This window comes from Phacochoerus africanus, chromosome 4 (assembly GCF_016906955.1).
Source record: "Phacochoerus africanus isolate WHEZ1 chromosome 4, ROS_Pafr_v1, whole genome shotgun sequence".
Lineage (NCBI taxonomy): Eukaryota > Metazoa > Chordata > Mammalia > Artiodactyla > Suidae > Phacochoerus > Phacochoerus africanus.
The window spans coordinates 115,374,602-115,518,780 of NC_062547.1; the positions used below are offsets into that span (position 1 = coordinate 115,374,602).

General features: G+C 37.6%; 1 protein-coding gene and 1 pseudogene across 1 annotated transcript; one reads left to right on the plus strand and one right to left on the minus strand.

Annotated features, from left to right (window-relative positions):
• Nucleotides 1-20,271: 20,271 nt before the first annotated feature.
• TMEM232 (transmembrane protein 232) lies at nt 20,272-109,662 on the minus strand. Its single transcript, XM_047774733.1, has 11 exons — nt 109,631-109,662; nt 107,146-107,257; nt 93,925-94,030; nt 91,917-92,074; nt 85,749-85,848; nt 82,536-82,702; nt 74,387-74,520; nt 61,181-61,304; nt 59,479-59,728; nt 38,097-38,275; nt 20,272-20,641 (listed from the first exon to the last, which is right to left on the minus strand). Exons 1-11 carry the CDS (start codon nt 109,660-109,662, stop codon nt 20,396-20,398), a joined length of 1,608 nt encoding a protein of 535 aa, XP_047630689.1. The 3' UTR covers nt 20,272-20,395.
• On the plus strand, nt 29,518-30,546 carry LOC125126217 (E3 ubiquitin-protein ligase makorin-1-like; annotated as a pseudogene).
• Nucleotides 109,663-144,179: the final 34,517 nt, after the last annotated feature.

The window sequence follows — 144,179 nt, forward strand, 5'->3', positions numbered from 1 at the left end:
CATGAGCTGTGGTGTAGGTTGCAGACACGGCTCAGATCCCACGTTGCTGTGGCTCTGGCGTAGGCTGGCAGCTACAGCTCCGATTAGACCCCTAGCCTGGGAAACCCTATATGCCGTGGGAGCGGCCCAAGAAATGGCAAAATAGATAAATTAATTAATTAATAAAAGAAAATTGAAAAAAACCTGTGGGAGAAATAAACACATTGAAATATAGAAACAGTATAGAAATATAGCACTACTCCAGTGTACAAAGACAATACTGAAATTAAGTCATGAAATGTTAATAATAAAATTGTTATAATAAAGTTTATTTATTAATAAAATAAATTTATTAATAAATAAAATTAAGTCATGAAATACAGAGATTTCACATAAGGGAAAGATGAACAACAAAGACTAGAAGACCCTCAGCAGGTTTATGGTGATACAAAACTCAATACATATAGAAAAACAGGACCTGGGTAGATGTGCCTGGGGGAGCATTCCAACTGGATGAGGGAGAAATGCAAACAGAAGAGCCAACAATGGAAATAAGGAAGCAAGTATAGCAACAAGGACTCTGCATGCTAACTGCTATGGACTAAACATTTGTGTCCTTCCAAAATTCTTAGGCTGAAATCTCCAATGGGATGGAATTTGGAGATGAGACATTTGAGAGATGATTAGGTCCAAAGGATGGAGCTCTTATGAATGGGATTTGTTCTCTTATAAAAGAGATCATACAGAGCAAACTCGTCCTTTCTGCCATGTAAAGACACAGTGAGAACCCAGCAGATTAAGAACCAGGAGGTGGTCACCAGACATTGAATCTTCCAGGACCCTGATCTGGGATCTTGGATTTCCCAGCCTCTAAAATTATGAGAAATGAGTATCTGTTGTTTAAGCCACCCAGTCTCTAGGGTATTGTTATAGCAGTCCAAACTAAGACACTAATCAAGTATGTTTGATTTGACCTAAAAGGTATCTTAATAATCAGGAAATTTCATGTAGATATTCACATTTTCAGCTTTTCTTGGAAGTGGAAAATCTGTCAACACTACCCCAAGGATCCCTGTATCACAAAAGCTGGTAAGGTTGACCTTTTTGATAATTCACACCTTCACCAATCTACCTGTTTATGTACTTTCCCCATGATTTACACATTTATATAAATTTGCTAGGTTTGCAGGCATTAATTTGTTGAGTATACAACACCTGGATATAGAGTCAGATAAGCCAGAGTGGAGAGAATAAGAACAAAGAACAGTTAGGAAATAAGTGAAGAGTGGGTAATTTTGGTGTTTAATAACAATTTACATGCATCTATTTTATGAAACAAGTTAAAGGCTCATGAAATAAGCATGGGAAATTATGTAGGGTACATATAAAATAAGGTATCTCCAAATATGGAAGCTTTTATACTCCCTAATCTTATAAAATGAATTTCATAGTAAAGCAAGAAGAAAACAATGCTGTCTGCTTTACTAAATGAACTATGTCCCTGTGGCCACCTCATTTAATTCAACCTAAGAAAAAAGAAGACAATAATGGAACTTATTTAAAGCAAAAAGCAGGTTGATCACCTCGGTGCAGAGTTTGGGCATGTCTAGATCACAGGACCTGCTAAGCCATGTGCAGCACAAAATCTACATTAGCTGTTCTCAGGAGAGCCTTAATATTAAAAAAAAAAAAATCATTTTTCCAATTCCAGTGTAAGAAAAACAGAGAGTTTAATTTGAATTACCCTCCCAAGGTAATGGTAAGCTCTGGATAAAATTTTAAAATCAACTATTAAAGGTACTGCAGAGCCACCAGAAATGGGCAAACTAAAGGGAGTTCAACTCGTGAAGGAAGGGGGTGTAACTAGGTGATAGAAACGTTATGTGACTTTCCTTAAGGTTGTACTCCAGTCTTTCCAGATGAAGAATGGCTAAAATTCAAGCAGAAACCTTTAGGTGTCAGAGGATGGAGTTTGAGGCTCCAGAGTGGCTGGAAAATAATAGACGAACTCTCAGGAAGCAGGGTACCCAGAAGAACAAAAGCTAGAAAACTTGTGTGTAAACCTCTCTACTCCTTGGATGATCCATGAACTGTTTACAGGGTGAAGAGACTATAAAGAGCAGTTTGAGAAGCTGGAAGGTGGAAAAGTTGAGCAGAATTGTAAGCTGGTGACCACTGAAGGATAGACAGTTTGGAATTTACATATTGCTATGTCTAAGGAGCTTGGTCAAAATCCACTAGCTGGCCATTCAGTTCCAAAAGACATATTTTAAGAGTGAAGAATACATTCCAGGATTAAGAAATCATCCCTAAGACTAAAGACTAAACTGAAACAGTCCTTCCTAGTAGTGAAAACCAAACCTCCCCAAGTTCAAGGTGATCAGAATACAATTGAATTGCTGGCATGAACAAAAATAAAAACTCTTCAGAGGAAGTTCCCAGAATCCAAAGTCTCAACAATATTCTTCCATTTTACATGAAGTGGTACAATACTAAGGAGACTAATACTAAGGAGACTTTGATATGTTGAAGAGGCATATTATAATACATCAAATAACCACCAAATCATATAAATTAAAACAGATGTGTGACCCAAAAAAGGCCAATAGATGATATAAAATGGATAATAAAACTTGTTTTCATTAATCCAAAGTAAGACAGAAAAGGAAGAAAAGAAACAAATAGAAAAATGAGTCACTCTATACAGACTGGCCAAAAAACACATGAAAAGATGTTCAACATCACTCATTATTAGAGAAATGCAAATCAAAACTACCATGAGGTACCACCTTACACCAGCCAGAATGGCCATCTTCAAAAAGTCTACAAACAATACGTCCTGGAGAGGGTGTGGAGAAAAAGGAACCCTAGTACACTATTGGGGGGATTGTAAATTGGTGCAACCACTGTGGAAAACAGTATGGAGATTCCTCAAAAACTAAACATAGAACTACCATTTGATACAGCAGTCCCACTCCTGGGCATCTATCCAGAGGAAACCATGACTCAAAAAGACACATGTACTCCGATGTTCACTGCAGCACTATTTTCAATAGCCAAGACATGGAAACAACCTAAATGTCCATCGACAGAGGAGTGGATCCAGAAGAGGTGGTACCTATACACAATGGAATATTACTCAGCCATTAAAATGAATGAAATACTGGCATTTTTAGCAACACGGATGGACCTAGAAATTATCATGCTAAGTGAAGTCAGCCATACAATGAGACACCAACATCAAATGCTTTCACTGACATGTGGAATCTGAAAAATGGACAGACTGAACTTCTTTGCAGAACAGATGCTGACTCACAGATATTGAAAAACTTATGGTCTCCAGAGGAGACAGTTTGGGGGGTGGGGGATGTGCTTGGGCTGTGGGATGGAAATCCCGTGAAATTGGATTGTTATGATCATTATACAACTACAGATGTGATAAATTAATTTGAGTGATAAAAAAAGGGAAAAAATAAATAAAAGAAAAAAAAGGAAAAAAAAGAAAATGAGTTGCTCTAAATGCAACCATATCCATTTTTACATTACATTACATTTATTTATTTATTTATTTATTTATTTAGTCTTTTTTTAGCTATTTCTTGGGCCGCTCCCATGGCATATGGAGGTTCCCAGGCTAGGGGTCGAATCAGAGCTGCAGCCCCCAGCCTACGCCAGAGCCACAGCAACGCAGGATCCAAGCCGCGTCTGCAACCTACACCACAGCTCACGGCAACACCGGATCATTAACCCACTGAGCAAGGCCAGGGATCGAACCCGCAACCTCATGGTTCCTAATTGGATTCGTTAACCACTGCGCCACGACGGGAACTCCTACATTACATTTAAATGGATGAAATATTTCAACAGAAAGACAAAAAAATTTGAACTAGAATTTTTTTAAAAAAGCTCTAAGCTTTTGTTGCATACAGAGATAATATTTTTAAAAACAGATAAGGTGAAAGGAAAAAAAAGAGTTGCAAAAGTACAGAAATAGATATCATGGAAAAGGTGAGCATCAAAAATGCTATGGAAATACTAATATCAGACAATGTAGATTTTCAGACAAGGGTGATGAACCAGAAGTAAAGGGGAATATTTTGTAATATTAAAAGTATCAGTTCCGCAAGGAATATTAAAATGGTAAATGTGTGTGTATTTAACAGGAGAGATTAAATCAACATAAAGCAAACTTCAACAATAAAGAGGTGATAGAGTCAAACCTACAGGTACTTAGAGACTTTTATACCCCTCTGTGACTAAAAGACAAAACGTTAAAAAAAAGTGAAAAAAACTGGTAAAGCTAGAAAAGGTTTTAATTATACAAGCAACCACTTGGAGATAATTTGTTGCTCACAGAACACTGCACTACAACTGCAGAATTCACATCATTTTCAAGTACACCTGGAACATTCACTAACAGACTCAACCAAGTCTCATTCAATTTAAAAAACTCAAATTTAACAAAATATGACTTCAGTTAACAATAGAGTTAAATTCTATATGAATAATATAATAGTTACCCATTTCCCACATATCTGAAAATTAAAAAGCATAGTTCTAAATAACCATGATTCCAAGAAGAAATCACGAGAAAATATTTCGCACTGAGTTATAATAAAAACACAACTTGTCATCTCATCATAAAAGAAATGTATAGCTTTTAAGACATATCTTGTAAAGGAATAAGAATTTTAAAATCAATCATTAAAGTTCCCACTTTAAAAAGCAGAAAAAAAAAAGAGACAAACTAAACACAAAGGAGGAAAAATAAAAGAGAAAACAGACAAAAATCTATGAAAAACGAGCCAAAAAATTCAACAGCTAAGGGATTTTAACACCAGATAGTCACAGTAAGTATTCTGGAGGATAAAGATAGGCTAGGGTACAATCTATGTGTAAACTTCAGGACATCAGATTCACTGTCCCATCACAGGTACTGAAAAGGCCACTTGGGGAGCTAAAATCTCCTGATAAATGGTGCTATGAAAATGCAAGGATTTCTAGACATATAAATAGTTATTTCTGGAATAAATTTACTCATTATATTCCATTTAGTTTCTCCCAGAGCAAGTGACATTCTTCCTATCGTTTCTAGAATGTTGTATGGGCCAACAGGTACAGTAAGTGATTTCAAACACCTTTACTTGCTTGCAGTGAAACAGAAGAGAAAACTATCTGCTTTCTGTTTACTATGCTGCCTCAAATAAAAATGATGACAAAGCACTTGAACTAAAAATAAATCATAATCTGAAGCATTAGACTTCTTTGAAGACAAAATATTGACATCTAATCTATTGATTAGCTTTTGTTTGCAATGTAAGAAAAGTAGAATGAATGAATTAGTCTTCTTATAATCATTGTACTTTTTTACCCTTGTGGTAATGTTATATAACCCTTAAGAGGGAATTATGATGACATTTTAGGTATAACCAAAGATAAAAAATGTTGGAGTGACTACATTACAAATTTATGGGATAACTTTTCACAGAGAAATTTATTGCAGGCAGGTACAGCTTTAGGATGAACGTAGCATGAGGGGTTCTCATGGTGGATGCAGTTTAGGGAAAGACAGGCCTCCAGATCCCAAATAGCCCCCCATATGACTTGGCTATGTTCCTGGAATTTCCCCCATTAAAAATTCATTCTGTAGGGTCAATAGCTTTGGGGCCTTCAAGAGACCTCCATGAAATTTTCAGTAACTATTGGAAGAAAAACCCCATAAGACACTGTAAACTAAATCTCAAAAATTTCTGGTTGGAACTAGCAAATTAAACAAGAAATGGTAGTTGTGGAAAACAAGTACCATAAGAAGTGGGAAAAAGTACTACAATATTTAACCAATTTGCTCATGTCTAATCAGCATTGAGACTGCTAGAGGGAAATAAAGTCTTGTTTTAGTTTTGTTTTTAAAAGAGCTATATTGAATGATTCTACAGCTTGTAGGATAATCTGAGAGCCTAAAGTGTAAAAAGTGTACATAATATAAATTAAACTTTAAAACTGAAAACAGGAGAGTTTCCTGCCGCAGCACAACGGACTTGGGGCATCTTCGGAGCGCTGGGATACAGGTTTGATCCATGGCCTGGCACAGTGGGTTAAGGATCTGGAATTTCTGCATCTGCAGCATAGGTTGCACTACAGCTTGGATCTGATCCCTGGTCCGTGAACTTGATGTGCCCGGGGGGTGACCAAGAAAGAAAAAATAAAATAAAATTGAAAAGAGGCATTTTTCTTGCTTATTGGTGGAAATTTTGTGATAACAGAAAAGAGCTGACTACCACAGCAATACACAATGTTATTGTCATTGTTGGAATAGCAAACATCATAATTATAAACACATAATTAGGTGCTAGGATGTAAATATATCTAATATTTGTGTGTGTGTGTGCGTATGTGTGTGTTATTTTGTTTTTGCTATAAACTCCCTATGGAGTGTACACATGTATGATTTTTAAACAAATTAAATACATGCAAATATCTACATTAAAGCAAAACACCTAAAATTAAAGACCAATTTCAAGAGCCTAATCTTTAGCACTTTAATAATTCAAAAAATATCAGATAGTTTCAATACTATTCTATTCTTAATGCTATTCCAATCCCACTGACTGAATTGATCAAATGTTGCCCTCCTCAGGCCAGAAATGGTTTACCAGCAGATTTCTGCCATTGTCAAGGGCTGAAACTATAGTGAAATAATACCACTGTAGATGCAAACTGAAATTCCAGTCAGTGACTGGGAAGCATAGGTCCCAGCAAGGAAGTTTTCAACAGACACTGGGTATAAACCTACGTCATTTTCAAAATTAGTTTTAAATCTTGAAAAGGAGATAAAAGGAGAAACGTCAGCTTAATTCGGCCTTCACCTTCAGACCACAATCTGTTCTCAAAAGTAAACTTGCTTTGTTATTCCTCTGGTTAAAACCTTTCAAAACAAATTTAATTTTTTTTGTCTTTTTTTTTTTTTGCGATTTCTTGGGCTGCTCCCGCGGCATATGGAGGTTCCCAGGCTTGGGGTCAAATTGGAGCTATAGCCACAGGCCTACACCAGAGCCACAGCAACGCACTGATCCGAGCCGCGTCTGCAACCTACACCACAGCTCACAAGCAATGCCGGATCCTTAACCCACTGAGCAAGGCCAGGGATAGAACCCGCAACCTCATGGTTCCCAGTCGGATTCGTTAACCACTGAGCCACGATGGGAACTCCAAAACAAATTTAATTTAAAAAATAAATAATTTTAAAAATTAAAAGAAAGGGGTTCCTGTCAAGGCACAGCAGAAACAAATCCAACTGGGAACCATGAAGTTTCCGGTTCGATCCCTAGCCTTTCTCAGTGGGTTAAGGATCCAGCATTGCCGTGAGCTGTGGTGTAGGTCGCAGACATGGCCCGGATCCTGTGCTGCTGTGGCCTTGGTGTAGGGTGGCAGCTGTAGCTCCAATTCAATCCCTAGCCTGGGAACCTCCATATGCCACAGATGTGGCCCTTAAAAAAAAAAAAAAAAAGAAAGAAAGAAAAAGAAAAAAACTAAAACTATCAAGTGACTCCCTTTTGCGCTAGAATAAAATTGGAATTCCTTATCTGGACCTACAGCCCTATAAGGTCTGGCCTCAGTGAGAGCTTCATCTCCTCTGTCCCCTAATTCACTACTCTGCAACCATACCGACCACCTTCTGTTACCACACCTGCTAAGTCCTTTCCTTGCCCTGGGCTTTGCTCCCACTGTCCTCTCTCCCTACTCCCTTTCACAAGAATGTTCCTTCTCTAGGGGTCTCCACCCCAAATCACTTCCTTACAGAGATCCCTCCTGGCCATCTCAAGTGGAATCCTCCAATAACTTTCAATTCTATCACCCAGCTAATTTCACTCATGGGATTTAAAGCAATCTCTAGTTACCTCATTTGCTTATTGGTTTATCTGCTCTCTATTTAATTTTTTTTTTTTAAACTTTAGGGCCACACCCACAGCATATGGAGGTTCCCAGGTGAGAGGTTGAATTGGAGATACAGCTGCCAACCTACACCACAGCCACAGCAATGCCAGATTCAAGCCACGTCTGCAACCTACACCACAGCTCATGGCAACGCCGCATCCTTAACCCACCGAGCAAGGCCAGGAATCAAACCTGCGTTCTTATGGATGCTAATCAGATTCATTTCTACTGAGCCATGATGGGAACTCCTGTTCTCTATTTGAGATGACACCCTCTATGAAGGTGGGCAGCCTATCTGTCTGCTTCACCCCTGTCTCTCCACAGCTCAGCACGGTGCCCGGCCTACAGGAGAGATTTCAGCTGTTCAGCTTCCTACTGTTTTTACCATTATTACAAATTATTACAAAAACCGCTTCCAGTGAGACTGTCCTGTCCCAAGTGCCAATTTGTTTCTTTTCTTTTGAAGCAGGTGGAAACAGTGGAAGTAGTGAAAGATTTTGGAAATGCTTTGAAGGTAAAGACTACCTTTTCTGATAGATTAAGCATGGAAAGTGAGCCAAAAGAGACAAAGGTGATTTCAAGGTCCAAATTAATGGAAGGATAAATTTTCCACTCACTGAGAAAATAATGTAATGGGCAGTTTGGGGTCAGAAGGAAATTAGTTAAATTTTGGATATATTAAATTTGAGGTGCTTATCAGACCACACAGCATAGGTGGTTGTATACCTGAGTATAGAATTCAAGGGAAAAATTAGACTCCTAAGGAGCTGAGACCCACTAAAAATACTTATCATCATGAATCTCACTAACCTAAATCAACTGAATGACTTATTTCACTTTTCCTCCAGATGCTTCAGCTACATGCCTAGTTTCCTCAGGTTTGCCTAGGTTGAAATCCTATAGGATAAATTTGGCCAAGATCTTTGGCTAAATACCAGGCCCTAACTTTTGCGGCTAAATGCACAGCAAATATTTCTCCTTCACCTTATTTTCTGCTTTAAAAATACTGATCTGGATGGTTGTCAAATTACTGAGTATCAAATGGAGCTGTGCAACTTATTTTTAAGAGGAAAAATAATTCCATTAACTCTTTCATATGCAAGGAATTGACGCTTCAAATCATATAGGAACATGGGATAAGTGATCCTTTATAGGTATCTATTTTTCCTTTCTTCTCTCTGTTGTTTGCAAGTAATAACACTGCATTTCTTGGAAGTGCTTGGCAGTTTATAAACCTAAATCAATCAGGCAATGCATAACACTGAAACAGGGTGTCTGTGTTCAGCTATAAGTGAAAATAGTTATTTGTCTATCTTTAGATATAATAGTTACTTTAGACAGTGCCATTTTAATTAACTTGTAAATATTTGCACTAGTTTTCATCCTATACTGTGGACATTTTACTAGACTCTATTAAAACTCCCTTTGAGACACAGAGCTAGAAAAGACAAATAAGCAAAATAGAGGACATATTTTAATACAGCTTCTTGAACAGAGGAAAGCAATTCCTTGTAAGTTTAAAACACTGGACTTTCAAATAGAGATGTTGATTCTGGGAGAAGGGAGCAGCACAGCTTACCATCAAAGGTAACAGAAAATTTGCTATTTAAATACGACTAGGCATTTGTTTTCATTCAAGAATTACTAAAGATTTTAGCTCCAGAAAGTTGACAAAATTTTTGTCAGTTACTGTCCATGTATCTTTAGGAGCAAGTCTATTTCAGTTTTAGAGTTTTGCTGCCTCTCTGTGAGAATTATAGAAGTCTTTCAAATATGGGAGAAAAAAATGGTCTGCAGTACCCCCAGATGTTCTAAAACAGGCATGCTTAAATTCACAAGTTATAAAAAAAAAAAAATCAAACCATTCTCCTTTTGTTATTCCATTCAAATGTCTACCAACTTTAAGCAGGAGAAGTGAAGTGAAAATGAGGAAAGAAAAGAAAGAGGGGGATGGACCTGGATGGTACGGCAGGGCTACTTCCTTGCATGTCTAAATCAGACTTGAATTTCCTTATCATTAAAACATAAAAGACATTTATTGTTCTGGGCTAGTTTCACCCTCAGTGACTCCCTAATAGTACCCAGTTTTCTACCAAGACAGTTCCAAGGATTGTAATCTTTGGTGGTCCCATCATACAAAAAGACTAGAAATGTACTTTCTTTTATTTTTTTCCTTCATTTTAGGGCCACATCTGTGGCTAGGGGTTGAATTGGAGCTGCAGCTGCCAGCCTACACCATAGCCAAAGCAACACTGGATCCAAGAGGCATCTGCAACCTACACTGCAGCTTACGGCAACACCAGGTCCTTAACCCACCGAGCAAGGCCGGAGATCAAACCCACATCCTCATGGATGCTGGTCAGGTTCACAATCCACTGAGCCACAAGAGGAACTCCTAGAAGTGTCCTTTCTATCACAGCTTACAGATACAAATGGGTGTTAAATTGACCTATTTTTTTTTCCACCAACCTTATATTGTTGTGGAAGTGGGAGGTTTGTTTTCTTTGGCTTTGTTTATAGTGCAAGTCTGTTTTCCCTCAGGTTGTTATCCAGTTATTTTAAAAATCTACTTGAACTTGAGAATGACAATATATTTTATGATCAGTTTTACCCCTTCTTTTAGTCTCCAATAGAATCAAAATGCAAGCGGGCTGAGAAAACCGTATTGGAGGTGGCTATCCACATACTGGAGGGAAAATATGCCTGTCATCCCACTGTTATGACTCCCCAAGACAGCCAAATAGGATCATTCAAGTCCTAAAGGGAATTTTAGGGGTCCGAATTGCCTACTTTGGCTGTCTACATCAATCAAATTTACTGCCCTCTTGACCAATCCCCATTCATGCAGTAACATACAGCCACAATTAACGGGGAAAGACATGGAACAGCTTTCTGCTGGTGAGGCTTGCTCAGCAATAGAGCATACGAACTACTGAGGAATTTCCATTTCTGATGATTGGAAACACCACTGAGCCATGGTTAGATTAGCTGCATCCTTGACAATAGAAAGGAAAGAAAGAAAAATGCCCTCTTGAAAAATCCTTTAGTGCTTCTTTTTATTTAAGTATATTCTTCCCTAAATAGTGTTCCGTGTATATATACCCCCTCAAAAAAAAAAAAAGTTTCTTTTTCATATCTTCCAAACAAATGACCCCAACTGTAGGCCTATCACTTTGTCATATTCCCGAACATATCTAACCTAGTGGCAATAAAACTTGGAAATTCAAGGCTAACATGACTGAGCCAGGAGTGAAAGAATTCAGAGTAATACTACTACTCACCAGTCTTATCTAGACTCAAGTGTTATATCAATGGATATATTAGAATCAAGAGGGAGAGATTTTTATAACATTGGGATTATTAATAGAGTAGTACATGGAATAGAACAGGAGGGGGGGATAAAGGAACCTGTGAATTATTTTATTTGCCATTTATGCACCTGCACTTGTCACAGGTATGCTTGTCCTTCAGTGCCAGCAAAGTGCTCTGCGATGGCTGAGGACAGCTGGCTGAATAGAGAGATGTTGTAGCTTATCTAAATGAAGCGGAGGGTCTTGCTGGTAGACTTAAGATGCCTGGGCCTGTTCAGTTGTCTGGGCTGCTGTTCCTGCCACCACTTCCATGGCTCCCTCCCCTCCCTCCCCATCCAGGGCTGTGCTATAGAGATAGGCTGAAAATAAACCTGGAAAGGAGTCGGTCTGGGTTAAGTCAACTCACACTTGTCAAAAATGCCTCAGAGATCAATATGCAGATATAAACAGAGAGGTGATAGCCCAGGTTCCCAGTGGGGGTTAGTGACCCTGCCCAAGCTGTGTCACTTCCTAGGCTCTTCTCTTCCAACCAGATATGGTCCTGCCAGGTATGTTGTCTGAGCACCAGATGGAATTCACTGCTTATTGTCCTCCTTATGTTTTATCTGTGGCCAGAAGGTGAACATTATAGATCCATAGGCATTTCAGAATTTGTGAGGATGAGTATGTCATTTTTTTTTTAATGCTTGGCTTTTGCAGAAAGACTCCTGGAAATCACTGCTGGCTGCAACATGTGCTGTTTATAGCCCATAGAGAAGAAGAAGCTTATGAAAGCATCATATGAGACTTATTTTTGCGGGGGGGGACTATGATTCACTTATTGCAGACTCTCTTTGCCAGATATCACTGTGCTAATAGGTAGCTGATTTATCAAGCAGCCGTGCTTTGACTTCTGTATGACAATACTGGTTTGCTTGTATAAATAGTTTAGTAAAATTACAATGTGAAAGGAGACTTTTCCTTTGAATATCCTGATGTAGTAAAACAAAACAAAACAAAACAAACAAGCAAAAACACTGGAAGACATTAGTTCTAGCTCGACAAGACTCAGGTTACTGAACTATTGTGAACAGCCATCAAGTGACTTATCACATCAGATATGATGGATGCTTAGCAATTACTGATCTTATACTACAGTGACAGAGTTGGTGTTGAAAGTGGAAGCCATTCAGAATGATAAATGGCTATGACAATTTACTAAAGATATAAGGCATGATAAGTGTTGGATATAGATGCACCTATTTAAGAAGGAAGTGGAAGATGAAAGAAAGAAAGAAAAAAAAAACAAGGAAAAGGGAATTTATAATGTGAAAATTAAGTTTGGGAGGAAAAAGATATGCAGCACACACTGAATTTATAAACAAATGCAGAAATTCTAGAAATGCAGCAGCAATATAGTTTGGAGATAATGAAGACATGCAGGCAACAGATGTGTCACACAATTTTCATACAATTCATGGCACCATCGTTCATCCTCCTTATTGGTACCTTCCATCAATCCCTCCCAGTCATTGCAATCCTCCACTGGGTTCCATACTGCAGAAATCTGGGGCCTGTTTGGAGAGCATTTTGAACCTGATTTGAGGCTTCTGATTTCACTGCAGTCCTAGGCAAGAATATTTTGGTGTAGTCTGGTTGACTTGTTTGGGCTGTATTCTAGTTTCTCATGGACGATGTGAAGTATTAGACCTTAAGATGCTAAGGGGAGAAAGTTAATCTCTTAAATGTATATTTTTGCACCTTGTCTGTTGAATAAACTGATAGACATAGTGTGCCACTATTAATGATATAAATACAGCATTAACAAATCTTATTTTAAACAAAATTAGAAAGATTGGTAAAAATTTTAAAAGACAGGAGTTCCTGTGGTGGCTCAGCGGTAACGAACCTGACTAGTATCCATGAGGATGCGGGTTTAATCCCTGGCCTCACTCAGTGGGTTAAGGACCTGGTGTTGCCACAAGCTGCAGCATAAGTTGTAGAGGTGGCTCAGATCTGGCATTGCTGCGGCTGTGGCATAGGCTGACAGGTGTAGCTCTGATTTGACCTCTAGCCTGGGAATTTCCATATGCCAGGGTGTGCCTCTAAAAAGAAAAAAAAAAGTCAAGAAATCCACACCAAGAGACAGCCTGGGAAAGGAAAGACTGGATTGGTTGGTAGACAGAAAGCACCTGCCCTAAGGTGTTCAAAGATTCATGTGCCTGATCAAGTACTTGATCCTATTGAGACATTTAGAAATAGGGGAAAATTAAGCCCTTTAACTAATTTACTTCATATTTTCTGAGAAGCTAAAAAGTGGGGAGACTATTCCAATTTGATTAATGTCATATTCAGGTTTACATTTTATTAAAGCAGGTAATAAACACTTGTCAAGCACTGCAAATGCATTTCATCGCAAGCTGAACAACATTGCCCTTTTCTTTGAAAGAGCAAAGTGCACATGAAAACAAAACACAGAAAACGCCATAAATTTCATTGTTGTTTTTTTTTTTACGTGACTTCTGTCTTCCCATCGGGCTGTCATTTTGATTCTAATTAATCTGTATTTGAAACATAAGATATTTTTACATCTCACCCAGTTAACTGTAATACTTGTGCCGTTTTGAAGATGCTGCATCATATTATGTCACCCTGAATGGAGAACTCCTGGGGTTGATGATCATATTGCAGCTGGTCACCTGACTTAGAGGCACAAAGCCACTATGGTGAAAGTAGCATCTAGAGTTATGGCCCCGCTGATGACACCTAAAATTCCTATTCAGACCCAAGCCCCACTGGAGAGGTAGAAAAGGAGAGGAGACAGCCTAAGACAGATGGGGAGTGACCTATCTCCCAGATAAGACCGAAGGTAAACTGAGTCATATATTGGAAAGTCATATATTGGAAAAGCCCAGTTCTGTCACTGGCAATCAGACTTCACTTTCAATACCACTTCAATCTCTAGAAGTTTTAACAGTTTAAATTATTGATTTGAGCTGATCATCTAACCAAAATTTTAAAAATATTTTACAAAGGTTCAAAACATAGAAGCCCGTCTCTGAAGACCCATTCATTCTCTCTCTCCAGCTGAAAATTATAATCAGCCATGTTATACCAAGATTCCAAACTTATGTTCCATAATGCATCCTGACTCCCTACCCTTAAAATGCATCTAAAACATAGAACCAGATCTGAATTATTTTTTTTTCTTTTTCAGGCACACCTAGGGCATATGGAAGTTCCCAGGCCAGGCATCAAATCAGAGCTGCAGCTGCGGCAAAGCCAGACCCTCTAATCCACTGTGCTGAGCCAGGAATCAAACCTGTGCTTCTGCAACAACCTGAGCCACTGCAGTCAGACTGTTAACCCACTGCACCACGGTGGGAATTCCAGAATTGTGTTTTAATTAAAAGACTAGAAACAAGAAGGGAAGCAAAACATAATGAAAAAGGAAATCATCATGAAGAACATGTTGTCTTTGAAAGGTTGCTAGCAGCAATTCATAACAACGTAAATTTTCCACTTGTTTATCACAATCATATCGTGTTAAGAAATAAATATTATATTATGAAGAAAATAAAGATTTTAGAAATCTACTAAATTATAGAACAAAAAGATAACGAACCATCATGTCCAGACTCTACCTACATTCTTTCCTTCTATCCTCAGGACAAACCTGAGAGGGATATACAGCTTTTACATTTTTAAAGATCAGAAGCCTGAGGGTCAAAGAAGTTAAGTAACTTACTCTCAATCAATCAGAAAAAAAGCTCTAAAATAAAGCATTTGATATTCTATAAAGGAGGCATAGACTTTTGTTCCCATGTATGAAACAGAACTAGACAAGATATGTTTAAGGCATTTTATTTAAGAATCTTTTGAAGCTCTCCTTTAAAAAATCTATTATAAAAATATAATATATGACATATGTATTATATATTATATTTTCTCCTCCATTGGCTTTGGGCCAAATCATACTACTTAATAGAAAGTGCCTCCTCTTTGACATAAATTTCTTAATACTAACTAGAGATAGGCAGGACCCCCCATAAATGTTTCTTAATCAAAATCAAGTTCTGAAAATCAAGATACAGAAATTTTTAAAAATACTTATAAAAAGTCTTTTCTTATGACCTGAGATAAGTTTTTTGACAACTGCTCAAGGCTTTGCCATCAGATGAAGTTGATAAGAGGGGAAAGAAATCAGCACAGTCATCTCAAAAGTCAGCATGCATTCACTTGAGTTCAAACTCTAGCACGTAATGGTTATAATTCTAGGGAAAATTATTAAATCTCTGAGCATTCATTTCTACAAATAAGAGATTTTTTAGAGAATAAAAAATCTATAAAATGGATAAAATGGTCATATCTACATCTAAGGGTAGTGCTTAGCATGGTGCCTTGTTTATAAAATGCATTCATGTGGGGGGGAGGAGCAGAATCGTCCGAGTATACTATTGGAGATTCATCTTGAACCGCCAGGAAACTTGTCAGCTAGAAGAACCAGGGGTCCCAAGAGTCTCCCATGAGGTGAACCCAATTCTCCAAGGATCCTAGTGATGTCCAGTCACAACTATTCAGAGCATTTCCCAAAGGATCCAAGTCCTGAGCATCTGGCATTTCTAGCATCCTCTGTGCTGCTGATGCCCAACCTCAGGTGGCTTGGCAGCTGAGCCCAAAATGGTTCGTTCTTCTTTGAGAACGCAGTGTCCACCCTTCCATTAGAAGAAAACAGAACTAGGCAGTGTCTCTTCCCTCAAAACGCAAACCCAGTCTAAAGTCTAGTCTTCTTCAGACTCCAGCAACCTTTTCAACAAGTTAGTTGAGAAATGGGGACCATGTGCCTCTTTTTGCTCACCATTGATCTCTCCAGTAAAGCTTATCTCATGGGACGTTATGTGTCTACCTTTCCCCTCCTTGGTCCATGAAGGAAATGTTAGGAACTCCTAGTTCTACTACCTTGGAATTAGCTCCTTTTATAAAAGAGATGCAGTACCTTCAGTACAACCACCTTGTTTATGAAATCAGCTACATAAGATGTCTTGCCTGAATGGCTGCGGATGTTTTCAATCCATTCTTACCACTTGTACATGGGCCCTCTTCCAGGTGCTGGTCTTCTGAATCAAGTCTTCTTATGTAAAATTTCTAAGCAAACTAAGCCTAATCCAAGATTAAGTTTTGTTAATATTCTCCTAGTCTTTATATGTGTGCAAATAATTAGTTGTGCACTTTTAGGGATTCAAGTCATAAGCTTAAGAAATACACTTACAAGCAACCTCAGAAGCCAAAGTATAGATGTGGGAATTGGTTCTTTGAAAATTTGATCTTGAGTTCTGACTTCTCAGCCTTAAGGTGAATGTAAGATAGTTTTACTGACAAAGAGAGAAAAGGAAAAAAAAAATCTATGCTTTGAAGTGAAAGTATTCTATGCCTGCTTTTTGGGCTGTGGTTTTTATGATAAAGAAACATAATGATTTTTTTATTTAAAAAAATGCTGAGGGGCAAAAAGAGCATGCATCCAACAGCATGTCTCACTAACTGAAAGCAAACTCCCCAAAATTCAATATACAGAAGAAAAACAATGAATTTTCTTTTGAAAAATTTTATAAAGGAAAGAAGTAAAATCTGCAAGTCACACATAGCAAAATATATGTTTACAAACATATATGAGAAAGAACTGTTTTCAGAGAATTTTATAGGGTGAAAAACATAAGTGAGGAAAAAATATTTTGAGAAAAAAATTAGAAGTCATTAGATAAAGTGGACACTTCATCAATAAGGAAGCTCCTATTTTCTCCTTACCAGTAGATTTTCAGATTCTCACACTGACATAAGTATGCTTTAGTGCTCTGAGGACATAAAGAAATGTATTATCTTGGAGTTCCCATTGTGGCTTAGCGGGTTACAAACCTGACTAGTATGTGTGAGGCTGCAGATTCAATCTCGGGCCTTGCTCAGTGGGTTAAGGATCCGGCATTGCCCGGCATTCCCTCTAGCACTTCCTCCCTGCAGAAGATGGGGCATATTTAACAGGTAGGAGGACAGGAAATTTGAGATAATACATCTTTTTGTTTCCCTGCTTTTTAAGGCAGCATCTGTGGCAAATGAAAGTTTCCAGGCTAGGGGGTCGAACTGGAGGTGTAGCTGCTGGCCTACACCACAGCCACAGCAATGCCAGATCCAAGCCACATTTGCGACCTCACCACAGCTCACCTCAACACTGGATGGGTAACCCACTGAGAAGAGCCAGGGGTTGAAGCCTCGTCCTCTTAGATACTAGCCAGGTTCGTTACCACTGAGCCACGAAGGGAACTCCTCAACAACTTTTTTAAAAGCAAGTCTATCCCTTATTCCTGACAGACAGTAAGAGACTGGTCACCCAGGCCTAAGCCTAGCCTTCATCTTGGTGATTGAACTATAGCCCTACTCCACTCACATCTATTGTGGCCAGAGATGAGTTTACTCCAACTGGAGATGACAATACACTGTAACGAGCTGCAAAAAAATGAATAAGGAGATGACACTTTGGTCAGAGATCAGTGATGAATGATTCTCTTTTACGTAATGAACTGTGCGCCCTGATGAGAAGACTCCTTTACTAATCCTTCAAAACCTACAGGACTCCTTGGCTCTCAACCCCATCCCTCACCTCTTTTCTCTCCTTCTCTTGCCCAATTCCCAAACCCCAGGCATATCTCTCTACCTGTACTTTCCATATTTAGTATGTTCCTCCTCTTATTTCTTCTCCCTTTCCTCTTGATCCCATTCATCTTTCTCTCTGCCCCTACCTTTAATTTCTCTGTTCTGCTATTTTAAGCCTTCCTAATATTTTCTGGTCTCTCTCTCTTGGTTTTTCCCTTTAGGGGGTCCCCGCAGGCACCATTCATCTCCATCTGCCTTTTACTTGTATTTACCTTTTCCCCTGCTATTCCTTGAATCTCCCTTTACCAATACCATGTTTCTTTTATTTTTCTAGTTTCTTTCTAACTATTTTTCCTTTAACTGATCACGAGGAGAAACCAAAGCACACTTGTACAGTGTCCTCTCTGTGGTGCCATACTGATTTTGCTTCCATGTCTGTGGTCCTTGAAGAGTATATAGAAGACTTCTGGGATTTCAAAAGTAAATCTCAATACCTGTAACATTTAAAGCTGGCCTTTTCATTGTAAGTTGAACATACTGCAATTGTATAAATAGTTATAATACATGCTGAAGAATATTTTTATAATATTGATTTCTGCACTGCACAGGAGACCACTCAAGTACAGGCTATGTGAGCCTTAGGTCCAAATCTACCTCTCTTCCTCATTGATTTAAGAATTCTTGAAAAAAAAAACTTAAACCTATGCCAAAAATCTTCTCAAGCATGTATTTGTTTACCTCTTGACTATTTGTGTGCACAAAAGGAAAGGCTGCCTTCTGGCCATGTCCTGCCCAATTACTACACCTGACTTTGGGCAGCAACAGTCACATGATTTTGGAACTCAAATAATGATTTAGGCAAATGCCGAGGAAGATAACTTCCCAAATAATTTAGCACCTTCTTCAAGAAATTAGAAAATAAGCCACAAAATAGATCAAAGAAGAGAAGCAACAGACTCATAGACATAAGAACAAAAAGACATGAGTTAGAATCCAAAAGCTGGCTCACTAAAAAAAAAAAAAAAAATAGATACAATACCAAATAAGCTAATTAAGAAGAATATAAAGGACAAAATGCAAATACACAAAATGAAAATTGGTTAGGGGAGGAATAATCACAAAAACAGAAATGAAAGAAATTTCAAGACAATATTTTGTTCAATTATGGCCAAAAAAATTCTGAAAAATGGGATAAAATACACAGTATCTAAAGAAAGATTTGTTAAAATTGACTTAAAAAGAAGGCAAAAGATCCACAGAGACTGCTGTTAAGGACTGATGCTCCTTTTACAGCAGGGGCCTCGAACAGTAAGAAGTGAATCTGCTGTATCTGCACATTATGAGTGAGTATCAGCCTTGACAACAGCACACAAAATAGAAGGACCTGGCAAACTACCCTTAGAGAAGCCATAAATACTGACGGTTTAAGAAGAAATTCCAAGAAGGTGAGACAATGGGACTGGGGAGGGGTATTCAGGGGATTTCAGTTATTTCTCTAATATTTCATTTTTTAAAAACGTAAAGCAAACTTGACAAAATGAAAGATAGATAAATGGATGGTTCTTGAAAAAGAAAAAAGAAGAAATTCCACCAAAACTTAAAAGGTATATAATTCTGAATTCCTGAAATTATTTTAGAGCATAAAGAAAAATTAATGGGTATTTAGTATTTGATAAAGATAGGACTCAAAATCACAAAAAATGTTGAAGTGAGATGACTCATCAATATTGTTGGGACAAGTGAGGAGTCATTTAGATCAATACCTCACACCACATAGCAAAAATATTTCAAATGCACCAGTGACTGAAATGTTCAAAGCAAGTCTTTAGAGGTCCTAGGAGAAATGTGACATTTCCATCTTAAAATGAAAAGAACTTTTTCTAAACAGATTGTTTATAACTCCATAAACCATAGTGAAAGGGGAACATTAAAAATATAATTTCTGGAGTTCCCTTCAAGGCTCAGCGGTTAAGGAACCCATCTAGGATCCATGAGGATGCAAGGAACCCTAGCCTTGCTCAGTGGTTTAAGGATCCAGCATTGCCGTGAACTGTGGTATACGTCACACACATGGCTCGGATTCTGAGTTGCTGTGGCTGTGGTAGGGCCAGCAGCTATAGCTCCTGTTGGACCCCTAGCCTGGGAACTTCCAAATGCTGCGGGTGCAACCCTAAAAAGCAAAATAATAATAATAATAATAATAATTTCTTCTATTTATTTTTTATAGTCCCTGGAAGGATAAACAGCAATTAATGACAGGCAGAGATGGAGGAAACCAGGTTAATGTCAGTCAGTGTGGAAAGGAAGCTTTCACTCTACTAAAACATTGATTTATATCATCTAATAATACCTATTTTTAAGCATGAGGAAACACTTTTTGAGAAGGAAGTACTTGCTTCTGATAAAATATCCAGGAAGTGATAGAGTCAAGATTTGAATTAAAAAAGAGAAACTGAGTTAAATAAAGCAGCACATGATTATCCCTAATTTACATGACTTTGAAATGTAGTGTATTAGAAAAGCAGAACTATTTTGAATAGTGCTTCACTTTACCTTAAAGTAAAATGCAGAACTCTCTTCTTCATGGAATCCTGCTTTTTATTTAGATACTTCATGTGGTTCCGTCTTAGCAATGGTTTTTGCAAAGGAAGAACACAGGCATCAGGGAAGAAGAGTTTGGAGAGTGTGTTGGCAATTCTCCATCCTATATATTTGGCGAAATTTTCATCTCCTACATTTAATGGAACTTTTGTACTATACTTGCTGAAAGGATCAGTTGGGTCATTTATTTCGGCCTATTGAAAGAAAAGAAAAAAGAACCAGAAATAGAATTAAATGAGAGAAAAAATGATTATTAAATACAAGATAAAATGTGTGTTTATTTTCTTTGACTAACACTGCATTCTTCCCATTAAATAAAAATAAGCTTTAAAAGAAAAAAAATGAAATTTCCTAAAAGACTTTAAAAATTGAAACAAGAATTTTCATTGAAATGAAGGAAACCAGTCTTGAAATTTCAAAACTTTAGTGCTATAATTTCTATATTAAATTTGTATACTTTGCACACAATTTCACAAGCATTTATAATATTTAATAAGTTAAACAATCAGTTAAAGTAAAATGTATGTTTTATCAAGTCAGAATTTCACTTCCCTGTGCATAATCTAAAATTTCCTTGAAGTCAGTAGAAAATTTTGCTTATTAACCAGGTCGAAATCATGGAAAGAGCATTCAATTTGAAATAAGAAATTAAGTTGTGCCTAGAACACTTAGTAGCTCTTATGATTATTAGAACATTATTTAGTGTCTCAAAGTCTGCATGTTCATCTGTGAAATGGTAATCACAGTACCCAGGCTGTTTATTCTGCTTAGTTTCCTGGATTAATTTTTTCATAAGAAAAGGTACTTCAGAGACAATAATAATATATAGTATTGCCCAAATATATTACTACAAGCTCTTGCCTTGCTGAGAAAGTGATGAATGAATATGTCAATAAATGAATGGACCAACAAAAATAATGTCTTTTCATGACATAATTTCTGTCATAATGCACTGTTTCCAGGAGAGAATTACCCTGCATTATAGAATCCTGAAGTTCTTTCATCCTGTCTCATTTGGCTATTTTTACCTTCTTCTCTCCCAGACTGGACAGGCTATAGATCTAGGTGCGAGGTCTTTCTAGCAGCAAAATGAAGGCATTCCCACATCTTTCAAGATGGTTCCCTGGTTTAAAGCCTAGGTCAATTTTCCTCTCCTAGTAATGCTCAAAGCATTGAGCTTAAGGAAATGTTTCAAACATCGGTCAAATGCATATTTGCCTTATCTATAAAAAGTTTTGGTTGTTTTTCTGCAGGAAAAAAAGTCCAGGAAAGATGGGAAAGGTCTGAAATCAGGTCTGGCTACGCCACTTACTAATTAAGAATGCAAACATGGGAGATTTAGTTAGCCTCTCTAGGCCTATGTTCTGTGTTTAGTTTGGTTTTTGATTTGTTTTTTTTTTTCCTTCAGGGCCCTACCCGCAGCATATGGAAGTTCCCAGGCTAGGGATTGAATATGAGTGGCAGCTGCTAGCTATACCACAGCCACAGCAATGCCAGATCCGAGCCGATGCAACCTGCACCACAGCTCATATTTAGGGATCTATTTAGAAATGTTTCTCATATCACAGCCACAGCAATGCAGGATCCAAGCCATGTCTGTGACCTACACCAAAGCTCATGGCAACGCCAGATCCTTAACCCCATGAGCGAGGCCAGGGGTCGAACCCGCAACCTCATGGTTTCTAGTCGGATTTGTTTCCTCTGAGCCACCACAGGAACTCCAGGTCTGGGCATATTTAAAATGATATCATCTTCTTCAGACTTCAAAATTCAAATATAAGGGACTCATTGGCAGTCTCAAAAGAGTATTTCCTATAGGAGTTATAAAATCTCACCAAGGAGGAGAGCAAAAGTAACTCCTTGTTTGTTACTAAAACCGTGGTCCTCAGACCATTGTTACTGTCATTACCTGGGAACATGTTCCCGAGAATTTCAGGCCCTACTCCTACACATATTAAAGTTTAAGAAGGACTGATGTAGTAGTTTAAGAAAAGGACTAGATGGGAATATCCATTTTCCCACTTTACAAATTGTGTGATCTTGCACAAGTTACTTTAACCTGAGTATGTTTCTTTATTCCTAAAATGGAATGATAATAATGCCCTCCTTTCCAGGTTACTGCGAAAATCAAACATAAAAATTGAATATGTTTTCTAGCATAGTTTCTGACATTCAAAAGTTCTTCAATTTATGTTAGTTCCATGTTTACATGTTTAATTTTGGAGGCAGGATGACATGGAAATGGCAGAGCTTTTGGATTAAGCTCACTCATGGGTACATCCACCAACAACTACTTACTGAAAACTTGTTTAGACTCAGATCCCCCACCCCATATGTATGGTGATTATGGTGGTGGGAGAGTTATGGGGCTTAAATGAGTTAATACATGAGAGACACTTAGCACAGTGACTGGTGCACTATAAAAACTGTGTAAATATTTTCGTATTCTTAAAACAATGTATGTGATATTATAATTCTATCAACAAGTATTTAAAGACATCATACTTTCCCAAAGATACCTCTCCCTTTCCACACTCAAGAGTTTCAGAGTTCCTGTCCTGGATCAGTGGTTAATGCTTCTAAGAACCATGAGGTTTCGGGTTCGATCCCTGGCCTCACTCAGTGGGTTAAGGATCCCACGTTGCCTTGAGCTGTGGTGTGGGTCACAGACTCGGCTCGGATCCTGAGTTGCTGTGGCTGGCTCTGGCGTAGGCCAGTGGCTACAGCTCTGATTAGACCCCTAGCCTGGGAAATTCCATATGCCACAGGTGTGGCCCAAGAAAAGACAAAAAGACAAAAAAATAAAAAATAAAAAAGAGTTTCTACTTGTGTTGAAAGAAGAGCCATATAGGGGGAGGAGGGAGAAAGATACTGAGAGATTAGAGACCAATAATGCTGCTGGTTCTATTTTGCTGCTTTATAGAGTACATTAGGATTATGGAAATGTCATTAAAAATAAAAACAAATTTTATTTTAAAGATCTCACCACGAAATGTTAACCACCAAATGCTTTACCTAATGAGTCAAGGTACTCTGAATAAAGTCACATATTCATTTTAGCTGTACATATTTCCTTTTGATATTTTAGGTCATATACCAGATGGCAGAAAGCATTTATACATGATGACTTTTCCTAGATGTGCCAACATATGCTGCTGAATTGCCTATAAAGAAGAGCCTTGCTCATTGCAAGTCTCCCTGGAAGTATTTCAAACAAAGCACATCAATTAACATTTGTTTATTATGCCACTGTGAGTATATGACAGTTTTTGATTTCTTTCCCAAGTACTCAGGCAACAGTTGGGTTTATATTGAATTTGTCAGATAAAGGGCTCATATTTAGGGATCTATTTAGAAATGTTTCTCATTTCAAATATACTATTAAATATCTCATGTCTCATATAACCTCCATTAAGCATCAAATTTTATGAACAGACATAAAAAGAACTATAGATGATAGAACACTGTTATGGATTTAAAAACATAGAAGACTTGAAAGTACAAAATACCGTTAGGAAAGGATTTACCAGTGATGTAGATAAATTGAAGTATTAAGCAAAAAATTTAATTTATTAAATTCAATAGTTATCATATGAATTGCATATTTACTTTTGAAGTATAAAAACAGAAAATCTATTTTAATTCCATACACATAGAAGTATAGTTAATCCTTATGAAAAAAAATCCTTCCCACTTGAATGTACAGTAGTGTATAATTAAGGCTGTGTTTCATTCTGTGTAGGTAATATGATAATTACCTTATATGAGGAAAGCTTCTGGGAGCAAGGTGTTGGGAAGGAGAGAACAAACAAAGGTTGTGCCATAATCACAGTCATTTGCATTAACTGACATAAGAGTGGAATAAATATTTTATTTCAGATCAAAGCATCTGAGGCACAAGACTTCACTGTACGAGGTGAACATTTTCAGATGTTCTCTATTCACACTGAACAGTGAGGTGGCATATACAGACTGTCAGTTTTTACCACTTGTAAATAAAAACTTCCATGTTATGCCATAGAACTTGTTCCCCTCAGAGGTATCACCAGACAATAACATAAGTGGTCCAGTGGAATGTGGGAATTAGTAAGAAATTTTTAAAAATTAAGGATGTTTGCGAATTTATTATTTATTTATTTATTTATTTTTGCTTTTTAGGGCAGCACCCACACCACATGGAAGTTCCCAGGCTAGGGGTCAAATTGGAGCTACAACTGCTGGCCTACACCCCAGCCACAGCAACACAGGATCTGAGCCACAGCAGTGACCTGCACCAAGCTCACGGCAACACCAGATCCTTAACCCACTGAGCGAAGCCAGGGACTGAACCCTCATCCTCATGGTTACTATTCAGACTAGTTTCTAACGAGCCACAACAGGAACTTCAAGAATAAATAATTTTCGTAGTTTTATTTCTGTACATAAGTGTTGCCATGATAGTGCCAAAAAAGGGAAAACTTTATTTTATCATGCTTATGTTTTACTGAAAAAAAATTAAATACACCTAAAAAGATAAATTAATTATATAGAAAAATTTAGACTATTCCAGACTAGACAATACAATTTTTTAATTTATTTTTATGGCTGCATCACAGCATGTGGAAGTTCCCAGGCCAGGGATTGAATCTGAGCTGTAGCTGTGCCCTACACCATGGCCAGGGATCAAACCCACAGTCTTACAGAGACTATGTCAGGTCTTTAACCTGCTAAGCCACAATAGGGACCCCATGCTGTCGGACTCTTAACCCACTGAGCCACAGCAGGAACTCCTAGACAGTTCAGTTTTAATAAATTCAAAATATTTGCCCTAACACATTAGACCTAAAGACCAAATGTGCTTATTCTTTTGAAATCATCCTGCTTTGTCTTATCATATACATGATTTAGTTGTTTAACTTATTCTACAGTACCATTATTAACTCACTGAAGAAGGCAGTTTTTAAAATATGAAGTAAATATGAGTATAATTATCCTCAAATTAAGCATAAAAAAGAGTTTTAGCTGTGGAATTTAGGGAAATTAGAAGATCACACAGGAGTAACAGAAAAACAGAGCTATAAGAACAGGGATGACAGAGAGAAAATTGGAAAACTGTATAGATGCCAATTACCTTGGTCTTTTGAATAATTATCTGTGGGGAATTTAAGGGAGTTAGTTTAGACATTATTATTCCTGAAACCTAGTACAGACATATTAACATGTAATTTGGCATTAAAATATATTAGCTAATAATAAATTGGAAAAGAAACTTTATGGCCAAAGTCATAAAAATGATGCACGGAAAATATCAGCTAGGAGAAGAATAAACACAGCAATTGATTAGACAGTTAACTTTGTCATATCCATACCAATACAGAATTCTTGGCCATAAATCTACCTTCAAAGTCAAAATGAATAAAAATCTTCTGTCAGTAAAAGCTGACAGAATTAGCCACAAGCAGATGCTCATGAAAAAAATATGAAAAGATTTTCTTCAAGCAGAATAAAAATAATCCCATATGGAAGGTCAGTGATTCAAGAAGAGTAAAGAAAGAAACACGTAAATATATAAGTAAATCTAAACAATTTTGAGTGTATAAAAGAATATTAATATGTTGGTATCAGTAAACAAATATAAACATGTATGCAGACAAACACACGCACACAATTAAAATGCTCAACAGGAAAGTTGTGTAAGTAAAGAGAAAAGGAGTAAAAATATCATAAGGCCATTTCAGGGTCCAGGAAAATATAAAATGTTCCCATATTAGAATTCAATAATAAGGAATTCATTTTGTATTACCAGTAATGACAAGTAAAAGAATGTGTGACCTGCAAATAAACAAACAAAGGGGGTGGGATGAAGTAGTATAATGAAAAATCTTCCTGAAAAGGCACACAATGAGATTTTTTTAAAAGGAAAGGAAATGGCAATGAGTACATAACTAGCAATAATCACTTTAAATGTCAGTTGACTAAATGCTCCAATCATAAGACGCAGGGTGGCTGACTAGATAAAGAACCAAGACCCATCTACATGCTGCCTACAAGAGACTTACCTCAGAGCTAAAGACACATGCAGACCGAAAATGAAGGGATAGAAACATATATTCTATGCAGAGAGCAATAAAAAGAAAGCTAGGATAGCAAACTCATATCAGGCAGAGTAAACTTTAAAATCAAGTTTGTAATAAAAGAAAAAAAAAGGTCTGATTTAATGATAAAGGGATCAATACAAGAGAATAAAACATTTGTAAACATATGCACCTAATGTAGGAGCACCTGATTATATAAAGCAAATATTAACAGACACAAAGGAAGAAACTGACATAATACAGTAGTAGTAAGAAATTTTAACACCTCACTTACCTCAAAGGACAAATCATCCAGAAAGAAAATCAGTAAGAAAACATTGGCCTTATATAACACACAGACCAGGTGAATTTAGCAGATATCTAAGACTTTCCAACCCAAAACAGCAAAATACATATTGGATTCAAGTGCACATGGAAAGTTCTCTAGGACGTATCATATGCTAGGCCGCAAAACAAGTTTCAACAAATTTTAGAGGACAGAAGTTATATCAAGTATCAAGTTATATCAAGAAATCAATAACAGGAAAATATGGGGAAAACACAAACATGTGGAAACTAAGCAACGTGCTTCTAAAAAACAAAGGTTCAGCAAATGAATCAAGGAGGAAATAAAAAATACTTTGATACAAGTGAAAAAAATTTTTTTAAACTTTCCAGAATCTATGGGTCACAGCAAAAGCAGTTCGAAAACGAAGTGTTTATCAACATTAGGCCTACCTCATGAAACAACAAAAATCTCAAATAAACAACCTAAATTACCATCTAAAGAGATTAGGAAAAGACCAAAGCTCAAAGTCAGGTGAAGGAATGAAATAATAAAGGTGATAAAGGAGCAAATAAAATAGAGACCCACAAAAAAATAGAAAAGAGCAATAAAACAAAGAACTGACTTTTTTGAACAATAAACAAATTTTATAAACCTTTAGCTTGGCTCATCAAGAAAAACAGAGGACACAAATGAGAAATTACAAATGATATCACAGAAAAACAATCATGACAGAATACTACAGTTATATGCCAACAAACTAGACAACCAAGAACAAATGGATAAATTCCTATAAACATAAGATCTTCCAAGACTAAATCAGGAAGAAATAGACAGTCTGAACAGAATGACCATTAGAAGTGAAACTGAACTAGTAATCAAGAAACTCACAGAACAGTCCAAGACCAGATAGCTTCACAGGAAAAATCTACCAAACATAAAACAGAATTTTACCTATCCTCAAACTATTCCAAAAAACTAAAGAGGAGGGAACACTCCCAAATTTATTCAACAAGGCGACCATTATCCTGATATCAAAACAAGACAGACGCTACAAAAATGAAAATTACCAAGTATCTTTGATGAATATGGATGTCAAAATCCCCAGCAAAATATCAGCAAACTGAATTCAACAATGTATAAAAAGGATTGTACACCATGAACAACTGGTTTTATTCCAAGGATTCAAGGATGATTCAATATATGCAAATAGATCAGTGTAAATATCCCCCATTCACAAGGTGAAGGATAAAAATTGCATGATCATCTCAGTAGACACAAGAAAAGTATTTGACAAAATTCAATACCCATTTATAAAACTCTCAACAAAGTTGGTATAGAGGGAAAATATCTCAACATAATAAAGACTATTTATGACAAACCCACAGCTAACATCCTACTCAATCATTAAAAAAAAAGTAAGGCTCCTTCTAAAATCAGGAACAAGCATGAATGCTCACTCTCACCACTCTATTTAACATAGTACTAGAAGTCCTACATCACAGCAATCAGAGGGGAAAATAAATAAAAGGCACCCAAATAGGAAATCCTAAAGTCTACAGCAAAAAACAAAACAAAAAAACTAGAATAACTCAATTCAGAAAAGTTGTAGGCTATAAGATTAATATACAGAAATCCATTGCTTTTCTATACACTAATAATGAACTGTGAGAAAGGGAAAGCAAGAGAACAATCCCATTTAAAATTTCATAGAAAAAGAAAATATACCCAAGAATAAACTTAACCAAGGAGGTTAAGTATAGAAAGATCTATACTTTGAAACTATAAGACATTGATGAAGGAACTTGAAGATGACAGGAATAGATGGAAAGATAGCCTGTGATCATGGGTTGCAAGGATTAATATTGTTAAAATTTCCATCCTTTCAAGCAATCTACAGATTTAATGCAATACCTATCAAAATAGCAATGACATTTTTCATAGAACTAGAATGAATATTTCTAAAATTTGTATGGAAACACAAAAGACCCCAAATAACCAAGGAAATGTTAAGAAAAAAGTATGAAGTTGGAGGAATCATGCTCCCTGACTTCAGACTACACTACAAAGCTAAGGTAAACAAAACTTTGTGCTACTGGGACAAAAACAGACGTGTAGATCAATGGAACAGAACAAAGCCCAGAAAGAAACCTATGCACATACAGCCAATTAATCTACATCAAAGGAAGCAATGGGGAAAACACAATCTCTTCAAAAACTGGTACTGGGAAAACTGGACAGGTACACATAAAAGAATGAAATTAGAACTTTTTCTTATTATCATTTACAAATAAACTCAAAATCAACTAAAGACCTAAAATATAAGACTGGAAACTATGAAACTCCTAGGAAAAAACATAGGCAATGCACTCTCTAATCTTGGCAGTATTTTTTTGGCTCTGTCTCCTCAAGCAAGAGGAACAAAAGCAAAAGTAAATGAATGGAATGAATTAAATTTAAACGCTTTGCACAGAAAAGAAAACCATGAACAAAAGCAAAAGACAACCTACTGAATGAGAGAAGATATTTATAAATGATATGTCTGATAAAGGGTTAATATCCAAAATACAGACGCTTGGAGATGCGACATGGAGCCAAAGGGGGTGAGCACCTCAGTCTCCTCCCCTCCCTACCCCTCGCCTTGCCACCTTCCCCCCCACCTACCCACAGCAGGATGGGAGCTATGTGATCCCAGAAGTTCTAGTGCCATTTCCGTGTGGGATAAATAGTAATGGAGGAGGCTGCAGCTCCCTGAACAATAGCCACAACATCAAAAGCAGGAGCAGCAGTGGTCTCCCCACCCCTATCCTTGCAGTCACCTCCAGGGCTGGGGGGTGGGAGGAGGCTGCAGCAACGGCAGTGGCTGCAGCTGGACTAAACAAGTCACCTGCAGGTATTTCATACATGGGGTTTGTAAAGAAGGAGATAATCGTCGCTATTCACATGACCTCTCCGACAGTCCATATGGTATAGCGTGCAAGTATTTTCAGCAAGGGTACTAAATTTATGGAGACCGCTGCAGGTATGAACATAGCAAGCCACGGAAACAGGAACAAACAACTGCACAGATCCAATAGAAACAACTGCAGAATCATCCCTTGCTTCCTCAAGTCTCTCAGCAGCAGTTGGACCAATTGTTGAAATGAATATGGGTGAAGCAGAGTCAAGAAAATCAAACTTTGCAACTGTAGGAGTAGGCTCAGAAGACTGAGTGAACACCAGTGAGTTTGTTCCTGGGCAGCCCTACTGTAGCGGTACTGCCCCTTCCTGCACTGAAGAAACCCTGAAGGGCTCTGTGACCAAGAATGAGTCAGAGGAAGAGTAAACGGCACTGGAAACAAAGAAGCAGCTCTGCCCCTATGCTGTGGTGGGGGGAGTGCCGCTACAGGGAGAGGTGTGTGTATCTCTCTACAGAGACTCCTGTGATATGTGTGGGCTGCAGGGTCTCCATCCAGTGGATGCCACCCAGAGATCACAGCACATCAAATCTTGCATTGAGGCCCAGGAGAAAGACATGGAGCTCTCATTTGCTGTCCAGAGCAGCAAGTGGGATCTGCATGGAGGTAGTCAATAAGAAAGCCAACCCCGGAGAGTGCCACGTTGGGATTCTCTCCAACTGCAACCACACCAACTGTCTCAAATGTATTCACAAATGGAGGAGTGCTAAGCAATTTGAGAGCAAAATCATAAAGTGAGACTCCTCCCCAATCTTCCTTTGTGCTTTCTATTTTGGGAAAGAACTTAGTATCTTGTGCCAACTTTCAACCAGATGGAACTCATTTAAATGCATGCATTTTACCTTGAAACTGAGGTGTTCTTCAGTTGGGATTTCTTCTTTGTATTTCAGCTAGCTTCTAGATTAGTTGGTATATCTACTTTTATTGGATTGAGAAAACCCTATGTATCAGTTAGTAGAATCTTCATGCTTTTTCTGAGGAGATTATGTTTAATGGATTAGCCAATTTAGGCTCAGAGAACAAACTTTTCTAGCTCTGAATGTATGTTTCCTGACATTTTACATTTTCCACTTTCCCATTCCATCCATGAAGCTAGCCAAAAATCCACCATCCTTAAAGATTGTTTTCATAATTGAACAAAAACTACATAATCTAAACAAAGTTACAAGAAATAAACTTATTTAAACAAAAACTCCCACAAAATATACAAAAAGCTCATACAAATCAATATGAAAAAACTACCCAATTAAAAAATGGGCAGAAGATCTGATTGAACATTTTTCTAAAGAAGATGCTCAATATCACTAATCATCAGGTAAATGCAAACCAAAACCACAATGAGTCATCACTTCACATGGGTGAGAACGGCTACCATCAAAAAGACAATGCATTATCAATGTTGGTGAAGATGTGGAGAAAAGGGAACCCTAGTACATTGTTGGTGGGAATGTAAATTGGTATAGCCACTAAGGAAAACAGTATGGAGGTTCCTCAAAATATTAAAAGAAGAACTACCACACGATCCAATAATTCCACTCCTGGGTATACATCCAGAGAAAACAAAAACACTGATTCAAAAAGATACATGGACCCTAGTGTTCATGGCAACATTATTTACAATAGCTAAGATATGCAAGCAACCTAAGTGTCCACCAGCAGTTGAATGGATAAAGATGTGATATACATAAAACTCAGCCAAAGAAAAGAATGAAATTTTGCCATTTGCAACAACATGGATAGACCTAGAAGTAAGTCAGATAGAGAAAGACAAATACCATTTATTTTCACTTACATGTGGAATCTAAAAATTCAAACAGGGAGTTCCAGTCATGGCTTAGCAGCAATGAACCCAACTGGTATCCATGAGGATGCAGGTTCAATCCCTGGCCATGCTTAGTGGGTTAACAATCTGGTGTTGCCATGAGCTGTGGGTACGTCACAGACATGGCTCAGATTTGGCATTGCTGTGGCTCTACAGTAAGCTGACAGCTACAGCTTTGATTTGACCCCTAGCCTGGGAACTTTGATATGCTGCAGGTGTGGCCCTAAAAAGATCAAAAAAAAAAAATTAAACAAATGAATATAACAAAACAGAAACAGACTCAAAGACGGAAAATAAATTAATGATTACCAGTGAGTGTGTGCAGGCAGGTGGGGGTAAGAAAGGGTAAGGTAATTAAGAGGTGCAAACCTCTAAGTATGAAATAAACAACATACAAGGATATAATGTACAGCATGAGGAATATGGCCAATATTTTATAATAACTTTAATGAAATATCTATAAAAATATCTAATCACTATATTGGTTTTGTTTGTTTTGTCCTTCTTTTTTTTTTTTTTTTTTTTGTCTTTTTAGGGCCACACCCGAGGCATATAGAGGTTCCCAGGCTAGGGGTCTAATTGGAGCTGTAGCCGCCAGCCTACGCCAGAACCACAGCAACACCAGATCCAAGCCACATCTGTGATCTACACCACAGCTCATGTCAATGCCAGATCCTTAACCCACTGAGCGGGGCCAGGGAATGAACCCGTAACCTAATGGTTCCTCGTCGGATTCATTTCCGCTTCGCCATGTGAACTCCTCGAATCACTATATTGTATACGTTAAACTAGTATAAAAGTGTAAATCAACCATACTTCAATTTTTAAAAAGAATGGAATTTAAAAGGAAAAAAAGGAGTTCCCAATGTGGTGCAGTGGGTTAAGGAACCAGCATTGCTGTAGCTGTGGTATAGGTCACAGCTATGGGTCTGATTCATTCAGTCCCTGACCAAGGAACTTAAATATGCCATGGGTGTAGCCAGAAAAGACAACAAAAAGAGCAAGGAATGCGAAGTATAAACAGAACAGTAAATAATAAGATGTGGTAATAAACACAAATATATTCTAATGATATTAAGTGCAAATAAAATAAAGAGTCAAATGTAAAGTCAGTAATTTTCAAGTTAAAAAAATTCCTTCTCTAGAGGCATATATATACAAAGATTCAGAGCGCTTGAAATTTAAAAATTAAATAGATACTCTATGCAAGTACAAACCAAAAGAACCCTAATTTTAAAAAAAAGGTATAGTGGTTATATTCCTAATAGAAAAGATATACTTTTTATTTTAAAAAGTATTTAATAATGATGAGAGTATTATCTCTGAACACAGTAGAATTAAACTAGAAATCTAAATAAACATAACAAAATCTCCATGTATGTAGCCATTAAACCATGAACTTCAATAACCAATGGTTCAAAATAGAAATAATAAGTATCAGTACCAAGAGAATCAAAACAGGAGTTCCCATTGTGGCTCAGTGGAAACGAATCCGACTAGGAACCATGAGATTGAAGGTTTGATCCCTGGACTCGCTTAGTGGGTTAAGGATCCAGCATTGCCGTGAGTTGTGGTTGTAGGTCACAGACGTGGCTCAGACGTTGCTGTGGCTATGGTACAGGGTGGCAGCTGTAGTTCCAACTGGACCTCTAGCCTGGGAACTCCATATGCCACCAGGTGTGGCCCCGAAAAGAAAAAAAAAAAAAAAAAAAAGGAAAATCAAAACAAAGTTCATAAACCTTTGGCATGATAGACTAAAAAGAGAGCAAAAGAAAGAGCATCAGACAGATTCTGAAGACATTAGAACAGCATAAAAAATATGAGCAACATTATAAAGTATCTTTGAAAATGTAGATGAAATGGACAAATTCACAGGGGGAGAAGAAAACAACCAAAACTGATGCAAAATAAATAAAAAATGCCTAGGAAGGCATATAACTGAAAAAAATTATTCCACAATCAAAGCCCTTCTGTAAGTATCCATGACCAAATGGCTTCATTGGGGAATTCTACAAAATTACTATGGAAGAAATCAGGACATACTACAAAATTCTTCCAGAGACAGAAAAAAAGATTTTAAATTTATAACTAATAAATTTACTTTATTAGTTTAGCATAACTTTGATACAAAACCTTCCATTATAAGAAAACACTGTAAGAAAAACATTATAGGTGTAATATCTTAAGCAAAATAATATCAAAGCAAATATGGCCATACTAAAAAGATTAACAAGTGTTTTTCCTCTGAAATACAATGATTATTCAAAGTAAAAAAATCAAACAATGTAAACTACCAGTTTCCAAGAGCAAGTTACTTCACCTTTCAGAAAATTTGTCCTAATTTAAAGTTTCAATTTCCTCATCAGTAAAATCAAGCCTCTATCTTAACAACTCATAGATCATATGGTGTTTTTTGAGGATTAAATAATTAATGCACTTAAAGTGCTTAGTACATAGTACACACTAAATGCCCAACAAATTTTAGTTATTACTATTAGCGTCTTTTTAAAAAATGATAAGTATGAAGGAAATAAACAGCATTTATGCTGAATAATGTAGCAGATTAAAAAAAATTTTTTTTTGTCTTTGTGCCTTTTCTAGGGCCGCTCCCGTGACATACGGAGGTTCCTGGGCTTGGGGTCGAATCAGAGCTGTTGCCGCCGTCCTACACCAGAGCCACAGCAACACGGGATCCGAGCCGCCTCTGTGACCTACACCACAGCTCACAGCAACGCCAGATCCTTAACCCACTGAGCAAGGCCAGGGATCAAACCCACAACCTCATGGTTCCTAGTCGGATTCGTTAACCACTGCGCCATGAAGGGAACTCCTAAAATCTTATTTAGGTAGCTCTCAATCTGAAAAATACTCTTACTATTAAAAAAAAAAAATTGCCCCCAAACACAACCGTTTATTTAGTCCACAGTGCCAAGATCAAGAATTTGAGCTGGGCACAGGGGACTGTGTCTTCTGCTCTCATTCACCTGCCTGTGATCAACTGTAAGGTCAGGTAAGGAATGGCTAGTCTTTGGAGGGGACTGTGGAACAAGTAGACGGCTTGTCTCTGTGTCATTCTTTCTCTCATCTTCCTGGTTAATTTGGACTTATTTATGTATCAGTTACAAGGTTCCAAGAGAACAAGAGAGGGCAGGCACTTTTCAAATCTCTACTTACACAACCTTAGTATTGTTTAAATCAAGTCACATGGTCAAGCCTAGAATTGGAGTGTGGAAGGAAGGATGCAAGGGTGTGATACAGGGAGCCCTGAGTAAATTGGGGACAACCACTCTAACGATGTACCACAAGTTTGAAAGCAGTAATTTTTTTAAAGAAAGTATACAGAAAATTGTATGCACAATTTTTATCCAACATAAATTACCAAATCATTGAAATTCAGTAAAAACAAACAATTTCCTCCCAAAAATTCTGATTCCTTTACTTAGCACCTCAAGTTTTATAAAACCATCCCTGAGTCACTAAAACATTAGTTTGGTAACCCAAAGATACCTTTCAAACTTAGGCCTAATGCTGCCCAATCCAAACCTTTTTCTTCACCTAGGCAAAGGCAACCAATGGCTTTCTGTTACAGTATTATTATTTGTGCCTCACTCATGCCATTTCTTATCTAAAAGATGCTCTCTTTGACCCTACCCTTTTGAACCATTTCATGTAACTCATCATTTAAGTATGCATCTCAAATACTACTTAAAGTTAATAACTTATTCCTCATTAACATAAGAAAAAGTTACAAACCAAACATTGCCTAAATGCCGATTTTGTGCAATGAACTTTTATGGGGCCAGCCATGTGTGTAATATTCTATTTGTCTTGTTCCTTATCTTTCTGAAGAATGTGTCTTTTGGATGAAACAGTAAAATTTATTGCCTAAAGGTCCTATTTTGGACATCCTGGCTTCTTCCATATAATTCAGTATTGCAAAATAGATTAAGTAAGTACTCCTATTTGCTTCCTATTTTTTACTGTTTTGGGGAAAATGTTCATATAAGTTCTCAGTTTATATATTTGTAGCATCTTAATATTAAGAGAACCAAATTAAGTGATATTTCAAAGTCACCAACTAGATACTTTATCATTTATATACATTTATATCATTATGTAATTTATATTGTTTAATAATCCAAATGTGTCTCTCTCTAGCTAACTTTTATATAAAACTGGCCTGGAATAAATTATATCATTTAGTTAATCCATCCAATGCAAATTAAACTTATTTTTATATTAAATATGTTCTATGCATAAATTAATATAACTTCTTTTAGGAATTTCTAATTTAGATTTTTTTCTCTGAGGAAAACTTGCCTTTCCCACACATTTATATTTAGAATGAATGAAAGCATCCCTTGGAAGTCTTCTCACTAAGCACTAAAAACTAATTAGCACATCTAGTGGTTAAGCTTTTGTTTATTCCTTTATTCTCAGTGCTGACTGCTTGAGTAATAAGGTCTTCACTTGGATCTAACATCTAAAAAATATTTGCTATGTCTGATTAACTGACTTATGAATTTCAAATGTAATTATCTATAGATATTTACTAAAATTTTGAAGGAAGACGCTATCTTATACCAAATGATTGGCCTTGAAAATAGGCATATAAATAGAATTCTAATTATGGAAATGACAAATTTGAGTTAGCTTATTTATTTAGTTACAGTATAATCCATTTGAGACATGAAGTGGCATATAAAAATAGATACAAAGCCAGACAATAATATAAATAACTGAAAGGATCATGGAAATAGGAAAGAAAAAAATAAGACCAGATGAGAGGAGACCAGATGAGATGAATACATATCATCCTCTATTTCTTTTAGAAACTGGTCAAAAATTTGACTTATTTTTTTAAGTTCCCGCGAGCTGCTTATACAAAACCAATAATCAGGTTGAGAGGGCACATGAATCTAAGGAGGATTTATTTTCTAAAAGATAGTAAAGAGGATACTGGGTAATATAGTAGTCATCATACTACTATATCAATAATAGATACAATAATTTTCTTTGTTTTCCTTTTTATCTCCCCTGTGTTCTTCAATCCAAAACCAAGGACAAAGCTAAAGCAAGTTGCATGAAAGCAAGTCCATGAAATCCAACACATGTAGTTCAAGTGAGCAGCAATTTGGCTGTCTTATTCCATGAAAAAAAAAAAAATACTAGCAATCTAGAGAAAAGGATGGACTACCTGTTTTGAGATAGTCCTCCACAAAGATCATTACTCCAAATCAGACTTATGATTCAAAAACAAAGAATTCAAGGTTTTGTCTTCCACCAAGGCTCTAGAGTGCAGATATTCTGTATTGCCACACTGCCCCACCCATACACTTGGACACTCAGTGAGGCAGAGTGAATCATTATTTGCTCTTACTGTTAACATTAATCCACATTCATAATTATTATTTAAAAACAGGATATTAAGAGTGTTAAGATAATTCCATCTGTGAATGTTAGAACCAGAAAGTTTCAGGGACAGGAAAAAAGTATGCTTTAGGATAACAAATTAACCAAGCTCAAAATAAGACATAGAAAAGAAAAAAATTATTTGATGGAGTTTTAAAATATCATAGGATAGATCCATATGGATAAAGAACCACTAGAAAATCACATTCACATTTTATAAAGAATGGATAACTTAACAATGATTTTCTTTGAATGTGAATATATATGTATACATAACATATACACATATACACACACATACACACACACGAACAGAACTAGAAAACCAAGAATTTGTAAAATACATTTTTAACTCTAAAGAAGAAGACATTAGACTTAGTCCAGATTTGCAATTTATATTGTCTAATGCAAGAAAGAAAAACTTTTAAATAGATAACTAAATAATTTATTATCCAAATTGAGACACTTTAAGAGTGAATTATCTCACAACTATTGAAGCTGGCACATGAGGCAAAGACCCAGGCTGACCAAGGCACACTGGAGGGAGCGTACAGGCAGCCCGCTCAGAGATGTCTCTCAAAGACACAAGCCTAAAGCAGAACAATTACTCTTTCCCAAAATCAATTCCTCTCTTCAAGCTGCTTAATCAGAAGACTGCCAACCCTCTTATCTTTAACTAAAAATAGGTCAGTATTAAATTTTAAAAATCGTGTTTTCAACTCTGAATCACTGATACTTACTGAATATGGACATTCCATTTTCCTTAGAGAGAGAGGACAAAACACTTCTCGATAAGAGACACACCAATTTGGAAGTTCCCATCATGGCACAGTGGAAACAAATCCATCTAGGAATCATGAGGATTTGTGTTCCACCCCTGGCCTTGCTCAGTGGGTTAAGGATTTGGCATTGCCATGACCTGTGGTGTTGGTTGCAAACACAGCTCAGATCTGGTTTTGCTGTGGCTGTGGTGAAGGCTGGCAGCTGTAGCTCCAATTAGACCTCTAGCCTGGGAACCTCCATATGCTGTGGGTGCAGCACTTAAAAAAAAAAAAAAAAAAAAAAAAAAAAAAAAGGAAAGAGAGAAGTACCAGTTTATCACCCAGTGTATTATCTTACCTGAGCAATATTTACTGCATTACAGATTCGCCCATCTTTCTCATGCTCCTTCATTTTCTGCAACATTTCCCATATTTTGTTTCTAAGCCCATCCTGCTCTTTATCTCCCTGAAGTTCCCATAACATTTTCACCAGGTTATACACTATGCCATAGGATCCAGTCCATTTCACTTGATCACCTGTTTCAAAAGGAAGATTCTTTGTGAAGATATCATTTTACTCATCTTACGAATGTACAATTTTGTGGGGGGGGGGAAAGCAATTTTATTAACATTTTAAAGTTTGATATTCTGAGCTTTGGAAGTTTTTTTACCCTTCACTCCTTATACCCCTTTCATTTTAAAAGATCTCACAGATCATTTTAAAATGTCTAACTATACGAAAAGATGAACTGCCCATAATATTAAACCTCATAAATATAAAAGTCAAAAAGGTAAACTGTGAACCACAGACTAAAAAAACCTTTTTGGAATTCAAGTAAAGAGGAACTTGTTCAAGGCAATATGAACAGTTGGACTGCCACGGGGAATTTTTACAATAAATCATAGAAACAGGAGAAAAATCACTAGCTGTTATAATAAAAATGATCAAACTCTATGAAATACAGCATTTGACTCAAGAAAGCTTCAAAATAATGTGAAAAGCAGACAAAAATTACTGATATAATTATAAGCTGGAAGATTTTTTTGAGTAATAGAGACATAAATCAAAGGAAATAGGGAAAATGGAGTAATGAATTCAGAGGAGACTTTTTTTTTAAAGTCTAATACACTTCTCCTTCTACAAATTATATACCAATTAGCAATTTAAATAAATTATCAAGTTCCACTCTTAAAATATGCATTTCCCTTACAGAAAAGGAAGAAGTTTCTCTTTACCCTTTATCTTAATTACTTCTTACCTAGATGACAGATATGCAATACTATTCAAGAAAAGAGAATTCTAATTTAGGTAGTGATGGAATAAATAAATGTGGAGAATTAAATAATACAGGTCTCAAAGGGGATATGAACTTATTTTACCCAAAGAGTAACATGAAGGGACTGCGTGTATGTGAAGCAAGTAAGAGGAAGGGAAGGTTCTGAAAAAGGATGGGAGGCTCTCGTGTAACACTGGAACTCCTCGATGCCCCTCTTGAGTAAAGATATAAGCATAATCTGAAAATTCACCATCTTCAACTCTCCCAAATTCAGTATGGATCATAATCCAGGCTAATAATAATTTTATTATGATGGTAACTAGAATACTTGGGAGTGCCTATAACATGCCCAAATTCTAGTTACTCCTCACTCCCATCCTGCTGTGAAGACCATACCACACTTAAAAGAGAAGGCCCAGAGTTCCCATGTGGCTCAGTGGTTAACAAATCTGACTAGGAACCATGAGGTTGCAGGTTCAATCCCTGGCCTCACTCAGTGGGTTAAGGATCTGGCATTTCCATGAGCTGTGGTGTAGGTCGCAGATATCGTTTGGATCTGGCGTTTCTATGGCTCTGGTGTAGGCCAGCGGCTACAGCTCCGATTAGACCCCTAGCCTGGGAACCTCCATATGCCGCAGGTGCAGCCCTAAAAGAGACAAAAAGACAAAAATAAATAAATAAAAATAAAAAATAAATTAAAAAAAAAAAGAGAGAAGGGAGCATATGTGCTTCAACATGGAATCCCCTTGCCTCATACTGCTGATGAATAAGAGAGCCAGGGGAAGGCTGGAATCATTTTATCCAATGAAGCACAGCCTCTCCAGTTCAGAAAATTACTTTCCTTCCAATCTTGCCTTCTAATCCATTCATAGAAAAGGAGGAAAATTAAGAAGGTAGAAGGAGGTGGCCTGCTTGTCCACATCCCACCACCAGCCTTGTTCACCAAAGGACTCTGGAGGACCTGTACCTGTTGGTGTCCTGAATATCAGGCCCATTGGCTGGAGGCCTTACTGTGGACCCTGGAGCAGCTCCATGACCTGGTCCCAGCCTCACTCTAACAGCGTCCAGAGGCAGTTCTGCCACCCAGAACCTAGCCATGGACCTAGCAGGAGGAGCATGCAGGAGGACGTGATGGGGGTCAAATCCATTCACACTCCTGGTAACAGGCCTGAGACCTGCAGACCTGGCAGTGGCCTGATGACGAAGCTTCCAGTCCTGCTCACCACGGTCCTGCACGTGCCCAAGGAACGGGCAGGAACCATGCCCACTCAAGCCTCCAGTGACAGCAGAGAGGGAGTTGTAAGAAAAGAAGAAGGAGAGAATGAAAGGAAGGATCTCAAATTAAGCTGAGGTGAAGAGGTCATGTTATTAACAACTAAAGATAAAGGAGGTCAGATTAACTGGTGGATATTTGAGCAAAAGAGTAATGTTGTGTCTGCTGAATGAAATGTTATGTCTATTCAAGCAATAAACAGGGAAACCAAAATGGGAGTTTTATGAGGTAATCTAGGTCTTTACTGTGCTGAGTAGAAGGGCATGAGAGAGTAAAGGACAAGCAAAGACACTGTGCAGAAGACCTCATAAGACTTCCTTGCCACGGAGGAGGAAGACGGAGTGAAGTGAAAAGGAAAAGTACATGCTCAAGTTCAGGGAATTGAAATAATAATGAAGCCCCTTGAAGAAATGAGATTACATAGAAAAGCCAGTCTGGGGAGTTCCCATCATGGCTCAGTGGTTAACGAATCCGACTAGGAACCATGAGGTTTCGGATTTGATCCCTGGCATCGCTCAGTGGGTTAAGGATCCGGCGTTGCCGTGAGCTGTGGTGTAGGTGGCAGACATGGCTCGGATCCTGTGTTGCTGTGGCTCTGGCATAGGCCAGTGGCTACAGCTCCGATTCGACCCCTAGCCTGGGAACCTCCATATGCCGCAGGAGTGGCCTGAGAAATGGCAAAAAGACCAAAAAAAAAAAAAAAAAGAAAAGAAAAGCCAGTTTGGAGAGAAAGGAAATAAATAAATGTAGCATGATGGTGGGTGATGTGAATCGGATTCTCAGTGTCCTGTAGCTTGTCATAAAAACAGAACTATAATTCCAGCAAAACAGAAGTGAAATTACAGATTTGTGTTATTAGCAGAAAAATAAGGCCTGAACTCAATATGAGTAGAGAAACAATTATGAGTTTTTAATGAATAATTCAGGGAGTAGAAACCTCAGTAATAAAAAGGAGTTTTTGAACAACATGATAAATAAAACATACTGTGGTTTTTAACCCATTTATAAATGTATTTAATTCTCAAATTCTTTACATTAAAAAGAGTGACTGACAAAAGTACATACAAATCACCTTCTTTCATATATTTTAAATGACTGTTTAGTGAGAAACAATACTTTATAAGCCTACGGTCATTGTGCTGAATATGGTTTATCTTTAGTCTCCATTAAGACCACGAGACCAGGGATGAACCCATAGAATATATTCTAATAACTGTGTTCTCTAAACTAATTTTTTGTGTTTTTTTGTTTTTTGTTTTTGCTTTTCATGGCCACACCTGAGGCACATGGAAATTCCCAGACTACAGTGTCAAATCAGAGTTGCAGCTGCCGGCCTGCACCACGACAACACAGGATCCACGCCACAGCTGGTGGCAACACCAGACCGATCCTTAACCCACTGGGCAAAGGCAGGAATCAAACCCATGTCCTCATGGATACTAGTCAGGTTCATAACCCACTGAGCCACAATAGGAACTCCCTCTAAATTCAATTTTTAAATGCCATGATGACTTTAAAAGTGAGCCTTTTACTTGTTGATTTCAACTACAGCAAATTGCTGCTTCATATATTTGTAGGGAGAATCTTTTATATCCAACTGACTGACAGTTAGTAAAGGAAAAAAAATCATATAAAAACAGATGGGATGTGTTACAGCTGTCATAAAAAGTAGGTTGTGCTCTCATATGGACGTCTGAACACTTGCTGAGAAGCATGTCTGTCCTGAAACTCCTCATCCAGGGGCCAGACTGTAACACGAGGCACTCTTCTGTTCTGCTTTGAGTGACCCTGTGGCAGCTATCAAAGATGTTACTTTAAATGTACTAAGAGAAAACGTGTCTCTGTCAGCACTAAGCAGACCGTATCCTAGAAAATAACAAAAATGAACCAAAACTAAATTCTCGATAAGCCTTGAAAATTTATTGAGAAACTGTATCATTTGAAAACCAAGATTATGAACCTGGCATTACAGAAATGTTTAATTTGCATGTTTGAACTCCTTGGAAGCCTTAAATTGCTAGTCTAGATTTTTATTCCATGAATGTGAAATATCAATATTTCTACTTATATGAATGATTATAAATGAATATAGCCTTTAAAATTGTGACAGTTTGGCACCACAGAATCAAATGAATCACTGAAAGGTAACCTGAATGAAAGATGCAGTTTAAAACACTGTCTTTATCAAATGCAATGTTGTGTGGAAAGAACTAGATCAATGCCAAGACACCAAGGTAAGAACCAGTCAGGAAGCCAGACATTTATTTAATAAATACTTACTGTGTCAATGCTATGTGCCAACCACTATTCTATGTACCAAAGAAAAAGACAATGTTACTGCTTAATGTTATTCCACTTAATTCTAATGGAGAAAGAGGACAGAAACTAAATAGAACAATATCAGTATGAAAAATAATACGATGTGGTAATGGGACCAACAATGACTAAAAAAAGAAAACTACTACAAACAGAGTGAAAGACCTCCATGAGGATACAGTATTCAATCTAAGATCTAAAGAGAAATAAAAAATTAAAAAGTTAACCATTCAGGGAGCTGAGGCAAAGTGCTCCCAGCAGAAGAGATAAAAAGGGCAAAAGGTATGGACCTAGAATGGCTTGAAAGCCTAGAAAAACAGAAGAAAGGATGGAATATGTAGTTCCTGTCACGGCTCAGTGGAAACTAATCTGACTAGCATCCATGAGGATGCAGGTTTGATCCCTGGCCTCGCTCAATAGATTAAGGATCCATCATTGCCATGAATTTTGGTATGGGTCACAGACATGGCTCAGATCTGGTGTCACTGTGGCTGTGGCATAGGCCAGCAGCTATAGCTCCAATTAGACCCCTGGCCTGGGAACTTCCATATGCCATGGGGGTGGCCCTAATAAAACAAAAAAAAGAAAAGAAAAAAAAAGGAAGACGAAGAAGAAAGGATAGAATAAATAGAGTACAAGATATCTGGGGTGGAGGCTCCCTGAATGGTTAACTTTTTAATTTAAAGAGACAAGACAATGACAGGTAGGCACACTCTCAGTGATCACAGCCAATACCTTTTGCCCTTTTTATCTCTTCTGCTGGGAGCACTTTGCCTCAGCTCCCTGAATGGTTAACTTTTTAATTTAAAGAGACAAGACAATGACAGGTAGGCACACTCTCAGTGATCACAGCCAATTTGTTCACCATGGAAGGAAGTTTGGATTTTATTCTTCGTGTAATAAAAAGCTAAGAGAGCATTTAATGCAGAAGGGAACTGACCTGCTGTATGTTCTATAAAAATCTTTTTTTTTTTTTTTTGGCTTCGTGATCGAAAAGGAGAGTAGAAGGAAGACAGGGAGAATTTTAGCTTTTTGTAGTTCCTGTCATGGCTTAGTGGAATATGAGCTTTTTGAAGTTAGTCTATAAGCAAAGTGATAATTGCATAGACTTGGGAGGTGTACAGTAAAGTTGTACAATGGTCTTTGCCCTTGGCTTCTGGGAGGTCACCTCTACACCTTGAACGTCCAGTTTGAAAAGATTGTTTTTATTTACCTGGGAGCCTTGGGCCTTGGTACTTATTTGGCCTTTGGAAGCTGGAGATTGGGGTCAGCCATGTGTATGTGACTGGACCCCAGTAAAAATTCTGGATATCAAAGCTTGGTGACCTTCCATAGGTGACAATACTCTATGCAAACTGTCATATATGTTTTCTGAGAGAAGTAAGTGCTTTCCACACAAGTCCACTTGGAAAGGACGGTGGATAACTCTGTGCTTGGAACCTCTCGGACTCTGCCCTATGCACCTCCTCCTCAGCTGATTTTAATCCTTTCACTGTAATAAACCATAATCATGATCAAAATGGCTTTGCTAAATTCTGTGAGTCCCTCCACAATTTATCAAACTTAAGGGTTGTCTCGGGGATTCCCCAAACTTGCAGGTGGTTGCAAAAGTGAGGGAGTCCTGAGCAACATAGAGAGAAAGACAGGTAGAGAATCTGGGGACATATTTTGGATGTATAGTAGAATGCTAGGATATGTTTAGTTTCAGAATATTATAATATAATAATGATGATGTATCTACCACTATACACATACACAATATAAATACTGATGAAAAGTTATTTTGTATAATATTTGGTCATTACACATTTTAAACAAATATCCAACAGAATAAACCAAAGAGCACCAAAGTATTACTAATAGGCCCTTTTTTGCTCCAGGTATGATAGAGAACATAAAGCAAAAGCAAATGTCAGCTGATTTTTTTATTAGCATGTGACAGTTAATTGAAATGTAATGGCAAGCAGGATGCCAAAATGTTGACAAATATATAAGGAACTGATTAGAACTTGCCTTGCTGAAATTTTATTATCTTCTCCCATAGTTAATTATGGAAATCTGTTAATTAAAAATAATTATCTTCTGGAGTTATAACTGGGAACCAAAAAAGAAAGTAGTACATTTGCTTTTCAAGAACAACAACGATTCATACACATAAAGAAGTATCAGACTTCTGATTCTTTGAATCATTTTCAATCTCATTAAAGTAAATTAATACCAGCAAGATACATGGACTATCTCTATGGAAGTAGTTAACCCTCACAGGCTTTCGTATCTGAAGGCAACAAACAAAAGAGAAGAAAAATAACAAAGATCCTCTTGGAAATTAAAAAAAAAAAGCATACTGCATATGCAAAAACATTTAAAATCCATAATATTGAGGAAACTAAGATTTTGAGAGACATAACAAATTGCTTAACATCGTCCAGAACTTGACAACTGAGCTAAGTTGTCAGTCCAGCAAACATTTACTCATGTACAACTCAACAATTTTGGTGTGTCTTCCCTCCTCTTCTTACTTAATCTCTTGCCCTTCACCCCATATTCACCTTCTCTTATTCCTTCCAGTAAGTAGCTACTTCAGATGTCTTTAAGGAAATAACTATTCATCCAAAACCTTAAGAAATATCTGGACCAAATACTGAATAAATGTGGTAGATTAAATCAGAGATTTCTGTAACCATGTATACATTATCAGGTTACTCTTGATGGATGTGAGAGCTGAAGAAGAAAGGGACACTAGAGTATTAGTATTCATTTCTGGACCAGGTTAAATGACAAAACAAAAATCAATCTGAAGCACTCTGGAGGATTTTTTTTTTTTTGTCTTTTTGGTATTTCTTGGGCCACTCCCGCGGCATATGGAAATTCCCAGGCTAGGGATCCAATCGGAGCCGTAGCCCTCGGCCTACGCCAGAGCCACAGCAACGCGGGACCCGAGCCGCGTCTGCAACCTACACCACAGCTCATGGCAACGCCGGATCGTTAACCCACTGAGCAAGGCCAGGGACCGAACCCGCAACCTCATGGTTCCTAGTCGGATTCGTTAACCACTGCGCCACGACGGGAACTCCACTCTGGAGGATTTTAATATAATTCTGACTGTATAACAAAGGCAGTTACAAATACCTAGAGTGTTTTTTTCTTTAATGTATACACATTTGCTTCTTAATTAATTTGGATAGGGAGCCAAAATCTAATTTTTTCACCTCTGCTAAGATATATTATTACAAAAATTGCTTTCTAAAATGGCACATTGGAATATATTTTAGCATCATGAACACTTTTGGAAAGACTCCATGATTTCTGGCTCAAGGGTCAGCTGCAGATGGATTTTAGACCACTGGATCAAACTGGACACATCTTTGCACTTACACTTTAAAAATGTAAGGGATGTTTCCATGACATTTTTAGCAGGCTTATTTGGATAAAGACTTTTATATGGCCAAAAGCTTTTGATTGGAAAGTCCAGCTCATGTTTTGGGCTGTCACAGTCAAAAGGAATAGTAACAACCATATCAGGAAATTAAAGAAGCGAGTTCACAGGAATCCTTTAAATGTGTAGAGACCTAAATGAAGATTCATTTGTAGGAAAGAAAGCAAAATTTTCTGAGAAGAGTAGCAGCACTATTTAACTCAAAAATTATTAATAATTTATCCTGTTGATTTGGGGCTTTAGGAAGATTCTCACGTAAACTTGGAGGATGAAGTCTCACCTCTACAGTTAGGAACTATTTTCGACAGTCTGCACAGATGAAGCTTTGATTACTGGAGGCAGTGTTGACAAGGAAGAACACGGTTAGCTTTTTCCAGGTATGTTGGGTATAAAGTCATCTTGGATCACAAACTACAGCTCCTATCCTAAGTCTGCAAAATGCAAGTAGAAGTGGGCAGTCTCAGAATATTTGACCACAGGGACTTTTTGTCCTGTACCTCATGCTTAAAATTTCCAGCTCTTTTCACACATTTCAGAGAGCAACTCTTTCCTCCCCTGCAGCAGCTCGGCCAAAGGCTGCAATAAATGGAAGGGAGGAAAGAGTGCCTGCAGCAGCAACTCGGTCCATTCTGGGAGGTCTCTGAGGTCCCAGGTGCAAGGCCAGTTTCCGAGCAACATGTCCAGTTCTAACCCCTAGTTACCACCACCTTGTATGTAAAAAAAGAAAGAGGAAAATATCTGGCCGTATCTTTTCCCGGAAAGCTGGTTGCGAGGATACCCAGAATAAAACATGTTTAATGACAAGGTTTGAGACCAACAACCACTTTAAAATCCTCCTAGGCAAAGATATATTCATCGTGATTTAGAAATAATTTCAACAATAACTCTTCAGTAACATCAAATTACTCCTCAACTCTAATTAGAATGGTTTTTGCTAACTATAATTATCCTCAAAACATGGAAAGGTTTTTCTCAGCTGACAGGCTGTCAGCAATGACATAACTTGCTAAATGCTTACTAGACATAAAGAACAGTGTTAATAGCTACAGGGTTATGAGTTGCTAGTATCTAAGGTAGTTCAACCCATGGGAGGGGCAGAATTAGATTTTATAACAGCCAAAGCGTATAGAGTTTCAAAGCCTTCTTTTTCAAAAACTATTAAAATCAAAAACTATTTTAAAAATCTTATTTTTCTTTGGGGATCTTGGGATTAATAGATACAAACTATTGCCTTTGGAATGGATTAGCAATGAGATCCTGCTGCGTAGCACTGGGAACTCTGTCTAGTCACTTAGGATGGAGCATGATAATGGGAGAAAAAAGAATGCGTACATGGATGTGTAACTGGGTCACCATGCAGTACGGTAGAAAAAAAAATGTATTGGGGAAATAACTATTAAAAAAATAATAAAATAAAGGACACCATCAAAAATCTTATTTTTTTCAGAGTTTAAAAAGACTTTCTCTTCATGAAAAGATATTTCTAATGTCCTTCCTAGGATTTTAGAAGGGTCCTATGTGGTGAAAGGCAATGAAAATTAAATGTCATTGGTTTCTCTCTAAATAAACCTCTGCTTGTAGGGAATATTTTTCTACAGATAAATTGATGACGTTTTTGAGGTAGGAATCCATAATCGTCACAACAAGGCCTGCCCTTCAGTGAACTAATAGAATTCCAAATGTTCAAAGTAAGAGTGGAATATGTTTATTTAGCAAAGTCTGGATGGTCTGATGTCCAAATGAATTTTCCTCACATGAAAGTTTTCTCAAGAGTTATTAAAGTTTCCGAGGTTTAGAAAGAAATTCAGATTCACCTTGAAATCCAAGACATTTTGTATTGCATCTATCAAAATTTAGATATCAGAACCCAACATCCATTCAGATAGGCTGGTTTCCAAAATGGTCTATTAACTTTTGGTGTTTATTTAGCACCCACCATCCTATTTCCACCTCTGTCTTCTTCCTTTCTCCAAATTCTGACTTAAAATAGTCTTAAAACTACAGGCTGAGTCATACTTTCTGTAACCGTATGTACCCATGTTTATCCAAAGTTGTGTTCAAATCTCTTTGGTGTCCCATGAGTCATTACTATGGAATGACATACATAAAGGATGTTCATTGTCCCAGAGTTCCTGTGACGGCACAGCGGAAAAGAATACAACTAGGAACCATGAGGTTGTGGGTTCAATCCCTGTCCTCACTCACCGGGCTAAGGATCCGGCATTGCAGTGAGCTGTGGTGTAGGTCACAGACGCGGCTCAGATATGGCGTTGCTGTGGCTGTGGTGTAGGCTGGCAGCTACAGACCCGATCAGACCCCTAGCCTGGGAACGTCCAAATGCCACAGGTAATTGTGGCCTTAAAAAGACAAAAGACAAAAGACAAAAAAAAAAAAAAGATGTTCATATTCCCATTATAATGAGTAAACAAATGGACATTCCCCTCTCTACTGGACTGAAAAGAACTGATGTTAAATATTCTTTAGATAATAAGAATAAATGAAGCACTTACATATGCAATGTATAAAGATAGTGTTTAGTGATAATTCTGAACTGAAAATGAACCTCATAATAAAAATCTCATTACAGTGTCCATTTCCTTTCCTTCATCCATTCATACACTCAATACTTGCTTACTAAGTGCCTACTCTGAGCAAGGCAGTGTTTTAGGGAATGTAGTGATGCAATGAAGAATAAAATACATATATTCCCTGACCCAAAAAGGACCAAATTTGGTACAAGTTTTGCACAGATAGCAAGTTTCTTCACAATATTCACGCTTCCCTCCTTCCTTAGTAATATGAATCAGTTTTCAACTTGGCTCAGTGATACTCAGCTAAAAGCTAAAAACAAGTAAAACCCTCAAAGTGCCCCTTTGTGTGGCCATATGATTATAACCAACACATTCACAGCAGTAAAACTATTTGATGCTTCGTGTTAAGAAGACTTGGTAGAAAATGTGTATTACCATCCTTCCCTTCTACACATTCAGAATAGCAGAACAACAATGAACATGCCTCCCTGAGAACTTCTTAAACCCTCATACCAGCCTCAGATTGCCTATTCCTAAACTGATTTTATGTAGGAGAGAAATAAATTTTCATTTTGTTTACTCTCATGTATTTTTATTACACCTAGCCAAATATACACCTAGCTAACAAAGAGATATAAAATGATTATTAAAAACACAATCTATAATTTGGTAAAGTCCATTAGAGAAGTAAAGAAACTTAGAAGAAACCTAGGCCCTCAGTGAAGTTTTGGGGGTTTTTTTGTTTTTTTCTTCCATTGACAGATGATTGGATCAGTGAAGTTTTTGAGCCACTAAATTAACCAACCCTAAACCCTGTATCTTTTAAGAAGGTATGAATTGTACAGAGGGCCTGTGATCCATTCATTCCCTTTACTGGGAGGAATCTTTGGGATGTTTCTCAAAAAGTTAAAAATAGAAAAGAAAAAGGCTTGTGACCCAGGTTAAGCTCTTTGTCAATGGGATCTTCAGCTAAATAGACTAGTGACATTTAGGAGGAAGAGAATGTATCTACAGAGTGTCCTTAGGCTAGCCCTGGCTGAGGATTACAAAAAAATAAACCTGAAATCTATAGACTGATGATGAATGGCACCCTGGAGAAAGTTATGTAACATTTACAACTCTCTAAAAGAATAAAACAAAGATATTTAAAAACCATTCTGATTTGAGTCTTCTGTGACTTGGAACTTAAACCTTCCTCAAAATACAAATTTTTACCAATTTAAATCAATTGATATCAGAAGCTATACTCACTGGATAGTCTCATTAATTTATATAACAACTTTTCTTAAGTGCCTGAACATCATTACGTTTTAGAAAAATATACTTTGGAGTTCCCATCGTGGCATAGAGGAAATGAATCTGACAAGGAACTATGAGATTGTGGGTTCAATCCCTAGCCTCGCTCAGTAGGTTAAGTATCCAGCATTGCCATGAGCTGTGGTGCAGGTTGCAGACACGGCTTGGACCTGATGTTGCTGTGGCTGTGGCACAGACCAGCAACTGTAGCTCCGACTGGACCCCTACTAGCCTGGGAAACTCAATATGCCATGGGTGCAGCCCTTAAAAGCAAAAAAAAAAAAGGAGAAAAAAAATATAATTTCCTTTGAAAGGCTTGCAGAATTTCCAATAATTTTTACATGATAATGAAATTAATAACTATGTTTATCACATAAAGATGGATCAAAACTCCATTAAGAGTCAAAGGAAAATGTAATTGTAATGTATACATGTAAGGATAACTTGATCCCCTTGCTGTACAGTGAGAAAATAAAAAAAATAAAATAAAAAATTAAAAATTAAAAAAATAAAAAAAAGAGTCAAAGGAAAACATTGATTCTTTGAAATATATCTCTTCACCGGACAATCAGGCAATAGTGTTTCAAACAAAACAATAAGAAAAATCTCTAGAAATGAACCCTAATGAGACAGCACTATGTGATTTCCCTGGAAGAAAACTGAAAATAATTTCATAAAGACGTCCACAATGTCAAGAGGACAATGCATGAACAAAGGACAAGATAGAAATGTTCAACAGATGCATGGAAAAAATGCTCCAAGTCAAGAATGATCATAGAAATGCAAATCAAAACCACAATGAGATATTACCTCACACCTGCCAGGATGGCCATTGTTCAAAATAAATAAATAAATACATACATACATACAAGAAGTGTTTGCTGAAATGGGGAAGACTGCATATTGTTGGTGGGAATGCAACATGGTGCAGCTGCTATGTAAAATAGTTTCAAGGTTCCTCAAAAAGTTACAAACAGAATTACCATATGACCAAGAAATCCCACTTTTGGCTTTACATATCTTCAAAAGAAGTGAAATCAGGAACTCAAAGAGCTATTAGGTCCTATGTTCCTTGCAGCACTGCTCACAATAACCAAGACATAAAAACAACATAAATGTCCATGAAGAGATGAATAAAGAAACTGTGGTACAGATCTGCAATGGAATACTACTCAGCCTTTAAAATGATGGAATTTTTACCATATGCAACAACACATATGAACTTTGAGTACATGACGCTAAGTGCAATAGGTCAGTCACAGAAAAACAACACTGCAAGATTTCACTAACACGAATTATAGCCATATTCATAAAATCAAGGAGTGAAATTGTGGTTTCCAGGAGGTGAAGGAAAGGAGAAATGGAGAGACTAACCAAAAGGCATGAAGTTTCAATCAAGCAAGGTGGAATAAGCTTTAGAGAGCTACTGACAACGCTGTACCTAGAGTCAACAATAACATACTGTACACTTGAAATTTTAAGAAAGTAGGTCTCGTGAAGTGATTTTCTGACAATAAAATGAAGTAAAAAAAAAAGAAGAAAAAAACAAAGATGCATTTGGTTAACTTCCTTATGTATATTTGATATCATCAGTACTAAGATCTGTCAACACACAGAATTGTGAATCATAAAGGTTGCCTGAATCCTACGGCTAACGTGTGCGGATTATTAAAGGAGTTAAATATTAAAAAACACAACCTTATTACTGATTATTTTGCTGAATAACCTTCACCAAGGTAAGAACTATATTGAAGATTTAATAGAGTATCATTAAAAGTTTCAATTGGTTCTTAGATTCCAATTAACTTTCATTTACTTTTTAAAAAGGAAATATTACTCTGTGCTAATGTTTTTTCCGAGGTTAAAATGAATCAAAATGAAGTAGACGAGGTTATTTTACAACTGTGACACCTATTTCATTCACTGCAATCATTGTCGAACCAGTTTAAGAAAATAATTCCCCACAAAAGACTGAAAGGGAAAATGTCATATTTACTTTTTCCGTTCACAGACACCAGCGAATGGAAAAATACCTGAGCCCTATCCATCTTCACATCGTACTATAACACTGAGATAAATGACTACACATTTAGTAAAAGTTCATGACACTACAACCTGCCAGCACACTTAAGTTAATTATAAACCATACTGAAAATATCTTTTTCATTCATTACAAAAAGTTACCACGGGAACTTGTCAGTAAGTGAAGAGATGCAAGATGATAGCAGAGCGGAGAGGTGGAGAAAGGGAACCAAAGCAATTACCTTCAAGTGTTTGCACGGCATGGATGTGGGAAATGGAACAGACTTTTTATGATTGGCTCCAGGAGGCAAAACTTAAGCAAAAGTTTGGGAGACATAGAAAGCCAGATTTCACTGTAATATAAAGAAGATTCCCTCACAGCGTTCAAAAATGGAATAACCTGCCTTGGGGGAGAGAGGGTGCTCATCTCTGCTGACTTGTGAGCAGAACACGGCTGTGCACTATTTGCAAAGAGCCTAGGAGAGGTTTGCACCCTGGATGAGAATTATATGGTGGACAAGATTACTATCCTGTGATAGTTTCATTCTATCATTCATTATCTATTTCTTATATGAAATGCACTTAATCAATGTCTCACCCAATAGACCATTTTCACAGCACAGATTTCAGATAATCACAGCTTGTTAAAAATCTATTATTTTATCATTCAAAAAACTAAAGTAGGCATACAGATGATGACACTTCAAATATAGTGCAGAACACAAAGCCATGTTTCCCACTTTGTAATGTTATATATAAATCATCTGATATAAGGACTAGCTGTCTGGATGCAGAACAGTCTGTAATAAGGAGGAAAAGTATTTTCCTCTGATGAGAACATTTTACCATCTTGTTTACAGTGAAATTTGTAAGCTAGGTTTTCTCAAAATATAATGTCAGAAGTGGTTTACTGGAGTTCCCTTCGTAGCTCAGCGATTAACAAACCCGACTAGAATACATGAGGATGCAGGTTCAATCCCTGGCTTCCCTCAGTGGGTTAAGGATCCGGCGTTGACATGAGCTGTGGTGTAGGTCTCAGACACAGCTTGGATCTGGTGTTGCTGTGGCTGGGGTGTAGGCCGGCGGCTGCAGCTCCAATTCGACCCTCAGCCTGGGAACCTCCATATGCCACAGGTATGGCCCTAAAAAAGCAAAAAAAAAAAAAAAAAAAAGTGGTTTACTAATACAGATTCCTGGAGTCCATTGTTAATATTTTGGATCCAAAATTCCAGAATTTATATTGGAAATAAGGACCTCATATGATACAAAGTCTGAAAATGATTTTACAAGCCGTGCTGTAGGACAACGACTGTCACAGAAAATTTCTCAGTCATCTGTTTCATATTATTGAACATGCAAATGGACAATTATTCTAAAATTTCGCTCAACAGGTTAAATAACCTCGTTAGCTCAGTACAATGAGGTAGTAATTAGGGCAGACTTTGAAGCCACATCACCTAGGTTAAGCCTCATGTCTACCACTTACCAACTAAATTTCCTTGGACAAATAAATTCTTAGTGCCTCAGTTTTCTCATCTATAAAATGGGATAATATAAATATCTATGATGGAGTTCCTGTCATGGCTCAGCAGCTGACAAACCCGACTAGCACCCATGAGGACGTAAGTTTGATCCCTGGCCTTGCTCAGTGGGTCAAGGATGCGGCGTTGCCATGAGCTGTGGTGTAGGTCGCAGACATGGCTCAGATCCTGCATGGCTGTGGCTGTGGTGTAGGTCAGTGGCTACAGCTCCAACTGGACCCCTAACCTGGGAACCTACATATGCCATGGGTGCGTCCCTTAAAAAGAAAAAAAAGACAAAATATAAATCTATGATGCTGTCTTGCTGTAATGATTAACAAATCAGGTGATGCATGCTACATGCCTAAAATCATGTGTGGCACATAGTAATAGTTAATAAATATTAACTATTATTATCCTCCATTACCCATCAGGACAAAGTATTTCTCAAAATCAGAATTTCAACCAGGATCAAGCAAAAATGTTGTGTGTTTATGGAGTTCCCATCATGGCTCAGCAGTAACAAACCCAACTAGTATCCGTGAGGATGTGGGTTTGATTTCTGGCCTTGCTCAGTGGGATAAAGGATCTGTCATTGCCGTGAGCTCTGGTGTAGGTTGCAGATATGGCTCAGATTCATTGTTGCTGTGGCTGTGGTATAGGCCAGCAGCTATAGCTCTGATTCAACCCATAGCCTGGAACTTCCATAAACTGCAGTTGCAGCCCTTAAAAAAAAATTCTGTGTGTTTAGGAGTTCCCATGTGGGGGAGTGGGCTAAGGATCTGGCGTTTGCACTATAGTGGCTTGGGTCACTGCTGTGTTGTGGGTTCAATTTCTGGCCCAAAGACCTTCTACAGGCTGCAAGCATGGCCAAAAAAGAAAAAGAAAATTACTTACCATGTTTAAATAAATTCATTTTTATCATCTTCCCTGATAATTTTTTCAATTCAAAGTTGTCTTTTCTAGGTACTACCCAGTAAAACTTTTTTTTCCAATGATGATTTCCTTAGGCACTTGAGTATATTCTAACCTGCCTACAGCTCAACACCACTGGGAGGTGTATCAGTCTGCTCGGGCTGCCATAACAAAGTACAATGGACTGGCTGTCTTACACAACAGAATTTATTTTCTCACTGTTCTGGAAGCTGAGATGTCTAAGATAAAGGCATCATCTGAATGTGTATACAGAGAGGGCTTTTTTCCTGGCTTTTAGATTGGCTGTCTTCTCCCTGCGTCCTCATGTGATGAAGAGTGAGCTCTCCAGTGTCTTTCTTGTAAGAACACTAATCCTATAATATCAGGGCCCCAATCTCATGATCTCATTTAATTACCTCCCTGTGGGACCTGTCTCCAAATCAGTCACATTGGGGGGTTATGGTTTCAACATGTGAATTTTGAGGGTGAAGGGACACAATTCAGTCCATAGCAGCAGGTGTATAAGATGGTCCTTCGTGAAAGGAATACTGTAAGTCAGATACTTTGAGTTTCAACCAGATATTAAGTGTATAATTGCTATTTATAAGCACACGTAGAAATGTCTACTCAATCTAAAACACTAAAACTCAACACAACGGCACTGGCCAGAGACCACACTCTAAAATTTACAGACATTTGCTTCTATGAAAAGTATGTCTGACACAAAATCTCAGAATGAAAAAGGTACATGCTAAGTGGCCACACAGTTCTCTAAATGCTTCAAGTTCTGCTCCTATATCAGATAAGATCACAGGAAATTATCTTCATGGAAGTTATTGCTTTTGTTTCCCATGACACTGCCTTCATGAAACTATGATTTGAAGAGTTTCTTTCTATTAAGAGCTTTATATAAAAATGGCCCATAAGAACACTATTTCACTCATTCATAAAAAGATTATGGATAAAAATGTTAAATGGTTTTCCAATGTCATTTACATCTTTTTATGTAAACAAAATAGGATCCCCAGGGTACAAAGTGTACATAGGTCTAAGTGTTGGGAAAAAACCTTCCTCAGTGATGCATTCCTCATTATAACAACATTAATTACATTAGCAACCATAACATCTATTAACATTAATTGGATCTTCACTATTTGAGGTACTATGCCAAGTGTGTATGTGTTTTCACAGATTTTTCTCACAAGAAGTCCCATGATATGAATAGTATTCTTTTGTGTGTGTGTGTGTGTGTGTGTGTGTGTGTGTGTTTTTAGGGCCATACCCACAGTATTTGGAGGTTCCCATGCTAGGGGTCGATTCGGAGCTGTAGCCACCAGCCTACACCAGAGCCACAGCAACACAATCCGAGTCCCATCTGCGACCTATGCCACAGCTCACAGCAACACCAGATCCTTAACCCACTGAGCGAGGCCAGAGATCAAACTCTCGTCCTCATGGATACTAGTTCGTTAACCATGACGGGAACTCTCTAAATAGTATTCTTAATTGTCAGGTAAAGAAATCAAGTCAGTAAGATTAAGTAATTCGACCTAGTATTTCAAGATACAAGTGACAGAATTAAAACGCAAATATGTTGCAGCAACATGGATGGAACTAGAGACTCTCATACTGAGTGAAATTAGCCAGAAAGACAAAGACAAATACCATATGATATCACTTATACCTGGAATCTAATATCCAGCACAAATGAACATCTCCACAGAAAAGAAAATCATGGACTTCGAAAATAGACTTGTGGCTGCCTGATAGGAGAGGGAGGGAGTGGGAGGGATCGGGAGTTTGGGATTAGCAGACACAACTTAGAATAGATTTACAAGGAGATCCTGCTGAGTAGCATTGAGAACTATGCCTAGATACTCATGTTGCAACAGAACAAAGGGTGGGGGAAAAAAATGTAATGTATACATGTAAGGATAACTTGATCCCCTTGCTGTACAGTGGGAAAATAAAAAAAAAAAATGCAAATATGTGTGACTCCAGAATTTGTTCTTTCACTCTAAACAAAAAAATTTACTTACTTTAAGGGTAAAATTATGAGAAAAAAATTATTTTCAATCAAATAAAGCAGCAGCTCCAGGTTCTTTATCTTACTTTCCAAAAAGACAAACCTACCCACTCTAGTCATCATCTTGACAAAGCCTGCACAGAGGCCTCACAGAATTGGTGATCATTATCAATGATCATGCAAGCAACACAACCCAAACACAGTTATTGTCCCTGCATGAAAACATCAACCAGTGATGCTACAAAAATATCAAGTTATAATAAATCACATCAACAAAAATTTTAAAGCCCATCATTTGACTGGAAATATTTGACTAGGCATGTGTACAGTCATGTAAAGTAATGGTTTTTCACAGTAGTGACTGATACAGGACAGTCAAAAATCCAATATGAACACAAAGAGGAGACCAAAAGCTTATGCCCAGAGGGGGTATATTCTCTGGTTCTGACAAAGATGAAGAAAATTGTAAAATTTTCTCATACTCTTCAGACATCTTTAACAAAACAATCATCAGATAAGCAACTTATTTTAAGTGTTCCTTCCCCATGAGAAATCACAAAGATGCTTTAAATATTAAGTGTTTCAAAACACTCAAAATCATTCACGAGGCAAATTGCCACTAGTATTATTTATGGCTTGTACAAGAAGTTTCATGTCCAAGAAAGTTTATTGACTTTTGACTGCAGAGGAGGCAATTTTGATATAGCTATCCTCTTTATTGAAGCTCAAATCTTTAAAGGTATTCCACAGTTAGAAACATCTATTTTTCCACGTTGGCTGAGAAAACATTCACAAAATGCTGTTTAATTATTTCACCTCTGAATTGAAGTATAAGCATAAGAAGGCTCTCAAGGAAAACAGAAATTCTCCCACTGCCCCTGCATCACTTGTGGATATTCAAAGGGTACCTCCTTCCAGAACTAAGTCTGTTAAAAACTGCCTCCTACCTCTCCATTATACTGCCATGTAAAGAATAAAATGCAGATACCATGTGATCTGTGAAAAAGGCTCTTTGATCCATGACATTGTCTGGTGGTTGGTACAATGAAATTCAAGATTTCCCACAGGACTTATTCAATCAGTAATTAAACAAAAATATCAACCTGAATGAAACTATCACTTATAGTACAGGAATCCAAGAAGCTAGCTCCAGGGACACATCGAATTTGCTTTTTCTTGAATATCATGCTTTTCAACCGGTTTGCATTCATCCCAATGAGAAATAAGTGTACTCATTCAGATTTATAAAGAAGAGAAAGATGAGAGAACACGGACCAAGGATGACTACTCTTGGCAGGTCCAAGCTCACAGACAGTTCTCAATAAGCACTGCTTAGAAAAAAGAAAGCTCAAATAAACACCAACAACTCAAGAGCTCTACTGTTAACAGAGAAACAATTATAGGGAAAGTGACGAATTTTTGAGCTAGGAAGATTAGGGGGTGTATTGTTCAGGAGGCTGAGCAATATACAGCTGTAGATAGTTAAGAACAAATGCAAAAAATCTCTTCCAAGACGTCATGCCCATGCCATCAAAATAAAGACTTCATGAGAAAATAAGAAACTTCAAAGAAAGATCAACAATAAGCAAATGAATGCATTGAAATCATCAACTGGCTAGGAAAAAAATCAGGCTGCAGAGAAGGAAGGAAAATTTGTGTATCCACAGAAAGATACAACCCAGCAACATGAGATTTTACCAGTGCTCAAGGTCAGTGCCAGAGGGAGGCCAGAGGCTTCTAGGAGTAAAGATCCTCCACATGGAAGAATGTCTTCTGAGTTCATCACTGAAGAACAGTAATAGAAGACATAAAGAACAAGTTACAAAACCAGGCAAAAAAAAAAAAATTAAAGGCCCCAAATTATTATATGAATCTGTTTAGTGGCAGTTTAAAAGTCACAGCTGCTACATAGGAAAACCTCTGACCATTCCAAATACTAAAAAGAATGTTAACAGTGAAAGAAGTGACTACCTCTTTACTTTATCAATAGTATAAACATCAGCAAAATACAACTGGTCTGCTAATGACTAAAAAGATGTTTACAACTGGCAGTAATAAAAAATAAACATAATCGTCTTCAAAGGTGGGCCAAGGCCAAGTAAACTGTACTTCAAAATGATAGGTTCCAACCTACCGAGTAAACCGTAAGTTTATTGAACATAATTTTAAAATCCCAAGTTTTAGAAAATGAAATTAATATCTGCTATGAAGGTCTTAATATTTGAAATTATATTCAAGCATAATTTATCCCAAATCAGTGAGTTACGGTTCTAAGGAAAGACGCTATCTGGACTCCTCCATACTTGAAAATAATCTTGTGATTATATTTGAAATTCAGGGGTTGATTTAACTACACAATAAATCCACTATCATTATTGCCCAATTACTATATGCTAAATACTATGCTAGATGCTGGGATAAAACGAATATAATTCAGATGTGATTATCCCATCTCAGTTATTTCATGACTTAGTGGAAGTGAGAGTCATATACATAACAAACTATAATAACATGTAGACTATATGATATTCATAAGGAAGAGTTATAATTAACCTAAAAGGATACCTCTGAATTAATATCATCCCTATAGCTCCCTTTTAAAAACAAAAGTATTTTATTCTAATAACCCTCATAAACAATAACAGCAAAACAACCTTTAATCTTGAGACACAAGACGGGTACCTTCTGATGGAATGTAAGATGTGAGGTGTGAAGAATGTACTACAATATCTGAGTATTAAAGAGAAATTCTCTGGAGTTGGAGGGAGAACAATAGAATCAGTAGATGCCTAGAGAAAGTGGAGAAGATGGAAGAGAAGGCCTTATGGGGAAAAGAACAAACAAACTTAACATACATCTCATAAGTTTTCCTAAGGTCATCTCTTGTTTCCAAGGAACATAATTTGAATCATAAAGCAACCAACTCTAGTGTACATTTCAGTTGTTTTTTAAATTATTGATCAAAATTTTCCATGTTATAAAATAGACTTCCTAAGCGTGTACAAAGTCTTACTAAATTTAAAATTATTTACCATTTCAAAATGTTAACTTTTTATAAAAAGCTTATTATTATACACAGACAGGGACATCTTAAAAATATTTCCCAAGTAGGAAAATAATTTACTTACAATTATCTGATGTTTTTGAAGAAAAATATTCCAAAAGACCTAAAATACTTGTTTCCCTCAATTCTGGCTGTTGTTCTGATTTGTCCAGAGGTAAAATATCTTTTTGTGAACTTCCACAGTCGCAGAAACCAACTAAAGCAGTTTTTCGCAAATAAGAATTGGCTGCATACAAGCAGATTTCTGCAAGAATTGTTATATATATGAACACTACATTCCAGGCCCAGGAAAAATCTACCTTGCAGCTTTCTTCCTAAAATGAGAAAATAGCTATTAGAGAATCAAAGTATGCCCTGTCATAATGAAGAACTACACACCATACTTATTTCTTATAAGTAGCTATAAATTTTATAGAGCTGTTAAAAGACCATAATCAACTAATATTTCTAAAATGAACTCATTAAAAAACATGTTTTCCAAGGTAGATTGCATAAAACTTAATTCAAAGAATAAAAAAAATAGCTAAAAAGTATATAAAGAACTTTTCAAATTCCTTAGTAATCAATGGAATATAAATTAATCCAATGAGATACACTATTATTTTATATTATAAAAGAATCTTTTTATATAAAATTCGGTTCTTTTTTTTCTTTCGTTTTCTTTTTTCTTTTTTTTTTTGTCTTTTTGCCTTTTCTAGGACCACACCCACAGCACATGGAGGTTCCCAGGCTAGGGGTCTAATTGGAGCAGTAGCCGTCGCCTTACGCCACAGACCCAGCAACGTGGAATCCGAGCCGCATCTGCAACCTACACCACAGTCCACAGCAACGTCAGACCCTTAACCCACTGAGTGAGGCCAGGAATCAAACCTGCAACCTCATGGTTCCTAGTCAGATTCGTTAACTGCTGAGCCACGATGGGAACTCCCTCAAGTTCAGTTCTTGTATGTGCACTTTTATACATTTTTTTCATAGGAAAGCAAGAAAATCTTGTCTTCTGGAGAGGAATCTGGACAACCGTTCTAAGAACATTAAAAGTAAGTTCATAGGAGTTCCTGCTGTGGCACAGCGGGTTAAGATTCAGCGTTCCTCTGTTGCATCTCACATCACTGCTGAAGCACAGGTTCAATCCCCAGCCTGGGGCAGGAGGTTAAGGATCTGGCATTGCCATAGTTGTGGTGTAGGATTCAATCCCCGGCCAGGGAACTTCCATAGGTCACAGGTATGGCCAAAAAAGAAAAAAAAAAGTTCATGGTCTATCACACAATTATTTAACTTTATAAATTTACTCTAAAGAGTCATAAATGCAGATAAAAGTTTTTTGTATCAGAATAACAGTTCAACATTATCTGTAATTAACTGTGAATAATTAAATTAACTGTGAATTAAAAACAAGCGCAATATTCAGCAACAGAGAAATGGTTAAATTATCTCATCACTAAAATGTCAATTTAAATAATACGTAATGACAACAAAAAAAGTCTTAAATAGGAAACTAAACCATATATGACTATATGATCTCAAGTTTGTTAATAAAGTTTAAAATTCTGCTTATGTGTGTACATTTTAGTACAATCTATTTCACTCTCTCTATCTACATCTATATCTAGTTATACTGATATACATGGTAAATATGCACTTACTTTTATATTTAGTTAAAACTGCTACTACAAAGTTATGCTTATTATAAGCCCTAATGTGATGTAGGATAAAATTTGTTTCAGTTTAGGTCTTTTTGCACACTTTAATTAACAATATTCTGTTACCTGATTCTGAACCGACATGACGCTTAAAAGAAAATCTTTCATTAGGTCCATTAAAGCTTTCAAACAGGCTATGTTTAATTTGGCAGCCTCCCCAAGGACCAACAAAGCCATTGCTGAATCCAACCTAGAAATTTTATGAACAAAACAACAAAGACTTTAACTTAAAATAATAAATGATTTTTAATGAAAATTTAATAGGCCAGAAGAAAAAACTATCCTGGATTACTGGATACATTTATTTTCACCGAAGACTAGTATTATTTGACACCGATTATAAAAGTTTAAAGGAAAGAGCCACATTAGGGCAAGATGTTGAATTCACGGTAGTGTTGTGACAAAACACTGAGAGTAATAAATATTACGAATGATCACATTTCTTCACAGATTGTGTATAACAAGAAATCAAGGGCTCTGGATCTGGAGTGTCCCCAAATTCTCACAATAGGTTTTGATTTTCTACCTTTTTCAACTGATTCCAAGGGTTGAATACCAAGACTGTGGGGTTTTTTTCCCCTTAAAAGAGAGAACAAATTTTAAAATGGTCTTCTGAAATACTCTAAAAATTCAGCATCATTTGATTTTTACAAAAAGGGCAATTTCTCAAAATAAAATTCATATTTCACATTAAATGGAAGACTGTAAAGATTCAAAATATTAATAACTGAGAAATCATGTAAGAATTTATTAGCCATAAATGTACATATAGTCTAAGAGTTTCAGGAAATTATACATTTAGCACTGTTGTTATCCAACTGAAAGAGATTTACTTTGAAAGAGAACTGATAACACTGCAAATATAACATTTCCTCTCTCTAGATTTATAGGCCATTAGCAAGTTAAAAGTTAGTACATTTTTAAATTATATTTGAATTTCACAACTGTAGTATTTCAGGCCAGTAAATCAAGCTCAATATCATTTACAACTACAAACACCTCTAACTATGGAAAAAGAAAGACAATTCCTTATATTTGAATGGAGCTTTACAGATCTCAGTTACCTCCCTTGATTTGAACCACAGTCATTAACACGTTCAAGAACTTTTTAAAATCTTTTTTTTTTTTTTAATATTAGAAAACTGAGACAAAAAGATCCAGGGGGGTTTGTCTGGTTCGTGTTTTAACTAATAATTGAAGCCACCCCCTGCTTATGGGTATTCCCTGTTTTTTAATTTTGCTTTTCCAAACCATTATTTAAGTACATCATTTAATCTTAGTATTACAATGTTGCCTATTGACCACCTAATATCATTTGTTTTCTGCTTCCTTTCAGAACTAAATCTCACTTTTGTTCGAAACGGCAAAGTGCTCGGTTAATGCTGCTTCCTCAAGGTGGAAATGTTTTGTATCTTGATCGAGGCAGTAATTACAGAGGAGTCAACTGTCAAAGGTCAAAGTTCTCTATATATAAAATGTGTGAATTTTGTTGCATGTAAATTAGACTGCAATAAATTTAATTTTAAAAATGACTCCCTTAAGTTTAGAATAGCCAAAAATATAGATTCGGTCAATGAGATATAAATGGAAGTATATTATGAAAGCCTTCCATATAAGCTATCATTTTTCTGATTAAGAGAAAAGGTTAAGTTTTGAAAATGGGTGCTTTTTTCTTTTCTTCTCTGCTCATCCCTTTCCTCCTGCTTGGAACACAAACATGATACTAGAAGGTAGATCAGCTGTCTCAAAACAATAAGAATAAAAGCCACATACTAAGAATGGAAGACAAGGAAACTAGAAGCTTGGATCTTGAGGATCTCCTTACTCACCTGCATCAGTAGTGCATTGCTTGTTATGTACAACAAATAAAGCACAGTAATCACAACTGTTACACGCAAAAGAACTAAATCCTGATAGATACACTTAAGCGATGTTACAGGCATGAAGTTCAGACATGGAAAATTTTAGAGATGGGTAGAGTTCCCATTGTGGCTCAGTGGTAATGAACCCAACCAGTATCCATGTGGACGTGGGTTCAATCCCTGGCCTTGCTTAGTGGGTTAAGGATCCAGACTTGTGCCAAGCTGTGGTATAGGTTGCAGACGCGGCTCAGATCCACGTTGCTGTGACTGTGGCGTAGGCCAGAAGCTATAGCTCTGATTTGATCCCTAGCCTGAAACTTCTATATGCGCAGGTGCAGCCTGCCCCCCTCAAAACAAAAAAGAAAAGATCCATCAGTGTCAGCCTCCTATGGTAGAAAAATACCTCACCAGAAACACAACAGTTTAGGTCAATGCTGCTGAATGCAAAAATTTCTAAAAGGGAAAATGCCATTGCCCAAAATAGAATAGAAGCCTCGATACTTATATTTTGTTAAAAAATCAAAACTGAAAATTGATGAATGTAGACAGCAGTTTTCAAATTGGTTGGAAATGTAATACTGAGATGAAAATAAGAAAACAAGAGGTTGCAAGGAAATTAAAATTACAAAAATATAATTCAAATCCACAATGAAGTTAGGAGCAAAAAAAGACACTTGGTAGGGAGCAAACCTGAAAAGTTCTGCAATAATTTAGAGGAAGACACCCACTGGCAAACTGACACCCATTACTATCTAATTCTCATTGAAATATCCAAACAAAATTTTAAAAAAAGAAAGAATAAAAAAAAAGACACTTTAAGGAGTTTAAAGTTGTGAAGAAAATGGAATCCAAAATGAAGGAAAACCTTTCCAATGTCATGAAACCCAAAGTTTGAGTTAAATTTAATGGAAGTATATGTGGGCTTTCCATCATAATATAAGAAAAACCCTAGAGCACAGAGAGGCAGGAGTTGGGAACACAGGTGAACAATAATCAATGGCAATCCTTCACAAAATGTAGACCAGTAGCCACAGCATGTATACATAACTTCACAGAGAGGAGCTTCTCTCTGAGTAGAGTGGAGGATTTACCCCAACAGCTTCCAAAGATGGTCAATGACACATGCGAGGAGGCCATCTATCTCTTTCCTACCAAATCACAGAGCTGTTCCTAAAATATTCGGGATTGAAAATGAAATGAGGAAAAAAAAAAAAGCTGACTGGCTTTGAACAGCTCATAATAACTGAAAGGGAGGAAATGACATAGCAACATTTAGAGATTTAAAGAGGGAACTAAAAATAAAAACTGTAGGAGTTCCCATGGTGGCTCAGCAGGTAACAACTCTGACTAGCATCCAGTGAGGATGCAGGTTCAATCCCCGGCCTTGCTCAGTGGGTTAAGGATCCAGCATTGCCATGAGCTGTGGTGTAGGTCACAGATGCAGCTCAGATCCTGTGTTGCTGTGGCTGTGGCACAGGCCACCTGCTAAAGCTCCAATTCGACCCTGAGCCTGGGAACCTTCATATGCTGCGGGTTTGGCCCTAAAAAGCTAAATTAATTAATTAATAAAATAAAAATAAAAACTGAGCATAGAATTCTATTTCTATACAAAATATACACTATATTTCTCAGGGGACAAATGGTGACAAACCTTATACTCAGCCAAGGACTGTATATAATCAAGGGCTCACCTAATCAAAAAGGTCAACTATGTCCATGCTTAGAAACTGACTCAGGCAAGAAAGGAATAGTATTTAACAGCTTATTTAACAGCTTAACATTTCCATGGTGGCTCAGTAGAAATGACCCTGATTGGTATTCGTGAGGACTCATGTTTGATCCCTGGCCTCACTCAGTGGGTTAAGGATCCAGAGTTGTGGTGAGCTGTGGTGTACGTCACAGACACGACTTGGATCTGGCATTGCTGTGGCTGTGTGTAGGCCAGCAGCTACAGCTCCAATTCACCCCCTAGCCTGGGAACTTCCACATGCCGCACCTGCAGCCCTAAAAGAAAATAATATAATAAAATGGCAAAAGGATAATTTTTAAAAATGGGAAATCCTCATGTTAAATGGCTGACAGATAATTTTACTAAGTCAAAATTATTTTATAAATATGATCCAAAAAAGTAAACAAAAATATAGAAACATTCTTTAAGAAGAATGAACATTTTAAGTAATGATTTAACCATAATGTTATCAGAAACTCAAGATTACACTAACAGGCGGGGGGGGGGGGATTAGAATAAATAAATTAGTCTCAATCTTCATCACACACAGAAGAGGTAGTCAGAATTTCTTTTTTTAATTTTTTTATTGTAGCCAATTTACAGTTTTCTGTCAATTTCTGATGTACAGCAAAGTGACCCAGTTTAACATATATATATATATTCTTTTTTCACATTATCCTCCATCATGTTCCATAACAAGTGATTGGATATAGTTCCCTGCGCTATACAACAGGACCTCACTGCTTTTCTACCCCAAATGCCATAGTTTTCATCTACTAACCCCAAAACTCCCAGTCCATCCCATTTCCTCCCCCTCCCCATTGGCAAGCACAAGTCTGTTCTCTCTGTCCATGGTTGTTTCTGTTCTGTTCCTTCGTGCCATATATTAGATTCCAGATATAAGTGGTATCATATGATATTGGTCTTTCTCTTTCTGATTTACTTAGTATGAGACTCTCTAGTTCCATGCATGTTGCTGCAAATGGCATTATTTTGTTCTTTTTTGATGACCAAGTAGCATTCGATTGTGTGTATGCACCATATCTTCTTAATCCATTCATCTATTGATGGACATTTGGGTTGTTTCCATGTGGTAGCAACTGTAAATAGTGCAGCAAAGAACACAGGGGTGCATGTATCTTTTTGAATGAAACTTTTATCTGGACATATGTCCAGGAGTGAGGCTGCTGGATCATATGATAATTACACAGTCAGTTTTCTTTTCTTTTTTTTTTTTTTGTCTTTTTGCTATTTCTTTGGGCCGCTCCCACAGCATATCAAGGTTCCCAGACTAGGGGTCTAATCGGAGCTGTAGCCACTGGCCTACACCAGAGCCACAGCAACGCGGGATCCGAGCCGTGTCTGCAACCTACACCACAGCTCACGGCAACGCCGGATCGTTAACCCACTGAGCAAGGGCAGGGACCGAACCCGCAACCTCATGGTTCCTAGTCGGATTCGTTAACCACTGAGCCACGACGGGAACTCCCACATTCAGTTTTCTGAGATACTTCCATACTCTTTTCCACAGTGGTTGTACCATTTTACATTCCCACCAGAAATATGGGAAGGTCCCCTTTTCTCCACACCCTCTCCAGTATCTGTTATTTATGGACTTATTAATGAAGGACATTCTGACTGGTGGGAGGTGGTACCTCATAGTAGTTTCAATTTGCATTCCTCTAATAATTAGTGATGTTGAGCATTTTTTCATATGCCTGTTGGCCATCCATATGTTTTCTTTGGAGAAATGTCTATTCAGGTCTTCTGCTCATTTTTCCATTGGGGTTTGTTTTGCTCTTGAGTAGTATGAGTTGTTTGTATATTTTGGAGATTAACCTCTTGTTGGTTACATTGTTTGAAACTTTTCTCCCATTTCACAGGTTTTTTTTTTTTTTTTTAGTTTCCTTTACTGTGCAAAATATTATAAGCTTGATTAGGTCCCACTGGTTTATTTTTGTTTTTATTTCTCTTGTCCTGTGCCACTGGCCTAAGAAAACAGTTGTACTGTTGATGTGAGAGAATGTTTTGCTTGTGTTCTCTTCTAGGAATTTTATGGTGTCTTATGTGTTGTCTTTAAACCATTTTGAGTTTATTTTTGTGCATGGTGTGAGGGTGTGTTCTAGTTTCATTGATTTACATGCAGCTGTCAATCTTCCCAGCAACCACTTGCTGAGGAGATTGTCTTTTTCCCACTTTATCCTCATGCCTCCTTTTTCAAAGATTAATTGACCATAGGTATCTGGGTTTATTTCTGGGTTCTCTTCTGTTCCTTTGGTCTGTATGTCTCTCAAACAACATAAAAAAGATCATACACCACAACCAAGTGGGATTCATCCCAAGTTCACAAGGATGTTTCAACGTACACAAATCAAACAATGTCATATACCACATTAATGAAAGTCAAAAACCATATGATCATCTCTATAGATGCAGAAAAAACATTTGACAAAATCCAACATCCATTCATGATAAAAATTCTTACCAATATGTGTATATAGGGAACATACTTTAATATAATAAAATTCATTTATAACAAACCCACAGCCAATATAATACTCAATGGAGAAAAGCTGAAAGCCTCACTGCTAGAATCTGGAACAAGACAAGGATGCCCACTCTCACCATTTTTATTCAACCTAGTATTATAAGTCCTAGCCATAGCAATCAAACAAACAAAATAAATAAAATTATCAAAATTGTAAGAGAAGAAATAAAATTGTCACTATATGCAGATGACATACTACTATATACAGAAAACCCCAAGGACTGCACACAAAAACTACTCAAAACTGATCAACGATTTCAGCAAAGTAGAAGGATACAAGAGTAACATTCAGAAATTGGTTGCATTTCTGTACACTAACAATGAAATATTAGAAAAAGGAATATAAAAACACAATACCTTTTAAAACTGCACCCCCCAAATTAAATTCTTAGTAATAAACCTGACCAAAGAGGTAAAAGACTTATATGGTGAGAAGTATAAAACATTAATCAAGGAAATCAAAGAGGATTTGAAGACCCAGAAAGATATTCCATGCTCCTGGATTGGAAGAATCAGCATTCTTGTGATGGCTGTACTACCCAAAGCAATCTACAGATCCAGTGCAATCCCTATTCAATTATACCTGAATTTTTACAGAACTAGAACAATCCAAAAATTTACATGCAACCACAAAAGACCCAACATTGCCAAAGAAATCCTGAATAAAAAACAAAAACAAAAAATAAGCAGGAGGCATAACTCTCCCAGACCTCAGGCACTATTACAAAACTACAGTAATCAACACAGCATGGTACTGGTACAGAATCTCAAGGCTTGTTTTTTAATCTCTGAGATGCCATGTCCAGAGTAGGCTTCACTTTGAGACTAATGTAGCTCTACATTAATGATTTAACCATAATGTTATCAGAAACTCAAGATTACACTAACTGGCAGGAGGGAGAGGAGGGGATTAGAATAAATAAATTAGTCTCAATCTTCATCACACAAAGAGGCAGTCAGAATTTCTTTCCTGATTTTGACCATTTAGAGAACTAGTTTAAACAATACATTTCTCTTGCCATTGCCTCATTTCTGGTACTCAGAAGAGATGGACTACATGAAAATCTAGCTTTCAGCAGGTCTGCTAAAAGGGTTCTTTCTCCTACATACAGAACTTCATTCTCGGTGCACCATGGAAGGCAGTGGGGAAGAAGGAAGGGACAGAAGATGGGCAAGCAATGACCACTGTTTCATCAGAGGAGGCAGAGACGCTAATTTCTGCCATCCAGCCCATCAGGAACACATCTGCCTTTGCAGCTAGTTGGTGGTAATTAATCCCAGGAGCAGGATCTTTCTATTCTTCGTTTTCGTTCTTCCTGCTCTTTCTTTTTTTTTCTTTCTTTTCTTTCTTTTTTTTTAAATTACTCAATGAATTTTATTACATTTATGGTTGTACAATGATCATCAAAACCCAATTTTATAGCATTTCCATCCCAAACCCCCAGCACATCTTCCCACCCCCCAACCTGTCTCATTTGGAAACCATAATTTTTTCAAAGTCTGTGAGTCACTAACTGTTCTGCTTATTTATTTTTTTGCTTTTTAGGGCCAAACCCACAGCATATGGAGGTTCCCAGGCTAGGAGTCCGACCGGAGCTGTAGCTGCTGGCCTACACCACAGCCACAGCAATGTAGAATCCAAGCCACGTTTGCGACCTACACCACAGCTCAGTGCAGCACCAGATCCTTAACCCACCGAGCAAGGCCAGGGATCATACCTGTGTCCTCATGGATGCTAATCAGATTCGTTAACCACTGAGCCACAACAGGAACTCCTCTTTTTTTTTTTTTTTCCTAAATCATGTCAAGTTAAGAAACCCTGATTCAAGCTGCAACCCCTGTGTCCTGTAAAAAGAGTTCTTATTAAGCACTTTTAAGCTGGAAAATGCTGGAGTTCCCGTCATGGCTCAGTGGTTAACGAATCCAACTAGGAACGATTAGGTTGCGCATTTGATCCCTGGCCTTGCTCATTGGGTCGAGGATCCGGCATTGCCATGAGTTGTGGTGTAGGTCGCAGATTCAACTTGGATCTGGTGTAGGTTCAATCCCTGGCCTCCCTCAGTAGGTTAAGGATCCGGCGTTGCCGTGAGCTGTGGTGTAGGTTGCAGACACGGCTCGGATCCTGTGTTGCTGTGGCTGTGGTGTAGGCTGGTGGCTACAGCTCCGATTAGACCCATAGCCTGGGAACCTACATATGCCACGGGTGCAGACCTAGAAATGGCAAAACGACAACAACAACTAAAAAAAAAAAAAAAAAAAAAGCTGGAGAATGCTATAATCATTTATGCTGTAATGACACCAGAGTATGATAGACTACTGAGGAGAAAACAAGGCAAAGAGACCAGTCAATAAGTGACAAGGGTCATGAGACGATAAGGGCCCAAATCAAGGTGGTGACAGTGGGAGTGGAGAGCAGAGCAACAGCTCTGAAATGTAGTCAGTGTCCAATTTGGTTAATTTGAGGAGAAGACGTGTCAGATACTGAGACAAAGACTCAGTAGGTAGGAGTCTGTCCAGGAAAAAAATTAATTCAGATCTGAACTAGCAGGACATCAAGCATTAGGGGAGACTCAGAGTGTAAAAAGTGTTTCCACACTACCTACCTTATTTAAATGTCTCCAAAGCTCTTTGAGATGGCTATTATTCTCTTTAACTGCTAAACAGACTCTGTGTATAGAAGTTATGTGACTCATTCAAAATTAAACAGGTAGCAAGTGATAAAACAGACTCTGGTCTTCTGATTTGGTTGAATGTTCTTTTCACTGTACCATAAGGTAGCAAAGCATAAATTATATATTTACTCTTGATACAGACTAATTGTTCATATGTAGCTCAAAGGATCTCAGGTTCGATAAGAAGCCCAGGAAATGAACCAGAAGTCTGAGGACCTACACCGACATCTCAGCTCATTAAGAATGAAGAGGATTACTAGTGAAAACTTTTATCTGAATGGTTTGAGTTAAACTGTCATATGGACACTGTAATTACTGGGGATCAGGGAGATAGACAGTGTAGATGTCAGTGATGTGGCCAGAAGTGAAGGCCTGGCTGCCCATACAAAGCAGCTGATTCTTTGTTCAATTCATTTCTATGCAAACACAAACACTGTAGCACTGGAAAACACTTGCCATGTCGGTATAATTTTAAATTGTCAAGCTTTTTTGGAATACATTCACGAAGCGATTAAATCGGCTATTTTGCTTTGGGAGATATATTTTTATATGTTATACTGCTCTGCTGAAATGCCATGCTGCATTTCTCAGCAGTCCTTATTGGCTAATAATTCAATTATAAACACAATTCATTATTTTCATGTTAGATTAGAAAGCCTTTTGCACTGGCTTGAGCTATCTCCCCAGAGCAAATGGGGCAGTTTATAAAAAGCCAAACCACAGGGTGGAGCATTGAGGGTATGAAGCATCATATAAAATTTAACCATAGTAAGTAGAAAAATGCCTTACAGCAAGCTGCTTATCTGTGGCACAAGGCAGCTCAACTTCCAAGATAAAGGCCAGTGCATAACACTGGGAAGTCTTGTGTATTCTTGTTTTCTTTACTTCTTCACCCTGTTTTATAATTTGTTATCTCTTTTTTTTTTTTTTTGTCTTTTTGCCATTTCTAGGTCTGCACCTGTGGCATATGGAGGTTCCCAGGCTATGGGTCTAATCGGAGTGTTAGCCGCCAGCCTATGGCACAGCCACAGCAACACGCGATCCGAGTCTGTGACCTACACCACAGCTCATGGCAACGCCAGATTCTTAACCCAATGAGCAAGGCCAGGGGTTGAACCCAAAATCTCATGGTTCCTAGTTGGATTCGTTAACCACTGAGCCATGATGGGAACTCCTATAATTTGTTATCTTTAGTGAATTTCCTTTCCTCAGTTTTTCCCTTCTCCCGCATCAGGCAGAGGTTGCTCTAATTCTGTGAGTCCTTCCTTGAATCTTTTCTTGGATCCTGGGCCTGCTCTTTTCCAGCCTCCACTGAAACCACTTGCTTGTTTCTTTCCTTTTGTGTCGTACGACTTTATAAAGGAGGTTATAGGAAGTCTGGCAGAGTTATAAGATTATCAGGAATTATCTACTAATGGACAGCAGCAGAAATGGGCAGATAAGAACTACTCACCAGTACAGGGCCAAGCAATTTTTGCCATTACTAATGAAATTTCTTTTGATCAATGAGTTGAATGGTCTCTTTCCGCATTTTAACTCTCTGAACCTTCTTCCCTCATGTGGTACTTCACTTGATGCGCATGGAAAATGAAATTGCTTACAATACTCCTATTAAGTCACTTGGCATTGAATTTCAGGTACTAAACCAAAAGTACCTTCTACCAAATGTCACAATTTTATAGCCATCTGATCCAGAAAACTCTAATGAAGTTTTAATTTACTATCAGTGCTTGATGCTTCAATACTTCTATTTCATTCTAAATACATTTAGTTCATCTTTTAGATTTTTTACATGTGCCCAATCTTACAAGTACACGAGACCATTTTTTTTTTGCTTTTTGGTTTTTAGGGCCGCCCTTGTGGCATATGGAGGTTCCCAGGCTAGAGGTCAAATTGGAGCTGTAGCTGCTGGCCTATGCCACAGCCACAGCCATAGCCCTGGCAGACCCAAGCCACATCTGCAACCTACACTACAGGTCACCACAACACCGGATCCTTCACCTACTGAGTGAGGCCAGGGATGGAACCTGTGTCCTCATGGATGCTAGTCAGATTCATTTCCACTGGAAACTCCCACAAGACCACTATCAACGTTTCCCCAGAAATGTAAAAGCATTTCTGGTTTGATTTTTTTTTGTTGCTGTTGTTGGCCATGACAGCAGCATGCAGAAATTCTAGGCCAGGGATCAAATCTGCTCCACAGCAGTTAAGGATGCCAGATCCTTAACCCAGTAGGCCACCAGGGAACTCCTAATTTTGATAATTACATCACAGTTTGGTTTTCTCTGAAATAATGACTTCTTAAAAGCTGTATAGGCTGTCACATAAATAACTTAAATACTTTGTAAGAAGAGAAGTTAATTTTTTATTACGTAAGCAGAAAATTTGACTAATAAAGAAGTTAGTCACATTGCTAACTTAAAAAGACTTTAATTTTTTAATGTCAATAGGTTATCTTTGTTTACTAGAGTCATATATTTAAAACAAAGATTAAATTCTTTTCTTTAAAAAAACAGTAAATATTAAGAAACATAATCAAAACTATTTGGCAGTGCTCTTTTAAACAATTACCTCATCCTTTCTATTATAAACAGTCACTGTGTTTCAGCACTATCTCTCAGTTTACCCCTGTGTTCATTCACATTGTCTAAATACTATCTTTCCCTCCAACACGTGATTTTCACAATGTCCTCCCCAAAAAAGAAAAGTCAGGATTCAGTGACAAGATGCCTCAAAGCAGTGATTGCCTTAATAATGAAGCCACAATGACAGACAGCAGGACGATGTATCCAAGAGTGCTAAACAGGACCCTTAAAATCTGGTTCCAGTCACCAGGAAGCCTAATAAACTTAGCCTTGCCTTCGTCATTTCTAACACCCCTAAATCTATAAAATACTAAGCTTAAAAAAAACCATCTTAAAGAGAAATCACCAAAAAGTTAAATCAATGTTGATACAATTCAGTAAAACTGAAAATTGGTTAAAGAAACAATTCTTTGACTTTCAAATAGATATTTAGATATTCTTAATCAGCAACTTTTACTATCTCAGCACTTATGTATATGTGTTTATTTGGTAATTATTAGAAAACTTTGAAAATAAATTTGACAGAGTAATGCAATATTATTAACTTTTATATATTAAAATATAATTTACTATTTTTAAATCAAGTTAGTCTTCCAAGGCTCTAAACTAGGCTATTTCACGGAAATTAGACAAGCTCTAAGCCACTCCCCAGAAATCTTTACTTAATCTTGAATCCCCAAAACTTCTCAATGAAACTGGGACAACAGCTTTTGTCCAAAACGAATGCATCAGAGTCTTAGAATTTATATATACAGATTGGTGCAGAGTGGGCTTGCCAGAGGCTTAAAAACTGGAATTAGGAGTTCCCTTGTGGCACAGCAGGTTAAGGATCCAACATTGTCACTGCAAAGGCTCAGGCCACTACTATGGTGCAGGTTTGATCCTGGGCCCCAGGAACTTTTACATGCCACACGAACAGCCAAAAAAAAAAAAAAGAGAAAGAAAAGAAAAAAGAAAGAAAAAGAAACCCCTGGGAGTTTCCTTCATGGCTCCACGGTTAACAAACCTGACTAGGATTCATAAGGATGCAGGTTCGATCCCTGGCCTTGCTCAGTGGTTAAGGATCAGGCGTTGCCATGAGCTGTGGTATAGGTTGCAAACACAGCTTGGATCTGGCAGCAGCTGTAGCTCCAATTCAACCCCTAGCCTGGGAACTTGCATACGCCGTGATCACAGCCCTAAAAATAAAAATTGAAATTAAAAATAAACCCTGGAACTAATTTTAAGAAAAATATATGACAATTGATTTTGCAACTTGCTATGGCACAACATATTATTAGTAGTAGTAGTAGAAAAGGAACTCAAATCTCTAATTATTCCCAAATATTGGAAAGATATCTATTCTGATCAATTTCCTCAGAAATATTCTAAAATTCTTCTTTCCTCCATTGAACCTATGCCCTCTTTTATAGTAATTTAAGTCTTCTTTTTCCCTTTTCAAATTAAAATATATACAGGAGGAAACTAATACTTATCACTCATTTCTGTTACCCATTACAAGGAAGGCATAAAGAAACAGAACCTTAGTATATTTCCTTCAAGGATAATCAACTGTACTCCATTGTTGTTTAGCAACTTGGAAAATAAAAGATGTTTTAAATGTGGGAATAAAGTTATCAATAACAAAGTTCCTCTAATAAAGACAAACAGTGCAAGACACCCATGCTCATCTAGCCAAAAAAAAAAGATAAGAACAATTTATTGATGAAATGAACTAATACAAAATACATAAACTGCTCTTGCCTTTGGAACTGAGATTATAAATTTTTTTCATAGTCAACTAAGGTGTGATTAACATTTAAGTACAAAGGTTATTTAACATTTAAACACAAAGGTTTCTCCGTGAGTTACTTTGGATTTATAGGATCCCTCTTACCAGCATTTCTTTTGAAGCTGTGTTTTATGAAAGATGAGATGTTCAAGAACCTTATTCAACTGAGAACGATTCTTCTGAACACAAGTCCAGGCAGCAACACAGTGCCAGAGCAGGGGGGTGATTTCATATCCTTCCTGATTAAGTTGCAAATGGTCCTGGAATTAAAATATTAAAGTCTGAGAAATAGTTCTTTGACTTGAATAAACACAAAAATAAGTTTTATTTATTTATCTATTTGTCTTTTATCTTCTTAGGGCTGTACCCACGGCATATGGAGATTCCTAGGCTAGAGATCAAATTGGAGCTGAAGCCACCAGCCTAAACCACAGCCACAGCAACGCTGCATCCAAACTGTGTCTGCGACCTACACCACAGCCCATGGCAATGCTGGATCCTTAACCTTCTGAGCAAGGCCAGGGATCGAACCCGTTCCCCGTGGATGCCAGTCAGGTTCATTAACTGCTGAGCCATGACAGGAACTCCGAAAATATATTTTAAATGCCTGCTTTCCTATACTTCATGTTACACAAAGTGAAGCAATTTACTCAAATATACTTTTTAAGTATAAGCAGTTAACCTGAATTTAATGTCTTAATATTTTGCACATGGATCTCTGTGTTGAATGACATCAGTTTTACACCATAACAAAAATTATGTATCGTCTAAGGGACAACTATTAGACACAACTGTGCTTCTTAAAACCTCCCTAACACCCAGGGGAAGGAATGGGGAAGAGTTTCAACAATGACCAAATAGCAAATTACAGAACACTGTAAACCAACGATAATGGAAAAAATAAAAATCATTCTTTAAAAATGTGGACTTTTTGCTTTAAGGACCAAAATATTGCCTAGCTGTACATGGTCAACATCTGCTAAGTAACTATTTTAAGAGTCTACAATTTCAGAAAACAAATGGGCCATTTGCCTGTTTTTTTTCTTAGAGTGCTTCCTAACAGTTTTGTAGATTTAATTGATCTACAAAAGCACCTGGTACAAAGAAACATGAAACATGTCTTATTTTTAGGCATAGCACTCCCACTGAATTTCTGTCAACAGTAAAGATTCAAATACACATCCTGTGGTATGTATTCAAGTTACTAATTTAGGAGATACTTTATTCTTTTATGCTCAAAAGAAACACTTAAAGAAATCCCAAAGGGTTTTATAATTCTCATTTACTATATGAAGTAACATCAAGACTACAGCTTAAAGAAAGTTTTTGTGTTAAAGACACATGCACCTCAATGCTCATGGCAGCATTATTTACAACAGCCAAGACATGGAAACAACCTAAATGTCCTTCAACAGGTAAAGAAGATGTGACACAATGGAATATGACACAACCATAAAAAGAGAATGAAATAATGCCATTTGCACAACATGATGAACCTAGAGATTTTCATTTCAAAGTAAATCAAAAAAAGAAAGACAAATACTACACGAGATCTTTTTTATGTGTAATCTAAAATATGACACAAATGAACTTATCTATAAGACAGAAACTGACTCTTAGATCTAGAGAACAGACTTGTGGTTGCCAAGGGGAGTGGGGAGTGGATTGGGAGTTTGAGATTAGCAGATGCAAACTATTATATACAGAATGAATAACAATAAAGTCCCACTGTACAGCACAGGGAACTATATTCAGTATCCTGTAATAAACCATAATGAAAAAGAATATAAAAAGGAATATATATCTTTAAAAGTTTTCATGTTGAGTATTCTTTAGAGAGAAGGCCAGAAGTTCACACATAAATTTTAAAATAAGACATTTTAAATTTCTAGTAAACATTTTGGTTGTCTCACAGATGCGTATTGATCTACATTATCTCAGGAACTCAGATGTTGGAAAGAAAGGCAGGAGTAAGATAAAGTTGCTGCACAAGTCTACTGACCTAGGGGAACAAGCATCCACAAAAGCAAATGGAGATGAATCAGTGTTGAGAATGTTAGAATAGCCCACAGAAAAGCTTCATTCTAAATTAATGTTAAGACTTCAGACTGAGACATGCAGACTTCATTACATGCACATATTTCATCAAAAAAAAAAAAAAAACTCAGTTTTCTGCTCTGTGGTAGTCTCCCCCAAAAGCAGAACCCATATAAATGAAATTCTTTTCTCAAATTGCTCTACAAGGCTCAGCCTGGATGCCTGACATTCTTCATGTTGCAAACATTCTGAATGCATATGTATATATGTTTTGAAACTTGTGGATGGCTTGACTAATTAAATGAAAACAATCAATACTTGGTTCTTTCAAATCATGTACACTGCATGGCTAGAGACACTATTGAGTCAGGTCAAAAATCCTCGTGAACAAACTTATACACCATCACCAGAGAACTTTCCCAAAAGCATTCGGTAAAAATGACCAGGATTTAGACAATGAACAAAATTTGTTTTATTTTTAATATATGATACCATTTTTACTTATCATTAAAAATGGGGGAAAAATTAGTCTCTGATTTCTGGAACTAATTTGACATCAATATTACTACAAGGTAGTCTGGTTCTCATAGGTCACTCTGTTCTCCTGTTGAATATAAACTCAAGAACATCAACCTGAAACAATATTACTCTAGGCCCATGATTAATAAAGCCACTTGATATTTTTTCTGAAGCAGAGATTAAAAAAATCACCATGCCACCTACAAAATACCCAATCAGAATCACCCCTACTTCCTGTCAGCATCAAATCTAGAGAAATGGTATCTCATGGTAGTTTTGATTTGCATTTCAATAAATAAATAAATAAAATCTAGAGAGAACCCTAGTTTTGTTTATTGGTTTTTTTGTTTGCTTGTTTGTTTGTTTGCTCTTAAGGCTGCAACCTCAGCATATGGAGGCTCCCAGGCTAGGGGCTGAACCAGAGCTGCAGCTACTGGCCTACATCACAGCCACAGCAATGCAGGATCTGAGACGTGTCTGCGACATACACCATGGCTCACAGAAATACTGGATCCTTAACCCACTGAGCAAGGCCAGGGATTGAACCTGCGTCCCCGTGGATGCTCGTCAGATTCGGTAACTGCTGAGCCATGACAGGAACTCTGCAAGAACCCCTGGTTCTTTAGCACCTCCCTCAAGTCACCCAAAGTCCAAATCCCGTAAAAGATTCGTTCCAAAATCCTCCAACTAAAATGTCGCATATTTCCTCGTGTGTGTTCTTTCCTTGCAGCAAATAATAAAACCAATTTGCAAAAGACAACTTACAGAATGGGAGAAAATAATTTCAAATAATGCAACTGACAAGGGCTTAATCTCTAAAATATACAAACATCTTATACAATTCAACAACAAAAAAGCCAACAGCCCAAATGAAAAATGAGCAAGAGACCTAAATATACATTTCTCCAAAGATATACATATGGCCAACAAGCACATGAAAAAATGCTCAACATTACTGATTATTAGAGAAATGCAAATCAAAACTACCATGAGGTATCACCTCACACCAGTCAGAATAGCTATCATTAATAAGTCCACAAATAACAAATGCTGGAGAGGGTGTGGAGAAAAGGAAACCCTCCTGCCCTGGTGGTGGGAATGTCAATTGGTACAACCACTATGGAGAATAGTATGGAGGTACCTTAGAAAACTATACATAGAACTACTCTATGACCCAGCAATCCCACTCTTGGGCATCTATCCAGACAAAACTCTCCTTGAAAAAGAAAAGGAAGGAGTTCCCGTCGTGGCACAATGGTTAACGAATCCGACTAGGAACCATGAGATTGCGGGTTCGATCCCTGCCCCTGCTCAATGGGTTAATGATCCGGCATTGTCGTGAGCTGTGGTGTAGGTTGCAGACGCAACTCGATCCCGTGTTGCTATGGCTCTGGCATAGGCTGGCAGCTACAGCTCCGATTAGACCCCTAGCATGGGAACCTCCATATGCCACGAGAGTGGCCCAAGAAATGGCAAAAAGACAAAAAAAGAAAAAAGAAAAGGAAAGTTTGTTCATTGCAGCACTATTCACAATAGCCAAGACATGGAAACAACCTAAACGTCCATCCACAGACGACTGGATTAAGAAGAGGTGGTATATATACACAATGGAATACTACTCAGCCATAAAAAAGAGCAAAATAATACCATTTGCAGCCCCGTGGATGGAACTAGAGACTCTAATACTAACTGAAGTAAGTCAGAAAGAGAAAGACAAATACCACTTTATATCACTTACATCTGGAATCTAATAGACAGCACAAATGAACCTCTCCACAGAAAAGAAAATCATGGACATGCAGAACAGACTTGTGGCTGCCAAAGGGGAGAGGGGAGGGAGTGGGATGGACTGGGAATCTGGGGTTAAAAGATGCAAACTATTGCCTTGGGAATGGATAAGCAATGGGATCCGGCCCTGGGAACTATGTCTGGTCACTTGTGATAGAGCATGATAATGTGAGAAAAAAGAATGTATGCATGTATGTGTCATCCTGCTGTGCAGTATAAAACTAACAGAACACTGTAACCAGCTATAATGGAAAAAATAAAAATCATTATTAAAAAATTAAAATAAGTAAAAACAAAAATAAACTTCACCAAGTGATAGACCCAATCAAAAAAAAAAAAAAAAATGAGCAGGAGACCTAACTAGACATTTCTCCAAAGAAAACATACAAATGGCCAACAGGAACATGAAAAGGTGTTCAATATTGATAATTATTAGAGAAATGCAAATCAAAACTACCATAAGGTATCATCTCACATGGTCAGAATGGTCTTCATCAAAATGTTTACAAATTATTGGATCTTGTGTTGCTGTGGCTCTGGCATAGGCTGGCAGCAACAGCTCTGATTAGACCCCTAGCCTGGGAACCTCCATACGCCGCAGGTGTGGCCCTAAAAAGACAAAAGACAAGAAAAAAATGTTTACAAATAATAAATGCTGGAGAGGCTGTGGAGAAGAGGGAACCCTTCTACACTCTTGGTGGGAATGTACGTTGGTGCAGCCAGTATGGAGAACAGTATGGAGGTTCCTTAAAAAACTAAAAATGAAATTACTATATGGTACAGCCATCCCACTCCTGACCATACATCCAGGAAAAATCTAATTCAAAAAGATACGTGCACCACAATGTTTATAGCAGCCCTATTTACCATAGTCAAGACATAGAAGCAACCTAAATGTCCATCAACAGATGACTAAAGACAATGTGGTACATATATACAATGGAATATTACTCAGCCATAAAAAATAATGAAATAATGCCATTTGCAGCAACATGGATAGACCTAGAGATTGTCATACTAAGTGAAGTAAGCCAGGCAGAGAAAGACAAATATCATATGATATTATTTATGTGTGGAATCTTAAAAAAAAATGAACTTATTTACAAAACAGAAACAGACTCACAGATAGAGAAAACTTACAGCTATCAAAGGGGAAAGGGAAAGAGGAATAAATCAGGAGTTTGGGATTAACATATACATACTACTATATATAAAATAATCAAAAAAGACCGGCTTTATAGCATAGGGAACTATATTCAACACTTTGTAATAATCCATAATGGGAAAGAATCTGAAAAAATGTGTGTATATATATAAATATATATAAACATATATAATACACACACACACATATATATAACTGAACCACTTTGCTGTACACCTGAAACTAACACAACATTGTAAGTCAACTATATTTCAATAAAAAAAAAATTTTTAAATATGAGAAAAGTACATGCTGATGAGAAAACATGTCATTCCAAACCTTCGCTGGTATCATTAAAAAAAAAAAAAAAAAAGGTGTAAAAAAGTAGAGAGATTTAGAGACGTCTCCCATTCTAGGCAGATAAATTCTTTTCATGGGTTGACATTTTTGCCCCATCCAGTTCAAACCACGTTGAAGAGAAGTAAGCCTCCATTTCCTTGCTATGTATGTGCACCAAGCATGACAAAAAATAGAGTGATTCTTAAGGGGAAGCAGAATCAACATTGAACGTTTCGCGTCTCACAACTATAACACTCATTTTATCAAGATTTCACAGTATCTTACTTGTTTAAAGGAAAAACACTCAAATCATCACTACATTAAGTTCAGCACAATTAACTACATAGTTAAGCACAATTATTTAGTCAGAATAATCATGTCCCTAGATGAAAATTATTATATTAAACTGCCTGAGTTAAAGTGAGTTCCTAAGTACATTTCTCAGTAATCATTATTTATGGTTACACAGCTCTTAATAATGTATAAGGCACATGTTTTTCTGCAATCTTCACAATAACCACGTAAACAGGGCAAATACAACAACGCCGACAACGCTAAGATGATGGTGGTAGTGGCGATGATGGTAGTGTCTTTTTTAAAGATAATGGGGGTGTTCCCGTCATGGCTCAGTGGAAACGAATCTGACTAGCATCCACGAGAACGCAGGTTCCACCTGGGCCTTGCTAGTGGGTTAAGGATCTGGCATTGCTGTGAGCTATAGCGTAGGTCACAGACTCGGCTCTGCCCTGGCATTGCTGTGGCATAGGCAGGCAGCTATAGCTCTGATTGGACCCCTAGCCTGGGAATCTCCATATGCCACAGGTGCGGCCCTAAAAATAAACAAACAAACAAATAAATAAATATGGGGAGCTTTATGTACCTACTGTAGATCACAGTCAGTTGGTGAGCAGGTCTTTCTTCTTGATAGCTACGGGTTTTTTCTGTTGCTTCATATCTTAGGTTATACATTTACTGTTAAAACTGGTTTTTTTTTGTTTGGTTTTTTTTTTTTTTTTTTTTTTTTTTTTGCTTTATAGGGCCACACCTGTGGCAAATGGAAGTTCCCAGGCTAGGGGTCGAAACCAAACTACAGCCACCGGCCCAAGCCACACCCACAGCAATGCAGGATCCAAGCTGCGTCTGCAACCTACACCAAAGCTCACAGCACTGCCAGATCCCCAACACACTGAGTGAGGCTAGGGATCAAATCCGCCTAGTCGGGATCCTAGTCGGGTTCGTTAACTGCTGAGCCACTAAGGGAATTCCCTGTTAAAACATTTTTAAACTTTAAAATAAGATCCTTTTATGCATGAAGAAATTTGTGTTCATTAGAAAGTATAACCAAATGGTTCAAATGGCTTATAAGCCACTCTGTAGATGTTTCCCCATGGGTCAAAGAGAAAAACTAACTCCTAGAAAGATTACAAATATGTGAGTATAAATGTTCTTCCTTATAAACTTAAATTGTAGATAGTTTTAGAAAAGGCCCAAGGGAAGCAAGGGATGTTTGTAAAAGTACCTCATAGGCAAAAATACTTAAAAAGAGAAGGTTATTTAAATTTCTTTAGTTGTTCCAACTTGCATTATGTTAAATGTTTTTCCCTTTTAAGGAATTATTAGAAAAACAAAATTTTCTATTTATAAACTATAAAATAATATGTACATATAGCAAAAAAATAAAAGAATCAAAGTTTTGAAATGTTTACTGCTTTCTTTTGGAATATATATGAGAAGAGGAAGTAAAGACATTATAAATCCCAGAGATCAAAGTTTGTCTTTTGAAGTACTTCAGCCTATAAGGTATGTGAATATTGTAGTTCTGTTTGCATAATACATGGCTTATTACATACCAAGGAATTATGTAACTAAGCCAGACAGCTTTCTCCAATGTTGATCACTAATATCTGAGTTAGAAATTAAAAGGAGATTTGTCATAGAGCACAGATTACTTTAATTCCTCAGTTTTGAACCATTTAAAACTTTCAGTTGATTTTAATAGCATATTTAAATGTTATTACATATGAATTATGGAAACATAAAAATATTACACTTGCTGTCATTAATAGTCTGCACTTTACACACACTCCCTTTAATAAAAACGTAGTATCTTAAAATGTTCATTTATAAGACAATCTCAATCATGCTTCAATTTTCAATTAGATGGACTCTATAAGGAAGAAAGTTTTATGACATTACCTATTTAAGGTAGTAGTGTAGCTATTCTTGCCCCACCATTGATCCTACTAACTACTATCCAGGAAATGAATATAAGCTTGCATGAATTTTGTGTCTGTGCTGTTCATTCTTCTCCCCCCGCCCCCACCTCCACAAGCTAAACTCATCTTAAGCAATATTACTACACCAGCAAACATGATTATTTAATCATAATAATCTGATCTGATTCATCATGCACTGGGATATACTCACCATCTCAGAATCTACATGCTTATATCTCTTCTTGTTTTCTGCAGGGCCAAAAACTGATTCAAAACGGAGTTCTCTTTTATATATAACTTTCATGATTTTCAGAATGTACCGAACATTCGAAAAGACGTTTGGATACTTGCAATATAATTCTCCAGAGAAAGAAAGTGCTATTGTAAGAAAAATAATTTGTGAGAAGTATTTCATTAACATCTCGCATTCTGTTTCATTTGTCTTTTAGTCATTAAAATACAATTAAATTCAGTACTTTGAGGCTGAAATTGCTGTACATTTCCCCATCTGTTGAAGATTAATAATGTTATGTATGACCCCTGGTGGTATAATAGAAAACTGCAAGATAAATAATTCATATATATAACAGTTTATATAATCCAGAACAGCAATTGCATAATGGTTGGTCCAATTAAGTTTAGTTACTAGACAACAATCCTTAGAAACTTCCAGCTGAAAATAAACCAATTTAGAATTAATACTATTCATAAAGGATAGTCTGAAACTGTTATCAATGTCATTGTTTTTAACCCAACATTCCCCATTCTTTTCAACATGTTAATTGATTTTTAAAAGCACAGTGTTTAACTATAGCCAACAACTACGTCCTTCAACATAAGACTATGTGATATTTAATGGAACCACCTTTGTACCACCTTTTCTATAAACTTAAACAATCTGTGAGTTTCAGTCCAACGACACTGGAAAAATCAGTAATAACCACTCTTCCACTGGATGGCTATATGGAAGGGTAGGAGTCACTAATAGCAATAGGTAGAAATCAGTCTGTTACTAAAGATGGAAATGTAGCCTAAGTAAGAGGGCAACATCTGGGGATTTTTTCTTTATATGAAACAAAGATGTTGGTATTCTTGACATACACCAACAATAACAAGCTAATGTGAGAACGTGAGGTTTGATTCAAATAATTTTTCAAAATGTGTCACCATTACTTGAGTATTTGATGAGTCACTATTCTGAACACTGGGAGGAGTTAAAAAGATTTATACTATAATGAACAAAGCAAAACAAGTGGTATGATAGACACAAATTCCTATTCTGCCAATCTACAGCATCGTCTTGGTTTCGCACCCTGTCAACGCTTGTACTGTGTACATATTGGTCAGTCTCCAAAACACTTCCACTATTATGTTCTACTCCCTCCTCCACAGTTTTTCCCATCAGATATTATTCCTCTTCTTGTATCTTGAGTCTCTTGATCTCTTATCCTACCATATATTAATCTTCTCTTCTTTTAACCTTGTTTTATTTCAAACAAACTATTGACATATTTTTCCTCCCCTTCATAGCGAAGCTTTTTAAAAATTTTTGATCTTTTTAGGAGTTCCCATTATGTCTCAGTGGTAATAAGCCAACTGGTATCCATGAGGACGCAGCTTCAATCCCTGGCCTCACTCAATGAGTTAAGGATTCAGTGTTGCCGTGAGCTTTGGTGCAGGTCACAGACGTGGCTCAGATCCTACATCGCTATGGCTGTGGTATAGGCTGGCAGCTGTAGCTCAGATTTGACCCCTAGCCTGGGAACTTACATATGTCACAGGTGCAGCCCTAAAAATAAATAATAAACAAATAAATTTGATCTTTTTAAAACACTGATCTTCTTGAATCTCATCTTTGGATTTCTATATCATCATTCCCTCATTTCCCTTAATTCACCTTCACTGATTGATGTCTGTTATCCCAACAATCTATTAAATGTTTATATCCCCCAAGACTCTATTCCTAGAATAAATTTCTCCCCACCACCATCTCCCATTCCCAGTTTCTCTCACCCATATTAAAACTGATGACTCTCAGAGTTCCTGTTGTGGCTCAGTGGAAAGGAATCTGACTAGTATCCATGACGATGCAGGTTGAATCCCTAGTCTCGCTCAATGGGTTAAGGATCTACCATTGCTGTGAGCTGTGGTGTAGGCTGCAGACACACGGCTTGGATTCCACATTGCTGTGGCCGGCAGCTGAGACTCCAATTAGACCCATAGCCTGGGAACCTCCATATGCTGTGGGTGTGCCCCTAAAAAGACACACACATCAAAAAAAAAAATGATTGTCAAATGATTCATGTTAATCCTCACGAATCAAGTGATGGCCAGGCTTCAACTCATGTTTCCAGGTACTTGCTAGGTATATATACCTAAGTAACCTTTAAATTCAGTATGTTCAATGTTCCTCCAAAATTTCCTGTTTAAATCCCCATTATCTTTTTTATGTTTAATTTTTTTATTTTTAAAATGATTTTTATTTTTTCCATTCTAGCTGGTTTAGTGTTCTGTCAATTTTCTACTATACAGCAAAGTGATCCAGTCACACATACATGTATATATTCTTTTTTCTCACATTATCATGCTCCATCATAAGTGATTAGATCTAGCAGGATCTCATTGCTTATCCATTCCAAAGGCAACAGTATGCATCTATTAACCCAAAATTCCCAATCCATCTCACTCCCTCCTCCCCCCTCTTGGCAACCACAAGTCTGTTCTCCAAGTCCATGGTTTTCTTTTCTGTGGAAAGGTTCATTTGTGCCCATATATTAGATTCCATATATAAGTGATATCGTAAGGTATTTGTCTTTCTCTTTCTGACTTACTTCACTTAGCATGAGTCTCTAGTTCCATCCATGTTGCTGCAAATTATAGCCTCGTTATCTTGATCTTATTAGTCAATATGTGAAACTGAAGATTTGTCCTGAATTCCTCACTTTCCTGTATATATAGCTCAAATTCAAGTGATCACCAAGTCCAGTGTTTTCTACCTCCTAAACATTTTCAAAACTACTCTATCCATCCTCATTTTAGTAGTTCATATTTGTAACATCTCTTGCCTATACTAACATCATAGCTGATGGACCCCCTGTATCTACTCTCTCATTTCAATCCAGCATCTACATCTCCACTAGTGGTGCCTTATTAAAATGTGAATTTATCTTTCTTGAAATCCACTGAGTTAGATACTAATACAGATGAGAAAACTGAGTCACAGACAAGGTCATATGCTTAGTGAAGTACAAAATTTGAAAATAAAACCCATGCGGTCTTGCCCAGAAGCTGTGCTTTTCAATGCTACACCTGTGATCTTTCACAAAAAATAAAATATAGCTTATACTCTTTACAGTGACTGTCTGAGCATCCCAAAATCATAAAATGTAAGTTTTATAAGTGTATAAAATAAAAGATAGTATACCGTATAAATATGGTTGAAGCCTAAGTAAATGTTGTTTAAAACTTTCCAGGTGACCGTGAAGGAAATATATATAAAGTCGTAAGAAGACCAAATAGCCAATCTGTCAAAAGAGAAAAAGAAATCATTTTTGTGTTGTATTAGTAAATGTTTAAAAACCATAAGGGAAATAAACCATTTTATTATTATATATACTTTTGATGAAACAATTTCAAATTCACTTGAGATTACGTGCTTTTGAAACAACTTTAAAACATCCGTATCAAGGCTGAAATACTGGTTCAGCAAAAAATAAAAATTTATAAATCATCTCTACATTACTTATAATGACCAATACTGAATGCTATTTTGTTTCTATGTTCCTTTAGAACAATATTTTTCAAATTGCAAGTCATGCCCCTTAAGTGAGTCACGAAATCAACCGAGATTTTTAAACAAAAGAGAAGAGAAAATATCACAGTACATCACAGTTTATTGTTTCAATATATAAATGAATGTGTATTACGTGTGTGCTGGTTGCAATGCGAAAGATATTTCTTTCAATAGGTCTCAGTGAAAACAGTTTGAAAATATTGCTTTAGGTAGTTTTGAGAACTATTCCGCCTGTGCATACATAGTATGCTATACTAAGATCCCGATACTCTTGTGAAAACACACACACAAACACAAGATGTCATTACTAGGTATGCACTTTAAGAGCTTACCTCTGTGAAGTTTAAAACACATGTAAAGCTAAAACTGCTAAACACATACTGTAGAAAATAAGGTATCTACAAAAACATATGATATATACCACATCTTCCTAATCCAATCATCTGTCAATGGATATTTGGGTTGTTTCCATGTGGTATCTATATACAATTACTACTCAGCCATAAAAAAGAACAAAATAATGCCATTTGCAGAAACATGGATGGAACTAGAGACTCTCATACTGAGTGAAGTTAAGTCAGAAAGACAAATACCATATGATATCACTTATACCTAGAATCTAATACAGCACAAACGAACCTTTCCACAGAAAAGAAAAACATGGACTTGGAAAATAGACTTGTGGTTGCCAAGGGGGAGGTGGGGGGAGGGAGTGAGATGGATTGGGAGCTTGGCGTTAACAGATGCAGACTATTGCCTTTGGAATGGATTAGCAATGAGATCCTGCCGTGTGGCACTGGGAACCATTTCTTTTTTTTTTTGTCTTTTTTGTTGTTGTTGTTGTTTTTGTTGTTGCTATTTCTTGGGCCGCTCCCACGGCATATGGAGGTTCCCAGGCTAGGGGTTGAATCGGAGCTGTAGCCACCGGCCTACGCCAGAGCCACAGCAACGCGGGATCCGAGCCGCGTCTGCAACCTACACCACAGCTCACGGCAACGCCGGATCGTTAACCCACTGAGCAAGGGCAGGGACCAAACCCGCAACCTCATGGTTCCTAGTCGGATTCGTTAACCACTGTGCCACGACGGGAACTCCTGGGAACCATTTCTAGTCACGTATAATGGAGCATGATAATGTAAGAAAAAAGAATGTATACATGTATGTGTAACTGGGTCACCGTGCTGTACCATAGAAAATTGACAGAACACTGTAAACCAGCTATAACAGAAAGAAATAACAAATCATTATATATATATATAAACATATGATATGTGGAGTTCCCATTGTGGCACAACAGAAACGAATCTGACTAGGAACCGTGAGGTTGCAGGTGCGATCCCTGGCCTCGATCAGTGGGTTAAGGATCCGGCATTGCCATGAGCTGTGGCGCGGGTGGCCGATGAAGCTTTGATCTGGCATTGCTGTGGCTGTGGCGTGGGCCAGCAGCTGTAGCTCCAAATCGACCCCTAGCCTTGAATATGCTGCAGGAACCTCCATATGCTGCAGGTACAGCCCTAAAAAAAAAAAATAAATATATATATATATATACAACACACACACACACACACACATATATATATATATATAGATTTCACAGAAAATGAGAAGAAAACTACCAACTATAGAATAAATGGAATATTAAATGCCTAAATTGCTAAATCATAAAGTTATGGAAAAGGACCAAATAATAACAACTATCACTACACCATCATCGAGATAAACACTATACATATATGTATGCATAAATATATACATACATATACCTGGGTGCAGGGTACCATTACATACACAATGATGAAGGGCATTATTATATTTACATGTTAAGAAATGACATAAAATTTAAAAAATGATTCTTCCAAGTCTTAGTGCTTCACCCAACACTATTAGGCAAATAAACAGCCTTAATGTACTTTGAACCCAGGACTATGTGTATTGCATCAAAAGACATGAACTTTCTTTTACAGCAGTGATTTCGAAATATTTTTATCACAAACTTTATCATCAAATTCTGAGAATGCACCATTAACATTTGTGTGTATCCATAAATTATAAATATGACCATTTACAGACTTAAAAAACAAATAAAAATAAAATGTTTACATTGTTCAAGGGGATCTCCTCATATAAGCCACTCTGATATAGCACTATGCTTCTCCAAGAGACTGAAGTTAGATAAGAAGGAAGTGGAAATCCATAGACCATTTTAAAATAATATTACAATAGTATAAGTGAGAATATTAAAATCAGAAATAATAAATTCATCAGAAGAAGACTAAGATTTTGCAAGAGATATGAGAAGTATATTGAAGTAAACATTAATGTTTAAAAATTTAATGTGGGACAAAACAGAAAAATATATGATCAACATATTAGTTTGAGGAGTTCCCATGGTGGTACAGCAGTAACGAACCCGACAAGTACCCACAAGGATGCGGGTTCGACCCCTGGCCTCATTCAGTGGATCAAGGATCCAACATTGGTGTGAGCTGTGGTGTAGGCTGACAGCCATAGCTCTGATCGACCCCTCGCCTGGGGATTTCCATATCCTGCACCAAAAAAAGAGAAATTAGTTTGAATAACTGCTGTGTTATACACAAATTTGGTCACAAGTCTCACATGATCAGGAAGTGCAACTCTATGTAATTATGCTTGGAAAAATGGTTTTGACAGTTTCCATCTGTAATATTATGAAAAGCCAGATTTTTATTGAAAAATCTGCCATTCAATATCTTTAAGGAATTCCGGAAATTTCCATGCAGCTTTCTTCATGTCTTATTTGTGTACATACTCTCCCTGTAGCTTGACAATTTAAGCTTGCCTCCCAGACTGAATTTCCGCTTGTCAATTTCATTCTCTACCCGTCCATCTTTTCCTTTATTCTTTAATCCCCTTCTTTCCTCCTCTATCTCTTCTCTTCATCTCTCTATGTTACCTAACCATGAAATATAAATGGGGAATAATATTTACTATGCATTACATTTTAACAGGTGGTTATGTGATCCATGTTTTTTACAGAACTTAAAGAACACTTTTTATCTAAAACATGGAGTTCCCATTGTGGCTCAGTGGTAACGAACGAGACTAGTATCAAAGAGGATGCAAGTTCCATGCGCATCCCTGCTCAGTGGTTTAAGGATCCAGGGTGAGCTGAAGTGTAGATCACAGACATGGCTCGGATCTGACGCTGCTGTGGCTGTGGCATAGGTCAGCAGCTGCAGCTCCAATTTAGCCCCTAACCAGGGAACTTCCATATGCCACAGGTGCAGCCCTAAAAAGAAAAATAAATAAACTGTTGCTCTTATGTTATTCTTAAACTTCAATAATAGCCTTCAATAGTTAAGATTCCACATTCAGAGGTAAACAATGAAGAAAGAATGCACACAAAATCTGAAAGTAAGTAACATTAGGGAATCAGGTATGTTTGGGTCTTTCCAACCCTGAGCTATATACTACTTTGTCAAAGGATAAGCAAAACAGTGTGTATGAAATGTGAGCAGTGTCTCCATGGAAAAGCCCTTCAACAGGAAAAAGGGAAGTTTCCAACTGACTATTAGATATACGAAGAACATTCTACAAAGACGAGGATAACTGAAATGGCTTCTTGCCTGAAATCAAAGGTACATATAAAGCATGCTTATTTCTACTAGTTAATTTATATCCTCTAGAACAATAAAAAGCAAGCATTAAAGTTAGTAAATCTGAAAGCAAAGGTAACTGAGTAGAATCATGGCTGAGAATCCACTGGACTCTGGGTTTCAAAACCTTCTCTACTGAGATCTTGGATAATTTACTTAAACTCTTTATGCCTTAGTCTGTGGAATGGTGGATAATAATTGCACCTCCTTTTAGGATTGTATCAAAGATTAAATAAATTATTATGTCTACATTTAAAGCATTGATCATCTTGAAATGCACAAAGTTAAGTGCGAAGTGTTTACAGCTGCTCTAAGAACCTATACAAATAATCTAAACATTCAGATGAGAGGATATAGGTATCTTTTCAAAATTAAATAAATACATGGTGTATGTAAATTATAAGCAATATGTTCAATGGCTAAAACTTTATTTTATAGCCATTTTTATTGCTGGCAGAACTATAAAAGCTAAGAAAAGGAAAAAGGTCACTAAAGGGGATGACAAGGAAAGGAGAGAAAAGCCACACTTGCTCTATATGTTTTTCCACTCTGTCCTTTTTCCATTATAAAAGATATTTTAATCCCAAAACAATTATATAATCTTTTATATATACTCTATACTGAAGAGTTTGGAGAATAAAGAAAGAAGAAGGAAGAAAAAGACATCACAATCTTACCTGTCTCTTTGTTCTTCTATGCAAAACCTCAGTTCTCTGCATTTTCAATTTCTATTACATGCTCTCTATGTCTTGCCTGGTCTCCGTAAGTTTTTTACCCCAAAACATGTCACAGAAACTTTAGACTTATAGCCTAAGATATGGTATTTTCAAAGATGCTCTGGCTGCATCACCAACAACTTCATGCTCATTTTCTTTCTTTTTTTTTTTAACTAGGGCTGCACCCACAGCATATGGAGGTTCCCAGACTAGAGGTCAAATCGGAGCTGTAGCCATGGGCCTATGCCACAGCCACAGCAATGCGGGATCCAAGATGTGTCTGAAACCTACACCACAGCTCACAGCAACGCCAGATCCTTAAACCACGGAGCAAGGCCAGGGATCGAACCTGCATCCTCATGGATGCAAGTCAGATTCGTTTCCACTGAGCTGTGACGGGAAGTCCCTTCATGCTCATTTTCTAGTAGTTCATAATCAAAACTAAATAAGGAAAGAAATTTGCAAATACTGTACTTAATTTCCATTGATATGTATGTGTATATACATCTCAAGATATATACACATACATTTATATGTATGTGTATATACATCTCAAGATATATACACATACATTTATATGTATGTGTATATACATCTCAAGATATATACACATACATTTATATGTATGTATTTATTTGCTTTTTTTTTTTTTTTCTTTTTTGGCCGCCCCATGGCATATGAAGTTCCCAGGCCAAGGATCAGATCCTAACGATAGTTGCAACCTATGCCACAGCTGCGCCAACACCAGATCCTTAACCCACTGTGCTAGGCCAGGGATTGAACCTGTGCCCCAGTGCTGCAGAGATGCCTCTGATTCCACTGCATCACAGCAGGAACTCCTATTTCTTTATTCTTAAAGAAATTATTCTTCTAGCTTTTTTCCTTGCAATCTAGCCACTAATTAAGCTAAATTTCTTTGACTAATAATAAATTTTGCAGCAGGCAACCTTGATCATTACAGGGAATGGAACTATATGACTTCCAACACCTTATAAAACATGAGCTACATGAGGAGAATTTCCCACATTATGGTTATAAAATGACACAGAATACCGAGAGAAGAACTCATCCTCTCAAAACAGGGCAGCAACTTAAGATTGTCAGCATTTTTAAATGGAAAAGGGTTATTTAGAAATCCTTAAAACAAAGAGGAGAAAAGCTACATATAGCTTATCAGATATAAATATAAACTTGATTTTAATTAACTGTTCTTTTCTTACATGGCTGACAAAATTATATTTTCTTAAACTACCTCCATTTGGATATCAAGCAATAACATAGTGCCCACAGTTAGAGGAGATTAAAATAAACTATGAAACTAGAGAATATTCCATAATAAAACCAAATGGCTTGTTTAGATCCTAAAACAGATGTCATGATTTTAAAATAGATGGCTAGATGTAGTACATGTAGCAATAAAAACACATTTAAAATATTTTAAAACATACCTTTGCCAGCTTTATTTCAACTGAGTATAAGTAAGGCTTTAGAAATGCATCACAACAGAGTCTATATAAAACTGATTCCGCAAGAAAAAATAAGGCAGGCAGATGATCATAATCAAAGGAAGCATGATCCAGGGAAGCATAAAGCATATTTAAAGCTTCTGAAATATTAAAAAGTAGAAACTCCATTATTTATAAATCATGCTGTTTTTCTACATGCTACAATTAAGTCTTATAATTAACTGTATGCTCAGTCATCAAAACCAGATTGCAGTTTTTAAATATTTATAAATTCTTTGATATCTCTCCCATCTAGAAGTCAAGTCTATGCCCCCTTCCCCTTAAACCTGAGCCCTTGAGTGCTTCAACCAAAAGAATGTGGTAGAAGTGACACTGCATGACTTCCAAGATGAGATCAGAAAAGGCAAAACTGCTGCCTCCTCAGTCTCTTCATCAAGATACTAGCTTTGGAAGTCTAAGCTGCTATGTAGAATGTTCAACTACTCAGAAGTCACTAAGCTGGAAAAACTACAGAGGTAGAGAAGGGTGAGAGGTGTGCAATGGGGGTTGGGTCGGGGTGGGGGGTGAACAGAGAGAGAGAAATGCCTGAGGATCTCCAGCCATTCCAGACAACACAAAATAGATCATCAGACCACATACACAATAGTGGGGAAATGGGATAAAACTGTATGACAAAAGATAAAGCTCAGGAAAAGTGCTATAGAAGAGTAAAGTGGAAGACTAGACTATCAGGGCAGAGAAAATAGGGCCCAGTGGAGCTCAACAAGGAAGAATATAGAGCTAGAGCCCTACAGAAAATTGCCCCTCAAGTCACTACAGGCACTCCTCTTTTTATTGCACTGTGATTTACTGTGCTTTGCAGATACTGCATTTTTTACAAATTGAAGGTCTGTGGTAACGCTGTATCAAGCAAGTCTATTGGTGCCACTTTTTCACAGGATTAATTTTTAATTATTTTTAGGTACATTTTTTAGACATGATAGTGCACATTTGATAGACTACAATATAGAATAAACACAACTGTTATATGCATTGTGAAAACGAAAGTTTGTGTGGCTCGCTTTACTGCAGTATTTGCTTTACTATGGTGATCTGGGACCAAATTCACAATATCTCCAAAGTGTGCTTATACAAAGATTTTAAGGAGCTGTCATGAACAAAACAGGTTTAATTGACAGAAGAAGAGCAAGTGGCTGCTGTGGCCGGTAAATCAAGATTGTCTACTTCATTATCATTTAAATATTTGATAGGGTCAAGCTGTGGATAGCACTGTGATGAAGTGCCATAAAGGCAAGTTAAATGCAAAATCATTCTCATTCTTCCTATTGCTTGAAAGCTCCCAGATAGCACTACAAAACCCAATTTACATGGGGATTACTCTCTGACCTCCTATGGTTAACATTCTAAAACTCATTTTAAAAGGCCTACACATAAAATTTAGAATGATGATAGAAAGAATCTTACTTCCTTAAAAATAATGTTTTTTAACTTCCTTTTTAGATTGGTTGGAGTGTGGTTTAAAAGAAGACACAGAAATGAGAATGATAAATGAAAAGGTAATGAGTAAAATAGCTGTTTAAAATAAGTGAGAAACTATTGGCCATTTGGTTAATGTTTCCTGAGTATACATTATAAAACGCAGAAACAAGTTTCACTAAAGTATAGTGCCTATTGTAATTGAAAATCACTAAGTGACATTTTATATTACTTTTTAATTAGTTACTAATTTTAGAAAAAAGCAATAAAGACTCTGCTGAGCCAAAGTTTTAAAAACAATTTTGTAATTAAAAAGTTGAGTAGCCAAATTCATAAATTCAAAATTACAAAAGGAACTTTCATAATGAAGCATTATCAGATATTTCAATAGATAAAAGCAAATTTTCCTTGGCTCCTGTACAATTTCTAAATATTAAAGTTCTCCAATTATGTCATCATTGCTAATATAGAAAACACTTGGGGTAACTAAGAAGAGCTTAGTTAGAGGACATACCATCTTGGATTTCTCCTTTGCACTGAGCCAGATATATTACTTCTGTCCACGCAGTAGGAAGATGAACATTCTTCCCACTACCTAAGGTTTTGAGACCCAATTTCCTCTGTTACAGGAAAGCATAAAAGAGACAAAGTTTTAAAATTGAATATATACTTATTTTTATTATCTATATTATTTATTTTATTCTATATTTTACTCATTAATATTTTATCATTTTTATTGAAGAATAATTGATTCACAATATTGTGTTAGTTTCAGGTATACAGCAAAGTGATTCAGTTTATGTGTGTGTGTGTGTGCATGTATGTATTCAGATTCTTTTCCATGAGGTTATTATAAGATATTGAATATAATTTCCAGTGCTATACAATAAGTCCTTAATTTTTATCTATTTTATATACAGTAATGTGTAACAACTATTAATTCCATACTCCTAATTTATCCCTCTATCCCTTCCCCTATGGTAACTATAGGATTGTTTTCTATGTCTGAGTCTGTTTCCATTTTGTAAGTAAGTTCATTTCTATCATTTTTGACATTCCACATATATATGATATCACACTATATCTGTCCTCTGACTTACTCCACTTAGTATGATAATCTCTAGGTCGACCCATGTTGCTATAAAATGGCATTACTTCATTCTTTTTTATGGCTGAGTAATAGCTATTGCATATAAATACCACATCTTCTTTATCCATTCATCTACTGATGGACACTTAGGTTGCTTCCATGCCTTGACTACTGTAAACAGTGCACCTATGAATACTGGGGTGCAAGTATCATTTCTAATTAGTTTTCAGCTTTTCCAGATACATGCACAGAAGTGGGATTATTGGATCATATGGTAAACAGAACCACCATACTGTTCTCCATTGTGGCTTCAACAATTCACATTTCCACCGACAGTGTAGGAAGATACCCCCTTTTCTCCACACCCTCTTCAGGATTTGTTATTTATAGACTTTTTGATGACACCCATTCTGACTGGTGTGCAGTGACACCTCATTGCGGTTTTGATTTGCATCTCTCTAGTAACTATCAATCTTGAGCATCTTTTCATGTGCATAGTGACCATCTGTACGTCTTCCTTGAAAAAAAAAGTCTATTTAGGTCTTCTAACCATTTTTGATTGGGTTTTTTTTTATATATATTGAGCTGTTTGCATATTGTGGAAATTTAGCCCCCATCAGTCACATTGTTTCCAACTATTTTCTCCTAGTATGTAAATTTTTTTCATTTTGTTTATAGTTTGCTTTGCTGAGCAAAACCTTGTAAGTTTGATTAGGTCCCATTTGCTTTTTTTAGCTTTTCTTTCTTTTGCCTTGAGAGACCAAACTAAGAAAATATTGCTACAATTAATGTCAGAGAATGTTTGCTTATGTTCTCCTCTAGGAGTTTTATAGTGTCTTATATTTAAGTCTTTCAGTCATTTTGAGCTTATTTTTGTGTATGATGTGAAGAAGTGTTTTAACTTCACCGATTTATAGGAAGCTGTCCAGCTTTACCAACACCACCTGCTGAAGAAACTGTCTTTTTCTCCAGTGTATATTTTTGCTTCCTTTGTAAAAGATTGCTTTGTAAAAGATCGTAGGCATGCAGGTTTATTTCTGGCCTGTCTATTCTGTTCCATTGATCCATATGACTGGTTCTGTGCCACTACTACATTGTTTTGATGACTGTAGCTCTGTAGTATTGCCCAAAGTCTAAGTGGTTATGCCTCCAGATTTGTTCTTTTTCCTCAGGATTTCTTTGGCAATTCTGGGTCTCCTTTGAATCGATATAAATTTCAGTTCTAGTTCTGTGAAAAACATCCAGATTAATATGATACAGATTACATTAAATCTGTAGATGGCTTTGGGCAGTATGGCCACTTTAACAATACTAATTCTTGGAGAGAGGACAAGATGGCGGAGGAGTAGGGGGACACGCTCGCCCTCTCCCACAAACACAACAAAAAAAGCACATCCACAGAATAAATGACTCGCACAGAAGCAGCAACCAATCGCTGGCAGAGGAACCTAAACTCCAATAACGGCAAGAAGTTCGTGACATTACTGGGCAGAACGGGAGAAAAGAGGAGAGTGAGAGAAGGTAAATCCGAGCGGGACGGGCACTCCCGAAAGGGAAATGAGGAGGAGAAAGGGATCCCGCACCCTGGAAAGTCACCTACACGGGGGAAAGATCAAACGAACCGGAGGAATCTCCAGATGCAGAGAAGAGTGTAGCAGTAAGTTGGAGTAGGGAAAAGCCGATCAAGAACCCAACGGACCATCTGAACTACGGGCACAGTCACCAAAAATTGAGACGCCTGGGTGGGGGCTGGGCAACGAATCCTCGGCTCCAGAGGTAAGACCCCAAGAATGGGCTGGGGGGGCGGTGCGGAGCGGAAACTGCTTGGGAGGTCTAGAAACCATTTGACGGGGCAGAGACTGCCTGGGAGACTAGAAAACAAAGCTGTCGCAGAGAAAGGGAGCAATACTGTAGGGGTGGGGAAGTGGAAAGCCACATCAGAGGGAACCTGGCAGAAGAGCCTGGTCTGCGCCCTTGCTGGGAGGGGAGAGAAGAAGGGGTGGGTCCCCATAGAATACCCCCCACGCCACAGCAAGCTTACAGGCCCGCTAGCTAGCTGAAAGCTGTGCTTCCCAGTGCATCCCCTCCCCCCACCCCCACCACCCCCTACGCTCTCCTGAACCTGGGGCTGCCTGCCATCCAGGAGGGCTGGCCTCAACAATTGCCTGAAGCCTACCACCGCAGGGGCTGTCCCTGCACAGGCCTGCTTGCCCTTTGGAGGGGCTACACTTCTGCAGAGTAGCACCAAACACCACCAGCCCCCGAGAAAAGGCCTGCAGCCCAGAAAAGCTAGAACAAGCCTAGCCAGGCCGGGAATAGATGTGCCTAATTCTCGGATGGTTTTTCTGAGTCGGGCTGCCCCGGGGAGGAGCCTCTTGGATTTCCAGCAGCCCTGCTACCCGCCCAAGCCCCCAGGGGGTGCCAAGCTCTAGAGGATCAGCTGCATAGGACTGCCAGCTCCAGGCAGGACCCCCTACAGCCCAGAAAAGCTGCAACAAGCCTGGCCGAGCCGGGAAAAGATCTCAGACGGTCTTTCTGAGTCGGGCTGCCCTGGGGAGGAGCCTCTTGGGTTTCCAGTGGCCCTGCTACCCGCCCAAGCCCCTAAGGGGTGCCCCACTCCCGCGGAATAGCTGCTCAGCACCACCAGCCCCCTGGAAGAGCCCCTGCAGCCCAGAAAAGCTGCAACAAGCTTGGCCAGACTGTGGAAAGATCCGCCTACATTCTCAGGCCATCCTTCTGAGTTGGGCTGCCCTAGGGAAGAGCCTCTTAGGTTCTCAGTGACCCAGATAGCTGCTCCAGCCCCCAGGGGGCGCTGCACTCCTGAGAAACAGGTGCCCAACACCGCCAACCCCCTGCAAGAACCCCACAGCCTAAAAACACCAGAGCAAGCTCTGCATGACCAAGTGAAATCTGCTACCATCGTGGTGTGGACCTCCCAGTCCTGTCTGCCCTCAGGAAGCCCTCCTTTGCTTCAAAGAAACACTGTTAGCCCCATCAACACTCCAGAAAAGCCACACTGCCTCAAAAAAGATTGACCAACAACGCCAGCCCTCAGGAAATATTCCACGGCAGTGACAAGGCAAACACTGCCCGATAACGGAGAGTACAACTCCCTCAGGAGAAAGAAAACAACAAGCAAGATGAAGAAGCTGAGAAACCACCCCCAGTCAAACCAACAGGAGAATTCACCTAAAACAGTCAACAATGAAACAGATCTCTGCAGTCAGACAGAACTGGAGTTCAAAAGAGAAACAGTGAAAATACGGAAGGAATTAAGAGAAGATATGAACAGTAATGCAGATACCCTCAGAAAGGAACTAGAAAATATAAGGAGGAGCCAAGAAAAATAGAACATTCATTTGCAGAGATGCAAACTGAACTAAGGGCAGTAAAAACCAGAATGAATAATGCAGAAGAACGAATCAGTGATATGGAAGATAGAATAATGGAAATCACTCAATCCGGTCAATAGACAGAAAACCGAATCCAAAAACTGGAAAGCAATATAAGAGACCTATGGGATAATATAAAGTGGGCCAATCTACGCATAATAGGAATTCCAGAAGGGGTAGAAAAAGATAAGGGGATGGAAAATATATTTGAAGAAATTATCGCTGGAAACTTCCCAAATCTAAAGGATACTGAGTTCAAGATACAGGAAGCACAGAGGGCCCCAAACAAACTGAACCCAAATAGACCCACAGCAAGACACATCATAATAAAAATGGCAAAAGTTAGTGATAAAGAGAGGATCCTAAAGGCAGCAAGAGAAAAACAGAATGTTACCTACAAGGGAACCCCCATAAGAATTATCAGCTGACTTCTCTACAGAAACACTACAGGCCAGGAGGGAATGGCAAGAGATATTTAAAGTGCTCAAAGGAAAAAATATGCAACCTAGAATACTCTATCCAGCAAGAATATCATTTAAAATAGAGGGGGAAATAAAAATTTTTTCCAACAAACAAAAACTTAAAGAATACTGCAACACAAAACCCAGGTTAAAGGAAATATTGAAAGGGCTTCTCTAAACCAAAAAGAAAGGAAGGAAAGGGAAGAAAAAAGAAAAGAAAAAAAACAAACAAGAAGAGGAAGAACTAGGACTGAGGAAACTGCAGAGAGCAGTCACTCAAATAAGCCCGCATACAGATTTAATCATGAACATGCTTCAAACAAAATAAAATTAAAAAGAAAAAAATAAAAAAGAGTCATCAAAACCATAAAATGTGGGCAAGGGATGTTAGGAAGTAAATAACCCTTTTGTTTGTTTGTTTGTATGTTTCTCTTCTTAATTTTAATATAGTAATGAAGGGTTTGAACTTACAGGACCATCAGGCTAAAACACACAATTATGGGAAGGGGTTAGCATACTTAAAAAACAGGGCAACCACAAGCCAAAAGCAAATATTGCATTTGCAAAAAATGACATAAAAAATACACTCAAGCAGATAATAACAGGAGACCATCCAACCAAAAAAAAAAAAAAAAAGAAAGGAAGAATGGAGAACCATAGAATCAACTGGAACACGAGGTTCAAATGGCAATAAATAATCATCTATCAATTATCACCTTAAATGTCAATGGACTGAATGCCCCAATCAAAAGACACAGAGTGGCTGAGTGGAGAAAAAGGCAAAAACCTTCAATATGCTTCCTACAAGAAACTCACCTTAGGACAAAAGATACATATAGATTGAAAGGGAAAGGGTGGGGAAAAATATTTCACGCCAATAGACAAGACAGAAAAGCAGGAGTCGCAACGTTCATATCAGACAAAATAGACTTTAAAACAAAAGACATAAAGAAAGACAAAGAAGGACACTACTTAATGATTAAGGGATCCATCCAAGGAGAGGATGTTACTATCGTCAACATATAGGCCCCAAATATAGGAGCACCCAGATACATACATCAAATATTAACAGACATAAAGGGAAATATTGATGAGAATACAATCATAGTAGGAGACCTTAATATGCCCCTCACATCAATGGACAGATCCTCTAGACTGAAAACCAATAAAGCAACAGAGATCCTAAAGGAAACAATAGAAAAGTTAGACTTAAGTGATATCTTCAGGACACTACATCCAAAAAAAGCAGAATACACATTCTTCTCAAATGCTCATGGAACATTCTCAAGAATCGACCACATATTGGGACACAAAGCTAACCTCAATAAATTTAGGAGCATAGAAATTATCTCAAGTATCTTCTCTGACCACAATGCCATGAAATTAGAAACCAACCATGGGAAAAGGAAAGAGAAAAAACCTACTGCATGGAGACTAAACAACATGCTACTAAAAAACCAATGGGTCAATGAGGAAATCAAGAAGGAAATCAAAAACTACCTTGAAACAAATGATAATGAAGACACAACCTCTCAAAATCTATGGGATGCTTCGAAAGCAGTGCTCAGAGGGAAATTTATAGCAATACAGGCCTTTCTCAAAAAAGAAGAAAGATCCCAAATTGACAACTTAACCCTCCACCTAAATGAATTAGAAGAAGAAGAACAAAAAAGTCCTAAAGTCAGCAGAAGGAAGGAAATTATAAAGATCAAAGCAGAAATCAATAAAATAGAGACTCAAAAAACAATAGAGAAAATTAATAAAACCAAGAGCTGGTTCGTTGAAAAGGTGAACAAAATTGACTAACCCCTGGCCAGACTCACTAAAAAGAGGAGAGAAAGAACCCAAATAACCAAAATTATAAATGAAAAAGGAGAAATCACAACGGATACAGCAGAAATACAAAAAACCATAAGAGAATACTATGAACAACTCTACGGCAACAAGTTTGACAATCTGGAAGAAATGGACAATTTTCGAGAACCTTACAGCCTGCCAAAACTGAATCAAGTAGAAGCAGACCAACTGAACAGACCGATCACTAGAAATGAAATTGAAGAGCTCATAAAATCACTCCCTACAAATAAAAGTCCAGGACCAGATGGCTTCACAGGTGAATTCTATCAAACATAGAAAGAGGAATTGGTGCCCATCTTCCTGAAACTCTTTCAAAAGGTTGAAGAAGAAGGAATACTCCCAAAGACATTCTATGATGCCACCATCACCCTCATTCCAAAACCAGACAGAGATAACACCAAAAAAGAAAACTATCGCCCAATATCATTGATGAATATAGATGCAAAAATTCTCAACAAAATCTTAGCCAACCGAATCCAACAACATATCAAAAAAATTATACACCATGACCAGGTTGGGTTCATCCCAGGTTCACAAGGATGGTTCAACATACGCAAATCAATCAGCATCATACCCCACGTTAACAAAAAAAAAGTCAAAAATCATATGATCATCTCAATAGACGCAAAAAAAGCATTTGACAAAGTCCAACATCCATTCATGATCAAGACCCTCGCCAAACTGGGTATAGAGGGAACATTCCTGAATATAATCAAAGCCATTTATGAGAAACCCACAGCAAATATAATCCTCAATGGGGAAAAACGGAAAGCCTTCTCACTCAAATCTGGAACAAGACAGGGATGCCCACTCTCACCACTGCTCTTCAACATAGTTTTGGAAGTCCTAGCCACAGCAATTAGACAAACAAAAGAAATAAAAGGCATCCATATAGGAAGAGAAGAGATCAAACTGTCACTGTATGCAGATGACATGATACTCTACATAGAAAACCCTAAGGACTCAACCCCAAAACTCCTTGAACTGATTCATAAATTCAGCAAAGTAGCAGGATATAAGATGAACATTCAGAAGTCAGTTGCATTTCTGTATACCAGCAAGGAAATATTAGAAAAGGAATACAAAAATACGATACCTTTTAAAATTGCACCTCACAAAATCAAATACCTCGGAATACACCTGACCAAGGAGGTAAAGGACCTATATGCCGAGAACTATAAAACTTTCATCAAAGAAATCAAAGAAGATGTAAAGAAATGGAAAGATATTCCATGTTCCTGGATTGGGAAAATCAATATTGTAAAAATGGCCATACTACCCAAAGCAATCTACAGATTCAATGCAATCCCTATCAAATTATCCATGACATTTTTCACAGAAGTAGAACAAACAATCCAAACATTTATATGGAACCACAAAAGACCCAGAATCGCCAAAGCAATCCTCAGAAACAAAAACCAAGCAGGAGGCATAACTCTCCCAGACTTCAAGAAATACTACAAAGCCACAGTCATCAAAACAGTGTGGTACTGGTACCAAAACAGACAGACAGACCAATGGAACAGAATAGAGAACCCGGAAATAAACCCTGACACCTATGGTCAATTAATCTTTGACAAGGGAGGCAAGAACATAAAATGGGAAAAAGAAAGTCTATTCAGCAAGCATTGCTGGGAAACCTGGACAGCTGCATGCAAAGCAATGAAACGAGAACACACCCTCACACCATGCACAAAAATAAACTCTAAATGGCTGAAAGACTTAAATATACGACAGGACACCATCAAACTCCTAGAAGAGAACATAGGCAAAACACTCTCTGACATCAACATCATGAATATTTTCTCAGGTCAGTCTCCCAAAGCAATAGAAATTAGAGCAAAAATAAACCCATGGGACCTCATCAAACTGAAAAGCTTTTGCACAACAAAGGAAACCAAAAAGAAAACAAAAAGACAACTCAAAGAATGGGAGAAAATAGTTTCAAATGATGCAACTGACAAGGGCTTAATCTCTAGAACATATAAACAACTTATACCACTCAACAGCAAAAAAGCCAATCAATCAATGGAAAAATGGGCAAAAGACCTGAATAGACATTTCTCCAAAGAAGATATACAGATGGCCAGCAAACACATGAAAAAATGCTCAACATCGCTGGTTATAAGAGAAATGCAAATCAAAACTACCATGGGATATCACCTCACACCAGTCAGAATGGCCATCATTAATAAATCCACAAATAACAAGTGCTGGAGGGGCTGTGGAGAAAAGGGAACCCTCCTACACTGTTGGTGGGAATGTAAACTGGTACAGCCACTATGGAGAACAGTTTGGAGATACCTTAGAAATCTATATATAGAACTTCCATAGGACCCCACAATCCCACTCTTGGGCATCTATCCGGACAAAACTCTACTTGAAAGAGACACGTGCACCCGCATGTTCATTGCAGCACTATTCACAATAGCCAGGACATGGAAACAACCCAAATGTCCATCGACAGATGAGTGGATTCGGAAGAGGTGGTATATATACACAATGGAATACTACTCAGCCATAAAAAAGAATGACATAATGCCATTTGCAGCAACATGGATGGAGCTAGAGAATCTCATACTGAGTGAAATGAGCCAGAAAGACAAAGACAAATACCATATGATATCACTTATAACTGGAATCTAATATACAGCACAAATGAACATCTCCTTAGAAAAGAAAATCATGGACTTGGAGAAGACTTGTGGCTGCCTGATGGGAGGGGGAGGGAGTGGGAGGGATCGGGAGCTTGGGCTTATCAGACACAACTTAGAACAGATTTAGAAGGAGATCCTGCTGAATAGCATTGAGAACTTTGTCTAGATACTCATGTTGCAACAGAAGAAAGGCTGGGGGAAAAATGTAATTGTAATGTATATATGTAAAGATAACCTGACCCCCCTGCTGTACAGTGGGAAAATTAAAAAAAAAATTATTAAAAAAAAATACTAATTCTTCCAGTCCAGTGCATGGGTTATCTTTTCATTTCTTTGAATCATCTTCAATTTCCTTTGTCAGTGTTTTACAGTCCTTGCATATAAGTCTATCACCTCCTTGGTCAGGTTTATTCTTAGGTTTTTTTTTTGGGGGGGGGACACAGTTTTAAATGGAATTTTTTTGTACTTTCTCTTCCTGATATTTTGTTAATGTAAATAAATGCAACAGATTTCTTCCTGTTAATCCTGTATCCTCCTGCCTCGCTGAATTTATTTTTCATTTCTAATAGTTTTTATGCAGTCTTTAGGGTTCTCTAAATAGAATACCATGTCATCTACAATTAATGAAAATTTACCTCCTTCTTTCCAATTTGGATAAGTTTTATTTCTTTTTCTTGTCTGAATGCTGTGTCTAGGAATTCCAACACTATGTTGAATAGAAGTGGTGATAGGAGGCATCCTTGTCTTGTTCCAAAATTTAGCAGGAAGACTTTCAGCTTTTCACCACTGAGTATTATGTTGGCTTTAGGTTTGTCATAAATGGCTTTTATTACGCTGAGATGTGTTCCCTCCATACCAATTTCATAAGCGTTTTTTATGATGAATGGATATTGAAATTTATCAAATGCTTTCTACATCTATCGAGATGATCATATGGTTTTTGTGTTTTGTTTTGTTGATGTAGTGTATCACATCAATTGATTTGTGTATGTTAAACCATCCTTGTGACCCTGGGCTAAATCCAACTTGATCATGGTGCACTATCCTTTTTATGTGCTGGTGGATTACATTTGCTAATATTTTGTTGAGGATTTTTATATCTATAGTCAACAAAGACATTGGCCCATTTTATTTTTTGGTAGCATCTTTATCTGGTTTTGGCATCAGGATGATGGTGGCTTCACGGAATGACTTTGGGAGTGTTCGCTCCTCTTCAGTCTTTTGGAAGAAGTGGAAAAGTCAGAAGAGCCATTGTATGTCTGGTAAAATTCCCCAGTGAAGACTCCTGGAATTTTGTTTGCAGGGAGTTTTGTTTTTTTTTTTTTTTTAATTTTAGGGTCACACCTACAGCATATGGAAGTTCCCAGGCTAGGGGTCAAATTGGAGCTGTAGCTGGTGGCTTACATCACGGCCACAGTACTTGAGATCTGAGCTGCATCTGTGACCTATACCACAGTTTCCACAATGCTGGATCCTTAACCCACTGAGCAAGGCCAGGGATCAAATTAGCATCCTTGCAGACACTGTACTGGATTCTTAACCCATAAGTCACAACAGGAATTCCCACAGAGAGTTTGCTTTTTTTTTCCAATTATAGATTCTATTTCATTTCCAGGATTGGTTTGTTCAATTTATCTGTTTCTTCTTGATTCAGTTTTGGTAGGATGTATATTTCTAGAAACATCCATTTCTTCTAGGTTCTCCATTTTGTTGGCATATAGCTGTTCATAGTATTTTATGTTTTTTGTATTTCTGCAGTATTAGTTGTTATTTCTCTCCTTTCATTTCTTATTTTATTTATTTGGGTCTTCTTTTTTTTCTTGGTGAGTCTGGCCAAAGGTTTGCTGATTTTGTTTATCCTTTCAAAAGACCAACTCTTGGTTTTATTGATTTTATATATTTATTCACATATTTATATGATTTATATTTTTATTATTTATATTTTATTTTATTATTTATTTTACTAATATTTTGACACTTATTTTTAATTTTTCCTTGTTTAACTTTACTCATTTTTTATATTGTCCTTTAATTATATTCTGAAATTCATTCTAAGAGGCTGATGCTCTTAAAGCTTTATATTTTTGCTTTTATTACTTTTATTTTTTGACCTTTTAGTAAACTGTCTCAGTGTTAAAATGTAGAGAATGTTTGTATTCTGAGTAATATCGCTAGATACGTACTGAAAATAATTCTCAATCTTTTCCTTCTAGGGATTAGTTCTATCTCATGTCACCACCAAAAGAATGCATCTCTGATTTTAAAAGAAAAGTACAGGAGTTCCTATCGTGGCTCAGCGGTTAATGAGCCCAACTAGTATCCATGAGGACATGGGTTCGACCCTCTGGCCTTGCTGAGTGGGTTAAGGATCTGGTATTGTGGTGAGCTATGGTGTAGGTCACAGAAGTGGCTCAGATCTGGCACTGCTGTGGCTGTGGCGTAACCGGCAGCTACAGCTCCAATTCAACCCCTAACCTGGGAACCTACATATGCTGCAAGTGGGGCCCAAAAAAGACTGACTAAATAAATAAATAAATGGAAAGTATATTAAAAAATATGATTCAACATAAATTATTGTGATGCCAATTTGCTGGAAAACTCCAGCTACTTCACTGTTGATGGCTGAAGTTAGTGAATGTAAAAGATATCAAAGTGGCCCCCTTAATCTTAATGTGCCCATGACTAAGGCTGTCCCAGGAAGTACAGGGTCCATAGAAGAGAAGCTCAATGTACCTGTGGCAACTATCTGTATGTATACTTAATAAAGTACATTCTTTTTTCTAATCAACTTTTTACATGATTTTTTTCTTCTTTTTACAACTGCACCTGCAGCATGTGGAAGTTCCCAGGCTAAGGGTCGAATCAGAGCTGCAGGTGTAGCCTATACCACAGCCACAGCAACATTGGATTGGGGCCGAATCTGCAACCTATGCCTCAGCTTACAGCACTGCCAGATCCTTAACACCCTGAGCATGGCCAAAGACAACATCGGACCCTTTATCTGCTAAGCCACAACGGGAACTCCTTTCATGAATTCTTCAAAAAATTTATAAATATATGGGCAACCATGAGCTAAAATACTATGAAATAACCACAAAAAAGTTGGCTTAATTTATGCTTTGCTTTTGTGCAGCTTTTTTTCATTGATTATTTAGTATTAAAGCAAAGTTGTATGTATATTATTTCTCTGCCAAAACTTACACTGGATCTAATATAGAAAAGGTAAAACAAGGTCTTATTTCACTTCCTGTTCTTTTTTTTATATGCGTTTGACAATTTGAGAATTAATGACTTTTTTTTTTTTTTTTGGTCTTTTTGCCATCTCTTGGGCCGATCTCATGGCATGTGGAGGTTCCTAGGCTAGGGGTCTAATCGGAGCCATAGCCGCTGGCCTACGACAGAGCCACAGCAGCTCGGGATCTGAGCCTCGTCTGCGACCTACACCACAGCTCATGGCAACGCTGAATCCTTAACCCCCTGAGCAAGGCCAGGGATCGAACCCGCAACCTCGTGGTCCCTAGATGGCTTTGTTAACCACTGAGCCACGACAGGAACTCTGAGAAGTAATGACATATTCTTAAAGAATATATTTTTTGGGAGTTTCCATTGGGGCTCAGTGATAACGAACCTGACTAGTAATCATGAGGACGAAGGTTCAATCCCTGACCTCACTCAGTGGGTTAAGGATCTGGCATTGTTATGAGCTGTGGTGTAGGTCACAGACATGACTTGGATCCCATGTTGTTGTGGCTGTGGCGTAGGCCGGCAGCTTCAGCTCCTATTTGACCCCTAGACTAGAAACTTTCTTATGCCTCAGGTAGAGCTCTAAAAAGACTAAAAAAAACGTGTATTTCTACAAGTTAGGCAAAATAGTCTGTTACATAGAAAGAACAGAGTATTCTGTACACATACAGTGAACATTTATGAGGGCTTTCTTTCCTCTTTGGGACACATCATATGTTTGTTAACTTTTTTTTAGAAATAAGTAGAATTTTCATAATCAGAAATTTATTTACCAGCCTTTGATATTTAGCTGTGGGCTCTTGGACTGGTGCCAACAGCTATATTCCCCAATAACTTATGAAGCATCTTCAACCTAAAAGCCATCTGACATTGAATTACTTGGTTATAAGCTTTAATTTGCATTAGTAGTTTAAATTATGCCTACCTATAATTAAAGAGACATGTATTCTTACTTTTTTTCAATATTTTAGAACATGTAACTACCAACTAGAAGAGAAAATTCATATACTAAGTAATCAAATACTGTGCCATTACCTTACATTTGATAAGGTTTTTTCTAGCTATGTCCAGTAATTCTTCCTCCTCTTTAGGATTTTTTGTTTGATTGAATCTCAAGATGAATTCTTTTGTGATTGAATATTGTAGCCTAAACCAAAAAAAAAAAATTATTATAACTAACAGTTCTAAATTTTAATTAATCAACTTGCAGTGGCTAAGTATATCTATTTTCTAAAAAATTACTTTACCTTGATAAGAATATTTCATACAAAATCAGAAAAATTAGCCATCCTAGATTGGTCTTATACTATTGGACTGAGAAAAAAAATACATACATACATACACACACACACACACACACATATATATATATATACACACACACACATCCCCTAGATTGATCTTATCATACTCTTAGATTGAGAAACATAATTCTCATGATGTCAAAGAACTTTCCAGCCTCTGGAAGAGAAATTTCTGACATAGTTGTTGGAAGTCACACATGTCTCCTTCATAGGTAATATCTAACATAGTTTCATTTTGTTCAAGACTGATTTATCTCCTCACATATATCAGTGTTGATTCAATTTAAGCTAGATCATTATTCCCTCCAAGCAAGTAGAATCAGTCCAGCTGTGGCTGAGGTGGGCACAGGCAGAAGGATGTATATAGTAAGGTCAGAGAGGTATAACAAGAAGCCTGGATTAACTCTGGTTGAGATGGGAAGCTACTGCAGGGTTCTGATAAGAGGAGCAGCATAATTAAAGTTTTAACAGAATCATTCCCATGCTGTGTTGAGAGGTAGAGTATAGGGAGGTAGCAAGGGAGAAAGCACACATAAACTTAAGTGAGAGGTAATTTGGCTTGGATCAGAAATGAAGAGAAGTAATTAAGAGAAGAGTTTGAGTAATGGATATATTTTGACATTAGCCCCAACCAGACTGCTCAATGAATTAGAAATTTGGCATGAGAGGAAAAAAAGGGGGGGGCTTATAATTGAACTGAGTAACTGGAAGGATGAAATTGCTATTTATCAAGATGGGAAAGGTTTCTAGAGGAGCAAATTTGGGTTGAGGGTAGAGAGTAAGTTCAGTATTGGACATGTTACATTTGAAATGACCGTGGTCACTCAAATACAGACACAGGGTAGGCACTTAGATGTATGAGCTTGAATTTTAATGGAAAAGCTTCCGGCTAAATATATCAATTTTTGAGTCGTGAGCATATATATGGTATTTAAAGTCTTATGAATGGAAAGGATTCCATGGGGAAAGTATACAGAGAGTAGACAAGTATTTCAAAAGAGAAGTGATAAAAATAAGTAGAAGGTATACATAAGAGAATGAATAAAGGGAGTATAATGACATACCACAGAATTTTAAATGGCATGGGATCAAAAGTAACATTAGAAGAATAGAGAATGGGTAGTAGAATCAGTGAGTTATTTGTGTAAGAAAATAATTGTTTGGAGTCATGTCTTAAAAGGAGTAATCTGAAAGCATAAAACACGTTTTTAACAACTTACTATATTCAAAATTTACTGAATTGGTTGTTCTGTGGGATATATTAAAAAAAAGTGAATAAAAATCAGATTTGGGGAGTTCCTGTCATGGCTGAGTGGTTAACAAATCCCACTAACATCCATGAGGACGTGGGTTCGATCCCTGGCCTTGCTCAGTGGGTTAAGGATCTCAGTGCTGCCACAAACTATGGTATAGGTTTCAGACGCAGCTTGGATCCTGCGTCGCTGTGGCGTAGGCCAGCGGCTACAGCCCTGATTCAACCCCTAGTCTGAGAAGCCATATGCCACTGGTATGGCCCTAAAAGACAAAAAGACAAAAAAAAAATCAGATTTTGCCCCAAGTAACTCATAGTCCTATTGAGAAAACAGACGTATGTAAAAGTAATCACAGTGCCACACAATCACAGGATAAGCAGAGACAAAGACTCTGTAAACCAGAGCCAAATACAACTAATAAAATGACCAACTATTTAACTGCCACCTTAAAATGGGCATGCATTCAGCCACTCAATCAGTAAGCATTTCTTGACTATGAGGCACTAACCTTGGAACCAGGACACAATGGTGAGGCAAATAACCTTGGCCTCAAAAAGCGTACAGTAAAATAGCTGAAGAGTTAAGGTGTTAGAACTCACAAAGTCAGCTAGAACTGCGCATCTGAAATAATCAGCTTCACTCTTGACCTCCTGATCGCTTGCTCTTAGAAATAGGTGCTTAGAAAGACATCATGAAGGTTGGCTGAAAACTCAAAAGTCATCTGCGGTAACATATCTTTGATCAACATGGACCCACTCTGCATGAAGAGTTCAAAGTAGCTTTCATCCTCCCATTTGTACAGAATGTTGTGGGGACCAGAATATGGTAACACTTTATCCACATTTTTTCTAAATTTGATTAAAAATTAGATTTTTAAAAATAATAACAGAAGAGTGCTGTTTATAACAAACCAAACATTCAGGGGCCTCCAATTCTACCCATCAGAATTCTACCCAATTTTACCTATCAGAAATCACCAAGATTAATGGGTCCATGTGTATCCTCATGCCTTTCTCAAAGCTCATAAACATAAACCAAACAATGTGCACTCTTTTTAATACACAGAACCAGGCATACACAACATTGAAGCATGCTTTATTCATTAAATTTATCACATATTCCGCAAGTTCAACTAATGCCAATATGTAATCATATGGATATACACAGCAAACGCAACGATTTTCGTACTGCCATTATTTCCAGTATAATTTTGGCCATGCTAACTGATGCTATAATTTTTAAAAACCGTTATACATAGACCTGACATTCAGTAGTGCACACTATTCTGATTTATCAATCTCTACACGATATCAATAGTTAAATATTTTGATTAACACCTCTTGTAAGTTTATGTATATAAAGACATCATCATGGCAGAATGTATTTTCCAACAATGTAGCTGATAAAGGGCTAGCAGCCATAATATATCCAACACATAGAAAGAACTCCCAAACAACAGAAACAGAGAAGAGGCTTTAACAGATAATGGACAAAAGAAGAAATCCATGTGGCCAGCAACTATGAAATGATGATTTACATCATAAATAGAGAAACTCAAATTAAAACCATCTCATTTAAGCAAATTTCCCCACCACCAACCACATAAACCTCGCACACACCCACACACAATCCAAGGGTTTCAAATTCAAATCAAAAATACATTTTCTGAAGTTAGATATTTTACCTCAACTTTTATATAGGCTCTGAGAAAAACGCATTTACATCATTTTATTTCTAAAATCTTTGGTGAGGGGGGTGCATATGTGCAGTATATAGATGTTCCCAGGCCAAGAACTGCACCCACAACACAGCAGTGACAATGCCAGATCCTATTAGAAAGTAATATCTAATTCAATTTCTATGCTTACAGTATATTTTATGAAGAATTTTAGCTTTGTCAATTATTTTTAGCATGGATTGTGGTCTATAATGAATCATTAAAAACATGCAAAGCTCGGGAGTTCCTGTCATGGCACAGAGGAAACGAATCCAACTAGGAACCATGAGGTTTTGGGTTCGATCCCTGGCCTCGCTCAGTGGGTTAAGGATCCGGCGTTGCTGTGAGCTGTCGTGTAGGTAGCAGACACGGCTCAGATCTGGCATTGCTGTGGCTGTGGCATGGGCTGGCAGTGACAGCTCCAATTAGACCCCTAGCCTGGGAACCTCCATCTGCCACAGGTGTGGCCCTAAAAAGACAACAACAACAACAAAAAGACAAAAAAAAAATATGTAAAGCTAATACTTTTCAGCTTTCTATACAGAGATTGAGTACCTTAATTTGTCTCCCACAGTGCATGACAATAAATATAGCTTTTTAAACTATTTCTTGCCCATTACAAAGAGAGGTTGTTAGATAAAGTAATGTTTATTTAATGATAAACACAGCCCATGATAAGAAGCAAAAGGAAACTTGAAAAAGAAAATACAGGCATTTGAAAGGAAAATATAGCTTAGCTCTACACGTTTCAATTTCTTCAAAATACTTCACAAAGATAAATGTCATCTACTGTAAGTGTGAAAGTGCAGACCCTATGGAAGAGGTAATGACTAAAGGTCGCCATGCCAATATGCATATAAAGGAAATATACTCAAGTCTTCTGACTGCATGGATACCCTTCCAAACAACCCACTATTTATGCCATCTGTGACTTCAGAACTTTCTTTTAAGCTGACCATTTATTTGTTCAGTAAACATTAAATGAAAGCTTCCCACATACAAGAGCTTTTGCTAGATAGAATGAGAGCTAAGAGAGGAATCATGCCTGGCCCCAGGAAGCTCGTAATCTAGGAGGGAAGTAAGACATCACAAATGATGTAATGTAAAGCAGACGGACTGAAAAAAAGAGAGAAATAAAATCCTGTGGAGTATTCAGATCACTTAACCTATGTGCGCTATAATTTTCCATCTCTGAACACGAGGACAAGTTTTCTTGTAGAATTTTGAAAAGTGTTAAACTGGAGCACATGGTCTAGTTCCTGGCAAAGATTTACCACTGAGTAACCATTAATAATAAGAATTACTGTTTGTTTTTTGGGGGTTTTTTGGTGGGCTTTTTTTTTTTTTTTATCTTTTGTCTATAGGGCTGCACCCGCAGCATATGGAAGTTCCCAGGCTAGGGGTCTAACTGGAGCTATAGCTGCCAGCCTACACCACAGCCACAGCAATGCCAGATCCAAGCCACACCTGCAACCTACACCACAGCTCACGGCAATGCTGGATCCTTAAGCCATTGAACAAGGCCAGGGATCAAACCAGCAACCTCACGGTTCCTAGTCGGATTTGTTTCTGCCATGCCACAACAGGAACTCCAGAATTACTGTTTTGGATTGAAGATTCAAACAAACCTTCTTGGAGTTCCCGTCTTGGCGCAGTGGTTAACGAATCCGACTAGGAACCATGAGGTTGCGGGTTCGGTCCCTGCCCTTGCTCAGTGGGTTAACGATCCAGCGTTGCCGTGAGCTGTGGTGTAGGTTGCAGACGCGGCTCGGATCCCGCGTTGCTGTGGCTCTGGCGTAGGCCGGCGGCTGCAGCTCCGATTCGACCCCTAGCCTGGGAACCTCCATATGCCGCGGGAGCGGCCCAAGAAATAGCAAAAAGACAAAAAATAAAATAAAATAAAATAAAATAAAATAAATAAATAAATAAAAACTTCTTTACAGAAATGGCACTTGAGCTGTACCTCAACTTGTGGATAGGTAATGGAATGTGAAAGAAAGGCAGCTGTCCTTTCAAAATCTTTTCTCTGCTTCTTCCTAGTCACATGATCATCCAGACAGAGCCTATATTTCCCAGTCTTTCTGCAGCTGGCTATGGCCATGTGGCCAAATCAGCAGGTTATGAGATTTAACACATACAAATTTAAGGTCACCTCTAACTTAAAGATATGCCACTTTCCCTAGAATAAGACTTTTTTTTTCCCCTTCCAGTAGACTGGAACACAAAAATAGTACTGTATTAACTTTGATTAGGCAGATGAATAAAACCATGAGATAATGAGGGTTCTGAGTTTCTCACTCACCCCAAAAGCAGAGCTAACCCATAAGCCTAGACCCACTGGATTCCTGCTCTTTAGGGCCACACGCATGGCATATGGAAGTTCCCAGGCTAAGGGTCAAACTGGAGGTGCAGCTGCCATGCCAGATCCAAGACACATCTGTGACCTACACCACAGCTCATGGCTATGCAGGATCCTTTAACCACTGAGCAAGGGCAAGGATTGAACCCACATCTTCATGGCTACTAGTGGGGTTTGTTAACACTGAGCCACAATGGGAACTCCCTATGAGTTCTATTAATTAATACAGAAGAAAAAAATGGCTCTAGGAGGAAGGACAATTATCACTCTTTGCGCTGGTGACCAGAGCTGATCATAAACAGACTGAGAGACTAGCACAAACTGCTACTCATTAGGTACTGGCTGGTAATTCCTCAGATAGTCATTACGGGTGCTATATGGGACTCCCTTCCACATTTAGGGTAGACACAAGGGCTGGGTGACATACCTTGGAAGTAGGGATAAGTTAGCACCTATAAGATGAATCCTAACCAAGGAAAATGTTAGACAGGAGGGAGGAGAAAAGCTGAATACCCCCTCTTTGATTTCTCCATTTTATGGTCTTTTGTGTGATGTGTTCTTTTCTTGGAATTTGTCTTGATAAACCCTAGATGTCAAGTATGGACATGGATCTGCCATGCCTTTTTATAGCAAGTTGTGATTTAGTGATTAGGATGATAATACATCAAAATTTATTGCCTCATTTTCCTTTTGGCCTCCACCTTCACTGAACTGAACATGTATACCCCAAATAAAGTATTAAACTCTTAATTCACTTCTCATCTTCTGCCTTCTAGAAATATGAGCCAAGACAATGGTGCACACCCAAGTATAAGAGGAATATGATTTCTAAGATCTTGCAAGACCCTGTATACTTTGCACAGATATCTCCTAGGCAGCTGCTGATCTCTCATTTGGGGCAACACATCCTAAAAGAAATTATACTACAATATATTGAATGCATTTATGCTCTTTATGGCCATCCAGCTCCTGAGTTACCATATTTTTGGCTAAATCATTTGTAGCCAATACAAATGCTACAAGTAAGATGTCCTAGGTTAAATTTAACATACCTAATTATGAAGTATTAACAATTAGAATTTCACTTAAGGCTTACAATAATTCAAACAAATGAAAAACAGACTACAGATCAAATAAGCAAATGACCAGAATATAAATATGAGAGCAGAGAAGGTTCTTCCTGCTGCTGATAGCACATTTAGAGCCTAAGGATAGAGCTATATTGTATTATAAAGTGTACATATCAAAATCAATACTATTATATATAGACTGTAAACACATAATTTTAAATATTTAAAGCACATATTTGTAGAGCATGTTTTACTAAATATAAAAGCGTCAAAAACATTAATAAAAAGGAAAAATGTCAGGCTTATTAACATTTTAAGAAGCTTTGAAAACTACAGCATCCCAGATATAAAAAATACCTCAAGCAACTTCTGTGAGAAAGATGTAAAATAATCTAATAGCTTGATTAACTCTTCCTAATGTAAGATTTATATCCTTTTTAATTTTTCCAATCAGCTTAAATAGGTGTGTGCAGTTGATGTAAATATTCAAAATCTTTTGGTTTTTTCCATATCTTAGATAAGGAGAAAAAGCAAAAGACTATATATGATAAAACATTTTTAGTTGTGAAATAAAACTGTAACACAATAGTATGCTCTGAACCAGCAATATACTTTACTGCATGAGTGTGTGATTTTCTGTTTGGATCAAAAATATGTAGATGTTAGAACCTCATTTGAAGGATTTACATGGAACCCTACATGTATCTCCAACAGAACCCACACTAAACCTACAAAGCTTGTGTTTCTAAGGAACAATAAGTGAAGGAGGAACAATATAGCAGGAGGTCTATGACAATTCATGCAACACATAAGAAAAAAAAAGGTAACATCCTTTCATGAAAGCGAGGTCTCTGCTTCATCTCAAAAAGCTGATACCAGGGACAGAATCTCATTTACCTTGATAAAGGGCCACCGACACAAGACAAAGTATGTTTACTAAACGACTACACAGTTGAAGAAAAAAAAAAGCCAGGATTTTCAAAGTGCAGGAAAGTTATATGAGATTCTCTTCACATTGTCTGCTTATATTTCTGAAGTAAGAGCAATCAGAATTAATCCCAACCCCTTTTCCAACCTCAAGGAGCTATAGAGAAGGTTGCCTTGGTGCTCAGCAGAGGAGGAAAGAAAAAGAAAAAAAAAGTATGTGTGTGTGTTTGTGTGTACACATATATCTGAGAAGATCAATTTCAACAGAGATTTAACCCCAGTCATTGGACTAATCAACACAAATTATAAAACCATCATAGTTCTGCTAGAATATGCTCAACAAAAGTATACACAGGCAAGCAGAAACTATAAGTCTACAGTAGAAGTTTTGAAGAAAAAAATGACTTACTAGAAATCTAAGGTATGGTTTTTAAAAACTTAATGGATAAACTGGTAACAAGACAGAATTAGTCAGGTGGAAAACAGGTATAAGAATAAATTATTCAAAATACAGTAGAAAAAGACAAAAAGACAGAAAATGTAGCTAAAAGATAAAATATAAAATGAGACGGTTTCATACACATTCAATCAAGAGTCTTAGAAAAAGAGAAAACAGAAAATAGGTTGTCAAGATAATATCTAAAGAAACAATATTTGAGGTAGTAGGATCAAGATGCTGGAGGAGTAAGACGTTGCATTCACCTTCTCCCACAAACACATCAAAACAAAACAAAACAAAACAAAACCATCTACATGTAGAACAATTCACACAGAACATCTACTGAATGCTGGAAGAAGACCTTAAACTTCCAAAGAGTGCAAGAAACCCTCCATATAATTGGATAGAAAAAAAAGAAAAAAGAGAGGGAGAGAGAGAGAAAGGAATCAGGAAGGGATTAGCAATCCTGAGAGGGAGCTGTGAAAGAGGAAAGGGACCCACACCCTGGGAAGCTACCTAAGCCAACATGAAGGGACCTCAAAGCCTCAGAGAAAAGCACAGCAGCTGGACTGAGGAGGGCAAAGCAGATAGAGAGCCACAGACCATCAGTACCCCTCTCCCAAAAACTCACAGCCTGAGAAATTTGGGTCAGGGGCGGGCACTGAGACTCAGGCTCTGAAGGTCAGTTCCAGGGAGAGAACTAGGGTTGGCTGTGTGGAGACAGCCAGAGGGGCTAGGGAGCAGTGTGCAAGGGCTGGGGAGTGGAGAGGCACAGCCAAGGGAACCCAGGAGGAGGTCTGGGCCCGAAAGACAAGCAAGGCACCATTGTTGGGGAAGACAAGTCCACCACTGTGTGGACTCTCAGAGGGTGGGGCTATGGGTTGCGAAGTGTCTCTTGCATGGGCTACGGGTGATGGGTCCCTCCTGTTGGGCCAGAGTGTCAGAACCTCCTGTACAGGCTAAATGTGACAGGGTGCCTCTTGCATGGTCTACAGGCAGCAGAGGCAAACTCAGTCATCTCAGACTCTAGAGGTGGGCACTCAGCTCAGAGGTCAGCAAAGAGGAGGGCACTGCAAAGGAGCACTACCTGTTGCTCTCACTGCCCCAGGAATGCACACGCCCTGATGCTAGTACTGCCAAATGCTCTAGGCACCGCCTACACCAGCCCAAGGATGGGCACTTCCCAGGGCCCTGCAATTAAGAGCAGTCTGCACAACCATCCCACAGGTCCTTGCCAATGTCAGGGGCCCAGCAACCAGGCACTGGCTACTAGCCCTGCCTATTGCCTCTCTCTCTCTGGAAGCACATGCAGCACCCTAAAAATAAATAGTAAGCCCACATAAAATACCCAGGGGCACTCACACATATAAATAGCCCTCCAAGATTACAGTAGTTGGTTTCTCTAAACTCACAAAATAAGAAAAATATAAGCAAAATGATAAAGCTCAGGAACCATTCTCAGTTAAAAGAACAGTTAAAAGAGGCAAACAATGAAACAGACCTCTGCAGTCTAACTGGCACAAGTTCAAAAAGGAGACAGTGAAAATACTGAAGGAATTAAGAGCAGAAATTAACAGAAATGCAGATTACTTTAGAAAGGAACTAGAAAATATAAGGAAGAGACAAGATAAATTATAAAGTTCATTTGCAGAGACACAAGCTGAATTAAAGGCACTGAAGAGCAGAATGAATAATGCAGAGGAACACATTAGTGACTTGAAAGAGAGAATAATGGAAATCACCCAATCAGGACAGCAGACAGAAAACCAAATGAAAACACATGAAAGCAATATAAGAGATCTATGGGATAATATAAAGCAGGCCAATCTACACATAATAGGGATTCCAGAAGGAGAATAAAAAGAAAAGGGGAATGAAAATATATTTGAAGAAATTATGGCTGAAAACTACCCAAATCTAAAGGAAATAGATATCAAGATACAGGAAGCACAGAGGACCCCAAAGAAGTCAAACCCAAACAGGCCCACACCAAGAGATATTATATTAAAAATGGCAAAAGTAAAAGATAAAGAGAGGATTCTAATGGCAGCAAGAGAAAAACAAAGACTTAATTATAAGGGTACCCCCATAAGGCTATCAACTGATTTCTCTACAGAAACACTACAGGCCAAAAGAGTGGCCAGATATATTCAAAGTTCTAGAAAAGAAAAAATTGCAGCCTAGAATACTCTACCCAGCAAGAATATCATTTAAAATAGAAAAAGAAATAAAGAATTTCTTCAACAAACAAAAACTGAAAACAATGCAAAAATACTAAACCCATTCTAAATTAAAAAACCCATTCTCTTTAATTAAAAAAAGAAGAAGAAATAGGATGGAGGAAATCACAACTGGAAAGTAATCACTTAAGCAAACCAGTAAACAGATTTAAAGGGAAAAAAACCTATTGTAAAAGTAACAGGGTCAGCTTTTTGAAACGTATTGTAAAAACACAAGGATCAGCAAAGGATACACATGAACATGTTAAAAAAAGAACATCAAAGTCATAAAGCGTGGGGAAGGAAAGTAAGAAAATACAGACCATTTTTTTTTTAGAATGTGTTTGAGCCTATAAGACCCTCAGGCTAAAGTAAGCAGATATAGAAAGAGGTTAATATTCTTGAAACAGGTTAACCTCAAATCAAAACCAAAAACTACATTCACTAAAACTACCAAGCAGAGGACATAAGCATAAAATAAAAGGAAATCATCCAACCAAAAAAAGAAAAGAACAAAGGAGAAACAGAATCAACCGGAAAACAAGGTTTAAAATGGCAATAAATACATGTTTATCAATAATAACTATTTATAAATAATTACCAGAAATGTGAATGGACTGAATGCTCCAATCAAAAGACAGAGAGTGGCAAACTGGATAAACAACAAGAGCCTACAATATGATGCCTATAAGAGACTCACTTTAGGGCAAAGGACACATATAAATTGAATGTGAGGAAACAGAAAGATATTTTATGTGAGTGGAAAATACAGGAGAGTGGGAGTTGCAATGCTCATATCAGACAAAATAGACTTTAAAATGAAGGCCATAAAGAAAGACAAAGAAGGACACTATTTAATGATCAAAGGATCCAGTCAATAAGAGAATATTAGACCCGTCAATATATATGCCTCTAATATAAGAGCACCCAAATACATACAAAAAATACTAATAGACATAAAAAGAGAAACAGATGGGAATACAATAATAGTAGGAGAATTTAACACCCCATTCACATCAAGGGGCAGATCCTCTAGACAGAAAATCAGTAAGGGAACAGAGCTCCTAAATAACAAAATAGAAAAGTTAGACTTAATTGACATTTTCAGGACATTACATCCAAAAAAATAAAATAAATTATTTTCAAGCGCACATGGAACATTATCAAGGATTGACCACATACTGGGGCACAAAACTAAACTCAACAAACTTATGAGTATAGAAATTATTTCAAGTATCTTCTCTGACCACAATGAAACTAGAAATCAATCATGGCTCAGATCCAGAGTTGCTGTGGTTGTGGTGTAGGCCAGCAGCTACAGCTCTGATTGCACCCATAGCCTGGGAACCTCCATGTGCTGTGGATGTGGCCTTAAAAAGACAAAAAAAAAAATCTATGGGATGCCACAAAAGCAGTGATTATAGGGACGTACATAGCAACATAGGCCTTCCTCAGAAAAGAAGAAAAATCTCAAATCAACAACTTAACCCACCAACTAAAAGAACTGGAAAAAGAATAAACAAAACATAAAGTCAGCAGAAGGAAGGAAATCATAAAGATCATAGAGGAAATCAATAAAATAGAGATTCAAAAAACAATAGGAAAAAAACAATAAAACCAAGAGTTGGTTCTTTGAAAGGGTAAACAAAATTGACAAACTTCTGGCCAGACTCACCAAGAAGAGGAGAGAAAAAAACCCAGACAAAATAAGAAATTAAAAATGATATTACAGGAGTTCCCGTCGTGGCACAGTGGTTAACGAATCCGACTAGGAACCATGAGGTTGCAGGTTCGGTCCCTACCCTTGCTCAGTGGGTTAACGATCCGGCATTGCCGTGAGCTGTGGTGTAGGTTGCAGACGCGGCTCGGATCCCGCGTTGCTGTGGCTCTGGCGTAGGCTAGTGGCTGCAGCTCCGATTCAACCCCTGGCCTGGGAACCTCCATATGCCGCGGGAGCGGCCCAAGAAATAGCAACAACAAAAAAAAAAAAGACAAAAAAAAATGATATTACAGAATATTACATATTAAAGGATATTACAGAAATACAAAAAAGAATACTATGAACAATTATATGCTGTATAATTAATATAACTTCCATATAATTAATATAATTGGACAATTATATTAAAGGATATTACGGAAATACAAAAAAAAGAGAATACTATGAATAATTATATGCCAACAAATTTGACAACCTAGAAGAAATGGACAACTTCCTAGAGAATTACAGCCTGCCAAAATTGAATCAAGAAGAAATAGATCAACTGAACAGACTGATCACTAGAAATTAAACTGAATATATAATAAAAACCCTCCCTTCAAATAGAAGTCCAGGACCAGACGGATTCACAGAAAAATTCTACCAAACATACAAAGAAGAACTTATACCCATCCTTCTTAAACTCTTCCAAAAGGTTGAAGTGAAGGGACACTCCCAAAGACATTCTATGAAGCCACAATCACCCTAATACCAAAACCAGACAAAGATACTACCAAGAAAGAAAATTATAGGCCAATATCTTTGATGAATACAGACGCAAAAATTCTCAACAAAATTTTAGCCAAACAAATCCAACAACATATAAAAAAGATCATACACCATGACTAAGTGGGATTCATCCCAGGTTGACAAAGATGGTTCGCCATATGCAATCTTTATGTGTCTGTGTGTGTTTTTAGGGCTGCATGCACAACATACAGAGGTTCTAAGGCTGGGGTAAAATCAGACCTGTAGCTGTTGGCCTACACCACAGCCACAGAAATGCAGGAATACAAGCCACATCTGTGACCTACACCATACCTCTCAGGAATGCTAGATCCTTAATCCACTGAGCAAGGCCAGGGATTGAACCTGCATCCTCATGCATGCTAGTCCAATTTGTTTCCACTGAGCCACAATGGGGACTCCCACCATATGCAAATCAATCAACATTATATACCACATTAACAAAAGAAAAGTCAAAAACTACATGAGCATTTCAATAGATGCAGAAAAATCATCTGACAAAGTCCAACATCCATTCATCATAAAAACTCTTACCCAAATGGGTATAGAAGGAACATACCTTAACATAATAAAAGCCATTTATGACAAACCCACAGCAAATATAATATTCAGTGGAGAAAAACTGAAAGCCTTCCCACTAAAATCTGGAACAAGACAAGGATGCCCACTCTCACCACTGTTATTCAACATAGTATTGGAAGTGCTAGCCATAGCAATCGGACAAACAAAGAAATAAAAGGTACCCAAATTTGAAGAGAAGAGGTAAAACTGTCACTCTATGCAGATGGCATGATAACTATACATAGAAAACCCTGAGGACTCCACATAAAAACTACTTGAACTGATCAATGAGTTCAGCAAAGTAGCAGGATACAAGATTAACATTCAGAAATCTGTTTAATTTCTATATACTAACAATGAAATACTAGAAAAGGTATATAAATATTGTACAAAATATCCAATAAATATTATACAATAAATATTGTATACTATTGTATAAAAATACAGTACATTTTAAAATCACACCCCCAAAAATTAAATATCTAGGAATAAACCTGACCAAGGAGATGAAAGACTTATATGCTGAGACTTATATAAAACATTAATCAAGGAAATTAAAGAGGATTCAAAGAAATGGAAAGATATTCCATGCTCCTGGATTAGAAGAACTAGTATTAAAATCGCCATACTACCCAAAACAATCTACAGATTGAGTACAATCCCTATCAAATTACCCATGACATTTTTCACAGAACAAGAACAAACAATCCAAAAATTTATACGGAATGATACAAGACCTAGAACTGCCAAAGCAATCCTGAGGAACAAAAAACAAGCAGGAGGTATAACACTCTCAGGACGTTAAGCAATATTACAAAGCTACAGTTATCAAGACGGTATGGTACTGGTACCAAAACAGATGTACAGACCCATGGAACAGAATAGAAAACACAGAAATAAACTCAGATACCCACGGTCAATTAATTTTTGACAAAGGAGGCAAGAATATAAAATGGGAAAAAGTCTCTTCAGCAAGTGGTGCTGGGAAAACTGGACCACCACATGTAAATCAATGAAACTAGAGAACACCTTCATACCATGCACAAAAATAAACTCAAAATGGCTTAAAGACTTAAATGTAAGACAACATACCATCAAACTCCTAGAAGAGAACATAGGCAAAACATTCTCTGACATCAACTGTACAAATGTTTTCTTAGGTCAGTCTCCCAAGTCAACAGAATTAAAGCAAAAATAAAAATGGGACTTAATCAAATTGACAAGCTTTTGTATAGCAAATGAAACCATTAAAAAAAAAAGACAACCTACAGAAAGGGAGAAAATAGTTTCAAATGATGCAACCAACAAGGGCTTAATTTCTAAAATATACAAGCAACTTATACAACTCAACAGCAAAAAAACCAACAACCCAATTGAAATATAGGCAGAAGACCTGAAGAGACATTTCTCCAAGGGAGACATACAGATGGGCAACAGTCACGTGAAAAAAAATGCTCAATAGCACTAATTATTGGAGAAATACAAATCAAAACTATTATGATATACCACCTCACTCCAGTTAGAATGCACATCATTAGTAAGTTTACAAATAACAAATGCTGGACAGGGTGTCTACAAATTCTCTAATGCTGGAAAAAAGCATACTGTTGGTGGGAATGTAAATTGACACAACCATTATGGACAAGAGTATGGAGGTACCTCAGAAAACTAAATGAAGAACTACCATGTGATCCTGCAATCCCACTCCTAGGCATATATCCGGACAAAACTTTCATTGAAAAAGATGCATGCACCTTTATGTTCATTGCAGCACTATTCACAAGAGCCAAGACATGGAAACAACCCAAATGTCTATAGATAGGTGAATGGATTAAGAAGATGTGGTATTGGAGTTCCTATCATGGTGCAGTGCTTAACGAATCCGACTAGGAACCATGAGGTTGCAGGTTCAATCCCTGGCCTTGCTCAGTGGGTCAAAGATCCAGCATTGTCATCATGAGCTGTGGTGTAGGTTGCAGACTTGGCTTGGATCCTGCATTGCTGTGCCTCTGGTGTAGGCCGGCAGCTAGAGCTCTGATCAGCCCCCTGGCCTGGGAACCTCCATATGCCACAGGAGCGGCCCTAGAAAAGGCAAAAAGACAAAAAAAAAAGAAGAAGAAGAAGAAGATGTGGTATATATATACAATGGAATACTACTCAGCCATTAAAAAGAACAAAATAATGCCATTTGCAGCAACATAGATGGAACTAGAGACTCTCATACTGAGTGAAATAAGTCAGAAAGAGAAAGACAAATACCATATGATATCACTTATACATGGAATCTAATATATGGTCAAATGAACCTATCTACAGAAAAGAAACAAACGCAAGGATATGGAGAATAGATTTATGGTTGCTGAGGAGGAGGGGAAGGGGAGGGATGGTAGATGCAAACTACTGCATTTGGAGTGGATAAGCAGTGAGATCCTGCTGTACAGCACAGGGAACTATATCTAATCACTTGTAATAGAACATGATGGAGGACAACATGAAAAAAAAAGAAAGTTATATATGTATGACTGGGTCACTTTGCTGTATAGTGGAAATCAACAGAACATTATATATCAACTATAATAAAAAATTTGTGAAAAAGAAACAATATTTGATACTTTTTAAGGAGTTATGAGAGACACAGTCCACAGACAAACAGGTCCAAGAAATCCAAGCAGAATAAATTTTAATTACATTTTACCACATCATAGTAAAATTGACAAATATAAGAGAATAAGAAAATTTTTACAGCACCCAAAATTGGGGAAAACAGATTAAACTTAAAGAAATAGCATAAAAATTTCAGCTAACTCCCCAACGTCACCAATGGAAGCTGTGAGTGGAATGACATCATCACTGGGCTAAGGGGAAAGAAACAATAAAAATAACAGACAGAAAATAATTCCATATTCAGTTTTAAATTTTTTTCAAAACAAAAATAAAATAAATACATATTCAGACTAACAAAAACTAAGATTTTTTTTTCTCAACAATAAAATCTCAGTAAGGAAAATTCAAAAAGTTATACACGCGGCAAATGAAAAACCAAAGCTAAGACATAACAAAGAAGAAAAGCAAAGAAAGGAATGAATAGTAAATAAAATACAAAGGAAAATTAATTGCTTCAAATAGTCTAAAGTCCAGTGAAGTTTAAAAAAACACAAAATACCATATAAGTGCCAGACGAGGTTTGAAAGAAAATCATGCTTAATTGTGAAATGTTTATAGAGTATTCCTTTTAAATAGAGACTGAGATAAACATGTTTAGAATTAGTGAGAGAATTTAACAGTATTTGTGTATGTAAAATCTGTGTACAAAAATCAGTTGTCAAGTGATGCCCCACACGGGTAGGATTTGCTGCCATCCCAACCCTCAGGGCTCCAAGAAGCTTTGGGCCATGGATTTTAGCTACCCCATGGATGTGGGCCCCACAAGGGCTACAAGGTGACCACGAAGATGAGCATGCCCAGGCATAGCCAAGGCTGTGGTTACCTCACCAACCACACCAAGATCAAGCACTGTGGGTGTACGGCTTCATGCCTTATATGTGGTACAGGCTATGGAGCTGCTCAAGCTCTCCATGGACAAGTGGGCCTTGTCAGGTTTATCAAGAAAAAGATGCAGAAGATTTCCCATTGTGGCACAGTAGAAACGAATCCAACTAGGAACCATGAGGTTGCAGGTTCAATCCCTGGCCTCAATCAGTGGGTTAAGGAGCTGACATTGCCATGAGCTGTGGTGTAGGTCACAGACGCAGCTTGGATCCTGCATTGCTATGGCTGTGGCATAGGCCAGCAGCTGTAGCTCCAATTCAGCCCCAAGCCTGGGAACATCCATATGCTGCAGGTGTGGTCATAAAAAGAAAAAAAAAAAAAAGATGCAGATACACATCTGTGCCAAGAGGAAGAGGAAGAAGCTGAGCAATATGCTGGCAGCCATGAGGAAACCAGCAGTCAAGTAAAACTGAACATGCCCACCCCTGTGCATAATAAGGCCTTAGAAGAAAAAAAAAAAAAAAACACAATTGCCTTTCTTCTGGAAACAGCTAAAAAAAGATTCATTTTTAAATATGTGCATAAAACTTATAATAGCATCAAAAATACCAAATATATAGGACTAAATCTAAGAAAAATTACAGCACCTCTATAAAAAAAAAATCTAAAGAAGTAAAAGGTGTGAACTCCAAAATAAAAATTGAAAACAACATAGAAAGATATACCATATTTATGAATTAGAAAAATTAATATTGTTAAAATAATTATACTACTCAATGCAATCTATAGATTCAGTGCAACCCCTATTAAAATATTGCTATCAAAATATTGATGGCATTTGTAACAAAATTAAAACAAATAATCTTAAAATTGTATAGAAATACAAGTAACCCTGAATAGCCAAAACAATCTTGAGAAAGAAGAACAGAGCTGGAGCAATCACACTGCCTGACTTTACAGACTACACTCCAAAACTTCAGTAATCAAAATGGTATGGTATTGGCACAAAAACAGACACATAGATGAATGGAAAAGAATAAAGAACCCAGAAATAATCCCATACACTTAGGGCCAGCTAAACTATAACAAAGGAGACAAAAATATACTATAGGGAAAAGGCAGTCTTTTCAATAAGTGGTGCTAGAAAAACCAGACAGCCACATGTAAAAAAATGAAATTAAACACTTTCTCACACCATAAACAAAGTTAATTCAAAATGGATTAAAGACATAAATGTTTAAAGACTGGAAACCACAAAATTCCTAAAAGAAAACAGATACAGAAAACCCTTTGACATAAATTGCAGCTATAGGAGTTCTCATTGTGGCACAGTGGAAATGAATCCAACTAGGAACCATTAGGTTGCAAGTTCAATACCTGGCCTCGCTCAGTGGGTTAACGATCTGGCATTGCTGTGAGTGGTGGTGTAGGTCACAGACATGGCTCAGATCTGATGTTGCTGTGGCTGTGGCGTAGGCCAGCAGCTGCAGCTTCGATTAGAGCCTAGCCTGGGAACTTCCATGTGCCGCAGGTGCAGCCCCTCCCCCCCAAAAATGCAGCTATATATATATACAGAGAGAGACATAATAAAAATAATATGCAGGATATCACTGGAGAAGAACAAATTTGGAAAACCTATCACTAATGACAATAATTAAAGTAGTGTGACATTAATATACAAAGGGACAAATAGGCCAGTGAAACAGAAAAGAGAGTCCAGAAACACAACCACTGTATGTGGATATTTGATTTATGTAAGAGTTGTACTAGAGAAATAGTCGAGAAGGATGTTCTTTTAGATACATGGTGTTGATCAATTTGGTGGGTACATAAAAAAGGTAATTGGACCTGAACTTAACACCACTAACAAAAATCATTTCCATATGTATTAAATAAAAGACAAAACAGTAACTTTTCTTCAAAATAATATGTAAAAATATCTTCATAATCTTGTGGTAGAGACAGTTTGTTAACTACTATAGAAATGACCCCTGTTTAGACTATATTATAAAGCTACAGTCATCAAAACAATGTGGCACTCGCACAAAAACAGAAATCTACATCAGTGGACCAGAAGAGAAAGCTCATCAATAAATCCATGCACCTATGGTCAATTAATCCATGACAAAGGAGGCAAAAATATACAATGGAGAAAAGACATCCTCTTCAATAAGTGGTGCTGGGACAGCTGGACAGCTACATGTAAAATAATGAAATTAGAACATCTCTAACATTATCCACAAAAATAAACCCAAAATGGATTAAAGACCTAAATGTAAGGCAGGACACTATAAAACTCATAGAGGAAAACACAGGCAGAACACTCTGTGACATAAATCATAGGACTATCTTTTTGATCCACCTCATAGGTAATAAAAACAAAAATAAACCAATGGGACCTAACTAAACTCAAAAGCCTTTGTGCAGCAATAGAAACAAAAACAAAACGAAAAGACAACCTACAGAATGGGAAAAAAACCTTTGCAAAGGAAGCAAGGGATTAATCTCCAAAATGTACAAACACCTCGTGCAGCTTTGATGGAAAAAAAAATAATAATAATAATTCAAAAAATGGGCAGAAGGGGTCCCCTTGTGGTACAGCATGTTAAGAATCCAGTGTTGTCACTGCAGTGACTTGGGTTGCTGCTGTGACGTGGGTTCAGCCCCTGCCCCAAGAACTTCCACACGACAAAGGCATGGCAAAAAAAAAAAAAAATGGGCAGAAGATTTAAGTAAACATTTTTCCAAAAAAGACATACAAATGACCAAAAAGCACATGAAAAGATACTCAACATCACTAATTATTAGAGAACTGCAGGTCAAAACTGCAATGAGGTATCGCTTCACAACAGTCAGAATGGCCATCACCAAAAAGTCTAAAAAGAATAAACGATGAAGTATGGACAAAATGAACCATCCTACACTTCTGGTGGGAATGTAAATTGGTATAGCCATTATGGAGAACAGTATGGGTATTCCTTAAAAAAGTAAAAATACAACTACCATATGATCCAGCAATCCCACTCCTGGCATATGCCCAGAGAAAACCATAAATGGAAAAGATAAATGCACCCCAATGTTCACTGCAGCACTATTTAAAATATCCAAGACAAGAGTTCCCATCATGGCGCAGCAGAAACGAATCCGACTAGGAACCATGAGGTTGCAGGTACGATCCCTGGCTTTGCTCAGTGGGTTAGGGATCCGACATTGCTGAGAGCTGTGATGTTGGTCACAGATGCAGCTCAGTTCTGCCATTGCTGTGGCTCTGGCATAGGCTGGCAGCAACAGCTCCGATTAGACCCCTAGCCTGGGAACCTCCATATGCCACAGGTGCGGCCCTCAAAAGACAAAAGACAAAAAATAAATTAATTAATTAAATATCCAAGGATTTCCCATCGTGGCGCAGTGGCTAACAAACCATGAGGTTCAGGTTCGATCCCTGGCCTTGCTCAGTGGGTTAAGGATCCAGCGTTGCCATGAGCTGTGGTATAGGTCGCAGTCGTGGCTTGGATCCTGCGTTGCTGTGGCTCTGGCATAGGCCGGCAGCAACAGCTCTGATTAGACTCCCAACCTGGGAACCTCCATATGCCTCGGAAGCAGCCCTAGAAAAGGCAAAAAGACAAAAGTAAATAAATAAATTAATTAATTAATTAAATATCCAGCCCTAGAAAAGGCAAAAAGACAAAAATAAATTAATTAAATATCCAATTAATTAAATAAAAGCAAACTAAATGTCCACTGGCAGAGGAATGGATAAAGAAGATGTACAATGAATTACTCAGCCACTGAAAAAGAACAAAATAATGCCATTTGCAGCAACATAGATGGACCTAAAGATTACCATACTGAGTGAGGTCAGACAAAGACATACATCATATGATATCACTTCTATGTGGAATCTAATAAAAATGAGACAAAAGAACTTATTTATAAAACAGAAATAGACTCAGATTTCAGAATCAAACTTATGGTTACCAAACCATGGAGGGTGGTATTAACAAATATACACTATGATATATAAAACAGATAACTAACAAGGGCCTACTGTAGGGCACAGGGAAATCTACTCAATATTTGCTCTTTTTTTTTGGTCTTTTTAGGGCTGTACTTGAAGCATATGGAAGTGCCAGGCTAGGGGTCAAATCCAAGCATCAGCTGCCAGCCTATGCCACAGCCACAGCCACATGGGATCTGAGCCATATCTGCAACCGACATCACAGCTTGCAGCAATACTGGATCCTTAACCCACTGAGCAGGCCAGGGATTGAATCCACATCCTCATAGTTACTAGTTGGGGTCTTAACCCACTGAGCCACAAACAGGAACTCCAAATCACTATTCTTTAATAACCCAAATGGAAAAGATGAATGGATGTATGTATATGCATAAGGGATTCACTTTGCTGTACATCTAAAATTAATACAACATTGTTGAAGTCCAATAAATAAAATGTCGCAAAAAATATAAAAATGACTAAACACTAAAGACTAAGTTCCATTTACTAATGGTATATCCACAAATTTCAACAATTCCATTCCTTGCTATGTACTGTAGGATACAGAATGAAAGCTACAATTTTACTTTTTATATATTAAGTACAAAAATGAATGGAAATAATATATGCCACAATTATTTTAGTTGAGAGGACACATGGTCAAAGAGCTTCAAGTTTATCTGCTGATCTATTTATTAAAGAAAAATATTTGAACAAACACTACGTCAACACAAATTTTATTACGTATTCTATCTGGCTATTTTTGAATTTTTAAAAATTTCATAAAATCACACACAATTTTCTTTTTCCTTTTTAGGGCCACACCCACAGCAAATAGAAGTTCCCAGACTAGGGGGTCCAATCAGAGCTACAGCTGCCAGCCTAAGCCACAACCACAACAACACAGGATCTGAGCCGTGTCTGCGATCTACACCACAGCTCCCAACCATGCCAGATCCTTAACCCACTGAGTGAGGCCAGGGATCAAACCTGCAACCTCATGGTTCTTAGCTGGATTTGTTTCCACTACACCATGATGGAAACTCCAAAAAAACATACAACTTTTAAATTATCAACAAACTTTGATCTAGGAACTTCATTTCAGAAAACTTATCTCAAGGAAATAATTTGAAATGCAGAAAAACATTATGTTATGGTTTAATCTGAAATAGCAAAGACCTTAGAAATAACTAATATTTCACAATTCAGTAGTTGTTGAATACCTTCTCCTTAGGTATTTCACGGATTATTTTAGCAACCTGAGACTTTACTACTGGAGTTCCTGTCATGGCACAGTGGAAACAAATCCGACTAGGAAACATAAGGTTGCAGGTTTGATCCCTGACCTCACCTCACTCAGTGGGTTAGGGATCTGGCATTGCCATGAGCTGTGGTGTGGGTCCAGATGCGGCTCGGATCCCGTGTTGCTGTGGCTGTGGTGTAGGCCAGTAGCTATAGCTCCGATTTGGACACCTAGCCTGGGAACCTCCACATGCCATGTAGCCCTGAAAAGCCAAAAAAAAAAGAAAAAAAGAAAAAAGAGGAAGAGACTTTGCAATTATAGAAAAATGCTTTAAAAAAAAGTACAATATTTGAAAAAAAAAAAAAAAATGAGTTCCCGTCGTGGCGCAGTGGTTAACGAATCCGACTAGGAACCATGAGGTTGCAGGTTCGGTCCCTGCCCTTGCTCAGTGGGTTAACGATCCGGCCTTGCCGTGAGCTGTGGTGTAGGTTGCAGACGCGGCTCAGATCCCGAGTTGCTGTGGCTCTGGTGTAGGCCGGTGGCTACAGCTCCGATTGGACCCCTAGCCTGGGAACCTCCATATGCCGCGGGAGCGGCCCAAGAAATAGAAAAAAAAAAAAAAAAAAATACAAAAAAAAGTACAATATTTGAAATTTTAGAAATATACAGTGACTACAAAAATATCATTACAGGGAGTCCCTGTTGTGGCTTAGCAGGTTAGGAACCTGATATAGTGTTCCCGAGGATGCAGGTTCAACCCCTCACCTCTCAGTGGGCTAAGGATCCAGTGTTGCTGCAAGCTGCGGTATAGGTCACAGATGTGGCTCAGATCCTTCGTTGCTATGGCTGTGGTGTAGGCCTGCAGATGTAGCTTGGATCCGACCCCTAGCCTGGGAACTTGAATATGCCTCAGGTGCAGCCCTAAAAAAAAAGAAAAACAAAATCATTACAAAGCTATTTATTTAAAAAAAAAAAACAGTAAACCTTAATGGATAAGCAATAAAGTTTTACTGTACAGCAGAGGGAATATATCCAATCTCTTGGGATGGACCATGATGGAAGATACTATAAGAAAAGGAACATAAAGGAGTTCCCATTGTGGCTCAGCAGGTTAAAAACCCAACATAGTATCAGTGAGGAGGTGGGTTAAATCCCTGGCCTCACTCAGTGGATTAAGGATCTGGAATTGCCACAAGCTGTGGTGTAAGTCACAGATTCAGCTAGGATCCCACGTTGCTGTGGTGTAGGCCGGCAGGTGCAGCTCCAATTTGACCCCTAGCCTGGGAATTTCCATATGCCACAGGTGTGGCCCTAAAAGGGGAGGAGAAGAGGGAGGAAGGAAGGAATAGAGGGAGGGAGGATGGAAGAAAAGTAAAATGTATGACTGGGTCACTTTGCTGTACAGCAGAAATTGGCATAACATTGGAAATCAGCTACATTTTAATTAAAAAGATGTAAAATAATAAGATTAAATTAAAAACAGTAAACCTTAACATCTTTATCCTTTATCGAACCACAACTTATTTTTTTTACTGCTCACAATTTTCTGTGCTTCTTAAATTCTCCAGTATATATGGGTCCACTACTTTAATAATATGAAACTATTTTTTAAACTTACTTGGATTTTTCACGATAAGAGGAAGGTCCTACTCCAGATTTATTTATCACAGGTGATTTATTAACAGGCATATTCACAAATCATAGACCTAAAAAGAAATATTAAATTTCCTATTAGAATACAAATGCACTCACAATACCAAATAATTCATTTCATGTAAATTCATGATTTATTGGAGAAAGGATGACAAGAAGGAAAATCAGGCTAAAGGAGAAAATTTTATTAAGGAAGAATTTAAATTTAAACTGTCAGACCTAGGAGTCAAACCCAACTGTGAACTGAAAACTCATGTTATTTCTATTATGTTACTACTATAAACTTATCCTTTCATATAATAGTATTTATTACACTTCGGCAGTTTTATCAGAAAAACTATTGAAAGAACAGCATAGCACAGTAATTAAGAGAATACAGACTGACTGATTTACTTAACCTTGCCTCAGCCTCTTCACTTAGACAACAGGAACAGTACCTCCTTATAGATTGCTGGAAGAAATAAATATTTAAGTATATGTAGATTGCTTAGAAAAGGGCCTGGCATGTTGGAAGCTTTATATAAGTGCTTATGATAAGTACTAGATTACTATGCTGTTTTTTGAAGTTACTTGTAAAGTTTTTTCAAAGTCTCCTGTTTTTTGCCATTTAGATTATGCTTCTCTCTCACACTCAAGTTTATTTCCCTCTTGAAGTATATCTGAGCATATTTTATGAGGGTATGAGCAAAACTAGGACATACTGTGTTTAACAGAGTGGTCAAATACAAAATAAAAGAATGAACTGGGTAGTCGGCCTTATATTGATTTATTTTGCATTTCACTTTTAAGAAAGCTAATTCTTAAAACCTACCAGTCAAGGTTCTGGCAAGAAACAGCACCCTCCAATGGGGTAACTGAATAAATCAACTTTCCAAAGATGTGGGCAGAGTTATTCAAGTAAAAAATATAAAACACATTTTAAAAGAAAACTAAGTGGTGCCATTCTCAGGGGCTGGCAAGAAGAGGCTGAACCATTACTACTCTGAGGACTGAGGGGAAGTGGGACCCAGAAAGAAAAGCTCAGGGGAGTGGTGCTTAGTAAAAATCTTTGGCCTTTGGTGGAGAAACACAACCAATCTGAAGCTGCCTGCTAAGAAGAAACCCTCCTGCTCACCATTCCAATCATCTACCTTTGCTTCCCATTAGCTAAACCAAACTAGAAGCCAGAAGGTGCAGGGCAAAGTGGAGAAGGACTGAAGGTGGGTCTGGAGGGCAATGGGAAAATATCCAGCAAAATGGATTATAAACACAAACCACCATTATCTACTGCTCCTGGTTATAACAAAATCTGCTTCTAATGGATAATCTATATCCATTAGAGTACAGAGAAAACATATTCTTAAGTCAGCAGCTGTACTGAGCCTGTGTTAGGCATACCGACCTTGAGCTTTTTGCTGTTTCTTGATCTATTTCACAAGACTATGATTAGTCACATGTTTTGAAATTGCAAAAAATTAGAAGACTAATTATTTTAGAAATTTTCCCTTGATCGCAGAACCTACTAGCCAAAGATGCCTCAACATCTGTGGGTAAAAATGGCAAGGATTTGCACCATCTGCTCAACATGCAAGTTGCACAACATCCTATTGATAAGACTTCCCCAGAATGGATGGGGAGAAAAAGTCAAATTGCTGAAAAAGACATACTGACTCTGAATTTCTAGCTTATCTTGGGAGTATTTAACCTTGGGAGTGACAGTGTTTAACCAACACTAGTTTGTGAACCACTGTTTGAACAGTATCATGATATACAAGAGAGATAGTATGACTCCCTAATGGTTTTTATTAGTTAGGATTGCTTTTGGCTAAGTGTAAAAGAAACAGTAAACAAAATAATCTCAAGTTTCCAAAAAGAAAAGATGAATGTCTTCAAAAATGTATCCCACTGAGATGCAAGAATTAAACCCTCAGTGGGGTAAACAGAAAAAGTTACAATGACTTCTCTTCTCCCCCTAAAAACCCTCAAAAAAGAGAATTTTAAAATGTTATTAGCTACCACAAAATTTTTAGTCTTTTCATAATATTCTTCATTAAATTCTCAGTACAGTCCAAAAGCTAAAGTTATCAACAAGAAATTGTTATCACTACTATTGTTTTACATGCAACAGGGCCTTTTTTGCACTGTATTAACATAACATATTAATCACTAGTTGAGCTAAAACATTCAGCTTCTAATACACTATTTGATAAATTTTTGAACCATTTATTAAAATCTACAGGGTAAATCATTTGTACCATTATGCATGCCTCCTCAGGACAGTTACATGTAGTAATTTGACTTGTGAATTGTACAGAAAAAGACAAACAGGGGCATCCACTCATTCTCTTTAGTTACCCCATGATACAGGCTGGGACCTGGGACCTGAGACCTAGGAGTGTTGTTTCCCAGACAAATGTTTCCTTCAGCAAAAGAATACAAAGAAAGTAAATGGACTGAAAATAACTGCATGCTTCCCAGTTGGGGTAATTATGAACATTTAGATACAAAGTGGCCATAAATCAACTGCCATTTCTGAGATGCTGGGGGCAAAGCAGGTTAATGCACATGACCCTGGCACAGAGCACCACCAAGGAGGTGGGCAAACCACCAAAGCCACGCCTATGGTTTCACCCACTGATCCACCTCAACCCTCAGCCCCTTTAAGAAACCTGCCTCTGGAAGGAGCAAGGGCAGCTGTTTTTTTGTTTTTGCTCCCTTATGCTGCCTAAATTCTTCATCTGGCCTCTTAGCAATTTCTACTGATTGAAGAGTCCAAAGACCAGAGCCAATAACATCTAGACCACCTTAAAACAGGAACAGAAAATTAAAATGGGGACTTTTTTTTTTTTTTTTTTTGTCTTTTCAGGGCCGTACCTGTGGCATAGGAAGGTTCCCAGGCTAGGGGTCGAATATGAGCTACAGCTGCCAGCCTACATTTCAGGAATAGCAATGCTGGATCCAAGCCACATCTGGGACCTACGCCACAGCTTGCAACAATTCCAGATCCTTAACCCACTGAGCAAGGAACCTGCATCCTCATGGAAACTAGGTCGGGTCCTTAACCCACTGAGCCAAAATGGACTTGTTAAATTTCACATTTCCATCACTGTCAAGAAATAGCAATAAAATAAAAATACATTAATAAATAATAAAAATTAAAAATTTTTTAATTTAATTTAAAAAAATAGCCATCATCCTTCCTGAATTAGCAAAAGGTGATATAAATGTAAAAATGAGCTTTTCTCTAAGTTAAATAGATCTTTACAATTTATACATCCTTTTATTCTCTGCAGGGTATTGACTGAATTTGAGAATTGAAATGGAAACAAAATCTTTCATGAATAAAATTTGATCTTAAAGACTGGATTTCTCTGCTTTTAAATTAAGTCTTTCCTCAAATTCTAAAAAAAAAAAAAAAAACATTATTTTGGATATTAACTATTCCTAAGAACCCCTGCTTCTTCACTTGCTCTAATTTCTTGGTGTATATGGTCTGCAGTAACTCATGTAGTAAAACATATAGTAACTCTTTCTCTAACACCTTCTAGAGATAATTTTCAGTAATTTAAAGATTTGGAAGATTTACCTTGCATTATTATCTGAAGTGGGCAAATAAACAGCTTGATTTCATCTTACACTCATATCAGACATGCTTTTTCCCTTAAATTTATTCCAGTGCACAAAACACAGTATCTGGAATCCCAATGCTAGGATAATCTTGCCAAGGCTGACAATGGTCTCTAGGTGGATGATTCCAGTAGGAGTTTTTCAGTACTAATAATTAATCCCACTATAGTTACTGACTCTGTCTACCATTGCTCCCCTAGAAACAAATGCCTACTGAATTTATCATGACACTCCTCTCCTGGCTTGTCTGCCTCTGTGAATTCTCCTTATCAGACTCCTGTATGTTGTAACAGCTAAGAATCAACAGCTTACTTTAAATTCTAGTTTCCAGCACAGATTATGTCTGTGCAAATTACTTGATTCCAGATGCCTTGGCTTCCTCATCTATAAATACAAATAAAAATAGAAATATAAAGGTACCTCCTGTTAGTGAGTCTTTATTACCCAAGTGGAGAGTACAACTCATTACTTACTAGTTGTTCTTTGAGTAATACTTTCCTAACTATCATCTAAATGTATTAATAAACACTTTAGAAATCAAGATATTATATAATTAATACATCACAATGTATGAATAGAATTGATAATTGCTAAATCTGGGTGAAAAAGTCTCCCAACTTTTCCACGTGACCAAAGTTTTTATAACAAAATATTTTAAAGTACTGATTCACAGTTACATAGATATCATTTTTTCCTCAGCATTTAACTAAAAATCACAAGACCACCATATATATCACACGGATGGAGACAGTATATGATATATATCAGATGTTCCCTAAATGTTAATAAACCAAAAGAGACACAATATTTAATATTTTAAAACAAAAAGAACCACAACACTTAAACTACTACTTTTAATACAATTATTTAGTCATTTTCTTTTATTCCTATTCTCATTCTTTCTGTCCAGAATACCTAAGATCTTTCATTATGTTACTATTTTTATGCCTTTTAAGAGTTTCAACAATCTTACCAGATCTTATACAAAAAGGTACATTTTTAGATCATCCAAGGTTACAGGATCTGGATCAGTATGGGAAAATAAATTTATAGGGAAATCTCATCTAATAACATGCTGCAAAAATTCTATTTAAAACATAAGGAAACCAAATCCAACAATACCAATAAAAAGTAATTTTTTTATAGTGAGAAAGGTTAGTCTCAGAAGAGCAAAGATAATTTAATATTATAAAAGCTATTATTACAGACCATAACATTGTTGGATTTAAGGCAAAAAACTATAAAATACTTTTATATATGCCAAAGAATAATTCAATTAAATTCAGTTTCCACTCATGATTATAAAAAGAAAAACTCTACATACTAGGATTTGAAGTTTTACCCAATTTAATTAGAGGTACCTGGGAAAAACTAAAGGAAACATGGTAACAAAGTGTAGAAGCTTTATCTGAAAAGCCAAGAACAATACAAGGATATCCATAGTATTGCCACTCCTCTGCATTTTACAGATACTCCTAGCCAACAAAAATATAAGGAAAAAAGGTATAAAAATGGAGAAAAGAAGGACAGTGAATTTATTTGAAAAATATCTACGAAAAATCTCATACAAAATATACGTTCTATTCAGTTTTAAAAGATTTAGGAATAAACAATGTAGAAATACTAATGATATGGGTTTCTGTTTCAGAAAAAATGACTAATTAGCATAGGCTTTGGATTCTGTCTTTAAAAGCAAGTTTGTAGGACTAAGGAGGAAATTTGAAATCCAGGAAATCATAAGGGAAAACCCCCTGAGCTAAGTTACAGGGGGAATTTTGTCTTATCACATGACCTTTTACTAATTTATTTTCTCAGAGGTATAGTGACAAACCACCTCTTTCTCTACCCATATACACAGAAATTCTTAACAGCTTTTCATTTCCCCCTGTACCTTAGCTCACAGGGAGTTTGGGGTTAGTAGATGCAAACTGTTACATTTGGAATGGATAAGCAATGGGGTCCTACTGTCCAAACTCTTGGGTTAGAACATGACGGAAGATGGTAAGAAAAAAAAAAATGCGCCTTTATGTATGACTGGGTCATTTTGCTGCACACAGCAAGTGAAGAAACATTGTAAATAAACTATACTTTAATAAAAAGAAAAAGCAGTGTGAGCTATACTTTCTTAACTCTAAGTCAAGTAGGCAACAAAGAGAAAATCAGCAAAGGTATAGAAGATTTAAACAGTGTAATTAATATGATGCACACAAAGAGAATTCTATATTCAACCATTGGAGAATATATGCATTTTTGCTAAGCACACAAGTACAATTTCTAAAAATTCTATCCTAAAGCAAATCTTAAATTACAAAGAGTAGGTAATCTACATGAGATTATATTTCTGACTTCAAAACACAGTTAAAAAATTGTAATAAAAAGATAAACTAACCATCCTTATGTCGGGAAATGAAAAATCCAATCCTAGGAGTTCCCATTGTGGCACAGGGGAAACGAATCCAACTAGTAACCATGAGGTTGTGGGTTTGACCCCTGGCCTTGCTCAGTAGGTTAAGAATCGGGCGTTGATGTGGTGTAGGTCGCAGACAGCAGCTTGGATCCTGTGTGGCTGTGGCTGTGGCTGTGGCAGGCAGCTATAGTTTTGATTCGACCCCTAGCCTGGGAACCTCCATATGCTGTGGGTGCAGCCCTAAAAAGAAAAAAAAAAAAACTGAAAATAAAAACCCCAGAAATGAGTGACATACAAAACAAAATCTGGCAGCGAAAATCAGAATATGCTCAAAATCATTTATATTCAAGGAAAGTCAAATTAGACCCACAACTAAATTCTATTTCACTCTAAGTAGAATGGCTAACTTTTTTAAAAAAAACTGACAATACCAAGTTTTGTAAGGTATGGAGCAATGGTACTCTCATACCTTGCTGATAGGAGTGAAAATAAGCTACAGCCACTTTAGAAATCTATTTGACCTTAGAAAGTTAATCATACACCTATCCCTTGACCCAGAAATTTCATTCCAAAAGAAATGAAACAATGTTACAAAAAAGATGTGTACCAGAATATTTATAGGAATGGTATTCATCACAATAGTCCCAGACTGGAAACAACTCAAACATCCATCAGTAAGAAAAAGGATAAACCAATTGGAGTATGTTTATATAAAAGGATTCTTCTCAGTAATAAAAAAGCAAATTACTGCTACATGCAACAAAAATAATACATTGAGAGAAAAATATTACACTGAATTAAAGAAGCCTAACACATACATGTTTCCATATACATTAAGTTTAAGAAAAGGCAAAACTATTACAGTGTGATGATCTACAGGAGGATGGGATGTGGAGCTGGACTGTAGATTAAATGGAAATGTTATATATGATGATACCATGGATTTATATACATGTTTCAAAACTCATTATAGCAGATTGCATTTGTTCAAAACAGTAGAACAATATCTCCCATACTGTATACTGTTTTATGATATGGCCTTGTCACTATCCCACAAGAGATGGAAGGTAATTCACTCTCCCAGTGAATTTGGGCTTAATTCAGTGACTTGCTTGACAGAGTACGGCAGAAGTAATACTCTGGGACATATAAAGCTAGACCATCAACAAAAAGCCTTGCAGTTTCCTCCTAGAATGTTCTCCCAGAGTCCAGCCACCCTACCAAGAGGCCAGAATCACCTGGAAAGCTGTGTGGGAGTGCTCTGGTTGATAGCTCTCCGTAAGTTCCCAGCCAGGCTTCCCTGGGACAGCAAGCAGCAGCTGCCAGGCATGTAATTGAGCCATTTTGGAGACAAACTCAAGGCTTAGGAAAACTAGAGCCTCAGCTGATACCTAACTGAAATCACATACAAGAGCCCACATAAGAATTACCCAGCTGCATACAGTCAACTCCAGAACCATGAGCGTTGATAAAAAATTATTTAAGCCACTAAGTTTTAGTGATTGCTACCAGTAATTAATACCCAGAATACTCACTGAATTGTATGGTGAACATCTGTGCATTTCACTATATGCAAATTTTACCTCAATAAAAATAAGATTATAAGAGAATATATTGTATTAGAATTAGGTTTAGAGACAACAGAAGTAAAAATGACAGCAGCTCATACAAGATGAAAGTGTATTTCTCTCCGATGTTAAAAAGTCCAAAGCTAGACAACTTAGCAAACAAGCGTCTCCGAACTCCCCTAATTAGTAACAGTTTGAACCTGCCTTCTGGAACTCAGGGAGGGTCTAGGAGGCTGAAAGCGTTTTTTCCTACAAACAAGAAATTGGGGACACAAAGAGGTTTTTGTACCCAAGAGGGACCCACAGGGCAATACTCAGTTTCATCTTGAAGGGAAAATAAAGGAAACATAAAACCAGGTCTTTGTGCAAATAGTTAAAAGACAAGATGTTTCATTTGTAAAAGAGAAGTATGGACAATGGAGTGTCATTGCCTCAAGTGTGAAATCTTTATGGTTTGTTTTTTGGGTTTTTTGTCTTTTTAGGGCCAAACCCATGGCATATGGAGGTTCCCAGGCTAGGGGTCAATTCAGACCTATAGCAGCTAGCCTACACCACAGCCACAAAAATGTGAGATCCGAGCAGCATCTGTGACCTACACCACAGCTCACTGCAACACCAGATCTTTAACCCACTGAGCGAGGCCAAGGATCCAACCTGAATCCTCATGGATGCTAGTCAGATTTGTTTCCACTGAGCCACAGCAGGAATCCTCTTTACGTTTTTTTTAATAACTTTTCTCCCAGTCTATTTGTACTTCTCTATTCTCAGGAGATGTATAATATTTTTTTGTTTCTTTCTTGCCTGAATTTCTCCTAGACAAAATGGTGAAAGTGCCTAAAGTCAATGGCTTTTTCTTGACTTAAAAAACATAAAAATAAAAAAATTAAGGTCATTTAAGACATGACACTGGGTGCCCTGTGGGGAGTTGAGAAAAACTCCAAGCATGGTGATGTAACCAGATAGAGACCAACACCAACTTCCCTTTTTTCCACACAACAATTCCTTCGTCTTTGCCCACAGCTGTGCTTGCTTAAAAGAAACTAAAGAAGATGACCACATAAGCAAAACTGCAGAATGAGCCCAAACTAGAAACGCCCAAGATAGCGACAATCTACTAACCTGAATGGGTTCCAGTCTGACCACAACGGTCACCTGGGCAGATGAGACTCAAAGCAATCAAAAGCTGCCTCTGCCTAATTACTAGGCTACGATCTCTGCCCACAGGGCACCTGCCCTGCTAGGCACCACAGTGGCAAGTGCAAAGGCGCCCAAAGGCCTGCGCATGCTCCGGATGTTTGCAAAATTCACCACCCCTTTCCCAGAATGCCGCTGGCTACCACCTCTCACCTCTTTTAAAGTTTCCCAGGTCCTTCCCCTTACCCCCTCAGAAGGAATCTTTAGAGCACGATCTTTCCTTTCCCCATCCCTTGATTAACCAGTAAAGTTTCTACTCTACTTTGCCGAACCTGGTCTCCTTCAGTTGGCGTTAGCCGCACCAGGCAAGGAAGGTCCTAATTGGGGTCCACTTGATCCGAGAGGGTTGGTCACGGGAGAGAGTTTTCCTGAGACTGGAATAGAGGCAAGAGAGGTCACTCAGGGCCATCTCCTCTGTCGTAGCAACACCCCCAGAAGGTGACAGTGCCACAGAAGAAAGGTCCGGGCACTGAATATTCAAAGATTGGGCCCCATAACAAAGCAGAGACATAAATGTCTTCTCCTGGTTTAGTTGTAGTCCAGAATAGGGGACCATATGGATGTGACATTTGGCCCAATGTCCCTCTAGCGCTTTGTTGGTGCCCCTCCAGTGCTTTGTGATACATAAGCATCCAGGACCTTTGTATAATCCCAGGGCAGAAGCGGACCTAATAAAAACAAAGACTTAATATCCAACCAGCCAAGCAGAAGAGAGGCTGCAATTGGAGGGTGCAATTTAAAGAAAGTCAACTGTGATTCAAAACTACTTCATGTCTTTTAACTATGTAGCAATAAATAAATAAACTGACTTTTTTTCCAGAAATAATAAATATAATTCATAATTCATATGAAAGAGCAATATTAAAAATACTGAAAACTGAAGTGTTTCAAGTAGTCACTTTTTTTTTTTTTTTTGGCAGTCCACCAAGTTCCCAGGCCAGAGAGCCAGCCCGAGCCATAGCAGTGACAATACTGAATCCTTAACCCTACGCCATGAGGGAACTCCCCACTTATGATTTAGAAAGGTTTGGACAGTGAGGAAAATGAATTGAAAAGTACCATTAAAATTTAAACGTGGGAGTTCCCGTCATGGCGCAGTGGTTAACGAATCCGACTAGGAACCATGAGGTTGCGGGTTCAGTCCCTGCCCTTGCTCAGTGGGTTAACGATCCGGAGTTGCCCTGAGCTGTGGTGTAGGTTGCAGACGCGGCTCGGATCTCGCGTTGCTGTGGCTCTGGCGTAGGCTGGAGGCTACAGCTCCGATTCGACCCCTAGCCTGGGAACCTCCATATGCGGGGGGAGCGGCCCAAAGAAATAGCAAAAAGACAAAAAAAAAAAATGTAAACGTGGGAGTTCCCTTGTGGCTAAGTGGGTTAAGGATTCTATGTTGTCAGTGCAGCAGCTCAGGTTGCTGCTGTGGTGGGAGTTCCCTGGCCTGGGAGCTTACATATGCCATGGGTGCAGCAAAAAAAAAAAAAAAAAAAAGGTTAAACATGAATTATGTCCATTCATTTCTCATCCTCATCATCAATCACTTATTTACTTATTTATTCAAGAAAATGACAATGAGTTGATATTTAAATGATAGTCTTATTCTGACTTAGTTAAATATCTTAACTCTCTTTTACTCAAAGGATTTTGCATCTAAAATGGCACTAGAGAATCTCACATATGCTCTCAGGAAAATAAAAATTAAAAACTGAGAGACTGATTTCTCATAAATGTCTGACTTACAGAAAACCAGAACTTATATCCTGATCAATGAATATCCACCAAGAATCTTTCCCCATCCTCAAACCAACGAACTTACTGATGGGACTCTGGCTGGACCTCCTGCTCTTCAGGACTCCTTCCAAACTCTCAGTGGACTCACCTGTAGCTTGCTATTCTTTGTGTTTCCCGAATTTTGCAATTCCTCTGCTATTCACAAAGAATAAACTCAGTCCGTTAATTCCAGTTTGCCTGAGTTTACCTCTTTTTTTTTTGGTCTTTTTTTTTTAGGGCCACACCCACAGCTTATGGAGGTTCCCAGGCTAGAGGTCAAATTGGAGCTGCCACTGCCAGCCTACAGCACAGCTCACAGCAAGGTCAGATCCTTAACCCAGTGAGCAAGGCCGGGGTTCAAACCTGCGTCCTCATCGATGCTAATTCTGAGCCAGGACAGGAACTCCTCCCTCTTTATTTAGGTTAACACCCACCAAAGGAAGCCATTTGGCTTTGATGCAAACTACTCATGTGATGAATGGTTTGTGAAAGGACTGCAAAAATGGATGTAATTGTCCATGATTTCCTTTTTTTTTTGTCTTTTGTTGTTGTTGTTGTTGTTGTTATTGTTGTTGTTGTTGCTATTTCTTGGGCCGCTCCCGCGGCATATGGAGGTTCCCAGGCTAGGGGTTGAATCGGAGCTGTAGCCACCGGCCTACGCCAGAGCCACAGCAACGCGGGATCTGAGCCGCGTCTGCAACCTACACCACAGCTCACGGCAACGCCGGATCGTTAACCCACTGAGCAAGGGCAGGGACCGAACCCGCAACCTCATGGTTCCTAGTCGGATTCGTTAACCACTGTGCCACGACGGGAACTCCATCTTTTATTAAATTTCTATTGTATGCCGGTGCTTTATATTTGCAACATTCAACACACAACAGGAAAACAATATACACAGATACATACACACACATACCTACATATAAACTAGAAATGAATGTTTCTAAACATTTTTGATCATTTTCAGTACTGCCAAATAGTACACACATTGTTCATTTTAAATGGCTGTCATTTAGAAAATTCAGTTTAGCTCAGGAATTCCCGTCGTGGCTCAGCAGAAACGAATCTGACTCGCATCCATGAGGATGCAGGTTCAATCCCTGGCCTTGCTCAGTGGATTAAGCATCTGCCATTGCCACAAAACCGCAGAGTAGTTCGCAGACACACTCATATCTGGCTTGGCTGCTTCTGTGGCATAGGCCGGCAGCTGCAGCTCAGATTCAACCCCTAGCTGAGGAATTTCCATATGCCCTAAAAAGCAAAAACAAAAAAAAATCAAATTAAATATGAATAAGATGTTTTACACCTATCTGTCAAGGACCCAGAAATTGTTTTTGTTTTAACATTAATCCCTAGTGTATTTTTTTAAGTTCAAACAAAGTTGGAAAGGTATGTTTTAAAAAACAATTTCTGAGAACTAGGCAATATTAAAATTATAGTAAGCCTTTGGATAGGTAACAAACTGGTGAAAACAAGATTTTGAATCTAACCTTAAGGAAAGAGTAGTTTAATTGACCAAAAACAACCAAGAAGCTAGATCCATTTAGATATATTGACGAGATAAGGTAAAGAAGGGATCCCACCACTTCACCTCTTCCTAGACATTTTTCCGAATCAACAACTTGTGCCCTTTTCTCAAGATTAATTACCTTTCTAAAAATCCATTTATTTCACATCTTCAAAGATCCTCCACCCACTCCCACCCCCACTGTCCACCTCTCCAAATGTTTGGACTTATTTGAAGTCCAAAAAAATCTGAGGAGGGCTGGGGAAATGGGGCGGGCGGGTGCAATTTCATCAAATATAGAAGGACTTGAGGAGTTCCCCGTCGTGGCTCAGTGGTGAATGAATCCTACTAGGAACCATGAGGTTTCGCGTTCCATCCCTGGCCTCGCTGGGTGGGTTAAGGATCCCGCGTTGCTGTGAGCTGTGGTGTAGGTCGAAGATGCGGCTCAGATTCAGCTTTGCTGTGGCTCTGGCGTAGGCCGGTCGCTACAGCTCCGATTAGACCCCTAGCCTGGGAACCTCCATATGCTACGGGTGCGACCCTAGAAAAATACAAAAAAAAAAAAAAGATAAGAAGGACTTGAAAACTATTCAATGAGGCAAGTGGGATTCTGAATTAAGGGTTACCAGAGAACGTCTGGGTCTAAAGAAGATGAAAAGAATTCCCCCACTGATAGCAGTGGGAAAGTTTCTCCACCTCCTTTAGTCTCCCTGGCAAAGAGTTATTTCCCTATCAAATAAATGAAACTGGTGGCTGATCCCCCACCTTCTCACTCAAGCCTCCGCTGGAGTGTTTGCAAGGAGACCGACTAGATTCTTAAGGGAGGCCTGCATGTGGCGCCTGGGCTGGGGGCGCAAGTGAGTAGTAAAGGCGTCTTCCAACAGCAAGAGCTACAGAACCGTAAGAAAGAAGACTCGGTGCACCCATTTGTGGTCTCCCGGTCGCCCCGGGATGGTAAACGTGGCAATAACCTTAGCTCTCAAATCGTCAGAAGCCGGACAGGGCAGTCACTCACCTCAGCGCTCCGAGTCGCTGGGGGCCGGCACTGGTTGCTAAGGACGCTGTAGGAGGCGCTCTCAGAGTTGGAAGATTGCTCTTTTAAGACGCTCCTGACCAGCGCTTAGCCAATCAGGACGTGTGAATGCAATTCGACTCCTCCCCTCCCCCCACCACAGTTATGCTCGCTTTTATTTTTTGCTGCGGAGGAGAGGCAAGTCTTTGCAGCAAAAAATAAAATCATTTAAAAAATCTAAATTTAAAAATAAAAGCACTGTATAGGAGGG

What these genes read in the sequence shown, in the direction of transcription:
- TMEM232 (XM_047774733.1), bottom strand. Translation starts at nt 109,662, where the DNA reads ATGGACCCATTAATCTTGGTGATTTCTGATAG. An exon ending in AGCATGTAGATTCTGAGATG is followed by an intron (nt 74,521 to 82,535) that starts GTGAGTATATCC and finishes CAACTTAATCAG; the next exon opens with GAAGGATATGAAATCACCCC. An exon ending in CAGCTTCAAAAGAAATGCTG is followed by an intron (nt 61,305 to 74,386) that starts GTAAGAGGGATC and finishes TAAAATTTCTAG; the next exon opens with GTTGGATTCAGCAATGGCTT.